Below are 121896 nucleotides of genomic sequence, written 5' to 3'. Positions count from 1 at the left end.
TCATATTTAGTCTTTAATCCACTTCCACGTGGATTTACCTCTGTATGTTTTTCACCGTATAGTGAATATTTTCTACTCAACAATCCATGTTTTCTTCATTGACCTCGATGCCATCTGAATCTTATCCTAAATAATAATACAAATCTGTCTCTAATTTCTCTATTTTGTTTCAATGACCTATTTGGCTGTTCTTTTCAAAAACACTATTTTTATTACTAATGCTTTGACAATGTCTTTATATCTAGGGCTACTCCCCTTCTTTATTACTCCTGTACAAGTTTAGCTTAGATATTCATGGGCTTTTATTCTTATTTATACATATTAGAATAGGCTTATTACTAAGTTCTTCGGAAAATTATTTGTAATTTGCATTGGGATTACATTGAATATGTGAATTAATTAGAATAGACTCTTCATATATTAAGATCTTCCACCCAAGGGTATGGAATGTGTTTCCATTTAAATTAAATCACTCTATGTTCTTGATTAGACTTTTAATTTTTTTCCAAAGACTGTTCTATACTTACACTAACTCATGTAATAGTCAAAACGACCCTATAATCTTTTATTATGATTATTTTCCAAATGAGGAAACTGAGCCCAGAGAAATAAGTAATTGCCCAAGAACTCATAGCAAGTAAGTAGCAGAGTCTACATTCAACGACTTTATAGTCTATACTCTTAACCACTGTACTATCTCTCAATTTACAGGTAGTTACTTTAGTTTGGCTGCTACTGTGAATGGTATCTTCTTTGTATTATTATTTATTTATTATCTGGTGTTTTATTTTTATCATATTTTCTAATTTGTTGCTGCACATGTAGAGAAATGTAGTTGGTTTTTAAAAATTTGAACCTGAGTGTAGTTAACATATCGTGTTATATTTGTTTCAGGGGTACAATACAGTGATTCAACAATTCCATACATCATCCAGTGCTCTTTTGTTTTTTATTTTAATTCCAGAAATGTAGTTGATTTTTTAAAGTTTATATTTGCATCCAGTGAAGTTGCTGTATGTACGGTATATGGTATATGGTATTTTGAAATATCGACTGTCAATAATGACAATTTTGTCTTTTCCTTTCCAATTTTTAAGTCCCTCATTTCCTTTTCTTGCCTTATAGCATTGGCCAAGACTTCCAGTAAGTGGTAAACTTCCTATAGTAATGATCATGGGCAAAGAATGTCTCTTTAAAAAAGCAATGTTATAGATTGTCTCTCAAAAAGAAAACCCAGAAAAAGGTTTTAATTTTATCTTGGCTATAGTATATGCAGCACATCATAGAACTGTTTCACAAAAGTATAGGTTAGAAATTGTGTCTGGTGGTCAAGAATCTGTCCTAAACAGACAGGCCCTGTGCGTATCTGTGCCACAGAAATTACTCTTCCACAGGAGACAGCCCTTCCAGGGGACACATAGCTCAGTTGTAATAAACTTGACTTCATTCTGACTTCAAGCTCATTAAATTCCATCCTAAAGCCCTATAGCAGCAACACAGCTCTGCACCTGTCACTTGCTTCATATATTCTGCTAGATGGAATTGTTTTTGACAACACATTGGTCTCCATCCCCATGGGGGAATTCACAGACAGCAGCATTGGAAGGAGCCTTATGGATCAACTACTGTTCTCATTTTACACATATCTAAAAGTCCCTATAGTGCGTGCTTCATCACCCTTGAGCCGATGATCCACTTTTGGGGGACTGATGCTAACAACTGAGAGAGCTTGAATCAGACCAGGGGCTAACACAGCTTTCTCCTAATTGGCTTCATCACTCCATCTTCAGTAAAGGTTGTCAGATGTTCATGGCAGCATCTCAAGACTTACAGTGACCTCATCCATCCTGACTTCAATGGCACCCAGAGGAGAGAAAGAGAAAGCATCTACTCTTCCTTCTTGTATCCCCAAAGGCTCTTCCCTATTCTAGATTGGCGTATCTGCACAAGAGTGGGCACTGGTAGCTCTATTATGTAGCCTTGGGGCTTGAGTACAGTCAGACCCATCAGAGGCTCTGAGTAGGTAACCAAACACAACCACTCCCTTTTACACATACCCAGGGTGACTAACACTTGTGGCAGAAATGAGTGAACTGAAAAGCCCCACAGGAGCCTCAAAGCCAGTACATCCAAAATGGAACTTCTCACTGTCTCCTCCAGACTCACTGCCTTCTTACAGACCCCTGCCCAGGACCTCGAGCAACCTCCATTCCACCATCAGCAGCACCTTCCTGTCCAGCACACTTGAGGAGTTACCCAGCACCCTGAGAGCCTCTCCTGCCCACCCTCTCCTCCTCATTATGATTGAGGCCCCGGCCACACCCTCCCAGCTACTCCCTCTCTTCTACTCCTGACTCCTGGGACCCACCCTTCATACTACTGCTGAAGGGAATCTTCGCATCACGCCTATCTAACCATGTCTCCTGTGTACAACCTTTGAAGGACCCCCACCACCCTCTAAGGAGATGCTCCTTAGCATGGCATCTACTACCCTCATAGCACAGGCTCTTTGCCCTCTTCAACCTCACACCCTGAACAGCAGGATCCCCAGATCCCCGCCTCTGTATCCCCGCTGACTGTGCTTCTGATCCCTGTCCCCCCTACATAGAACCTGCGTTCCATTCCTCTGGGAACAGTCTAATGGCCCTCAGAACATGTTGGGGGCCCCTGCTCCTGGGAGCCTTTGCTGCCTCCTCACACCCCTTGTCCTGTTGAGCTGCCCTCTCTCTGGGCTTCTCCCAAGACCCTGCACATGCATCCCGCTGAACTGCAACGGCTCTTTCCTGGACACCGTCACAGACTGGATTCTCTATGGCAGTAGTTCTTACATAGCCAGTCTGGTTTCATCCCTTTCCATATTTAAGATAGTACCCATGGGGCGGCTGGGTGGCTCAGTCCCTAAGTGTCCGACTTCAGCTCAGCTCATGATCTCACAGTTCATGAATTCCAGCCCTGGTGAGGCTGTGTGCTGACAGCTCCCAGCCTGGAGCCTGAGTTGGATTCTGTATCTCCCTCTCTCTATGCCCCTCCCCCACGCACAATCTCTCTCTCTCTCTCTCTCTCTCCTCTCTCTCTCTCTCTGTCTCTCTCTCTCTCTCAAAAACAAATAAACATTTAAAAAATTGAGATCGTACCCATGAATAAAATACATTTTTATTTTATTCAGTCAGATTTAGCGTAGGACCTGTTCAGCACTGGGTGTCCCACGCCTAGCACAACGTCAGCCTGGCACACTGTGGACCACTTAAATGAATAAATGTTGAGTGGATGAATGATGAATGAATGATTTGCTCAAGCCCTCTCAGGACTAGGTGAGATGTTAGGGTCAGGGAACATCCTGGGTATAGGTGGAAAGTGAGTGGCACAACAGGCGCTCCGTCGGGAGGGGGCGCTGCAGGGTGGCAGGGTGAGCTGCAGGGTTGGGGGCGGGGGCGTCCGAGGCCAGCAAGGGGTCGGGCTTGCCCAGGGACCCTGCGCCAAGAGTCTGCATGCATTTCGCTTTCGCTTTGGGCCAGCCGGAGGCGGCGGGGCCGTCCCCTGAACGCCTGCGGCGGGGCACCCGTGGAGTTAATCCGAAAGCGCCGCAAACCCCGCGGGCCGAACTCCACGTGTCACCGAGAAGCTGATGTAGAGAGAGACAGAGAGAGAAAGCAAGCAAGAGACCAGAGTCCCGGGAAAGTCCTGCCGCGCCTCGGGGCAATTATAAAAATGTGATCCCCTGGGTCGGCCTCCCACCACCGCCCTCACCTGCTGCGTTCACCGTCCGGATCCAGCTCCAGCCCAGTGCGCGCCCAGTGCCCGCTCAGCATGTGCCCGCCGCGCGGTGAGTGACCAGCGGGACTGGGGGAGACTCGTCGCTGGGGTGGGGAGGGCGGCAGCCCGGGAAGACGAGGCAGAAATAGGGACCCGCTATGGGGAGACTGGCACGCAGTCAGCGGTCTCATGCAGAGATGAAGGAAAGCACGACTGCCTGCTTACCATGCACCAAATAGGATAGTGTCTCCTTATCTGCCCACTTCACAGATTTGAAACGGAGGCCACAGGTGCTACATTTCTCCCTCAGCGTCCCTCAGCTACCGTTAGAGGAGGGCCGATCCCAGCCAGCTTCAGAGTGAGGCTTTGTCACCTCCACTGTTTCCAAAACACTAGGCCAGGAGTCTGGGCCAATCACTTCACTGCCTGGACTCAGTTTCCCTGCTAGTGAAATAGAGCCTTTTTGTGTGTGTGAGCTGTGAATCCAACAGCCTTGTCTGAGCTCAACAGGGGGCCCTCACAGGGAATTGGCTTCAAGTCCAGAATAGGGCACTAGCTTCCAAGAACTTGATTCATCTCTCAGCTGTTAAAGGAAGATTGGAGATGGGGGAGGGAGGTTGATGCTGGTAAGGTGTGGATAGGTGGAGATGGCCAGAATGGATGGAAGGTAGAGGCAGGCCAAACCAAGCTGACCAGCTGAGCCTGCTCCTCGCTTGGTTTCCAGGCCTCCTAGCTGTAACCATCCTGGTCCTCCTAAACCACCTGGACCACCTCAGTTTGGCCAGAAACCTCCCCATAACCACACCAAGCCCAGGAATGTTCCAGTGCCTCAACCACTCCCAAAACCTGCTGAGAGCCATCAGCAACACGCTTCAGAAGGTGAGTTTTCCAGTGCTCTTGTGCCCACTTTGCAGCCTCTCTAGGGGCGGGGCTTCTCTGAACCCCGGGTCACCAGAAAGAACTGCAAAGAAATTGTGGACGTTACTCAGGAGCTGTCAAGAGGGGGAGAGGGAACTTTACGAAGGGCCCAACTATTAGCTAAAGAGTCTCAATGAAATTGTGTCTCCAGCGAAGGTGAGAGTGGTAATAAATTATAATGGCATTCATTTTGGCTATGTCTACACAGAGGAAAGTGGGTATTTACAGTGTTCCCTGTAGCCTGCCAACAGAGATGGAATTGTGTCAAGCCCACACTGTTTCTCTGACACACTTATCAATCCAGGAAACCATTATTAGGTGCAGCGTCTGTGCTCTAGGGCCTACAAAGATGAATTAGGCTTGCCCCTCACGCTGCTCGCCAGCTTCCAGTGTGGTGACCCAGTTTGTTGTCTGAGCAGCACATTATAGGGGGCCTGTGACAGAGCACGCCCAGCCTTCAATTTTCTGAGTTTTTATTTTAAACTTTTTAACGTTTGTTTATTCTTGAATAAGAGAGAGACAGAGTGTGAGCAGGGGAGGGGCAGAGAGCGAGGGAGACAGAGTCGGAAGCAGGCTCCAGGCTCCAAGCTGTCAGCACAGATCCCAGCATGGAGCTTGAACTCAGGAGTGGAGAGATCATGACCTGAGTGGAAGCCGGACACTTAACCGACTGAGCCACCCAGGTGTCCCCACCTTCATTTTCTAGGGAGAAACTTATCTAATATTAATTACAGCTTCATTCATTTTTTTGGGTTTCATATTTTAATGCAAAAAAAATTTTGGTTTCTGCTTAAAAGTGCTTCAATACCTATAGCTTTTGCTGGAACAACCCAAGACTGATGTTTTAAAAACTGTCCTTCTGCCTTCCTATTCTCTAGTAAATCTTCCCTGAATTTCTTGTTGTTTTATGAATATCTTAAAACAAGGTCAATGCCACAAGGCCTTAGAGAATTCTTTTCCTCTTCTAATCTTTCACAATGCGCTGCCAGTTGCTCCTCAGAGTTCAATCGATCTTAATTAAAAAGGGAACTCGGCAGTTGAAAACGGCAGGGAAATGTGCTTTAATTCCTGAAGAAAGGTTCACTGTGGATAAAATTTAGGAGCTGCAATTTCAGTAGATGCTTTGTGTGAAAAAGCTAACTCTTCTACTCCCCGGGACAGCACTCAAGGTCAAAGGATTGCAGAACTTAATTTGATATTTTTTAATATCACTCCTTCGTCCAATTTGCTAGAACACAGCAGCTGGCTACCGCAGAGAAAAGAGGTGGCGAGTGCATGCGATTCACAGCCCACAGATTTGTAGAGTTGTTCAGTAGCTTTTGTATTTGGTTTTGATTTGGAGCTTGATGCCATTGAAAAAGTGGACCTTCCATATAAGAATCCAAATTTCCGGCTTCTCTTGAAAAGCTCTGAAGAACTACAACAGAGGGCCTATATTTCCAAATCTAACTCTTTACCGCCTGCTCAGGAAGAGTGGCTGCCCATGTCAGTATGAACACCTCCAGGAAGAGTATATAGTTGCCTGTTGCTACTGTAACAGATCACCACAGGCTAAGTGATAACACAAATTAATAATCTTATGGCTCTGGAGTTCAGAGATGGGAAATGGGCTAAAATCCAAGTGTGTGCAGAGCTGTGTCCCTTTCTGGAGACTCTAGGAGAGAGTCCATTCCATTCTCTTGCCTTTTTCAGCTTCTAGAAGCAGCCCACATTCCTTGGTGTATGGCTCCCTTCCATCTTCAAAGCCAGTAATGGTCAATTAATTGAGTCGTCCTCATGTTCTATTACTCTGACGTTGACTCTCCCACTTCCTTCCATTTATAACAACCCAGCAATTATACTGGATTTGCCCAGATAATCTGAGATAACCTCCCAATTTAAGGTCAGCTGATTAGCAACCTTGATTTCATCACCAACCTTAATTCCCCTTGGCCGTGTAACATATTCTCTGGTTCCAGGGGTGGGGAAGTGGATGGTGGCCTGGGGTGGGGTGGGGGACGGGGCATTTTTTTGCCTATCACACACACAGATTTTATTACTTGTTTCCAAACACTTTCTGCATCTCAAGCCTTGAGGCTCCTGCTGTTCCCTCTGCCTGAAATTCTCTCTCAATTGCCTGTCAATCTTCTAATCCACTCAGTGCAGATGTCCCATCTCTGGCGAAGCCCTCATAATCCTTCTTGGCACTTCTCACCTGCTGACATGACTCCTAATCATTGGATGCTTTCCTGCCTCTGCAGCTGAACTTGGAGTCCTGAGGGGGCATAACATAACATAGGCCTGTTCTTTGTCATGTTTCTTAGTAAAGTGCCCCCTTACCCAAAGGGGATATGTTCCAAGACCCCCAGTGACCGTACTGAACCCTAATACTATGTTTTTTCCTATACACACATACCTATGATAAAGTGTGCCTAATTTGTAAATTAGGCACAGTAAGAGATTAGCAATGATAACTGATAATAAAATAGAACAATTACAACATATTATAATAAGTTGTGTCTAAGTGTCTTACTGTACTGTACTCACCCTTTTTACGATGAGGTGAGCTGAGAAAAGGCCTGTGCGATGAGATGAACTGAAGTGAATGGCAGGCACTGCGATACAGTGTTAGGCTACTGGTAACTTTCTGACTGTGTGTCGGAAGATCATCTTCTTCTGGACCACGGTTGCTGGCAGCCAGGTAACGGAAACAAGAAGCACAGCCACTGATAAGAGGGGGAACTACTTGCATACAATAGACTTGTTGAATGGAAAAATGATCTCAATCTTCAATCAAATTTACTGACTTCTTAGATAAGTTTCATAATTATATTCGACAGTGCTTTCCAACATGCTTGTAAGATGACATCTGTGTGTGTGTGTGTGTGTGTGTGTGTGTGTGTGTACCACAAATTAAATCTCCAGTTGTCTTTAGGGTTACATGTTTGTTATGTCCCTCAAGTTGTGACCTTACCAGTTCCGCCTTTACAAGTTATACTTGAAAAGGATATTCATGAAACACAGGTGCTTTGGCAAAAGGAAAAAAACTGTTTTCACAGAAGTAAGTGTCACAGTGGGGTATAGATGCTGCTTAGCACAGCCTGTTGAAATGATTTATAGTGTTTACATAATGGAAAAGCACATCATCCAGAGAAACATGTCCTAAGCAAAGGGAGAGGAGGGAGGGAGAGAATATGTAAATAACTGGCTGCCTTTTGTCGTCAGAAGATCCCAAATTTCCTGCAGGTCAAAGAGATGGATGTCAAGGGCATCCTTGCCTTGGGGCATTAGACTCCTAGGAAAGCAGGTGCCTTATTAATATTAGAAACTGGGTGACTCTTTTTTTTTTTTACAGGCCAGACAAACTCTAGAATTTTACTCCTGCACTTCTGAAGAGATGGATCATGAAGATATCACAAAAGATAAAACCAGCACGGTGGAGGCCTGCTTACCACTGGAATTAACCATGGTATTGATGATTTTCTTCTCAAAGCATGTAGTACAGTTAAGAGCTGTGCATCAGACCTCATCTTCTTCCCAAAAATGTGCATGTTTCTGGTCTCCATCATCATGAGACTTTAACAGGTCCCACTTCAGAAATTGGACTTGAAATATATATATATATATATATATATATATATAACAGATATGTTTTTTACAACGTGAGTATAATTAACACTATTGAACTGTACACTTAAGAATAGTTAAGGTGGTAAATTTTGTGTTATGTGGTTTTTACCACAATAAAAAAAAGATACATTTGAGAAGAAAAGTAAGGAAAATGTATATTAAGAATTAATATCTTTGACTTTTTTTCCTCTAGAATGAGAGTTGCCTGGCTTCCAGAGAGATCTCTCTGATAACTGTAAGTCAGAAAATCAAAGGTTTCAGCCCATATGATGAATTCATATCATTGATGTCTCGTTATCTTTTCTTCTAGAATGGGAGTTGCCTGGCCTCCAGAAAGACCTCTTTTATGACAGTAAGATACAAAACTCTTTCTTTCCTCAAATGCAACAGGGGTGGGAGGAGACATTTTTAGTCCATCTCAATGGTTCCTTCTCCATTTTGTCATATCACTTAGACCCTGTGCCTTAGCAGTATCTATGAGGACTTGAAGATCTATCAGATGGAGTTCAAGGCCATGAATGCAAAGCTTTTAATGGATCCTAAGAGGCAGATCTTTCTGGATCAAAACATGCTGACAGCTATTGATGAGCTGTTACAGGTAAGACCTTCATATTACCGGTAAGAGCACCTACTTCATGCAGAGACAGAGTGTCCCTATTGAAGTATAAAATGTCCCCTTCTTGGACTGGGAGAGGCCTGAAATCGCCCTTCCATACACCCTGCAGAGCCTCTTGACAAAGGGCAATGGTGAGCAGGTCACCATAAGAAAATCTAACTCCCACTTGTTGATCACATGGTATGTACCAGGCTCTCTGCAGATGTTTTCACATATTTTCTTATGTTTCCTCCCCAACAACCACATGGGGTATGTACAAAGGAGGAAACCAAAGTTTAGAGTTAGTCACTTGTTCAAGTGGCTTGTAAGTGGCAGAGCCAGGATTTAAATCCCCCACCAAAGGGATTCCACTACACTTATCTTCTCACTCTAAAGGCCCCTTGATGGGGGCACCTGGGTGGCTCAGTCAGTTGAGCATCTGACTTCAACTCAGGTCACGATCTCACGGTTCATGGGTTTGAGCCTTGTGTCGGGCTCTGTCCTGACAGCTCAGAGCCTGGAGCTGCTTCAGATTTTGCGTCTTCCACCCTCTCTGCCCCTGCCCTGCTCATGCTCTGTCTCTCCCTTTCTCAAAAAATAAATTAACATTAAAAATAATTTTTTAAGAGGCTCCACAATATGCATTGAGAGGCCAGCATGCATATCTGCTGTCAGATATATTGTCAGAGAAAACAACTGGGGCCCATTTTGAACTAAAATGTGCATTAAATAAAAGAATGACCTATCCCCTAACATCCACAATGTTACTCAGAGACAAGAACTTGCTTTGTAATTTTCTGAATCATCATAGCATGTGATGCTAATACAAAACATAGAAATAATTCACCTAAGCAAAAGCCGTGTGAATACCTTGGTGACCAGGGCATGGGATAAAAATAAGTATAATGTCAGAAATTATACTTATTGTATAATTTGTCTGAAAAAGAATTTATTCCCCTTTCTTTCCTTCTTTGTGCCAAATTACTGTTGGAAAGGCAGTGAACTTCATGCAAGCATCAAAGAATGTTACCATCTAGAGAGTTGTAGATGATATTTCATTTTCAGGTCCAGGAGTTTGGTGATTTGGGCACTGGAATCCATTCTCCCCAGAATCGGACAGCCATACCGAAACCATTCACCCACTCTGGGCTCAGTATTTTTCCTTGTAAAATGGGATGACATTACCCACCCTGCCTTTCTCTTGGGCTTTTTGCAGAGAATAAATGAAAGTATTGATCATTGCGCCAATATAAGATCTTGCATTGTATTAGCAAATTAATGGGCTTAAACTGAGAGATCCATCACCAAGTTTATTTACCTGTCACAAATGAGTGTCTGCAGCAAACAAGTCTGTTACTCATGGAGTTCCAATCAATAGCAATCCGTCACCTCTCTGTTCTAAAAAGGACTTAGCTTCTTAGTAGAACATATAAAAATTAATTAGATATTGCAGCAGATGTCATCTTAACAGAATTGTTCCCTTCTAAAATGCAACTCCCACTGATGATTTTCTAAATAGCTTTAAGGGTCTTTTCAGAGCTCACTGAAGATCCATGTGCTTGGGTAATGAGTATTTCTTCTCTCAGGTTCTGCCTGACCATCTGGCTGGGAGTAGATTTGGGTCGGGCTTAGGAGATGGAATGAGCGAGTGGGTTGCAGGCTCTGAGACACGTATTGGCTTCACCCATTTCTATGGATGAACGTTTTAATTTTGGAATACCAGATATGTCATCCTCAATATTTATTCCCCTAGGCCCTGAATGTCAACAGTGTGACTGTGCCACAAAATGCCTCCCTGGAAGAACCGGATTTTTACAAAACTAAAATCAAGCTCTGCATACTTCTTCATGCTTTCCGAATTCGTGCAGTGACCATCAATAGAATGATGAGCTATCTGAATTCTTCCTGAAAAGCTGAAGTCTCTCAAAACTTAAAGCCACTTATATAAAAATGTGAACCAAAAAAAAAATATATATATATTTCACAGGATGTGGGTTAAGAACCTACCAGGACCAGGTAGCCTTGACCTGGTCCTCCTGAAACGAGTACGATCATTCTCATGCTTGTTTACATTAGTTGTCACCCAGAATTTGAAAGATGTGACTGTTAGGTCCACATGATGCCTTTGACCAAGTATATTTCACATTTACTAGGGATAAGTTGTTTTTAAGTTTTCATGAGCAAATTGCTAAAGAGGGAAAATGTCCTCCCTTGAACATGTTTTTCTTTTCCCTTTAATAGAAGAGCAACAATTTATAAGCTATTTCTGTACCAAAGTGTTTGTAGACACAAACACTCAAGCATAATTTATTTTAAAATACTTATTTATATAATTTTGTGTTAATGAAAGCATGTGAACTAATTTATATTTATTTATGTTATATTTATTAAATTATTTATTATCCAGTGGATTTGAGAAATACCTTATATTCTAAAAATAAAATGATTGAATAAAGTAATTCTCATATTTTTCCAGCGTGTTGGAGTATTTTAATTAAGGGTTAAAATACACATTGTGGGAAAACTGAAAACTCCAATGAAATGTGAACAAAATTGCCTTGAAAAGAATGCCACAATATTCTTGCCCATATCCTAGTTTCTCTAATCTCTTATTTTATTTTTTTTCTAAGTTTATTAATTTATTTTGTGAGAGAGAGAGGGAGAGAGAATCCCAAGAAGGCTCTGCACTGACAGCAGGTCTCAATCCCAGGAACTGTGAGATCATGACCTGAGACAAAACCAAGAGTCAGACACTTAACTGACCGAGCCACCCTGGAGCCTCCCCTCACCCAATCTCTTATTTTAAAGGGAGACTCTTGGGCTGCTTGGGTGGCTTAGTCGGTTAAGCGTCCGACTTTCGCTTAGGTCATGATCTCGCGGTTCGTGGGTTCGAGCCCCGCGTCGGGCTCTGTGCTCACTGCCAGCTCAGAGCCTGGAGCCTGTTTCAGAGTCTGTTTCTCCCTCTCTCTCTGACCCTCCCCTGCTCACGCTGTCTCTCTCTCTCTCTCTCCTAGAAATAAATAAAAATATTTTAAAAAATTAAAATTTAAAAAATAAAGGGAGACTCTTAAGCCTCGATATGCTCTAATACTAAGACCATCAAATGAGTTCTGGTTTTTGAGAGTATATTTTGTTCAACATGTACATCTCAAAGTAAAATACATAAAAATATTTTTCCCTGTTAACCATAACATGCTGTGCATTAGACAAATACATAACAATATCCTCCAACTGTGAAAAACATCATTAAGAGTCCTTCTAGTTAAATTATTCTAATTTTTGTGACACTTTGGGCCCTCAGGGGAAGCTGTTTCTAAATTACAATGAGAAAAACTCTCCATTTGCTTTAAATTACATAGAACTTCTGCCTGAACCACAAGGATAATTGCCTCTCTTTGGCTTAAGAGATGTGCGCTTAATGACCCAAATATTAAATTCCATCTTTTTAGTTCTCTAAACCATGTGAATTTTAAAAGATTCACCTGGCAGAATACCATGTAATTTTAGCACTCTGATAATCATATTTCTCTTTAATATAATAAGACCATAGGAAAGGAACGGTTTGGTGAGCCCTGCCCCCTTCCTCATGTGACTCCTCCCCACCACATCCTAGCTGGTATGCCTGTGGACTAAGAGGGGATGTGTTTGGCCACCCCAGGTCCTCTGTGTGGCAAACTGATTCGTTTGTTCACATTCTCACCCCACTTGATACACAATTAACTAGAAATCATCAGAAACTAGATCCCAATACATAGCCTCTGTTCTTTAGGGATTCTTCCACAAACTTGAATGACCTACAAGGGATTCACAGATAGGAGTTTCTTGCCTTTAAGTGTTGGGTCTGGGGTTTCAGCAGCTTTGATTATGGGAAGAAGAGCTCGAGGGCTTGATGGGGCTGGAATATAGACTTGCTGCCGTCCCTTACTTGGAATGGCAACTTGTCTACTTTCTGGACAGTTGTCTGTGCCCAGAAATGAGACCCAAGCAGATCGTCCATCTATGGACAGGATTAGTGCAGAAGAAAACAGGTATTACTTTCATTCGTTTTTAAATTTTTATTTATTTTAGAGAGAGAGTGTGAATGGGGGAAAGCGGCAGAGAGAGAGGGAAAAAAGAGAAAAAATCTTAAGCCATCTCCACCCAGCATGGAGCCCAACTCAGGGCTTGATCCCATGACCCTGGGATCATGACCTGAGCTGAAATCAAAAGTTGGACACTCAACCGAGTCCTACTTGGGTTCTAGAAATTACCATGACATATGCTTCAAAAACATGACTGGCCCTCGGGGCACCTGGGAAGCTCAGTTGGTTAAGCGTCCAACTATAGCTCCAGTCATGATCTCACGTTTCATGAGTTCGACCCCCACGTTGGGCTCCGTGCTGACAGCTCAGAGCCCTGGGGCCTGCTTCGGACTCTCTGTCTCCCTCTCTCTGTTCCTCCCCCACCTGTACTCTTTCTCTCTCATAAATAAATAAGTAAACATTAAAAAACAAAACATGACTAGCCCAAAAAACCCCTTCATTACTAATTACATGGTTAGTTTCCCTCTTTTAAGTCTGGGCCTACAATTTACAAGTTGTATAACATGACCAAATTGTTTTGACCTCTCCTGTTTCCTCTTCTACGAAGTGAAGATGATGCTAGGACCCACCTCAGAGGATCAAAGTGAGAGTTACATGGAACAGCTCATGCAAAGCACTCCACCTGGCACATAATATATACACCATATGTGTGAGCCACTTTTGAAAATTATTAGTCTTTGGGCTTGGTGATGGGGCCCAATTGGTTAAACCCTCTTTTGCTACTGTTTTATCTGTGAAATTCAGAAAACAGTAGCCCCTATTGTAGTGCTGTTGTGAGGACTGCATGGCACAGGATAGTGCTGCGTCTAGTCACTGCTCACTGTCAATTTTTTCAAAGTGTTTAGGTTGTTGAAAGATTTCAGTGATGCCCTGTCCCTGCGCAGCAGGTCACAGGTACGGTCAGGTGTCTGGTGCAAGTCCCTGCCTTCACACCACAAAGGCTGGGGAGCAAAGTAACCCAGTAAGACTGAGGTTCCCCACCCAAAAATACTTTCCGGTCCTAGAGTCTGTAAGAGAGTCATTTGATTAACAAATTATTTTTAAAAGAAAATAAACGGTGAAAGTGTTTCTCACACCTGAGGGTGACTCAATCAGTGAATGAACACCACCAACAGCTGACAGCTGTCCCACTGAGGGCCCAGAGCTTTGAGATAAGGGAACAGTTCTGGGGAGCGGTCTGGCCAGACACCCAAGGAGGGGTACTGGACAACTCAAGAGATGCAAAAGCACCTTAGATACCCTAATGAGGAAGGAAAACAGAGGGACAGAAAGGGAAGGAAAAACTGCTTTGTCTGGGGCCCAGCACTGCAGAAATGGCGAGTCCTCTTGGCCGTATCACCCTGAACCGTTGAGGCGCTGTCTTTGTTGAAGACAACATACGGTTCTAGCTAGCATAATGTGCCTTCCTGGTTTAAGGCAAAATACAATATTACCACAGACTGAATGTGTCCCCTTAAAAATCCTATGTTGGAGGCCTGCTCCCCCAGGCAATGGTACTTAGAGATGAGGCATTAGGAGGTGAATTAGGTCATGAGCATGGAGCCCTGATTAGTGGGACTAGTGCCTTTGTAAGAAGAGACTGGGAGAGGGGTGCCTGGATGGTTCAGTCGGTTAAGCATCCGACTCTTGCTTTCGGCTGAGGTAATGGTCTCATGGTTTATGGGATCAAGCCTCACGTGAGGCTCTATGCTAACAGCAGGGAAACTTCCTTGGGATTCTCTCTCCCTGTCTCTGCCCCTTCCCCCCTTGCGTGTACATGTGCTCTCTCTCTCTAAATCAATCAATAAAAATTTTTTTTAATTAAAGGAAAAAAGAGACTGGGAGAGACCCTCTGACCCCCACATGAGGACACAGTGACAAGCGGCTGTGTACAAGCCAGGATGAGAGCCCTCACCAGAAACCAAATCTGCTAGCATTCTGATCTCAAACTTCCCAGCCTCTGGAACTGTGAGAAATGAATGTCTGTTGTTTAAGCCACTCAGTCTGTGGTATTTTGGTGTAACAGTCTGAGCTGACCAAGAAATCTATTTTAAATAAAGTCCAACCACGTTTTCAAAAATTGATTTATATCCGTTTTTTTTGGTTGAAATGTATTTGGTGAGAACAAGTCAAAAACTTTAGTTGTATTTATGTATCTTTCAATATGACATTAAAAATGTAAATGTGGAAAGGCATATGGTTAGTTCAGTCAGTAGAGCATGCAACTCTTGAACTCAGGGTCCTAAGTTCAAGCCCCATTTTGGGCGTTGAGCTTACTTAAATATATGAATGTGAATTAGAACATCAGTATAACGTCAGAGCCAATATATTTATGTAACCTTGTTTAGAAGCAATATTAACTTATGCTTACTGGGTGCTAACTAAATGCCAGGTATGTTTCTAAGTGTTTACCACAAAATGCATAAAATCCTCCCAATAATCCTAAAAGGAGCAACAATTATCTTCCCCCCAACCCTTTTTTTTTTTTAAGTTTATTTATTTTGAGAGAGAAAGTGCAAGCAAGGAAAGGGCAGAGAGAGAGAGAGGAAGAGAGAGAGAACGCCAAGCAGGCTTCACGTTGCCAGCACAGAGCCGGACTCAGGGCTCAAACTCACAAACCATGCAATCATGACCTGAGCCGAAGACAGACACTTAACTGACTGAGCCACCAGGGCACCCCTACTTTCTGCTTTTTATAGATGAAGAATCTAAGGTAAGAAACCATATAATCTTGCATGATGAGTAAGTGACAGGTGTTGTGATTTAACTCCAGGTGGCCTGGTTCCAGCCTGTGCAACCACTGCAGACTTCTGCCTTTGGTATTAAGGGCCCAGTGAGTCAAGGGACATCGTTGTCATAACCATACAAACATCGTCAGGGTTATTTATACATCTTCACTTCCCCTCACTATACCATGAGAACCTCAAGTATGGGAAATGTCATGTTACTCATGTCTATGTGTCCTCAGGCCCAGGCACTTAAAAGTGGTAGAAAGTGAGAGAATGGCCAATCTTCATGGGTTCCCATATGTTTCTCATTTCTTTTTCTAATCGAGGAATAAAGAGAAAATCTTCAGTCTTTAAAAATCATAGCATTCCCCAATTACCAAAAAAAAGGTTTTTTTAATTGTAAAATGCATATGCTTGCTTGGTTCAAAACACTTATACATGCTCACAATGGGGAAAAATCCAAAATTCATAAGCCTGTTGATTTATGTAATTCGCGTTATCTACGGTTTGGCATGATGTGGTCACTGCCATTAGAAGCCATACGCCAACACTTCACACTGGTGAACCAATGAGTGGTCTACTTGCCCTTGCACATGACTTCCACACAAACCACTCAATGGTAGTTTCAAGAGTCCCAGGCGATCATCTCATTGGCTGGTTCCCACACTGCCCCTGGCAGGAGAGGGCCACAGGTCCAGCCAGGCTCCTCAACACTCCCTCGAAAGCCCTTGGTAAACCCCTCCCAGAGAAGCTCCACTTCTGAATGCTTTAACACCCCTATAAGTGCACAGAGCACACCCTCTTCTAAAAATGAACGCAAGCTAGAGGTTCCAGTAAACAACAAGAATGGACGGCCACAGGATAAAGATGGCTGACTAACTCCAGGCTGTCTTGTCTAACCAGGAATCTACGTCATGACTGTAACAGACTGGATCTAAATCCTCCAGCAGGCTTCAGGGCAGAGCTGGAGGTCCCTAGGACCGGAGGGAAAACCTCAGAACTCCACGCTCAGAATTCAACCCCAGGGCCTCTGTGTTAGTATCAGCAGCTACAGACCCTCAGGATGTAGGCTGGAAAAGACACAATCCTGGCAGTAAATCCCTGGTCATGCAGTTGGGATCACACCCTCCAGCAAGTAGTGTGCAGCTTTACCCCAAGAAGGACTTCCAGTAACAGGCAACGGGCTAAAAAAACAACTGAAAACCACCATCCTCGTGAGAACACCTTACCAGCAAATACGATGGCCTCTTCAGAAAATGGAGTGAAAATGTGCTTCCACATGACAATGCAGGGGAGGAAAATTTTCCCCTAAAGCAATTCAATAACATTAAGAATGAGCCTCAGATGTGCAGGAAAACCCCTTTGGAGGGATACATAGGTGAGGAACTAACAAGAATCCACCTGGTTTTAAATAAAAACGTACCTTTCAATACACTCAGTCATTCCTGGAGTGAGGACAGTTAAGGGGACAAGGGGATGGGCAGGTTCTTTTGAATTTCTGCCAACTTCTGGGTGGAGCAGTTTGCCCCTCTTTACACTCAGCCCCCGTCCGTGATGTGGAGAGCTGGGCACAAAACCAACTAATGCCCCAAAGGCCAACATAACAGAAATCAAGAAATATGATGCTTTAAAAAATAATTGATAAGTAAATAATAATACAAAGAAGACATATTAGTGCTGTACAAATTCAGATTTATTTTTCTTCCTTTCATCCATAGTATGAAAAATTGTTAGGAAAGTGGCTTACATACAAAGCACCTCTGGAATTATGCGTTTCTTCAGAAAACAACTTATAAAAAATAATAGACATTTAAAAATTCAAGTCCTTTAAGTATTTTAGATTCCTGAATGTTAAAACTCCATGTGTTTCATAATATATAGTATAATTAAAAAAAAACTTATAAAGTGACACTGATTTGAATTCCACAGGATCCCTGACAATTAAAAATACCTTCTTCCCGATAAAGTGAATTTGTTCTTCACAGGCAAAACAATAAAGTGTATTTCTCTGATTAATTCATTGAGATTTAATTTATTCTCCACCTAATTCCTACAGAAGACCAATGGTAATTTATAGTTTCTTCAAATAAGTTAACAAAACATATCCAAAATGATAATCACCACATGCATGATTCTGAGAGAGTGACACTATCTATACACACCCAATTAACCATTTCACCAATTAACAAGAGCCAATGTGGCTCATTATCCCCTGCGTAAGTCCTCTTCAAGAAGACATTACATTTTTCCCTTGGTCCTGCTCTTTCTGAGTGTCATTTCTTCCCCCAGAAAGTAAACGATCCCAGGGTAAGAGTCAAGAAATGTAGTGCTTGGCCTTGTGATTTGGAAGGGTAATGAAATTTGCAAGGACTCTCTGGCCACCCATCCAGTTGAACTTCCCCGCTGGGATGGGCACCCCAACATGGGATGAGGACTGGATTACGTTCCTTTCTCACCGCTTGAGGACCAGGTCACAGGACTGGTTTAACGGTTTAACAGACCACTAGCCAGACAGGTTGGTAATGTGAGCTGTGGAAATCATCACACATAAAAAGATAGATTGTACCCAGGGGTGTGTGTGCCTGTCTGAGTGGGGGCTGAAAGAACAGGAAGGCATCTCTCTTCATTATTAACATCAGTATGAGAAAAGCTTAACTACATCGGTGCAAGTTTAAGCACACTACCACTTAATTGCTAAAAAGGTTTCAAATACTTGATATGAATTTCATAGTTCACAGACTCCAAAAGGAAAATTACCACATTTCTCACCTGACTGAGTCATTTTAAGCACCTCTGGAAGGACAGATGTTGGGTGCGGAAGCAGGGCAGGATGGTGTGAGGAGGAGGTGCAAAAAAAAATTTTTTTTTAAATCTAGATGTTATAGAGGCTTTTTTCTTACATTTTCCAAATATTTTACATTTTATCTACCCCTGAATAATGTGAGCTGCAGAAAGGCCCCCGGTGAAAGGAGCTGCCTCCACAGAGTGTGAAGTTCAAGGTCTTGTCAAGTCCATACCCAATTACCAGTTGAAGTTGGTCTTTGCAGATAAAAGTTCCTGAGGCTTCCTTTTCGGTTCATCTTCCAAACTTCACCTTTCCTGTAAGAAACCTAACAAAAGAGAATATAAACAAATTCAGGGATTCACTGTTAGGGGAATGCTTTTAGAGAAAATCACTTGTCCATTTTTTTTTTTTTTTGGATGTCAATCCTTTTTTTTTTTTTTTACAAATAGTTTATTGCACTTGTCCATTTTAAAAAGGAACTTCTCCAAGTGGCTGGGTTTTCCTGAGCTGAAGATAAGCCACTGTAATTTAAAGACTAATTACAAGATGCTAAAACATCCTGATAAAAATACAAAATTCCACCAGTTTCTGGCCATAAAAAGGCACAAAATAGTAGTAAATTTTGGGGGTTTTTTGCTTGTTTTTAACTCAGAAGAGTTTGTTTTCCTATTTAATGAGGGACTTAGACTAATAAGCTAGCTTTTATGATCTTTCTCAATGCTAAAAAAGAATCTCACAAACCCCTTTATGGTTCTAATGTATCAACAAGTCAAGCGTCTAGTGAGATCAGGAAAAGACACAAACAGAAAACAAAACCCATTATATAAAGAGTTCGTGAGAGACTTTTTTTCAAGGTTATTTTGATGGAAGAGGCTGTGATTATTTGGTTATCACAGCACAGAGGCCACTACTGCCAACAGGTAGAGTGTCTGTATGCAAATAAGCAGATTTCCACATGTGAGTCTCAGTAATTTACAAAATTTCAACATATCCAGGAATATGAATAAAGAATTTGGCACTAAAACTAGATATGCTATTTACTTGAGGCTTCTGCACCCAAAATCTACAGGGGAGATATGTCCACAGATCTCAAAGCATCCTGAGCGGTCAGGGTGATTGTACTTTTCATACAAACTTGTGGGGCATGTAAACACTTTTACATTCTTTTTGGAATAAAAAGTCCAACTAGAATTCCAGATCGAAACCTCTCTCAGAGGGGCGCCTGGGTGGCTTAGTCGGTTGAGCGTCTGACTTTCGCTTAGGTCATGATCTCGCGGTTCTGGGTTCGAGCCCCGCGTCGGGCTCTGTGCTGACTGCCAGCTCAGAGCCTGGAGCCTGTTTCAGTCTGTGACTCCCTCTCTCTCTGACCCTCCCCTGCTCACGCTGTCTCTCTCTCTCTCTCTCTCTCCTAGAAATAAATAAAACATTAAAAAAAAAAAAACAAAGAAAACCTCTCTCAGACTTAGGAGGCTTTTGAGAAATAACACTACATTTGTTAACTATGGTAGGAATATATAATAAAGTTTCGAACTGGTCTGACTGATGGGCTAGATCAAACCATACACACAAAAAGAAGTGCTTGAACACAAAGGAAGGAACATGCAGTTTTCTGGATTGAGACTAGAAACTTCAGCCTTCCTCAGGGCTCTGCTTTTGCCACTTGAGGCTCACAAGTGCCACCCAGTGGCCTCCCCCAGCACTGCTTCAATGCCACAAAGGCCCAGGAGGCTGAATGTCTCAAATACCATTATGACATTCTTAACTACCCCTTAGAGAGCCGTATTACCTGCCTGGAGCTTCGCACACATTATCTTTTTTCATTCTCACAATAAACTTAGGCCACAGGGGTTTTTGCATGCATTTGCCAGATCAGAACAGAGAAGCTTAGACTTGGGTTGAGAATTTGCTCAGTCACAAAGCCAGCCAGCACTTGAGCTGGGATCTGAACTGGTCCTCTGACCCCACACACAAATCATTCATCTTTACTTAGGTTAAGGCAGCCCACATGCTTACCCTACATTAACATAATTCTCTGAACCCAAGCTCACAAATAAGCAAGCAACACATTCTGTAATAGAAACTGACTCTTTGCAAAGACACAGCTTGATTCTAAGTAAATGACTAAGAGAATTTCTTGCTCACCTTTCAGCACATCTTGGACTTCAACTGAGATGCTTTTCAAGCAGTTGTATAAATTCTGGGCCGTGGCATTACTCTGCTCCTTTTCTTGCCACTTCTTCAGCACCCTAAAGTTATAGATCGTAACATCTTCTTTCTTCTCCTGGATATCTTCAATATCGCTCCTCTCCAACTCCAAGTTGGCAATGGCCATTTTCATCCCCTCCTTCCCCAGCTTCGCGGCAAGGATAATCAGCTGTGTGTCTGTCAGCAGGCTTCTGGTCTTAGCTCCATCTAAAAGCAGACAAGGAAGTCGGAAGTTGCTCTCAACACTTACATCATTTATAGCAATTTATAATGAAAATGTATTCTCCTTATATACAAAAAAAAAAAAACCCACCATACTTTATAACTTTAAAATATATTTAAGTGTCAAAAACTCCCTGCTTTCCAAACTATTATATGGACCGAAGGGAACGATCTCACATAATAACATTAAACCAGGGTACAATGTTCACAACGTTAATTCAGTAATTCAGGGAATAAGGCTGTTTTATAAACCAGCACAGACTGGGTTGGAATAAAAAACATCGGACACCAAGAATAATTTATATAACTCAAAATGAAAAGTATACAGTTTTGCCCTTGCCCAGCTCTCTTTATCTGAATGTTAGTGCCACATAGAGACGCTAGCTTAGTGGCCACTAAAGAACAGCAAAACATCTGAATTCCAGTTTCTATTATGCCATCTCCTGGCATTAAGGAAAAAGCACAATCCACAGAAAAGTCATGAGATGGTATTTGTAATGTCTGTTAATCTCTATGAAACAGCATCATAATCTTGGAGGGTTTGCCAATGTAAACCACTGGCCCCATGAAACAATATTAGCCCTATCACGAAGCTAGATTTGCTACCTTTATGTTTTTTAGTTGGTTGTGCAATAGTGTTACAAAGCTTACTAGAGCTTAGACTGCCTAGATTCCGTTAAGGATCATAAAGGAAAGAGCCTGAGTATCCATCAACTGATGAATCAGATCAAGAAGATGTGGTTTATCTATACAATGGAATACTACATTGAGAAACAATGAAATCTGGCCATGTGTAGCAACATGGATGGAACTTGAGGGTGTTATGCTGAGCAAAATAAGTCAGGCAGAGAAGGACAGATACCATATGTTTGCACACACGTATAGGAGGATTAGGAGGAACTTAATGGAGGACCATGGGGGAGAAGAAGGGGAAAAATAGTGGGGGAGAGGGAGGGAGGCAAACCATGAGAGACTCTTGAATGCCAAGAACAAACCAAGGGCTTATGTGGGTAGGGGTAAGGGGAAGGGGGTGATGGGCATGGAGAAGGGCACTTGTGGGGATGAGCACTGGGTGTTATATGGAAACCAACTTGACGATAAACTATTTAAAAAAATAAAGGCATTACAAATACTAGAGGCAAAATTAGAAGGGAGTGAAAGCAGAATACTTTCTGCCCCTTCTCCAGGTCCACAATACCTCTACAGCCAACAATCTACTAATATGAATCTAATCTCTGTGCTAACTCTTCCCAACTTCACAGATCCCTTCCAGACTGAAGAATGGGTCTAAACAATGGCCCGCGCCCTCTAGTGGTGTCTTGAGATGCAGTGCACGGATCCCAGCTCTCAACAGCGGCAGTGATGAAAGCTGCACAGGCAACCTATGAAGACTGCCAGGTGTCAGGACCATCATAAAACTTACTGTTTCCAATATCGAATCTAAATTCTAACAAGACCTCAAGGTGATTCTGTGAGGCCTGAATACTGACTGTATTTAAAAAGCATCACACTGATATACTGGGTCTAAAACTATCGGGACAGGGACTCAGTGTCTCAAAGACTGTTGTGAAAATACCTTAGCAAAAGTAAATCTTTATTCATTTTAGATACCACACTTTCAACTCCAAAAAGGTTGAAAATCCTTAATCTTTCTAGGTAGCATTTAAAATTTTATTCCTATTTCTAGCTGCTTGCTATTAGAGCTCGTTTTAAACAGCCAAAAGTAACTGCATATAACAAGAAAAACTTTTCCTATATATCAGTTTAATATAAAAGTGTCCCCGTTATAAGATGAATACAGTCTGAGGATCTAATGGACAGCATGGTGACTAGGGCTCATAACACTATGCTATATACTTAAAATTTGCTAAGAGAGTAGATCTTATGTGTATTGTCACCGCCAAAAAAAAAAAAGTGAGGTGATGGATGTGTTAATTCACTTTATTGGTAAATACTTTACAATGTATAAGTAGATCAAGTCATCACATTATACAGTTTACGTATACACAATTTTATCTGTCAATTAGATCTCAATAAAACTAGAAAACAATTATATTCCAATTTAGTTATATTTTAAATATAATTCTAGAGACTTATTTTGCTGTTTACTTAGCAAAAATAATAAACATTTCTGTAGTGATATACAGTAAAAGCATCCATATGTCATCCTCACAGTCTCCTGCTCTAGAAAGTAGAGAGTAACTTAACGTCACTTTATAGAGGGTTTATCTGCTTTCAGAGATTCATACCTTACAATAATAATAAAAGAAAACATATTCCGAAAAAATAGTTAATTTAGGGAGTTCTATGAGGCCCCTGAAGCCTTGAGACCTTGAGTCTCCTATAATTTGAGTCTGTTTTTAAACTTAGGTGTAAATTCTGGCTGGACTTGAATTTTGAGCTACAGACTCCACCTTCTGGTTCCTTGGAGTACTGTTGTTACACATTTTCAATATCTATTATATTTTCACAATGATCAAGCCTTGGTCTATGCCATTTATTTGGAAGAAATGGAGACTTGCCTCCAACAATTGAGCCAGAGGCTCTTTACCCCAAATGTAGCTGGTGACCATGACACTAATTAAGGCTCACACGGACATTCAAAATTTTATTCATTCAATCAACATTCATCATCTTCTACATAAAAGGCTCCATGTTCACTGATGCAGAAGATGTAAAGATGGACAGTTCATGGCCCCTACCCTTACAGACTGTAAGGGAGCTCTGCCTCATGCCGCTTTCTATTTAGACTGAGTGAGGCGGTGGGTGATGGATGTGTTAATTGACTTTATCGGTAAATATTTTACAATGTATAAGTAGATCAAGTCATCACATTATACAGTTTAAGTACACACAATTTTGTCAACTGTATCTCAATAAAACTAGAAAAAATTATATTCCAATTTAGTTATATTTTAAATATCAAATATGGGGACTCAAGCTGGAAACCGGGGGGGGCAGACCCAGGAGGACCCTGATCCTGGCCCAAGGAGGAGTTGGGTCACGGGGAGAAGGTATCTGGGAGGGCAGGCTCAACTAGGATGTGGCTTCAGAAGACTGGCCCAACAGCAGGGGGCTGGAGGAATAATAATGGGGGAAACCAGGGAAAATAATTTATAGCCCCTGATGACATTCTTACAAACCTGAAGTATCAACCTGCTTCATTCTTTTGTCATAGACTTCCTCATCAGATAAGCTGCTATTCATTTTTCGCCGCCTGTTACCTTTAAAAAAAAAAAATCAACAAATTGACTTTCCCATATATTATTTTCTACCCACCTTTAATCCGGATTTTTAAAAAATCATCATCCAGATATAAACAAATTGAAAATGAATTCAAAGTTTGTTCAGATGATTAAGAGAATTATAGAACGCTTAGCAGATCTTGTTTTTAAAAAATTTTATGGTTTATTTTCTGAGAGAAACAATGGAGGGGTGGGGCTGAGAGCGAAGGAGAGAAAGAGAGAATCCCAAGCAGCCTCCAAACCATCAGTGAAGAACCTGATGTGGGGCTCAAACCCATGAACCAAACCGTAAGACCATAACCAGAGCCAAGATTAAGAGTCAGACGCTTAACCGACTGAGCCACCCAGGCGCCCCAGCAGATCTTTAATGAAGCCACATTTGCAGAGCAAAATAAAACTTCTAGTAGGTAGAAGGAATAAACGAATAGATTAAATCTCGTTTAATGTCCAGTTAACTAGTACTTACCACTTGTGCTGCTTTTCGAAATGTTCTGATTCTGATCATGCTGAACCCAGTCACCTGTTAAAAGTATAATAAGCATCAACTGGAAGTAGTAAAAATTTGATTTAAGTCAATTTATGAAGGTATATGAAGCTCTAGTGGATTGGCAATCTCTTTGAAGTTCAAATATGCATTTGGGGTTTTAACTTGGTATGTAAGCCAACGCACATATTTTTGAGATAAATAACAAGTACTCTTTCCAACAGGTCCCACAGGGCAAATGTGTCCTAAACTCGAGTCATCCACACACAACTGTCCTGATTTCTGCCAAACCCATATGCCAGGTGAAATGTTACTTACTCAGTATTTCTTTACATCTCTAACTACTATACATAGACCACTGGTATCACTTGCGCTACGGAAAAGGAAGTCATAAAGATATTTTTTACTTTAATGTATTTATATATACTCCACTGAAAACAATCTCATATATTATCATTCTGCACTTTGGGAACACCGTAGTTGGGGAGTTCCTTTGGGACATATCATGGTGATTCTATGCCACCTTCCCAGTTTGAAATGCAATCCCTGCTCTTTGAGGAGTCTACGCCTCATGCAGGCCTTCTATGGGTCCCTTAAGTAAAGATGCCTTAATAGTGATGACCAATCTCAATTAACCATTAGTTTAGCCCTTCCTTCCCCCCAAAAACAGTGGAGACCAGAAACATCTTACAACAAGAGTATTTAAACAAATTTTAAGGTTTATTTATTTTTGAAAGAAAGAGAGAAAGAAAGAGAGAGCATGAGTAGGGGAGGGGCAGAGAGAGAGACACAGAATGTGTATGACAGCTCAGAGCCTGATGCAAGGCTTGAATCCGTGAACTGTGAGATCATGACCTGACCCAAAGTTAGATGTTCAACCAACTGAGCTACCCAGATGTCCCACAATGCAGAACACTATTAAATAGGTTTTTAAAAACCAAATCTGAGAGGTCTTATAAAGTAGTCTTTAAAACTACCAAGAGATCTATTCTTAGTCCAGAAAATACGGTATTCAGAGTGTTACGTGTTAAATACCTCTATTACAACAGCATTAGCAGTGACTAAAAAGTAGTATTTTTCAAGTTCATTTATCTGAACAAATAATGAATACGAAGGAAAACAACACAATCTCCCCTCCCACAGTCTCAACTAAGACTATTTACAGGTAAATAGTTTTAACTCAGATAAAAGGGCCTGTTTCAACTAGCTGGCTTAAGAGCATAATATTGAGGAGGGAGTTAAGATGGCAGAAAAGGAGGGGACCAGGATTGTCCTCACCCCTCCAACACAGCTGTATTGAGGACCCATCAGTTGGAACACCCAGGAAGTCAGTCTGCAGAGTGACAGACCTCAGCCATAGCAAATTCTTACTAATATGTCTCTGGAGGCAAGGGAAATAAAAGCAAAAATGAACTATTGGGGGGTGCCTGAGTAGCTCAGTCGGTTCAGTGTCTGACTCTTGGTTTCAGCTCATGTCATGATCTCACGGTTTTGTGAGTTCGAGCCCTACTTCAAGCTCTGCACTGGCAGCGTATAGCCTACTTGGGATTCTTTCTCTCCCTCTCTGCTCCTCCCCCACTCATGCTCTCTCTCTCTCAAAATAAATAAATAAACTTTTAAAAAAATGAACTATTGGAACCTCATCATATAAAAAGTTCTGCACAGCAAAGGAAACAATGAACAAAATTAGAAGACAACTGACAGAATGGGAGAAGATACTTGCAAATGACATATCAGATAAACAGTTATTATCCAAAATCTATAAAGAACTTACCAAACTCAACACCCAAAAAACAAATAATCCAGTGAATAAATGGGCAAAAGACATGAACAGACACGTTTCCAAAGAAGACATCCAGATGGCTAACAGACACATGAAAAAAATGCTCAACATCACTCATCATCAGGGAAATATAAATCAAACCACAATGAGATACTACCTCACACCTGTCAGAATGGCTAACATTAATAACTCAGGAAACAATAGATGTTAATGAGGACGCAAAGAAAGGGGAACCCTTTTGCACTGTTGCAGGGAATGTAAACTGGTGCGGCCACTCTGGAAAACAGTATGGAGGTTCCTCAAAAAATTAAAATTAGAGGGGCACCTAGGTGGCTCAGTTGGTTGAGTGTCCGACTTCAGCTCAGGTCATGATCTCACAGTTGGTGGGTTCGAACCCCACCTCGGACTTTGTGCTGACAGCTAGCTCAAAGCCTGGAGCCTGTTTCGGATTCCGTGTCTCCCTCTCTCTCTGACCCTCCCTTGCTCATGCTGTCTCTCTCTCAGAAATAAATAAAAAAACACTTAAAAATATTAAAATTAGAACCACCCTACAACCCAGCAATTGAACTACTAGGAATTTATTCAAAGGATACAAAAATGCTGATTTGAAGGGGGTACATGCATCCCAATATTTATAGCAGCACTATAATAATAGCCAAATTATGAAAGAACTCAAATGTCCATTAACTGATAAATTAAGTAAGAAGATGTGGTATGTGTACACACACACACACACACACTGGAATACTACTCGGCAATGAAAAAGAATGAAATCTTGCAACTTGCAACGACATGGATGGAAATAAAGGGTAGTATGCTAAGCAACATAAATCAGAGTAAGACAGATATCATATGATTTCACTCATGTATAATTTAAGAAACACAACAGATAAACAGAGGGGAAGGGAAGAAAAGTAAGATAAAAACAGAGAAGGAGGCAAACCATAAGAGACTCTTAAGTACAGAGAACAAACTGAGGGTTGTGGAGGGGGAGCGGGTGGGAGGATGGGTTAAATGAGTGACAGGCACTAAGGGGGCCACTTTTCAGGATGAGCACTGGATTCTACTCCTAAAGCTAAGACCACACTGTATAGTAACTAACTTGAATATAAACAAAAATGAAACAAACAAAAGAGTGTAATAATAAGAATAAGGATCAATCTACCAAAAAGATTCATGTTTAAATGAGGACTGTGAATTCCAAAAATGCTTAAATCAGGTTTCAGTTCTAGAGTATAAAACATTACAAGAAATACAGACTCTAACAGACAGAAATCTGTATTTTGGAAAGACATAAATATACGACCCACATACAGCACTCATTCTCTGTTGCCATTAGCATTTACCAAATTCATTTGTCTCCACATAACCCAGTAAATGCAAAAGAAACTAGCTAAAAATTGATTCAAATGTTGTTCAGATGATAAAGAGACTTATAGAATACTTAACAGATCCTCATAGTTAGTATATGTGTACAGCAAAATAAAAATTCTGGAGCATGAAATTAATAAGAGAGTGGGTTAAAACTCTAATGGCACTTACCAACTTGTGCTCCTTTTTTGAAATGACACTATATTACATATGACGCCAGGAAAGAGTTAAGGTATCATAATCCAAAATGCAAACGATGCAGAAATAATTTCTACTACAAACCTATGGCAGTGGCAGGCGGGACCTCAGTGCCATTTGCAGATGAGGATACAAGAGCCACAAGGGGTTTGGGAGACTTGCCCACACTCCCACATACAGCTGGTCATTCTAGGGCTGGGACTGGAACCCACAGCAGGACCTCACTCCCAACCCACTCTTCTGCCTCCCTCCTGGGTCCAAAATGCGCTCACTATACACATTTCTGCTGTTTTAATAACTCCCTTCAAACAGACTTGGAGTTCAAGCTCAGACCTGCCCGAGGAGGCGGCCAGGGGCAGCTACGGGGTATCCCCGAGTCTCCCCTCTCCCTTAGGCTGTCCGCCTCTTCACCTCCTGCGTGGGCAGGAGAGTATGTTGAAAAGGTAGTTGCCAGAGGACTTCCCAGCACCAAAACATAAGAGGGGAATGCCTCCCCACAGCACAGCTGTCATCACACAGAGCAGGAGCTACCGGCTGAAGATCAGATAGGCAGGGTGAGGCAAATGAGACAGGTCGTCAGCCAAAATGTCCATGTACATCCAGGTCACGAGAGAGACTGTCAGGATGCCCCTAATTCACATTAAAATATCTGAGACCCATGGGGCGTCTAGGTGGCTCAGTCAGTTAAGCATCTGACTCCAGCTCAGGTCATGATATTATGGTTCTTGAGTCCAAGCCCTGCTTTGGGCTCTAGGCTGACAGCTGAGAGCCTGGAGCCTTCTTCAGATTCTGTCTCTCTCACTCTCTGCCCCTCCTGCGCTCACGCTCTGTCTCTCTCCCGAAAATAAACATACATTTAAAATTTAAATATATATATACACATATATATACACACACATATATATACACAAATATATATATATATACACACACATACATATATATACACATATATATACCTGAGACCCAAACCTCAGAATGGTAAGAAGGGAAAAAAACAACGCTCTATTGGCAATGTCCACCCATAGCCTGAAGCTTCCACACACTCACTGAACTACCCACTGACCAAGGAGTCTGGACATTGGTGCCTGAGAATCAGAGCCTAGCTGGGGTTTTCGTGTCTCTGAATCAGATTTTTTAAATGCTATGGTAATGAAACAGACAATTACTCTATTTGTCTTCCCACCCCAACCAACCCACAAACCAGAGTTCATTCAAGACACAAAAACACTTACATTCTCTCAGCTTTGCTTTCCATACAATTTCCTCAGAATCCATTTCAACCAAAAGTAATTTAAACTCCACTGGTTGCTCCAAATACACTTCAATGTAACTTTTCAATTTTAAAAGTGAACCATCAACAAATTCGATTTCCTTTAAGGAAAAAAAAGGGGATTAAAAAAAAAATAAAAGTAGCATTCATTGACAATAAAAAATGTCAAATAAGGAATACTAGAAGGGTCAGTGCTGACCTGAATGTTCACTGAAATTCTGATGCTTGAAATGTTAGTCCTTAATCACAGGCCCTCTTATTCTCTTGCTTCTAGACTCTCATTACTCCAACCTGCTTTTCTACTTCATTGAGGCTGCTAGTACGTTGGCCCTATTTTTTTAAGGTGTAACTTTTCAGCCCCTTCTTGGTTTCAGTGTATCACGTTCCCAAACTAATCACCCTTTCTTAAGTACTTTTAAACATCTTCACTGTCTTTTGCTTTGATCATTTCACAGTCTGAAATTATTTAAAACATTTACAGAACTTCACTGAGTGTTTTAGCCACATTCCCTCACTGAACACCATCTTTCGCCCAACAAACCCTTTCATTGCTATTTTATGGATAAAGAATCTCAGAGAAGCAAATTTGCCCAAATTCACATCTAGGAAGTGGTAGAACTGAACTTGAATCCACACCTTCTGACTCTTCTTTTTTCTAAGTTTACCATTTTTTTAAGCTTATTTACTTATTTTGAGAGAGAGAGAGAGAGAGAGCAAGCATGAGTGGGGGAGGGGCAGAGAGGAAGAGAGAAAATTCCAAGCAGGTTCTGTGCCATCAGCACAGAGCCAGGTGCAAGGCTCAAACTCACGAACTTTGAGATCATAACCTGAGCCGGAATCCAAGAGTCAGATGCTTAACCAGCTGAGCCACCCAGGCACCCCACCTTCTGACTCCTCTTAACCACTACAGAGACTGTCTTCTGCCCTGGACCTCCTCTACTCCTCTGCAGACTGACTCACAAGACTGGACAGAGAAATCTACTCTAAAAAAAAAAAAAAAAAAAAAAAAAAATCACTGAAACATACTAGGTATTGCCTTTAAAAACCAAGGCTCTTAACCTGTCCCTCTCCCTTTCCATTACAAATCACTAGCATTATCCTCACAACCTTCAATAGGTCACCAAGGCCTACAAAGCCAATCTCTCTCTCTCTGTCTCCTATGGCCCCGCTTTTCCCAAAGCCCTCTGCATTCCTATTTCCTGGAACTATTCTGGTGCCCTGAGCCCAGCTGCATGTCCCCATCACCTCACTTAGGCACTTATGGTTTCCTCTTCCAAGAGGACTATCTCTCCTGGTGAATCTCTCTCCCTTCAGACCCGGAACAAATGTCACCACATGGGAACCCTTCCTGAAACCCACCACACCCATCTCTATGGTAATAACACATGACGTGTTAAAATTATTTCTTTACATGAACATAGTATGTCTCTTTCTATACTGGCATCTTTTGAAGGAAAAGGTCTTACTCGTTTCTTAACTCTTAGGTCTTATCCCAGACTGACTTTAAATGGGCAATTTTGATAAATGACAGTTAAACAAAGCATTAATGGTATAAAATCAGTAAGAATCCCTTAGATTTACAGAGTTTCACAAAACCATTACCTTTGTAAGATCCTTTGGACAATACCAGGAGACTACTCCCCATTGTACAGCCCAGAAATTTGGCTGAGCAAGAGCACACAATTGGTGACAGAATTAGACTACTGAAAGCCCTCCCACCATCATCTTGTGTAAACAAGAACTCTGGGGACCATCCCAGTCCTTTCCTAGCCAGACTTACCCATTCAATGTGTATTATTCCCTCTCCTGGTGGCTCTTAATCCTGGCAGCACATTATAGTCACCCTGGGAGCTTTAACAAGCCCGATGCTGAAGCCACTCCCAGACCAATTAAGTCAGTATCTCTGGAGATGGGACCTAGGCCACAGACTTTTTTTTAAAACTCGGCTGGGAATTCCATTTTGCATCAAAGGCCAAGAAACACACTGTTCTAAGCAAACCCTTCCGGTTTAATTCTACCTCCCACATAAGACTGCAGTTGGCTTCTGTGATCATCTTGAGGTAGCATCTTCCTGGGCTTGATCAGCTTGCAAGGGCTGAGAATCAACCTCTCAGATCTCGCTGGGAAGACTGTGGCATTAGGACCCAAGGGCAGACGGGGCTCAGGGCCAGGCTCTCCCGCCGGCCGCCGCCTGGCTGTGTCGGGTGGCTTGCTCACCCACTTTACACATTAGTTTCTTCAGCCACAAGGCTGAAAAAGGCTCAAAAAGCATCAGGTGGGAAGAGAGCCTTTGAAACTGGAAAGGAAGGTCATGGAAGGCTGTCTCATCAACCTGACCGCTTCTCCAGGGCCCTAGGCCCCTGATAATATAATAAAATAATGCAACATGGGCCACTGCGATCAGCTCTCTCTTGCTTCATATTTTAATGTAATGGAATCAAAATGTTTTCACCTTTTCATAAACGATAAAACAAACATAAAAAGGGATACAAAAAGAATGTCCACACAGATGTCTAGTTAGATAAGCTATGGCACACAATCAGAGCACATAATGAAAATAAGTTTTAAAAATAACTTAGTCATTTACAGGAAATCAAAATCACTTACAAATGTCATAGTTTGTACAGTGAATAGTTGAAAGCTAGTGACAGTTTGTTCTCATAACTATTTTCCAAATGCCTTCCAGTAAGAAAAGCCAATATCCTTGTTAGCAACTCTTTTCCATTAACCTTCAGTGCTCTGTGACTTAAAATCAAGCTTAAGGTTTTATTCCTTTGAAGCTAACATTGAAGAATTTAATTAAAAAAAAACTCAAGAAAATCTAAAACCTTTTTAAAGGGAAAGAGATAAGTCAATTTTTTTGTAATGGTGACAGATTAATTCTGAAATTCAACAGCATCTTTGGAATAAGCTACAAGTTTAGCAAAACAATTGCTCTCTTTTAAATAAAAAATGAGAACAAAATGCATTATTTTAAAACCTTCAGAATACGTATCTATGAAGTATATATACATCCTGCTGCTACTCCAAGTGGTTTTCAAAATATATATACCTCTGGGGTAATTTCAGCTTCTGGTTCGCTGATCAGTCTGTATTTCTTCCCATTCTGCAATAACTTCTGGCAAACAGGAGGCTTGTCAATTTTCATGAATTTCTTGGAGGAGTGCTTTACAGACTTGGAAATATCCTAAAGGTAGAAATGGGTTTTGGTTTGGAAATGCATCAGCAGCAACTGTAAGGACTCTCGGTGACCGAGCAGTACACGTACCACCCCACGTTACTTTCACTTCCCTGTACAACATGACAGCAAGGGAGAAACTTTCACGGGGCTCTGAAAAAAAAATGCCATAGAGGCGAATAAGGTGCCCTTGGTCTGCACTTCAGGCTTCTAGGCCCCCAAACATCTTTCTGCCAAGCACTACAGCCAAAAGCATCCACCCTGCATGGCACCTAAAATTTGCTTTTGAAGGATTTGAGAAAATTAAATTAGGGCCAACGTTATACACTCATATTGATTATATGCTGATGATGTGAACAGAGAGCAGCTACTTTACTGTATACAGTTCCACTTCACCTGGAGTTTGTTTCTATCCAACACTTTATATGTTCCCATCCTTATTTTCACAACTGTCCCAGAGGGGTCCCTGATTTTATATGTAGAGTTTGAATGCCCCAAAGAGGTTAACGGAAACTTTGGCCCAGGCTCACTTGTAAAGCAGCTGAGTAGCTGACTATGAAATTGAGGCTTCCTGAAGGCAAAGTTCAAGGAATTTTTCCTATGCAGGAAAAGAAACAACCCAGGAAGGTGTAAAAAACAAACATCAACAGGAAGCACATCCTGCCTTAACCATGCTCTACACCCTATCATTCTAGTGGTGTCTTCCTCTACTTTTCCTGATACAATCAGCCTCTCACCCCAGCTTCCCAGGAAGTACAGGTAATACCCTTTAATTTCTTGTATTTACTTTTCTAAAATATGAACTTCATTAAATAATAGCACTTTATTCCTGGGGAGCCTGGGTGCTTCAGTTGGTTAAAAGTCTGACTCTTTCAGCTCAGGTCATGATCTCATGGTTCATGAGTTCGAGTCCTGAAACACCACAGAGCCTCCTTAGGAGTCTCTCCTCTCTCTCTGCCCTCCCCTCCTCTCTTTCTCTCAAAAAAAAAAAATATAGTGCTCATTCCAAATCCATGGTAATTCTACTTTAGATGGGGTTATTTTTATACTATTTTGAAGACTTGCCTTCCAACTGAAAGTATTAACTTTGAAGACTAGCTTCCCAACTGAAAGTATTAACTTTAATGAGATTACAGGAAGCATATTTTACCTTAGGAAGAAACTAAAAACCTACTACTTAATAAAGTTTTTAAATTTTAATATATATTGCCAATTATCAATATAACTTATGTTTCCAAAGCTGTCAAAACACTACAACATAAAAACACTGGAAACAGGTAGTTTAATGTAGGGGGCCAAGGGCAGGCTACCCCAAGATGGACTACTTTGGCATGAAGACTATTTCGATTTAAAAAGCAATCAAGGGTGGGTAGGTGGGTGAAATAGGTGAAGGAGATTAAAGAGGACACTTAGCATGAAGAGTCCTGTGTAATGTATAGAACTGTGGAATCATCGTATTGTACACCTAAAACTAATATAATACTGTATATTAATTATACTTGAAATTTAAAAACAATTAATTTAAACAAAGTTTTGAAAAAGCAATCAAAGCCCAGCAGATTCAGGAAAAGCTCTTTTATCTCCCCTACAACTGCCTAGAAGAATGTGGATAGAGGACTTGCTCCAGGAAGAGAGGTATCCCCATAGAGAACTACATTATGTGACATGAACCAGGTATGGTGAGAGAGGAACCCCGCAAGGCCTGTTTCATCAAAGTCCTCTCTGTCCCATGGCTTCTGAGTGGTCCAGCAAGCACTTGTTTACCAAATATTTACAGTTTTTTTCATTTTCCTGCAAAATGTATTGCTTCCGCTTTAAGTCCCAGACCCCTGCCCCCTTCTCTTTAGATCAGAATGACATATATATAATTCATTTTGCCTGAGTGTCTTTGGAATTTCCAGGTCTGTGTGGATTCCCCATATGTACGAAATTAATTTAGATTTTCTCCTGTTAATCTGTCTCATGTCAACCTGATTCTTGAAGGGCAGCTCGAAGGATCCTGTAGGGCAGAGGAAATTCTTCCTCCTTGTCAATGTAAATTCTGTAACTCAAACTACAACTCATCAGTTTGGACGTTGTATCATAGATCTTATGTGTATTTTCTTAACTTCTGTCAAACTCTCATTTCAAATCTGAAAGGATAATTTTGAGTCATGGCTTTATGTCTCCTTTGTTTATTTCAGTTCTCCCTCCACCTCTAAATCACTACAATTGTACAAACAATGCTAAAGGTATAAAAGGAGATCCAGCTGCCGCTGTTACAACCATGTAAGCATTCAGAAAGTGGGCTAATCATCACAACCTGATTCCGTATTCTAGAAAACTGGTTCCATTATGAAGACCCAAACCCCCTGCCCTCGGGCCTTGCGGCCTTAACCACAGCAAGTGGTTCATGAATATCTGCTGCTGCAAAACCCAGAATGTTCAACCACAAGCCAATTTTTATCCAAAAATCTCCTCTGCCATGAGTTAACCTGGGAGGTGGGTCTTATGAGAGGCAAGGAGAAACTTCAAGTCACCCTACATTTGACCCAAAGGCCTCAAAACCCCCCGCAGTGTGTTCCACAGCAGGAGCTCCTCAAACCCTTACTGTGCACGCAAATCACCTGGATATCCTGCACAGTTCAGGCTCAGATTCTATAGGTCTGGGTGTGGTAGAGCTTTTGCATTTTAACAAGCTCCCAACTGATGGCAACACTCCTGGCCATCGGGCTCCCAGACCACGTTTTGCATAGCAAGGCTACAGAAAAGAAATGGCCTCAGCTGTACATCAGCCTACCCTCTCCAAAACCAGGCCTGCTTGTCTGGGCCATCCTTACCTCTGGAGCGCTATCTCCCCATCTGTTACCTTCTTGACACTATTTACACGTACAGACAACCACACCCCATGAACCTGAGGACTTGACACACACCTAGGCTCTGACCTTAATTATGCCAATTAGACCCATGGTGGGGGGGCACTTAAGTCAACAGAGACAAGACCCACATAAACATGGCATGATGTTTGAACACAGAGCATTCAACACTTATTATTCATTTTCATTAACTTTACCTTGATGAAGGACTCGTTATTGGTTGCTATGTATACTCGAAAAGACAAGGATGGATTATGGTCAACAGCTTTGTAGAGAATCACAGCCCCGTGGTGGTATACCGTTTCTTCACTTTGAATAACAGGTCCCACAGGAGAAAGAGAGCTCACGTGCCATTTGACATGGGTTGCAGAATGATCCACAGTGGATTCTAACGAGGCCCCAGAACTTTTGACGTGTAAGACTTTGAACGTCATATTGGCATCATGGTCTGTTAAAGCATGGAGGTAAGTTAGTGTTCCAGACAGTATATGGATTGCACACATACTCTCACATATGCGCACACTAATGAGACTTTTAGAAAATGAGTACTTACGACCCAAGCAGAGGGAATGTGGGAACTGAATGGAAGTAAGACAGTTTGGGTCACATTTAACATCAAACAAGGGTCCGCCAACAATCCAGGGCTTAACAACCAGGTCTGCGTATTTGCTCCAGGACAAAACACAATACTTGATATCAACTTTTCTGTTAACCTCAAATATCAGGCCAGTTTCTGTACACTGGTAAGTTCCCTCCGCATCCAACTTTAGTCTGCATTGGACAGATAAGAACATCTGTTTAGGCCTAACATTTGGTCAGCAAGGGACTTCTTAAAATTATTTAGGTTTTTAATTTCATTCAAAAACATTAACAAAATTCTACAGCATTTTGAAGAAGCATCACTATCAAAGAAAACAATCCAAGTAGTTACATAAAATGTGTGAAATGAGTGATGTCATTTTGTGTTTCCCTATTTGGGGTCATTTTTAAGTACAAGGTTTTATATTACTGATGATATTAAGTCTTCTGTATTCACAACTACTTACAAAAACTGTTCCCGGGAAAGGAGCCTGGGGGTCACTTGCTCATTGTGTTTCTGAAGAAAAAGTATATACACATATGCACATAACCAAGTAATATATAAATAAATGTTGTTTTCTTAAAGGAAACTAGAAATCATATTTTATAATTAAAAGATACTTACATTTTCAGCATTACAGTGTTCACAGTAAGGTTGGATTTTATTAAGTTCTAAATAATAGAGAAAAAGTTTTACTTATATGAATGTGATTGGCATTTTCCACTAAAATTTTATTTAAAAATTTTTTTTTTGAGAGAGAGCAAGAGAGAGACTGGGGGAGGGGGCAGAGGGCGAGAGAATCTTAAGCAGTCTCCACACTCAGTACAGAGCCCAACACAGGGCTTGATCCCACAACTCTAAGTTCATGACCAGAGCCGAAATCAAGAGTTGGATGCTCAACTAACTGAGCCACCCAGGTGCCCCTCAAAGAAAAAATTTTTAATAAATATATGTGATATGACCAGATCACAAAATTCAAAAGTACATGCCCCTCAGCAATAACAATATCTAAAAGAATATTCTGGAAAATGTAAGTTTATACCTGAATGTAAACGATCTTTGGGCACTTCTTTGTCCTCCCACTCTTGCGCTGTGAAGGAGATCATCACACATGTACTGACACAAGTCATCCACAGGTAAGTCATGCACTAAAGCACCCAGCTTCAGCTTCCCAACTTAACAGAATTTTAAGCACGTATTTAAACACTTCCATGTGTCAATCCAATGACCCATGACACATTATGTTTGTCAATCCCACTGCAGGTCTACGGTGTGAAATGAGCTTGAATATGACTCAAGTTTCAGTGCGCCCCATCTTGGTACATAAACCTTTACGTGATCTTCTTATGCGGCAGCGAAGGCTCTGTCCCCATCCTGCAAACCTGACCCACATGACCCCCTCTCACACAAGCAGGGGAGAGAAACAGAGGAAACTGGCGGGATAAGCGCACTGCCTGGTTCTTACCCTGAGCAGAAGCTTCCTCAGTGGGAGACTCTCCCAGCTCCCCATCTGTGGAGACAAGAGGAGCATAAGCAATCTCTTCATGGGTCATTCCTCACTAGGCCAGTGTCCCTACTGGAGAGCACAGCTCCACAGAAGCCTCCTTCAAGGCCCATGATAACTGCTTGGCTGGTGTCAGCCCTCGAGCTGTTAGAGATTAGCTTGGGAGAAAGGAATTAACATCCTATTTTAGGCATATTTAAACTGGAGCTATTGTAAGAGTCTCTGATTTAGCATGCAGCCTCCTTCCATATGGCTCAAGGCCCTATACGATCTGGCTCCCCATTACCTCATTTCCTGCCTGTCTGCCCACACCTACCGCCCTCCAGTCACCGCCTGCCATTTCTCCATCCCCAAAGCACACTCCTAACTCAGGACCTTTGCCCAGACTGTCTCCTCCTACAAATATTCATGCTGCTCTCCTCCCCTCACTTCCTTGTGGTCTCTGCTCAAACATCCCTGTATCTGAGAAGCTTCTCTCACACACACACACACACACACACACACACACACACACACACACACACGCACGCACGACCCTGCAACAGGGCCTGGCTGACTTACTCACTCTTCCCCCTTCAGTTTCCTTCAGGGCTTCTCACCAACCGGGTAAGCTGTACAGTTTAGTGTTTCCTGCTTCCTGTTTCTCTCCCTGCGAGAATGTGAGCTTCATGAGGACTGTATCTCTAGGGCCTGGTAAGTGCTCAGTGACTATTTTCTGAATGATTAGAATTCCATAATACAAAAATATATTAAGAAAGGGGAGAGAAAGAGAGAGAGAGAAAGAAAAGAGAGAGAGAGAAAGAAAGAAAAGAGAAAGAGAAAGAGAAAGAGAGAAAAGAAAAGAAAAGAAAAGAAAAGAAAAGAAAAGAAAAGAAAAGAAAAGAAAGAAAAGAAAAGAAGAAATAAATTACCATTCCCTAAGTCCTCAGGAAGTGTTAGACGACTTTATTAACTATTATTTTGCTATGGTGATAGGTGGGACTTATTTAAAAATTCAAGAATTCTAGACAACACTGTCACTTACATTTTAAAGGTCTGAACAACCTTTGGGAGGGTCACCCCATGGGTAAGGAACTCGACACATAATGCAAGGTCCTAACCATCACCAATGCCCAGTAGGTACAGATACCCCCCCAAGAACAGCACTCCAGCTAAGGCACACAAGCTGACTGATATCCTGGCCTTCTGGGGAGGTATCCAGGGACCAGGGTTGCAAGACAGAATCAGCTTTATTTTTTTCTTTCCTTTTTAAATTTTTTTTAATGTTTGTTTATTTTTAAGAGAGAGAGACAGAGCATGAGCAGAAGAGGGGCAGAAAGAGAGGGAGATGCAGATTCTGAAGCAGGCTCCAGGCTCTGAGCTGTCAGTACAGAGCCTGACACAGAGCTCCAACCCACGAGCCATGAGATCATGACCTGACCTGAAGTTGGATGCGCAACCGACTGAGCCACCCAGGCACCCCAAGAATCAGCTTTAAGAGACAGCATTAAGGGGCCCTTTGGTAGCTCATTCAGTTGAGCATTCAACTTCCGCTCAGGTCATGATCTCAAAGTTTGTGAGCTGAAGTCCCATTTAGGGCTTTGTGCTGACAGTGTGGAGCCTGCTTGGGATTCTCATTCTCCCTCTCTCTCTCTCTCTCTCTGTCCTTCCTGGTTCACATTCTTTCTCTCTTAAAAATAAATAAAAACATTTTTAAAAATTAAAAAGAAAACAGAATTAAGGTAAAGTGGCAAATTCAGAGTCCTGGACTCAGAATACTGCAGATCCGAAATACCCAAACCCTACACCACACAATCCTCCAATCATAATTTCTCAGCTACTGTCTGATGAAGGATCATAAAATGCTAAATTATTTATGGGCCGTATATTACATTGTATTTCATCCACACCCCATGTTTTTCTGCCTTGGGAGCAGAGAAAGGGAAAGGGATTCAAGAATCCTAACCAGCCCACAAACACAGAGTCTCTGATCAGGTCTTCCCAGCCAAAACACAGAAAAGTGATGCAATTCTCCCCAACTTATAAACCACAGCTTCCCTTCCATCCGCATGATGGGGGTGACCCCAGAATTCATGCCTGTGAGTAGAAAGCACATCCACTCAAGAAGAGGGTGAGTGACCAGCACTACCAGCTAGCCCCCAGGGCAGCAAACACTCCAAGGTAGCCTACCTGGGCTTTCCACCTGACTTGAGAATGGAGGTGAGTGGGAGGGCACCTCTCTGATCTCTCCCCTAACAGGAAGGATAAAAGACCTTTTAACAAAAAGAATCACTGTGAGTGAAGGCAGGACCCCTCACATGACCTGGGGCTCCCAGGACAAGCATCCTTAGCCAGCCCACAGAAGATGTGAGGGCACTTTTACTGCCAAAGAATACCAAGAAGTCTAATCCAGCCAAGGCCAAGGCTGGCCACTCTTGCCCCACACACTCCCTGCTGACCACAATGACCCCACCCTCCCATCCAATTTTGAGTCTATCTTGAGCCTCATTGACTCCAAACACCTTCCTCCTAGGTTGCCTTGCCCTGGTGAGGCCCTGGGCCAGGCCTAGCTTTTGGATCCTGAGCGTCCTGCCTCCAGAATCTGTCCCCTCAATCCCTTGATCCAGTTATTACCAGGGATAGTATCAGAAAACTGATCCCAATGCACAGCTCTCTAATTTCACTTCTACCTTAATCCATTCTATAGAGGCTAGACTTTTGACTATGTTTTGAAAGATGAAAACTGTCCATAATGTATAGAGAATTGAGGCACATGTTTTTTCTTTATAGGTATCAGAATATGACAACTCCGCAAGGGTGATAACACAGATTGTTACAGGTTCTTATCAACGCATAACACGATTGCAAGAAACTTAGAGTTACTATCACAGGTTTCCCACTGGGAAACTGCAGAGAGAATCAGATCCTATATGGGACTTCTCTACAAGTGAAGAGATTTCATTTATTTAATAGTATTACAAGGAGCCCTCTGACTGCCTTGCTACAGTGTTCATGGGCAGATCACAGTCTAAGAATTGGGAAAAAAAATCCTACAGTAAAATAAAATCACTTAAAATACAAGCTTAGTCACTCACAAAACTTTAGACCAAAACCGTATTTTATATTTAGAATCTCTGCCCTTAAAAGTGGTTTCATACTCAAGTTGTTCACAAGGAACTAGACTGGCATGCCAGGAGACTCTAAACCACAAATGGTACATTTGCAGCAGCAAATAGTTCACTCTGCCCTAATCTGCGAGCAGCGACCACCACAAGAGGAAGCCAGGCCCGCCTGCGGCCGCACTGCAGATTACAGGCGGTCTCTCAATCTTTCCTCCTTAGAGGAGCTAAGAGCAGAACTGCACATGTACAGTCTTGGCCTCCATGCAGATCAAGAACACATGCACGGACCGGTAGCTTAGAGAGCTCACATTTGCAAAACACATACAGAAATGTCCCAATGTTTACCTTAATTTTGCACATGAAAAGATAAAAGAACAAGCAGAGGGTAACAAAGGATCCTTCCCTGACTTCCTTTCAACAATAAAAAATAAAATTCAGAGGAAGGATATACTTACTTGTTTTTTCTGGTTCTGGTTCCTCATTATCTACAAAAAAAAAAAGAAAAAAAAAAAAGGCTCAATCAAATTCTCTTGACAACCAAGAGGAAACCGGGGCTAATGGGAGAATAGGTAAAATGTTTGCTTTTCGCCAATAGCAACCACTTCCTGTCTTTCTTCTTCAGCTCATCCTGTTCAGCCACTTCCCTTGCCAACTAAAAAGTATTCACCATGTAAGTATTTTTTCAGGACTTCATAAAACCATACTGGTAATGTGTTCTCACACCATATAAGGGATGTATGCATTCATTTAAAATAAAAATAAAGGTTCATATGTTTAAGTAGAATTCCATAATTTAAGAAAGACACATATGACTCACCAGATTCACTTTCAGAGCTGTCCTCAGAACTGCTGTCCTCAGAACTGCTGTTGTCTCCTGAATAGAGTCATATGCCGGGGGAGGTACAAAACATTTGTTCACACGGTGAACAAAAATAGGAACTATTTTTTTAATTATACATATTACTTTTTTTAATTTGAGAGAGAAAGAGAGAGAGAGAGAGAGAGAGAGAGAGAGAGTCTCAAGCAGGCTCCATGCTGAGCATGAAGCTTGATCCCACAACCGTTGGATCATGACCAGAGCTGAAATCAAGGGTTGTACACTCCTCTGATTGAGCTACCCAGGTGGCCTCTAATTATACATATTATAAAACAGATCCAAACTCAACTAATTTCTTCTTAATAAATTCTCACTAAGTCCTAAACTATGGTTCGTATAAAAGGGGGTTTATTTTCCTTTGGAAATGAATAAAATGCACTTTTAATTGTTTAAGTATGAGCTGAAATCATACTTTGCCTGCAGTAATCATTTCATTCGGTTGTCACTCAAGTCCTACCCAGCCTTGACTTGCCCTTACTGCTCCTGTCTTCCTCTTGCACTTGCACATCTGGACAGCTCACATGCACAAGTTCAATGACACAACAGTAAAGAATTCTGGAGAGTAAATGCCACTGACTGAAGCACAGGACAAACTCAGTCCATATTATTCAACTACTTCTGGAAAGAGTGGTTTCCAAGAATAGGGACCTTGGGTCCTTGGTCTCCTTCTACTTCCTTACCCCCAACTCAGTATCTCAGCCTTTTGCAATCAGGCTTCTGTTCCCACCACTAGTTAGGAATCCTCTCCCTGATGTCCCTAAAGGACCACGAACCCCCAGAAAATGACTCCCACAGGTAGACACCTACCACTCCTGCTGCATGATGCTCCCATGAAGTCTGTCCTGGTTCTCCAACCTCCCTGTGTGCCCTCCACCCACCCTGCAGCTCCTCTCTGCCACCCCCTGCAATTAACACCCCAGCCTCCACTCCCCATTCCCAGCCTCCTTTCCACTTTGAGAGCCCTCAGAGGGCATTGCACCCACTCCCCAATCGGATTCCAACCTCCACCTCCAGGGGCACCCTCACCTCTCCTGGCAGACCCCAGAAGCACGCCAGGCCCAATCTGCAGGCCAGGTCAGGCCCCCTGCCACTCCTCATTCTCTCCTCCTCCCAGGTTGCAGACACTGCCCTGCCCCCCATGCAGGCTCAGGATTCAGGGAGCACATACACAGAAAGCTATGAGCATCCCTCTCAAATCCTCCCTCCCTCCATCCAGAACAAAGGATTGGCAGCAGTTACGTGGAGGAAGGAAAAAATGGGAGAAAAATGATGAGAACAATGATGATAGCAGCTAAAAGCAGCTTTTTTTGAATGTTCCACGTGCCAGGCACTGTGTGTGTGTGTGTGTGTGTGTATATATATATATACATATATATATATATTCATTCACGTATTTACACGTATTTACTCATTTTGTGTATATATACTTTACATATACTTACATAAAATGCTTTACGTATATTTACACATTAAACATCACAACTGTCCAGTGATGTAAGCTGATGCAGTTAATTTACTTAAGCAAGACCACCACCCCCATGCCATCCTCCCCCTCCACCCCCCTCCACCGCCACCCCCCCCCCCACCGCCGCCACCCCTCCATGCCAGGAAGTCTGGAGCTAAGATTTCAACTCAGGCAGTCTGGCGGGAACCTTGTTGTCTCAACCATGTTGTTACACTTACAAACATGCTCATTATTACTTCAGCAGATCAACCTCCAAGAGCTGGTGACTGACTGGAGAGGGAGTAGGAGGCAGGTTCCTGCATGAGAGGATGCCTGAGCGGAGAGTGAGGTGCTGACTGTGTAGGAAGAGGGGCTAGGAAATCAAGTGATGGGACATGGCCTTGGCCCTCCAGGGCTGGAAGCACAGACAGTGGTTTTCAACCTTGGCTGTACCTTGGAACCACCTGGAGAGCTTTCCCAACACATCCAGGACTCAGGACTCAGGACTCAGACATTCCCTAGACGGTCTGATTCAGCTGGTCTGGGGTGGGGCTGAACAGTGGTATTGATCTTTAAAGTCCCCAGATGACTACAATGTGCAGCCAGGCTTGAGAACCACTGGGCTAGAATCAACCTATTTTAATCACCCCTCTGTTCCCCAAATCTGAATGCCAGGATGATTGCCAGTCCTTCTCCAAGCCTTTACAGATACTTCCCCACTGCCTGAAGTCTCTTTCCCAGGCCCCACCTCCAGAGTTCCCAGGGACCCATTAAGGCCCAGCCCCAAGTCACTTCTACTGAAAATCTCCCTCACCCCACCAAGTAGCCACGCCTCCTCTGTGATCTATTCTATCACATTTATCCGACTGGCAAACCGAGGTCTGGAGGTCCTCTGAGGTCCCTGGTGGATCACGGCTGTGTCTTATCACCTTGATTTGCCAGCACTCATCCCCACACAGATGCTCCATGAATGAATGCACACGTACCCAGCCTAAAAGTACCAAGCAGACCAAGACAAGCCTCGTAAGTCAATTCCCTTGCCTATTAAAACTGCCACCTACCAATATGGAGTGGTTTGTCCCCTTCTTCGCTTTCTTCTTTACCTCCGTGGGAGGAGGCCAGCTTGCAGGCCAACAGCCAGTGAATGCCTAAATGTAACAAAGCAGCTGCAGTCAATAAATAAAATAATCATTTTCCAAAACTGCAAATGTTTCATACAGTATAGAGTACGTTTTTTAATAACTCAACAATGACTTAGAGTACCATACCTTTCTCTTCTGAAGAGGTGTGGTGATGATCATCGCTAGAACAAGAAAAGAAAAAGACTTTTAAAAACAGATACTAGAGGTGCCTGGGTGGCTCAGCTGGTTAAGCATCCAACTCTTGATTTCGGCTCAGGTCATGATCTCATGGTTTGTGAGATCGAGCCCCGTGACAGGCTCTGTACTGAGCGTGGAGCTTGCTAGGGATTCTCTCTCCCTCTCTCCAGCCTCTCCCCTGTTCGTGCTCGTTCTCTCTCTCAAAATAAATGAATAAACTTAAAGGATACTAATTTTATACAAAATAATTATGAAAATCTTCAAAATGATCATTATACTTTGTTTCTCTAAAAGTGTTGCAAATGAAAGAACTCTCTCCCTCCCCAATAGATTTCCTGCCTCTCTCACTCTCCACCTATAGCCTGACTCCAAGCCAAACACTCAATGGAATTTATCAGGTGTGCACCTGATGGCCTTCTTGTCCCATCACATCCTGGGGAGCCACCACCGCACCTTCAACTATTGCCACATCCACGCCCAGCCATCTGGCCTTCCTCTGTCACGTCTCCAGGGACACAAACCTAACTCCCATCCTGCACTGGCCTCTAGAGCCTCCATTCAGTTCTGAGTCACCCTCCTACTTCCAGGTACTCCTGTTCTGCTTCTCTGGCCTCCTCCCTCAGATATAGCACTCTGAGGACTGAGGGTTCACGTAGCTCCGCTGTAACTAGAAGGTCTCTCCCCTGTCCTCACCACTGCTCAACTCTCTGTGCCCTGCGTGCGGCAGTCTCACAAGAGAACATGTGATCTCCACTCTCCTCCCCATTTTCTCCTGGACTCAAGACCACCAGTTGGCTGCTCTCCCACGTTACCAGTGACTCCTGCCCCGCACACCCAATGGGCCTCTTCAGTCCTGAGTGACCACTGTCTCATTAGACAAAGTAGGTGACAGGCTTCTCCATGGCTTCCACGTCCCTTCTTACCCGGTCTGCGGCCACTCCCCACCTCCTCTGTTGCAGTGACCTCTCCTCTCTGTGTGGTTCACCCCTGGCTCCATCTGCTCCAGCCTCCGGGGCATCAACGCAACCCGGAATCACATCTGTGCGCCCTCCTCTTCCCACTCCTCACACTGCCTCGGGGCTCACCTTCATGACAAGGTTTCAGATCCTAAATCTGCACCTCCTTCCCAGGCCTCAGAGTTCTAGATGCCGGGGATCTGGTGGTCCCTTCAGCATTTTAAGTACGGTTAGCACTTAACTAATCATCGCTTTCCCTCTTCCTGAAAACCTGCTCCTCCTGATGCCTTGACGGAGAATCCCACTACTGGGTCACCCGCCTGGAACGAGCTGGCACCAGCTCCTGCCCCCTTTTCCTTATCAAGCAGCCAGTCCATGTCCTCCTGAGCCTCCCCTCTCTACATCTCTCAAATCTGACCCCTCCTCAGCACATGCTGTCTCTATCTCAGTTCAAGTGTGTGCTTGTTCACTTGGGTACACTCGCTCTCTCTCTCTCTGTCTCCCGGTCTCTCTCTCATTGGCTCTCACCTGGTTAGCTGATTATAATTCCCTCATAATTATTATACATCAAGTGATGGGAGTCTTACTCTCTTGGCTCATCCTTCATGTGCCCATCAGTGTGGTCTAATCGTGTCTTTGTTTACACCCTTCTGTGCTTCTCACTGCTTTCTGGCTAAAACCTAAGTTCCTTAGCAGGGCGCACAAGGACCTCCACCCTGCTCCTGGTCTCCCACCCGAGGTGGTCCCCCAGAGGGAAAGATGTTCAGTGTCCTAGGCACACTCTAGCACACACACACCTCACTCTATCATCACCCTTCACACAGGATCACTGCCTCTGGCCTTCCAAGTCATGTGCCCCAACTCTGGGTGCTCCATGGACATGTGCTATGATCTTTCCCGCCCCCTGGAGTTGTGACTGCATGTAAATGACCACAGGATCACTGCCTCTGGCCTTCCAAGTCATGTACCCCAACTCTGGGTGCTCCATGGACATGTGCTATGATCTTTCCCGCCCCCTGGAGTTGTGAGTGCATGTAAATGACAGACCTGCCCTCCCCTTGATGCCAAAAGTACTACTCATCCTTTTAAGAACAGCACTTCTCAAAGTACGATCTGAGGAACATCAGAACTATGGGAGGTACCACCGAAAAACAGTTCTTCTGGGCCCACCGAATCAGAATCTTTGATGAATAAAAGACAGGAAGAAAACAATGATGCTAGTTGCACTTATAGTGTTTAAAACCTTTATTTTCTCACTTAATCACCCCAATAAGCCTATGAAGGCCATTTTACAAATGCAGAGAGTGAGGCTCAGACAGGTTACTTAACTTCCTCAGAGCCAAAGAGCCAACAGCTAGAAAAGCAGCACTTGACTCTAGGCCATTAGGCCTTCTAAGCCCATGTACTTGCCTGGTACCAGGCCTTCCGTCGCGGCCCACCACTCCACCCCCAAGCCTCAACCCTGATGGCAAACTGAGGACGAAGACAGCAAAAGCAGCAGCAGACCAACCACTTTCCCTTTGCTCCTCTTCACCCCCAAGTTCTTTGGGACCCCCAGATGTTGTAAACCTCCTTGACTCAAGATTTTACACTGGTAAACTTCTCCAAGTATTTGCTATTTCCCAAATTCCATGACTCTAGGAAATATACACACATTCTCATTTTCAGACTTAACTCCTCTCATTTTTTTAATCCTCAACTCCTGCTCAAAAGGTCGGGTGGTGGTGGCGAACCTGTAATTGGGAAATGCTTCAAGAAACTAAGAATGGCTAAAATATGGTTTTTAATGAGATGTGTAAAAGAACAAGCCAACCATTACATCTTTTTTCCCTCTAGACTCATGTCTCTTATAATGCAGTCGCTATGCTTTTTAATTTGAAACTTATGAGAACGTGGATTAAAAGTTAGCCATTCTTATTGCACAAAATATGCCTGGTTAAAACCCACTTCTGTGTCAACAAAACTGTATTTTCCTCTTAACTAGTGCTTTCATTTTCCCCTTTGTATAGCTGCTTATCTCTCTTTCCAGACATATATACATCTGCTTAGATATTAGAACTTTAGCTAAAACCCAGAAAGCCTCTGTATAAAACCCTTTATTTTCTCCTAAGTAGATGAGAGTTGAGTGGTGTCTGCGATGAGATTAGTGGCCAGAAACACCGGACACCAGGCAGCTAAGGGGGAAGGACTTAGACCCGAGGAGGAGGAACCTGCCCACGAGGCAGCCCACCTGCCCATTCCAGCCACGTGGAGGAGGCAGACCCCAGGGGACCCACAGGGCTCCTTGCCACTACAAGAATGCTAGGTCCCCACACTCTTCTGTGCCATGTGCACCACTCTAACGTAAAACCACAACAGCCATCGAGAGAGAGCGCCCATTCCAAATGTTCTCAGTGTAACTCAGGGACTGAAGATAAGTTGGAAAGGGGCACAGACATTTACTTACCACTTAAAACTCCTTAGATTTTGATCTGGACTCAGTCATTATTATTAGGCATAATTTCCTTCCAACACCAACATCAAATATAAATGCTGTCTCATACCTGTGAGCTTCCCAGGATTAGTACAGCCCCTTGCCCTTACGGGAAGGGGGAAACAAACAAAAACACCCTGCATCCTGGCACAGTAAAATCCCTGAGCTGCTATGGGACTGAAAGAACAGGCTTACAACCTCAAAGGGCTGATAGTCAATGAGGGCATTTATGGCATGTTTGTTGGAAAATGTGGACAATATTAAAATATGCGTGGGCACCTGCGTGGCTCAGTCAGTCAAGAGTTCAACTTTGGTTCGGGTCCTGTCTCACATTTCATAAGTTCAAGTTCAAGCCCCACATCGGGCTTGCTGCTATCAGCATAGAGCCCACTTCAGATCTTCTGTCTCCCTCACTCTCTGCCCCTCCCCCGCTTGTGCCCTCTCAAAAATAAATCTTTAAAAATAAAATAAAATAGTAAAATATGTGCAATATTGTTGGAATTAAGTTATAGCTTCTATGAAATGAAACCTGAGAGCTACACCCAATTCTCACATAGGTGCAGTACCTTAAAAGTTCCAAAGTGCTTTCAAACCCACCAGAAAGCACCAGCTCTTCACCCAACCCTGCCAGGAAGCAAGAAGCAGGGCCAGTACTGCCATCTCCACCTGCGGCTGAGGGCACTGCCGCTCAGAAGTGTTGAGTCACTTGGCCAAGCAGGCACCAGCTGGTGAAGAGTGAGGTGGGACCAGAATTCAAGAATCCCAACCTCTAAGGAAGCCCCTTCTCCCACCTCAGCACCTGGCTTGACTCTGTGCAGCCTGGACAGGTTGATATCAGGATCAGAATGATTTCACCCAAACCTGGCTCAAGAAGTAATAATTCTCCACTTAAACTTTTTTTTAACAATCCTTAAAATAAAAATAAAACTTTAATATGATAGTGGCTTATATTTATTAGATGTTTACTGTGTGCTGGAAATTCAGCCAAAGACTTGGCATGCGTCAATTAGAGCTCATTTAATCATTACAACAATCTTTTAAGTGCTGGACACTGGACTAGCATTATCCGCATTTCACAGTTGAGGAAATAACGCCCAAAGACCTTGGGTAACTTATCCAAGAATCCTGGTCCATCTGATTACAGACCCCAAGCTTTTATCAGTACATTTTTACAACCAAAAGCTAAAAATTCTGCCAAGCAGATGACAGAGCACCAATCTTTCTGCCTACTAAGGTTCCTACTGCCTGTGAAGGTAATTTTCAAATACAGGAACAGGGTTTTTTAGTATAATTAAATCCATACTAAGCCCCAAATCCTCCTCTAACTAACTTTTCACCAGAATGAAACCATCCAGTATCTTACTCCTGTTAGCCCCTATCAACCTTCTAGAAAACGGACCATAAAAAGCAAAGTAAAACCTGTAAGTAAATGGGTTAAGGAAAGTGGAAAAGAGTTTATGTTAGCTACAAACTAGAGTTAGTCATGAAGTAACTGTATTTCCCAGGGAATAACCCCAATGCAAGCAATGTTCTCTATAACACAGATCTCTTTTTCATCAACTCAAATTAACAAACACCTATTTACCATAACACAGGTGCTGTCCTAGGCAGGGGGGATATAAAAGTAACACAAGACACATGAACTTTGTCTCCATGGAGACATGTTTCTGATCTCTCAGATCAGAAACAAATACATATGTATATGCCAGAAGAGCAAAATAAAAACAAACATAAACTATAGGTTAGCCCAGAGCAGACTATGAGGAACCAGGAAGAAACGAGCTCTTATGCTAAGATCACAGGCATGTGACTAACAAAACAGCCAATTAAATCGTGATACTAAGGCCATCTTGCATTTTCAAAGGGTGCTGCCTCCCCACAAACAGAACCCTCTAGTTGTCAGGCTCAGAAAAAGTTGAAAATGAAAGGAACCTGCAAGATCTTCCAATCCAATGCATCATTTTTACAAGAGGAGATGGGAATCTGGGAGAGGGTAAGTGGATGAATAACCAAGATCACACAACAAGTTATAAGCAGAGACAATCTTCCAACTTGTCTCGAGTCTTCTGGTTTTCTCATCAATTCACTCATTCAGCTAACACATGTGGAGTATGTGCCAGATACGAGTGAACAAAGCAACAACACCCATCAGCCTGATGGGGAAGCCTGACCCCCTGCATCTGAGACAAGAAGCGCTTTGAAAGAATGACAGGACAGCTCCTCTAAGATGGAGGAATTGAGGAGGACTCCCTGGGGAAGTGACATGTCAGCTGAGCCACAAAGGACAAACAGAAATGGACAAGAGGGAAGAATTGGGAGTAATGGGGGCAGCTCCTGTCTGAGACAGGAAAGAGTTGATCAAGGTCCAGAACAGGGGGAGAGCAAGTATGGTCAGGGAGAGAGAAGCAGAAGATGAGGGAGGTCAGGGAGGTGGAGAATTCCTAACTCTGTAACCAAACTGATGGCAACCGCCAGGACACAAAGTGTAATTATTCAGTCTGCTGAGTAGTCTCTGCATTTCCACCTTGGGAAGATTTAAAACTTGAAAGCAGAGGAGGAAATCACTAGTGCAGGGTCCCCAAACCCGCCGTCCTCAGTGTCTCACATGGGGACTTGCCTAAATTTGTCAGGACTGACCCCCCTGACAATTTCCAGGTTCACACACTGCTTGTATTGAGCCCAGAAGCCTAACCATTTCTCTCAAGAAAACCTCAGTCCCCCAGGCCACAAGAACCAGCCCCCACCCAAGGCCTTATAGTACTAGATGACAAAAACCTCCCAGGGGGCTGCTTATCCTAAAAGCACACTCCAGGAAACCAGCCTTCATTCAGAACTGAGCTCTGGAAGCCAACGGTCCCCTCCAGACAAGCCTGGACAGAAAGACTTCCTCTGAGCCAAGCCCTCCAGGACCAGCCCTGGGGTAGATCAGAGACTCAACAAAGGGAAGGTGGGAAGAGGAGGGCAGGAGAGATGAGGGTACCCTGAGCCACCAGCTGTCCATCCCCTTGGGGATACTTCCCGAACCAAAGCGGTTTTCCATCATGACCTAGTCTCGTCTCTTTCTTCTTTCCCAAAGATCACCACTTCCAATCAGCTCACTCACGAAAGAAGCCATCCCACGGTTTTGTTTCTTCTCTGTTCAGGTCACCGAACGACAACACAGTCTTCTGTCCCTCCAAAGGTACTTAGCTGGCACAGATGAAAAATCCACAGGGCAGGCTCGCCCAGCTGGTTCCTTCACCTATCCCCATCCCTTTTTAGGTTACTCCAATAGGAAAAAATAATGGTGAAACTGGTAGGCCTTTGGGTAACAAAAGGCTAAAGGGTTCATTGCACATTTTTGTAGTAGGCAACAACTGGAAACTACCATGCTCATCCAGAGTAGAATGGACCAATAAACCGCGATATAATCGTCTAATGGAATCCTGAAAACAATGAAAAGGAACTACTTACACACACCAGTGTGGATCACTGTCATAAACGTGGTGTCGCACGAAATAAGCCAGGCATGAAGATTATATGCTGTATGATTCGATGTTTATAAAGTTGACAAACAAGCAAAATTAATCTCTTCCTCTGGGGAGGAGAAATCGGACTGTGAGGAACTGGAGTGTGAGAGGGGCTTCTGGGGTGCCATGTTTTAGTTCTTGACTTGGGTGGTGTTTACATAGATGCGTTTGCTTTGTGATGTGCTCTCAAGATGCTTGTGTTTTCTGTGTGATTGTGTACACAAACACACACAGGATTTTCACCATTTTGGGAAAGGAAAAATTTTTAGAACTTCAGCCTTACAGGCCACAGTTGTGAATGGAGAATGACCCTGGCTGCTGGGAGAGCAAGGTAAAGAGGCTAACTTTATCGGGGATATGGCCTAAAAGGCAACTGTGGGGTTGCAGGAATTGGGGAGAACAGTTTCGAGGTTTATTCCCTTCTTCCTTTTTGTAACTATCAGTGACAGCTTTGCACAATACTCCAAAGGGAAGTGGGACCAGGAGAGAAAAGGGCTGGAACCAAGCTAGAACATTTCTAACAGTGAGAAGACAGGAGAGAAGAGAAAGAAACCCTAAGTGCCCCTGGTGGACAAGAAGGAGAGCTTGCTTGAGCTGACGATGTATGCAGTAGGGGAATTCCCATGAGTCAGCCCTGGAGAGAAACCACTTCTCTGTTCCCCTCCCTGAGCCAACATCTGATATACACCTGGATTAATGGAGTTATTGCACTGCTCTGCCATAATTTATTTACAAGTCTGGGAACTGAAAAAACAAAAAGGGTGTGAGTTAGGGTGTGTGTGTAGCCAAGGATTCCACAACCCCAGCATCCGACACATGGTTTGGCATGTAATTTGCACTGATGAATAAATGAAAGAAGATGGTAGACATAGAGACTTTCTACTCCTCAGTAAAAATTCTAAAACAGCATACATTGCCAAAAATGTGAGAACGGAATCCTGTGTAGCTTCTAAAACACACAAGTAACAGAAGCCATCATCTGTAGGGTGCATTACAGTTTACAGAGAGAACTGCACCTCATCCTTTTCTGATGCAGAATTATACAGACTTTGTTGCCATACTAAAACATGACACATTAGCAACAATCTCCCTGAAGAGGCCAGAAAGATCAGAGATCGTGAACGAACAGGTTTTCATGGAAAGAGATGGGGAGGGTCCATATCTTACAGAAATGCCAGGAAGGGCTGGTATTTCTGGGTGGCCAGCAGAGAAGTTCAGTTAGCTGTTTGTGTAAATAACTGTGTTAATTTCACATACTATATTTCAATTCACTTCCTCTCTTTATTGTTTTTTTTGGGGGGGGGGGCGGGGACTTTACTTTTAGCCATAATTTAATTCAAAGTTCTCTTTAACAATCATTCCCAAGACTTGCTATTGGGTGAAACCCTCTAAAGAAGTGTTTTTGATGTTCAATGTGGATTCAGTCTGTGTCCCACTCTGGTTTTATTCATGAGTATAAAGTCAAGAAATCAAATAGTAAAACCTATCTACACACAGACTTTTCTAGGCTGCCTTCCTGATTGCAACAGTGTTTTAAAGAAAGGGCAATGGCAGAAAAACAAACCTCCCTCCTCACTATGAGAAACTGGGCCTAATGTTTAATGAGCCATGAAAAACTGAAGTCGTGGACACTTTAAACCTTGGCAGTCTCTCCTTGCTCTAGCTGTTCCTGCAGAAACTGTGTTTTACAGCAGTGACTGTCCTAAAAGAAAATTTTCTGCTGTCTGAATCTTTGCTAAGCGTTTCTGCACTGCTTGGGGTGACTTCCTGCACGCACTTAATTGCAATTGAGAGGATTACCTAAAGGATATATTTCACAAACCACCCATCACATGTCTTGCTGAAACGCTACATCCAATGCTAAAAGCCTCCTTTGGCAGATGACAGTAACTCTGGAGAACACGACCACAATACCGTTAGAGCGTCCCAAAACTACCTCTCAATATACATTCCCACGTAAAAAGCAGCTGCTTTTATATAGTAATGTTTTCTCTCTCTTTTTTTTAATGTTTTTACTTATTTCTGAGAGAGAGACACACAGCGGGAGCAGGGGAGGGTCAGAGAGAGAGGGAGACACAGAATCTGAAACAGGCTCCAGGCTCTGAGCTAGCGGTCAGCACAGAACCCGATGAGGGGCTCGAACCCACGAACCCTGAGATCATGACCCGAGTGGAAGTCGGAAGCTTAACCGACTGAGCCACCCAGGCGCCCCAAAAGCAGCTGCTTTTAAAGGTCTGTGGGACCCTGGTGACAGAGGCATTGGCTACCTTTACAATAATAGCAGAAATCCTTCACGCGTGTGTTGATTTGAGCCTTCTGTGCATGAGGCATTGTGTTAGTGCAGCACTGGGCATGAGAGGCTGCCTGCTGGGGGGTGGGGGGGGGGGGTTGGGCCTCCATACAAAGGCAAGGGGAGCATTAAGGGAACTAATCCTGCCCTCGATTCAAACCATTTGAAAGCTAGGGAGCCCAAGCGCCTACAGTGCTCGGCAAAACCCCGGGCACCCGCCTAGAGCGACCTCCCAAGTCCGCCTCCAGGTGCAGAGGGTGCAAGGGCTCCAGAGAGGAAGCCCTGGAGCTGGGGGCAGATGAGGACAGCAGAAACCCAACCGGGGGCGGAGAGTCAACCGCGGAGGCGGGAAGGGCGCGAGTCCACCCGCCTGGAGCAAGGGGGCGCTGCAGCGCCACCTGCCTTCCTCCGCACCCCGCATGCCTCCCGCAGCCGCCTCCTCCAGGAGGATGTGAATAAATCGGGCCCACCTGCCAACGCCGCAGCGCCGGGTAGCAGGAGCCGAGGGAGACGCGGCAGCAGGGAGCCGCCGCGCCGCCTGGAGGCCCCGCCTCCCGGCCTGGAGCGCGGGGCCTCGGGAGCTGCGCGCCGCCTCGCGCGCGGGCACCTGCGCGCGATCCCGGCGCCGCCTGCCCTACGCAGGTGCGCCGCACCCAGACCCCCGCCAGGGAGAGAGGGTCGGGGTAGAGCATGGGGGGCGCATTGGCTCCGCATGCTCTGCCCGCGCGAGGCAGGCGGCGCCAACGAAATGCGCGCTTTGTTTGTGTGGCCAGAGCGGGGGGGGGGGGTGAGGGGGGGGAAGGAAGGTGCCTGGACGCGAGCGGAACCCTCGCCTCCGCCCGCGCAAGGGCAAGAGCAGAGCCCCGGGAAGGGGTGGGGGTGCTCAAGAGGGCAAAGCCTCTGTTGCAACGCGTCGTTGTTGGGCCCAGCCGGCCCCCATCCCACTCTGCCCTTTCTCCTTCCGAATCCCCCGAACCCCGCAGATGCGCTTACCTGCTCTCCACGACCTCCACGCCGCGGCTCATCGTCGCTCTGCAGCTCGGAGGGGGCGCCACGCGCGCCCCTGGCTCCGCGCTCAGTGCCAGCCGGGGCGGCTGCAGGAGGGGCTCGCGTGCTGAGGGCTGCCCGGCACGCTCGGAGGCTGCCGACGCTGCGGGGGGAGGGAAGAGGGCGAGCGAGAGCCGCCGGGGGAGGGGACTGACTGGGAGGGGGTGGCGGGCGCGCCTCCGCAGCGGCAGCCGCAGGACGAGGCTGCCGGGGCTCCGGTAACGGAAACGCACGCTCGCCAGCGGCCCCGCGCGCGCACACCAGCGTGCACACTCGCACACGTGCGCATATTCTCCCAGCTTTTGCTGCTTGTTGGCGCCCGTACCCTGAGGGAACTCGGCTTGATGAGACTAAGTCGAGGCTTCTGTGAGGGAGGACAAGTACCATTCTTTCTGGAGGGGTCAGAGAGCTCATGGCACCATGATTAGGGTTAGCCACTCCTGTACCTGGGGATGTTCACTGAGGACCACGAGATACCCGCCCAAGTTGTTCCCAGATTTGCTTCTTAAGATGTATAACCTACCCCCCACCCCGAAATTCTAGGTCAAGTTTTGTATCTAAAATACAAGTACCTGGAGTGAGGTACCACAGGTTTCAACCGATTAAACAGCTGCATGATCCGCCCCCCCGGCCCCAAACCGTGAAAATGGATGGATTATATCAGTGGTTCCCAAACTTTACAATGCATTGTCACCAAAGTCACCAAGGGAGTTTTTTTAAAAATCGCTATGCCCCAAGTAGAATGCCGCACCAATTAATTCAATGAAGTGGGACCCAGGCACCAACAGTTAAAAGTTGCCACCTGATTGCAAAACTCAGGAAAGCGTGGGAACCACTGTTTAGACTGTTGGTGGCCCTCACCGCCCACTGTTCTTTTTCGTTCCATTTTTCAGCATGCTTGCTGGTCTGTCTTCCGAGAAGTGGTGGGTGTCACAGCCTCTAGCCCAAGTCTGGCTCAATGTAGTGCTCACTACATCGTTATCGCAGAAAGGAGGCAAAGGCAGAATCCAGGATCCGTCTTCTAATTTGCAGCCTTCTCTTTGCTGTTTCTGGAAGTCTCTACAGACTGAAATACCCCTGACCTCATGGAAATGGCCTCATGTAATGCTTAAAGCTGGGGGAAATGACTAATTGCAGAGTTTCAAGCTCATTGCTTGAAGAGACATCTGTCTTTTAGATTCCTCCAAAAGTCTCAGCCCCTCCACCTGCCTCACTGTGACTCAAAGGTCCTGTGCTGGCAGTGTGGGTGAGTACAATGAACGTCCTAGCCCTTACAGGTGGCGCACCCATGAATCCAACACCGTAGTGGATACTTCATATTCTAAGAAAGAATTGACTTGTCACTGCTACTGGGCCTTGGTGTTCTCTTTGTTGAACATAAACAATTTCAGAGAACATCAACATCACATAAGGCCTCTCTGTGACCATTATAGATCAAGAAAAGAACAAGAAAGACCACTATATAATCAGGTCTGAACACAGACAAAATGTGAACATTGTCCAAGCCACAAAATACCAAACATATAGTTATTCTGGCTAAAGAAAATGACTGCTGCTTCTTGGCCAGTCACAGTCTTAGCCTCACTCTAGTCTGCCCTCTCTATGGATAACATTTATGAAGATACACATTCATAGAACTACCTCTGCTTTCTTAAGTGTGCCCCCAAGTCAGTTAATAAAAGCCCAAATCCTCTAATAATATTTTCTAATACCCTCTCACTGAGACACCTCTAAGGTTTCCCATGGCATGCATTTCCCTCACTGCAATGAGTAATAAATCCAGCTTGTATAACTATAGGTGTATTCTAAGTGGTCTTTGGCAAAAGGGTGGTAAAATAAATCATCTTATTTAATCATCGCAATAACAGCACAAGGTAAATATTACACCCTCTTTACATATAAGCTAACTGGGGTTCTTATAAATCATATAAGTGGAACTAATACAGGGCTGCCAGCTGTTAGTGGAGAGCTGATTCATGTTCACATGGGCTTGTGGGAAGCCAAGCTAGTGTGTTGCTTACCTGCACAAACTTTGGCTTCCAGGTATGCCTGAGCTCTAACCCCAGCTCTGCCATCTTCTAGCTATGGGAATTTGAGCAAGTTATTTAATTTTTCTCAACCTCAGCTTCCTTGCCCCTCCCCCCCAAGAGAGGAGGGGATATCCAGGAACTGGTTTTTTATTGAGATATAATTGACATATAACATTGTATTGATTTCAGGTATACAACATAATGATTCAATATTTGTATATATTGTGAAATGGCCACCACGATAAGCCTAGTTAACATCCATCACCACACACATAGTTAGACATTTTTTTCTTGTGACAGACATTTTAAGATCTACTTTTAGCAATTTTCAAGCATATAATACATTATAATTAACTGTAAGAAATTGGTGTATTTTTTTTATAGGCTCCCCAGGTGGCCTAACGCAGCACCCTGTTGACCCTGGTTTGGGATCTCCTGGCCCTCTCTCTTTTTCCCTTCTTCCCATTCACTTCTCAACCAATTGTAACAACATTTTTGACCCACTCCCTACTCTTGCTAAGGTCACCGGTTACCTTGCAGCTGCTAGATCTGAAGTGCCCTTTTCCATATGCCATTGACTCACTTGACCATTTTCCCCTTCCTGAAATTCTCCTTCGTTGGTTTCCAGGAGGCCCACATGATATGATAAGCAACTAAGGCCCAGACAACTAAAACTCTTTTTTCTTTTTTTAACGTTCATTTATTTTTGAGAGACAGCAGGGGAAGTACAAAGAGAGATGGAGACAGGGAATCCAAAACAGACCCTGCACTGTCAGCTGAGAGCTGGATGTAGGGCTCTACCCCATGAACCATGAGATCATGACCTGAGTCAAAGTTGGACACTTAAACCAACTGAACCATCCAGGTGCCCACAGAACTGAAACTCTTGATCCAAGCCTGTAAGGCACTAGAGCCTGAAAACAACCATGTGAGTGAGCTTGGAAGTGAATCCTTCACCCCAGTTGAGTCTTTTCATGACTACTAAACCATTTCCAGATTCCTGACCCACACAAACTATAAAATAATAAGTGTTTGTTGTTTTAAGCTGATAAATGTTGAGGGAATTTATGCAACAATAACATATGCAAACAGGAAACCCTGTGGTTAATGCAGTGGAATCACATCATCTGCACTTCAACTTGAGTAAATTCAACCGTACTTGGTCTGCCAAAGAGGAACAGAGAACAATTCTGCCTGCTGTTCCAGTGAAATAAGACGTTGAGATGAAAGAGGGGAGTCTGGTTTCATCCCTAGGGATCTCTCACAGAGGAGAAAGTCTTTTTTTAATTATTATTATTATAATTTATTGTCAAATTGGCTAACATACAGTGTATACAGTGTGCTCTTGGTTTGGAGGGTAGATACATACAACACCCAATACTTATCCCAACAAGTGCCCTCCTCAATGCCCATTTTCCTCTCTCCCCCACTTTCCCTCCCCCCATCAACCGTCAGTTTGTTCTCTGTATTTAAGAGTCTCTTATGGTTTGCCTCCCTCTCTGTTTGAAACTATTTTTTCCCCTTCCCTTCCCCCCTGTTCTTCTGTTAAGTTTCTCAAGTTCCACATATGAGTGAAAACATATGATATCTGTCTTTCTCTGACTGACTAGAGAAAAAAAGTCTTGATGCTGGGTATGCTGTTCATATTTATAACTATCCATGTTTTGTACAAAGTGAGGAATACGAGGCTAATTCACTGACTTTGGTTCTATGTATAATGTAGTCAAAATGACCCCTGAAATCCCTTAACTTCAGAACCTGAGCCCAGGAGTCCCCCAAGCAAAGAATAGTACTGACCTGAGGCCAGTGCCAGGCCTGGGAGCTACCATGGCCCTCCTCTATTTGTACCTCCCACAGGAGGAGGAGTCAGTGAGGCCAAGGGATATGCCCTTCTGGAGACTGTTCCTCCCCCACCCCAACTTGTAGATCAAACTCAGAGGATGAGAGCCCTGAGTTCCCTGTCCAAATGGCCTTGAGCCACGTCTAGGCCCTGCATAGGCCTTTTCCCCAGATCCAACTTTCTATGGGTGGAACATACCACCAGAACACACACACCAGGACAAGGAGACACCAAAGACAGCTGCTTAAAGGGATATGGGTGGAGCTTGGGTGATTCACATGGGAGCTGAGTGGTCCACATGTGTGTACAAAGCCCCTCGGCATGAGGACAAAGCAAGCAGTGGAAAACGAAGAGGGTGGTCTAGGGGCCCTGAGCCAGCTCTCCTAATGCTGCCTCACACTGGTGTCAGACTCTGAGAAGGCCAACTTGACCTGACCTTCCATGTCATTTTACAGGAATATCTGTCAAGTCAGGAAGATGGAATATATTTCATTTAACAGTGTGCTAACTTGATTTACACCTTTTAAATATTTGGACATATTACATATTGACATTCATTTGTACTGTAGCCCTGAGTCCTGCAAATGATTAGGAAGCCCTGGCTAAGAACTAAATCGCCTGCATTTACTTCAATTTGCTCTAGTTTTGGTTTCTCTTTGCCTGAGGAAGTGAAGACCAAGGCATCATTTGAATGGGAGAGAACAGCAATGGGATGAAGTGATTACTTTTCTATCCCCTTTTATGTAAATATATTTGTTTATTCTTTTTCCCAACACAGGTGTGTCTTCTCTCTCTGAGGTCCAAATGGGGCTTGTTCTTGGGAACCCCTGTTATGAAAGCACGTGCTTGGATTTTTTTGTGTTTTATGGAGGTTGTTCAATCCTTTCCCCAAGTAAGTACTCAGCCCAGCTGGCAGTGTTCATTTCAGATAATTTTCCCCAAATCTTCATATATATTATAGAAAATATCATTTTTACATGTTTGTCTCAAAAACTGTGTGATATGTGCACTGTTTTTCTGTTTGTTTTGAGATATACTCTCCAGTATATATCAAAGGTCTTTTGTCTTAAGAACAAATTCTGTGACATATATTTAGCACTATTTGAATATAAAATTTTGTTTATCTCATTTGGATAATGAAGATACTATATGAAACTGGTATGTGAGTCACACAAGCTTTTAGATTAAACAGTAAGTTTATTTATCTTAATTTTTGGAAAATGGAGTGTTAGTGAAGAGAGATTTAAAGAGAGAGGATTTCCTGAAGACATCTAGGAGAATTCCTTAAATATTGTAATATCAGAGTGAGAATCACTTATTGAAGCTGTGAATAGGAGAAGACCAAGCAGGGGCACCTGGGTGGCTTAGTCGGTTAAGCGTCCGACTTTCGCTTGGGTCATGATCTCGCGGTTCGTGGGTTCGAGCCCCGCGTCGGGCTCTGTGCTGACTGCCAGCTCGGAGCCTGGAGCCTGTTTCAGAGTCTGTGTCTCCCTCTGTCTCTGACCCTCCCCTGCTCACACTGTCTCTCTTTCTCTCTCTCCTAGAAATAAATAAAAAACATTTTTAAAAAAAAAAAAAAAAAGGAGAAGACCAAGCATTTCCTGATGTAAATATGGCAAAGACTACTCAGTTTTCTCTCCATGTCTGGCTTCTCTGTGTCATAGACTCTTGTCTTCTATATCAGGCCTGGAAAAGCAGATGCAGCCAAGATATCAGCATGAAGAAGATCTTTGGCTGCTGACATTACCCAGTGGAAGTCTTCAGTTATGTATTCAGACAACTCTTGGTTTTCTTTCTGAAGGCCATTGATACATTCTCTTGTGTTCTGAGCTACCTTGGAACTCACAGTTTTGTTTTCTAGAATGTGGGCATCCAGTTTTTTTGCTGAAGGTGCCTCTTATGGCATCTTAGGGCTTGCTATGCATCTTTCTTCCACATGACAAAACATGCCGTCCTCTAGGTTCCACAGAGAAGACTGTTGCCCTCTGCTCTGCCATCAGTCCGAGCTCACCATGGTACATGTTTGTTCCAGTGAAACATACCACACTGACAACAGGGACCTTTGCCCAGAACTGACAGACTTCCAGCATTCAAGTTAAATCATTTACCTAGAAGAATCTTTATTTAGTTGTAATAGACTTCACATTTATATCCCCTGTCCACACACAAAATTCGTATGTAGAAATCCTAGCCCCTGAGGTGGTGATAATAAATGTAGGGTCTTTAGGAGGTAATTAGGTTTACATGAGGTCGTGATGGTAGGATCCCCAAAATGAGAGAAGTGTCCTCATAAGAAGAGGAAGGCACCAGGGGCATCTGGTGGCTCAGTTGGTTGAGCGTCCGACTTCCGCTCAGGTCATAATCTCACAGTCTGTGAGTTTAAGCTCCGTGTTGGGCTCTCTACTGATGGCGTGGAGCCTGGAGCCTGCTTCAGATTCTGTGTCTCCCCCCCCCCTTGCTCTTCCCCCTCTCACTCTGTCTCTGTGTCTGTCTCTCTCTAAAATGAGTAAAGATTTAAAAAAAAATTAAAAACAAATGAAGAAGAGGAACACACCTGAGCTTCCTTCACATTTTGTAAGGAAATAGCAAAAATGACTTTCTGCAAACCAGGAAGAGAGCTCTCACCCAAACCCGAATCTGCCAGCACCTTGGACTTTCCCAGCCTCCAGAACTGTGAGAAATAATGTCTGCTGTTTAAGCCACCAAGACTGTGGTATTTTATTATGGCGGCCCGAGCTGACTCAGACCCTAGTCTTTAGGCTTCTGTTGTCAATACATGTTATTATATTTGGGGGAGAACTATTCTGTTTCTGCCTTTATCCCTGTAGACTTTATCTCTTTGCTTCATTTACTTAGAGACAGAAAGTGTGTGAGAAGGGATTTAAGGAAAGTAACTTCAGCTAGAAAGTTACCATTCTTCCCTCCATTCTTCCCCTTACATCCCCATTCTAGTCATGCATCTGAAGATATAACTACTCAAACAGTGATTTCCAGATCTAGTTTTATGATAGGTACATCACTGTGCCGCCAATTAATTCTAGGGCTGTTACAGAACAATAAAACATTGCTCAACACTATTTTAACTCACCTTAATGTCTCTTTTTTTTTTTTTACACTTTCACAACTTTGTATTAGCTTCTCCCTCACTCAGCAATGATTTCCCTTTTAGAATAACCAGTTCAGATTTCAAAGTAAGGAAAATATGACTCTCTGATATGCCCAGGGAGATTGCACACTTGGTCCACTGTGTACTTGTGGATATCTTTTAAGAGGTACAGACAAGCTTTTGTCACTCTATCACTGACTTTGAGCTTCTTTTTTTTTTTTTTAATTTACATCCAAGTTAGGTAGCATATAGTAGAATAATGATTGCAGGAGTAGATTCCAGTGATTCATCCCCTACATATAACACCGAGTGGTCATCCCAAAAAGTGTCCTCCTTAATGCCCCTTGTCCATTTAGCCCTTGTCTACTCACAATCCCTCCAGCATCCCTCAGTTTGTTGTCTGCATTTAAGAGTCTCTTATGTTTTGTCCCCCTCCCTGTTTTTATATTATTTTTGCTTCCCTTTCCTTAGGTTCATCTGTTTTGTATCTTAAATTCCACATATGAGTGAAGTCATATGATATTTGTCTTTTTCTGATAGGATAATTTCACTTAGTATAATTTACTCTAGTTCCATCTACATTGTTGCAAATGGCAAGTTTTCATGGTTTTTTTTGATTGCCAAGTAATGCTCAGATACATATAGATAGATAGATAGATAGATAGATAGATGATAGATCGATAGATATACAGATAGATATACAGATAAGTATAGATACCACATCTTCTTTATCCATTCATCTGTCGATGGACATTTGGGCTCTTTCCATAATTTGGCTCTTATTGATAGCGCCACTATAAACATTGGGGTGCATGTGTCCCTTTGAAACAGCACACCTGTAACCTTTGGATAAATGCCTAATAGTGCAATTGCTGGGTCATAGGGTGGGTTCCATTTTTAATTTTTTGAGGAACTTCCATGCTGTTATCCAGGGTGGTTACATCAGTTTCCATTCCCACCAGCAGGGCAAAAGTGTTCTTCTTTATCTACATCCTCGCCAATATCTGTTGTTGCCTGAGTTGTTAATTTTAGCCATTCTGACTGGTATGAGGTGGTATCTCATTGCGGTTTTGATTTGTATTTCCTTGATGATGAGTGATGTTGAGGATTTTTTCATGTGTCTGTTAGTTATCTGGATATCTTCTTTGGAAAAGTATCTATTCATGTCTTCTGCCCATTTCTTCATTGGGTTATTTGTTTCTTGGGTGTTGAGTTTGATAAATTCTTTATAGATTTTAGATACTAAGCCTTTATCTGATATATCATTTGCGAATATCTTCTCACATTCCGTTGGTTGCCTTTTAGTTTTGTTGATTGTTTCCTTTGCTGTGCAGAAGCTTTTTATCTTGATGAGGTCCCAATAGTTCATTTTTGCTTTCATTTCCCTTGCCTCTAGAGATGTGCTGAGTAAGAAGTTGCTGTGGCTGAGGTCAAAGAGGTTCTAGCCTACTTTCTCCTCTAGGATTTTGATGACTTCCTGTCTTACATTTAGGTCTTTCATCCATTTTGAGTTTATAACTCACCTTAATTTCTAAAATTAAATATCACGTGGGGTTTTTTTGTAATTCCAGAAAAATTGGAAATTTTCCTTTTAATGTGTTTCAGTATCATTTTATGTATAAACTCTGCCTCTCCATTTTTGTTTTTTGACCTATACTGACAGATACAGAATCTGTCAGTATAGGTCAGGGTGTTAGTTTGAGCTGAAAACAAATTTAGCACAGCCTTGCCACAAAAGTGGGATCCACAGGCCAGCAGCAGCAGCAGCATCACCTGGAAACTTATTCGAAATGCAGAATCCCAGGCCCACCCAGACCTACTGAGTCCCCATCTACATTTTCACACAACCTCCTGGGATTTGTCAACACTGCACAGTTTTGAGAAGCACTGCTTTAAAGACTCTCCAGGAGGGCCAGATTGGGGGTATTGCTATCTGGAACAACACCCCCAAATCACTCCACAGAGGGGCCCAGTGAGGACCGCAGCCTGGACAGCTACCACTGGGCCTCAGGCTTCAGTCACCATTGGAGCCCATGTGGGCCCAGCCCCTTTCTCCCTGGCTTCCAAGCCCAGGCACGAGGCAGAGGCAGAAGGTTCCTAGGGCCCAGCTTAGGGGAGGCCAGGAAAGGGAGTGGCATTGTCAGTTTAAGTAATGACCTCAGAGGGATGGTGCCTCTGAAGGGGAGGGAGTCGTCAAAGCACAAGCCAGGAAGTTCAGTTGCCTGGTGGCCATAAAGAATGACAGATGGCCACTGCCTACGTTTTTCTTTGGAGAAATGGTGGAGCCCAGCTCTGCCATTACCTGCGCGGTCACTGTTAGCAAGTCCAGGAACATCTCACAGCCTCTGTTCCCTTCTCTTTTATATTATTTTAGTATGATGGTTTCTATTTACACAGAGCTTTACAGTTTACAAAGCATGTCTACACATATGTTTGCATTTGAGCCACAAAACAGCTCTGTTTACCGGGAAGGAAAATAGTATTATCTCCATTTAATAGCTTGGAAAAGAGAGACACAAAATGTAAGTGCTAAGACCACAAAGCAAAGACCTTCAAGCTTCGAGTACCGTAACCTGTAACCAGAGTCAAATGAATTCATGCATGTGAAAGTAGATTGAAAGTTCAATGTGTTATTCCAGTTAAACGTGTTCCTCTTCTCTCCAGTATCGCTCCACAAACATACTTCTAAGTGAATTGAATCACCCACCATGATTCTGCTGGTCCCAGAATCCCCCTTCTCACCCTGTAGTATGCTAAAACTATTACCAGGAATATTCATGAGCCATAAAAAATACCACAGGAGCCCAGATGGAAGAACAGACAAAGCTAAAATCGTTTCATTGTTTAGAGTCAGCTGCAGAAAAGTAACTGAGAAAAATATTAATGTTTCTTTTTCTTTTTTTTTTTTTTTTTAAATGTTTTATTTATTTCTAGGAGATAGAGAGAGAGACAGCATGAGCAGGGGAGGGTCAGAGAGAGAGGGAGTCACAGACCGAAACAGGCTCCAGGCTCTGAGCCGGCAGTCAGCACAGAGCCTGATGCGGGGCTAGAACCCACGAACCGCGAGATCACGACCCAAGCGAAAGTCGGACGCCCAACCGACTAAGCCACCCAGGCGCCCCAAAATATTAATGTTTCTTTTGAACTATTTTTGAAGAACTAACATGACTACCAATTCAATTATTTGTTCTTTGTCCTCATACTTTATAAATTCTTCTGCAAGAACCTGTGTCCAATTCTAGAAGGTACAGAGGCAGCTAGCTAAAGGACCAGGACAAAGATTAGACCACATTTTAAGTCTTCTGTTCGCCAAATCAATGTTAGTTTTGAGTTTCTCAAATAATGAGTCTTTTCTATTTTTTCTCTAGAAAGACACAATACTTTACTTTTATCTCTCTTAACAGTAGGTCATACCCTGTGTCTCCCTCATTGTCTGTTATGAATTCCACTAACTCCATTCTTTCTTTGTCATTGATGTTACACCAAGGGAAAGACGGTTTTCAACAGGGTTGTTAATCGGTGAGGCCTCAAGGTCAAAGATCTTTGACAAAGCCTGCCCAAGGAAGTAAGCTTTCACCTACAGCTGTGGAGAAAAGATTATTACACTTTTTTACTATTATAAAGTCCCTGCTGTGCAAATACATGATAATCAATACTATCACTATCCCAATCTAAACTGAAATAACTTTATTCATATTCATTTATTTGCCTTTTTTGGGAAGAGCAAGGTTCTTTGCTATTCTGAATATGTGTGTGTTGGTAATAATTGCCATTGTGATGTGCCTACTCTATGCAAAAGACTATGCTAAGCATTTTTCAGAATAATTTTTTTAAAACTTTTTAAATTTTTAAAAAGAATTTTTAATGTTTATTTTTGAGAGAAAGAGAAGAGCACAAGCGAGGGAGTGGCAGAGAGAGAAGGAGACACAGAATCTGAAGCAGACTCCAGATTCAGAGCTGTCAACACAACCCAACCCAACTTGGGGCTCAAACCCACAAACCGTGAGATCATGACCTGAGCCAAAGTCAGATGCTTAACCGAATGAGTCACCCATGTGACCCCAAAACTTTTATTTATTAAGTAATGTCTGCCCCCAATGTAGGGCTCAAACTCACAGCCCCAAGATCAAGAGTCACATGTTCTACCCACTAAGCCATCCAGGTGTCCCATGACTACACTAAACATTTTTAATATATTATCTCAAACCATCTTTGGTACTATCAACGATGTTATCAACATTATACAGTTGATTGTAGGGTTGGATAATAATAATAATAATCGCTAATTTTTACTGCCTTTTTATAGGCAATTGTGTGTGAGTTAGGCTCTTTCACATGTATTGTCTTGCTTAGACCTTGCATCTGCCCTGTGAGGTAGCTGCTGTCATCATTCCCATTTTACAGATAAGTAAGTATGGGAGTCTACATCCATCTCCATGTAGGTTCATTGCCAAAGCCTTTTTGCTTCCCAGGTGGCCTATGAGTTCTGCTAAATTCTCATAAACACAGTTGCCTTTGAAAGATGTTGGAAAGCCTAACTTAGTATAGGCTCTAGCATCAGACAGATTTGGCTTCAAATCCAGTGATTTAGATTGGCAGTAACCATCAAGATAGTTTTTCCCAGTTCTACCACCAAGTCTACTTTCCATCCAGTGGGGAAGGAAGAAAGAATGAAAGCATAGGCCCCTTCCTTTCATGAATGACTTCTGCCCCATGCCATTGGTCAGAACTTAGTCTTGTGTCTAGATCCAAGGGAACTAGAGAATTCGGGCTTTATACTGGGCAGCTCTGTGTTCTACTAAAATTTAGAGATTTTACTAGTAAAGAAAGAATGAATATTAGGATAACCAGTAGTCTTTTCCTCCTTGAGCTTAAGCATTCTGTGACCTTGGACAAGTTACTTATCCCCTCTGAGCCTCGGTTTTGTTCTTTGTAAAGTTAGGATAGTAGTATCATAAGCATATTGTTAGGATTTAGCTAGTGTATGTAAAGTAACTAGCTCAGGGCCTGGCACAAATTAAGTGCTCAATACATGTTAACTACTACTACTACTGAAAAAGATTGTATAATTGAAGTACTAGATTGGAGCTACAATGAAGAAAAGTGTATAATGGCTCTAAAACTTGAATTATAGTGTCCACTTACAACAAGGATTATTTTGCTAGGTTTTGTATTATTGTTGAGCTTTCTCCTACCCATATTTCAAGGAATTCTGAGAGCTATGTGGAATATTAAAATGATATAGTTTCAGATTCTTGGGCAACTGAGGTTTAATTTCCCCCAGTAGAAATGGTGATCACACTAGTGTTGCATGTGTGTTAACCTGCATTATCTAGATACATCTAGATACAGTATCTAGAGAGTAGCCTGGAGCAATGACACTCAGCCTCAGTTTTACAAACCTTGGGTTCATCTCCAATTATGTGTAAGGGTACAACAAATTCTTCAAAAGAAACTTAACTAAAATAAATATTATGCATGCAGTATACACAGTGTTATGACACTATTTTTATGAAACATTTATTGACTATGTGCCAAACACCCTGGCAGGTGCCGGAGATACAGTGACAAGTGGGCCCTGCCTTCCTGGAGTGGGCAATCACTTAGCGGAGATAGACTTTAATCACATAATTGCACAAACCAATGTTAAAATTGCAACTCCAGTATTATGAATAGGAGGTCCATGGTTCTCTGAAAATGCATAATAGGGAGAAAAGGAAACACAGAAAGGTGGGGAAGGTTTTCCTGAGGAAAGTCTTACTCTTTTTTTTTTTAATTTTTATTTATTTTTGAGAGAGAGACAGAGAGTGAGAAGAGCAGAGAGAGAGAGAGAGAGAGAGAGAGAGAGAGAATCCCTAGCAGGCTCCATACCATCAGCACGGAGCCCGATGTGGGGCTTGAATTCACAAACCACAAGATCATGACCTGAGCCGAAGTTGGACGCTTAACCGAGTGAGCTATCCAGGTGCCCCAAGTCATGCCCGTTGGCACTCTGAGTCATGAGGAATATAGTGGACCTGTTCTGGTGCAATCTGGAATCAATCTAGGTTTTGTGAGGGCTGAAGAGTATATAATTTGGGAAGCCCTCTCTCAGAAAAAAGAATACAAACATATCTTACTTCAGAAATTTTACAAAAACACATTGAGCATGCAAACACATGAAGGGCCCCATGTAAGTGAACGGCTCTAAGTCTCAAGCTTCATCAACTGTAGGTAACTCCCTCAGGATGAGAGACCAACTCAGTGCTGGCTTTGGAGTGAGCGAAGGAAGTTCCAGACCCTGCCAGGGGAGACAAGTACTCAGATTCTCTCTTAAGGCCCAGGACCAGTGAGAACTTTTAAAGCAGTCTCTATTGTAACCCCAATTTTTAATAAAAAGGCTCAAAAGGCTTTGCCAGGTTACTCCAGGACCTGGACTAGAGCTTTCAGATTTTCTGAAAGGAGTATTCACAGGCACAGAGATCCCCCATCCTCCATGTCCATAACGTGCAACCCAAGGCAAAACCAGACTAGACTGACCAACTATCTCAACTGGCGTGAAACTCTCTCTGTTTTAGCACTAAATGTGCCTCAACATGAGGAAACCCTGTAAGCAAAACAGGACAGATGGTCACCCTCATCCAGCAGATGGCAGCTTGTGAGTCCTCAACACTGTGATGCCTCTTCTGGTGAAAGTGGGTGTGACAAGCATTATTATTGACCACCTGCTTCCTGTTCCCTTCTATTTCCCAGCAGGAGGGAGGTTTACACTTCTCTGCTCTTTTGAAGTTAAGTGATGTCATGTGACTTTGGAAAAGACGCTTGTGACTCCTGGGTAGAAGCACTTAAGAACCAATATGTGTAATTCTCCATCTTTCCTTCCTCACTGGCAATGTCTTAGATGGTGGAAACTTTGTGAACCTGAGTCCCTAAGAATGACATGGAGCAAAGCCTCCCACCAACTCTCAAAGTCATGTACTGTGTGTGATAAACTATTGTTCTTGGGGTACTTGGGTGGCTCAGTCGGTTAAGCGCCTGACTTTGACTTAGGTAATGATCTCACGATTCATGGGTTCAAGCCCCACATCGGGCTCTGTGCTGACAGCTCAGAGCCTGGAGCCTGCTTCAGATTCTTTGTCTCCCTCTCTCTGCCCCTTCCCTACCTGTGCTCTGTCTCTCTAAAATACATAAACATAAAAAAATAATAATTTTAAAAAAACCATTGTTCTTGTAAGCCATTGTGATTTGGATGTCTTTTGTTACTGCAGCTTAGCCCACTTCATCCTGACTGATATGGGAAGTAAAACCAAGACCCTAATGGAATCTACAGTAGTAATATGACTTTAATGATTTGCTTGTGGATAACTATAATAAAACTGTTGTATATATCCTAGCATGGTGCTGAAAGGAGAGAAAACCAGGGCCACTTTTCCAAACTATCTGGCAGGACAAAGAACCTGGACTAACCTGAAGACCTAGTGAAAAAACCCCCCTGGGCCTGGGATTACTCTAGCAGGTTCTGTCCTCTTGACCTCACAGGATTAGGCAGATGCATGGTGCCCAATCCCTTCAGAGAAAATGAGGCCTTGCCATGAGCATGTTATACTAAAGATTACACAATTTAACATGCACTCGGATAGTAACAGGGTTAAATTAGATATATTATATGTATATGTATATGTGTATGTGTATGCATATGTTTATGTATTTAGAGAAGTTTAGGGAGCTATAATTTATATACTGTAACATAATTTTAAGTGTACAATTCCATGATCTTTAGTAAACTTACCAGGTTGTGCAAAATCATGTTTTCATCCATTAGAACATTGCCAACACCCCAAGAAGATTCCTCTTCTCCAACCACAGTTAGTACCCATTCTCACCTCCAACTCCAGGCAACCACCAGTCTATTTTCTATCTTTACAGGTTTGCCTTTTTTGGACATTATATATAAATAGAATCATCCATCATGTATTCTTTTGTGTCTGGCTTCTTTCAGTTTACATAATGTTTTTATTTTTTATTTATTTATTTATTTATTTTTTTATTTCTAGGAGAGAGAGACAGCGTGAGCAGGGGAGGGTCAGAGAGAGAGGGAGTCACAGACTGAACCAGGCTCCAGGCTCTGAGCTGGCAGTCAGCACAGAGCCCGACGCGGGGCTCGAACCCACGAACCGCGAGATCATGACCTAAGCGAAAGTCGGAGAGTCGGACGCTTAACCGACTAAGCCACCCAGGCGCCCCAGTTTACATAATGTTTTTAAGGGTCATCCACATTGTGGAATGTATTTATATACATATAAATACATATACATGCATGAGTACATATGTATAAATACGTCAGTATCAGTATATATATTTTTACACTTACATATATTTTTTTTTTAAGAGGCAGGGTATGGTGGAGAAATCATAGGCTTCTGAGACTATTAAACTTGTATTGAATCCCAACCCTCTGGAAGCTCTCAAACTGTCAGTTCAATTATTCACCACCCCCTTAAAAGAGTAACCACGTCTCTGTACTTGAATATAAGTACCCCTATCATTCCCCAACGTCTTCTTTCTCAAGATTTATATCAAAAGTTTTATATCAAAAGGTGAATGTATATCAGAAACAGTATTTCCCTGTCCAGCGATGTGGTGACAGGGCAAAACACCAGAAACCTCACAGTGGCCATTTCCTCCGGGCCCATACATTTCCTCAGCCCCGCAGAGAAGCTGCAGGTGTGCACCTGGCACTTGTCCTTTCTCCTTCCTCAGGCCAGAGGTGCTGAGGAGCCCTAGAATCAACTGCCCAGAGACAGGCAGCAGGCAGAGGTGAGGAAGGCAGGAGAGAAAAGGGGCAGGATAACTCCTAAACCCAACAAAGAAGTAACAAACACTGCAGATACGGCCCAAACAGCCCCAGAGGAAAACATTCTGGGCATAGGGGGGTACTGCAGATGCAAATACCAGGGGCACCTGGGTGGCTCAGTCAGTTAAGCATCCAACTCTTGATTTCATCTCAGGTCATGATCTCACAATTTGTGAGATGGAGCCCTGCGTGGGGCTCTGTGCTGACCCACTGAGCCTGCTTGGGACTCTTTCTTTCCCTCTCTCTCTCTGCCTCTCCCCCACTGTGCACACTTGCTCTCTCCATCAAAATAAATAAACTGTAAAAAAAAAAAAAAAAAAGAAGAAGAAGAAGAAGATACTGGGGCGCCTGGTGGCGTTCGAGCCACTAGCAGTGTGGAACTTGCTTGGGATTCTCTCTTTATGTGTTCATCCTGCTCCCTCTCTCTCTCTCTCCCTCAAAATAAATAAATAATTTTTTTAAAAAAGAGATACCAAAATATCTGTACGTAAAGCTTTTTATTTCCTTACTGTAAATCCCATATACCCTGGCTGCTCTCACAGTGCATCAAATATTTACTTTGCTAAAAGATAATAAAAAGGTAATTAAGAAGACATCCTAATATTGCCGAAAGCATTTGAGCCCCAAGCTGAAGAAAACTGCCAGGAGAGACGCTTGTGAAACACCCTATTCCCGTAGTTCGCAGCCCTGGCTGCCCGTCAGAATCACCGAGGGAACTCTTAAAAACACACAATGCCCAGGCCACACCTGCCTGTGTTAGTTTCCTGTGACTGACAAATTACCACAAGCAGGATGGCTGACACAACAGAATTTTATTCTCTCACATTTCTGGAGGCTAGAGGTTTGAAATGGAAGTATCAGCATGGCTGTGCTTCCTCTGAAGGCGCTAGAGGAGAATTCTTCCTGGTCCCTTCCCCCTTCTGGTGCCTCAAGGCGTTCCCCGGATTGTGGCGCAGGGGTGCGATCCCTACTCCACCCTCCCACAGCCTTCACCTCTTCTCCAGGTGTCTCTCCCCTGGTGGCTCTTGTAAGGGCACTTATCGTTGGTTTTAGGGACAACTGAGATAATCCAGGATGACCTCACCTCAATATCCTTAACTTAATTACATCTGCAAAGACCCTTTTCTAAATGAGGTTACATTCACAGTTTCTGGGAAGTAAGCGTACCTTTTTGGGAGCAATCATTCAACCCATAAAAAACTGCTAGAGAATGAATGCTTGCATGCCCCCCAAATTCCTATGCTGAAGCCTTGTCTCCAGTGTGATGGTATTTGGAAGTGGGCTCGTTGTGAGGTGATTAAGTCATAAGGTTGGAGCCCTCATAAATGGAATTAGTGGCCCTTAGTGAAAGAGGTCCCAGAGAGCTACTTTTCCCTTTCCACCATGTGAGGACACAGCAAAAACACAGCCTCTTTAAGTCAGGAAGCAGGCCCTCACCGCACACCAAATCTGCTGGTGTCTTGATCTTGGACTTCCCAGCCTCCAGAACAGTAAGAAATAAATTTCTGTTCTTTAGAAAAAACAGAAGATAGCCATCCAGGCTATGGCATTCTATTTAGCAGCCTGAATAAATGATGACAGAAATCACCCGATTAAATCAGACTGTTTAGGGTAGGACTGGGCATTAACATTTTTTAAAGTTCCGCAAATAATTCCAATCTGCAGCCAAGTTTAAAAATCACTGGTCTATTTGAACTGCCACTTCCTGCCCAGCAGAGGCCCTGGGGTGGAAACAGAAGGGGCCCAAAGATAGTTCAGAGGATGTTCCTGTTCCCCACACACCTCTGAAGCTGAGCAAGATGGAGGGGACAGCCCATTGCAAAAAGAGGAGAAGGGATTGGTTGGAAAGAGGGAGTTCCTAGGGAATAATGTAAGAAATGCCCAATGGAATACAATCTTCTAGCTTTTAAGGTTTAGAATTACTTCACAGGAGGGAGTTTTGCTAAAGGTTAAGGACAAGGCCTTGAAGTCAGATAAGCCTGGTTTCAAATACTGTTCCTCTTTTGCTGTGTGACCTTAGGCAAGTTACCTAAGCTCTCTGCCCTTTGTCTCATCTCTCAGAATGGAAATATAATAAGCAGCTACACTGTCATCAGTTAGTGGAGGTAAAAGTTACCAACGAAATTTGGAAATGACAGACCAAATTCCCAAAGAGCTGGCTCATCGGGTACAGAAAAAAAAAAAAAAAAGAAAGAAAAAGAAAGAAAAGTGACAAGAAAGAAGTTTAATATACTATCCCTTGCTATTTTTACTTGTAATGACTAAAGTGAAAGTAAAGGAGAGCATCGTGGTGAATCCTAGTGCTGGGCCATACTCAAATCAGACTAGTGCAGCCACTCTGGAAAACAGTATGGAGGTTCCTCAAAAAGTTAAAAATAGAACTACTCTATGACCTAGCAACTGCACTACTAGGTATTTATCCAAGGGATACAGGAGTGCTGTTTTGAAGGGGCACATATGCACCCCAATGTTTATAGCAGCACTGTCAACAAAAGTCAGAGTATGGAAAGAGCCCAAATGTCCACTGACAGATGAATGGATAAAGAAGATGTGGTCTATCTATCTATCTATCTACACACATACACACACACACACACACACACACACTGGAGTATTACTCAGCAATCAAAAGAATGAAGTCTTGCCATTTGCAACAATGTGGATGAAACTAGAGGGTATTATGCTGAGTGAATTAAGTCAGTCAGAGAAAGACAAATATATTACTTTACTTATAGGTGGAATTTAAGATACAAAGCAAATGAACATAAAGGAAAGGGAAGCAAAAATAACATAAAAACAGGGAGGGGGACAAAACATAAGAGACTCTTAAATACAGAGAACAAACTGAGGGTTGCTGGAGGGACTGGAAGATGGGCTAAATGGGTACAGGACATTAAGGAAGACTCTTGTTGGGATGAGCACTGGGTGTTATACACAGGGGATGAATCACTGGAATCCACTCCTAAAATCATTATTGCACTGTATGCTAACTAACTTGGAAGTAAATTAAAAAAAAAAAAAAAAAGTGAAGGGGTGCCTGGGTGGCTCAGTTGGTTGAGCGTCTGACTACAGCTCAGGTCATGATCTCACGGTTCGTGGGTTCGAGCCTCACGCCAGGCTCTGTGCTGACAGCCAACTCAGAGCCTGGAACCTGTTTCAGATTCTGTGTCTCCCTCTCTCTCTGACCCTTCTCTGCTCATGCTCTCTCTCTCTCAGAAATAAATAAGACATAAAAAAAATTTTTTTAAGTGAAAAAAATTTTTAAAAAAAGCTATGGTTGCTAGCCTATGGCCACTACCAAAGAGACAAGTCATGCTCAAACAACAGATTACGCCCCTACAACCTCTGGAAACCAAGAAAGCAGTCCAAATGGTGGAGGGAAAGGGATGTTCAGAGTGTGTAAAACCAAGAAACTACTAAACCAGAGGTCATAGTGTGAAGGAGTGGTCTCGCTTTGTAGATTGATATCATCACTTCTTGAAGAACTTTTACTGAAGTAGTTTGTAAGAGTGACTAACTGAGGAACAGTCTCTTGATTGTGGTTACAGCAGAGTACAAGAGCATGTTTGGTTGATGCAGGACCCACAGCTTACCATTGAATAATCAAACATGGCGGTATGCGATCCAAACACACAGCAGGTTGTTTCAGAAGAGACAGCCAGCCTGGTAGATGGGATAAAGGCCACTGTAAAGTTTGTTTACCCTGAGAAGGTAAGTTGGTGGTTCACACCTCTAAGTGTCAGATGGAACTGCCCAGATGAGGCAGTTCATAGGCTGCATATGCAATTCATGCTAAATTAGCTTTATGATGATCAGGATGTTCATCAACTTAATATGCCCTTTACCCAGGTGAGAGCAAATGCTGTGATTTAAGGGAGCCCCTTTTGCATAGACACCCCATATAAACATACTGTTGCAAAGTCAAGAAACAGTCTAATGAGCCATATCAGAATTGTTTTTTCAGCTTATCTGTAGTCTAAGAAAATTAGACCCATTCACAAAGGAATGGGGGAAAGGAAGGATAGTCAAGGGAGTAGTCCCAGCAGAGAAGAGTCTTTCAATAGTTATTAGCAAATGAAATGAACATGAAGGACACTGATGAGGTTGAAACACAGATCTTAATCCACCACTATGGGAGGTTGAGAGGATTGATTGCAACTCCCGCTATTCCCAACATTGAAGGGCTCTAAACAAATCTACTCCATCTACCCTAGTTTGGAAGAAATTTAAAAACTGGAAGGCAAAGATGACAATGAAAAACATGACATCATATCGCTGGTGGAAATGGTCAGTCAAATTAATCAGGATGAAGATCGATAAAAGCACCAGGGTGTCTTGGCCTGTTCCCTAGCTGAGAACCCAAGGCCATGTGCACATGTGTGGCTAAAATGACCAGGGGGTGAACAAAACTTTTTCTGGGACTCCATGATGCAGGATCCCAATGTATAATTTCAAAACCTACTGGGGAGGTCCTAAAGGGAGCCACAATCAGCTTGGGATCATATGGGGATGCAATGGTGATGGGATTAAGGTGAAAGTTTGGATGAAAATTAGGTTGTTTTAACAGATTTTATGTGAGATAGTGTGTCTTCTCTACCTGAATGTGTTATTGGGGTGGGTATTATGACTGACTGAGGAACACTTCCTTTATCTTGTATTGTAAAACTGAAGGCATGTCAGTGTACCCTTTAGCTATTATTAATTGGACATGCTAAATGAGAGCCTATAGATTTGCTGGTGCCCATAGAGATTGTTAATTCGACACAGTAGTGGTTACCTGGTGGACAGAGCAGATTTCCACTTTAATTAATGACATCTCTGTATGTTAGTACTGTGTGGCCCATGAGAAAGATATGCTCATAGAGACTAATTGTAGATTATCAAGGCTTGAATATAGTAACACCTATAGCATTGGCAGTATGGTTTCAACACTGCAAAAAATACAGACCAAAGATATTGGTACTCCTTGATTATTCTTGCAAATGCTTTTTTCTTGATCACAATCTCAGAAAAGAGCCAACCACAGTTTGCTTTCATATAAGAAGGATTCCATATGCATTGCCACAGGGTTATTTGAATTCACTAGCTTACTGCCATAATTTGGTTTGATAATACACGGCATTGATGATATCATGATAGTATTAGAAACTGAGGAACGAGCCCAGACCACTTAAATGCAGTGGTGACACACATAACTAACAGATGCTGGTTGACCAATCCAGCAATGATCCCAGAGCCCACCCAAAACCATGACATTGTTAGGAGTAACGTGGGAAGGAGCCACGTCTGACGTTCCACAGACAACTAAAAACCACCAGCTGTCACTGCCTACCCCTGGAACTAAGGGAGGGGCACAGTGCCTGTTGCAGTGCTTGGATTTGGAGGGCACAGATCCTACATTTGGGAACACTGCTTGCTCCTATCGTAAAACTACCTGAAAGAAGGCTATATTTGAACAGGACACTTAACGGTAGCGAAAAGTGATGGCCTGATCAATATGGGGCCCTTATGATTCACACTCAGATATGATTTTGGAAGTATCTGCAAACTCACACTTAACAGAGGCTAGAGCTTATGACAATAGCCCATAATTACTGCCCTGGGGTGACTGCTGGAATTTGAGGCCAGGAAACTTCCAGGTGCATCAGTACAGTACGTGCCATATGAAAGAGAATTACTGGCCTGTTATTAACGGGCATTAATTGAAACTGGCTCTGTGACTGAGGGACATAAAATAATCTTGAAACCTGAAACATACATAGTATGTTGGGTGATGTCAGAGAAACATCCCAATAAGGAAATCAGTACCAAGAAGAGCTCCACTATAAAATAGAAATGGCTTATGCAGGAACATGCTCCCAGGGGAGTGAAAGGAGGTTCTTGTGGTCCTCAGGGATGCATAGCCCCATTTCCAGAGGGCCAAATTTGGAACTGTCTGAAGAGCCGCCAGATCCTATTGACATATTGGTGATGTCATCCGAGCGGCTTTTGACTGACCTACAAAAAGCTGAGTGGTTCAAGGATGGCAGTTCTGAAGTACAAGCAACATCCTCTTTGGAAGGCTGTGCACCGTGACCAGCTGATGAAAAACTATAATTGAAGAAGGTGAGAACCAGTCTGTTCAGTGGGCTGGATTACATCTATTTTCCTTGCAGTGTTGGAGGAATTGAACAACAATGAGGACCCCGAAGTCAGAGTGTGTCTGGCTCGTGGGCAGTGGCCAGTGGCTTGGCCATATGGTCAGGCAGATGGAAAATGAAGGATAGGATTATTAAATGGATATCCATATGGGACACAGCCCCATGGGAATTTAAGTGGTGCGTTAAATAGGACATGCTGATGCCCATTAGAAGAATTTCTTTCTCAGTTTGGAAAGTGATTGGAATCAGCAATTGGTTATCTTGATGCATTTGCCTAAGGTGTTCAACTGGTTCCACAGTGGGAAACTACAGCAAAGCAGAGAGAGGCTGATCACCAGCAAATCCCTCTTGCACTCCCAGAGGTGCAAAATGCCAACCAGAACTCTCCTGTCTGCCAGGTAGGAAGACAGAAGCCACAGGTGGCTATGGGGTAGATTCCCAAGAGAAGCCTCCTGCGTACAGCTGGCCAGTAGACTATACTGGGTCACTGCCAGTAGTGCTGGGAGGCTATAAATTGGTCCTGATGGAAGAGACACTTAATTTGGACTGGGATTTGCATACCTATGGTAATGCAAATGCTTGAAATACCCTAAAAGGACCAGATCAGAAGATACTATGCCAGTTTGGACACCTGAGTTACATTTCTTTAGACCAAAGATGTCTTTTATAGCCCATAGTGTCTAAGAGTAGGCAAACTGATCTCACACAAATGGACATGTCATGTGCTTATCATCCTCAGAGTAGTGGTTTCATAGAGGGTTGGCTGGAGCAACTGAACATTTACTATCCACAATCGGGGAGATAAGGGCATGAAAGGCTGGTTCACACACTTTCAGAGTGTGTGTTCACACTCAATGTGGGGGGAGGGGACCAAGGAGGGGTCCCCACTCTTTAGATTCCTCTGATTCTCTGGAGAATTTGGGGGACAAGGGATGGGGAGGATGCTAGTATGACTATACAATTATCCCCACATCACCTCAACTTTCTTTTTTTCTAATTGATGGTGGTCGTTTGGGGACCAAGACCGCAACCGTGGGTACCAAAAGCAGGAGAAAGTAGCGATGATCCCCACCAAGAAACTCTAGCCGTGCCTTTAAATCTGTATGCCAGAATTCCTAAGGACCTGTGGGTTGAATCGTGCCTTCACTCTATCTGGCAAAATTCACACTGACCATGGAGGCAGCTGTGTTGCTCAATGCTCTACAAAGCCCACTAGTTCAGGACTGTGTAACCCCACTCTGTGGAACAGGAGTGGATTGAGGCAGAAGCCCTCTGGACCAGCACAGTAGTTGAACCTAACATCCCTTCAAATGGTGGAAAAGTTTGGGCAAAAAATCACTGACATATGGAGAGAAGGAGAAAGAGTAGCTAGGGGTAAAGGAATGAATAAATGTATTATGCCACAGGAAAAATCCAATATTACATTGACACCCTAGTGATACTCAGAACAACAGAAGGATATTGTCTTCTAGTACAGTTGTATCAGGAACCTGAAAGGGTAGAGCCATACATTTGCCAAAGACCATCCCTGCTTTTGAAATCTGATGAGGACAAGTGGGAATATACAGATCTGAGTGGCATTGCTCTGAGTGACATTTTGACTAAAATGTCAAAATATATAATATTTTGATATATATTGAACTGAACCAATTATTAAGAACCAGATAGGAGTCTAGTAATGTTCCCACACCTTCTGGCTCTTGTTTTTGAGGTTGCATCTACTACCAAAGAATATCATTAAGTTAGGAATTTCCAAGAAATACTTTCTACTGGGTCATCGAATTGTGTAGTGTACAGTGTCTGGCCAAGTGATTGTTGTGTAAACCTTGATGATCAAATGCTCCCAGTTATCAGGGTCAAAATACAGCAGCAGCATACCCAATATGCCACAGTGTTCTGTGCACACATACATATCATCCTTGTTTTTGTGGATGGCAAGGTATCAAACACAATAGGAAAAGACGGTGACTTTCTGGGGAATAAAGACGTGGGCATCACGTGCTACAGCTGAGCTGCCCTGGGAAACAGCGTCAGTGCAAGATGAAGAAGGCTATGGTAGGCCTGATGGCATACTCAGGCTAAACTACATCTAGGTGTGACAACCACACATCTCACTCCAGTATAGGGGACTCAGCATTCCTGAGTACAAAACACGTATCCTCACTGCACCCAGGCCATTAGTACACAATAACAGCATGCACGGTGGGTTCAACCACATTGACCCTCAGACAGAAAAGGGCCTTATGGGAGATAGGTACTAGTTTAGGCATCAGAGGACATGCTGAGGGGTGCCCGGGTGCTCAGTCAGTGGAGTGTCTGACTCTTGACCTCGGCTCAGGTCATGATCTTGTGGTTTGTGGGATCGGGCCCCACATCAGATTCTGTGCTGACAGCAAAAAGCCCACTTTGGTGTGTCTCTCTCCCTCTGTCTCTCTGCCCTTCCTCTGCTTGTGCATGCATGTGCACTCTCTCTCTCTCAAAATGAATAAATAAACTTAAAAAATAGTTTAAAATAAAAAAGGACAAGCTGAATTTTCTCTTAATGAGGAGCTGTATTCAGATGATGACAGTAGAGTTTTCTTATTACTAGCATAAAGGTAGCCCATCAAGGCCTACTGTGTAGCAACAAAAGCCATCCAAGTCAGTGGTAATTAAAAACATTTTTTGCTGGATGCCCAAGGCAATTTCAGAATAAAATCTCACTTTTTATTGGGCTGGTAGCCAAAGAAATGTACCCTATAAATGTATAAAACCAGTTTCCAATTAAACTCGCTTATTGTTTTGTGTCAAGAACATTCACATAAATTCTTAAACATACTTTCACGTAGTTTGATTTTCTAAGGGTCACAGTTTTATGTCAGAAACACTGAGGTTCCGGGATGCCTGGGTGGCTCAGTTGGGTGAGCGGCCGACTTTGGCTCAGGTCATGATCTCGTGGTTCGTGGGTTTGAGCCCTGCATTGGGCTCTGTGCTGACTGCTCAGAGCCCGGAGCCTGCTTCGGATACTGTGTCTCCTTCTCTCTCTAGCCCCCACCCCTCACGCCGTTCACACTCTGTCTCTCTCACTCTTAAAAACAAATAAATGTTAAAAAATTTTTTTTTAATTTAAAAAAAAAGAAAAGAAACACTGAGGTTCCAAGTGAATCGAGAGAAGAGTCTTTGCATAAAATGCATGGTTTCCTGTATTTCAACTCCAACTCCCCAAGCACTTTTTCATGGCCCACAGAGTCCCATAGATTCATTTTAAGCCTTTAGGTTCAGACTCCTGTGCCTGTGCCTGTGCCTGTTTCGAAGGCCCCAACCGACTTCCCCCGCCTCATTCCCCGAAGCTGCTGTGGGAACTACAGTTTTACTGAGTTGGGAGGAGGATAGGAAATGTGCCAAACCATGAAGCAAATGGTAAACAATGAAATATTGATGGCGCCAAAAAGAACCTGAGGGAATCAGAGGCTCACATTACTCAAAAGCCTTGTGGGTTTGATAAAGTTGCTTAGCCATATGTCTCAGGATAATAAAACACAAATACACTACATTAAGTCCAGTTATGAGGGAGAGTAAGGCTTTCAAACAATAAAGAAAAAAAATTAAATTCTGGATTTTAAGGTATTTATTGTCACTTTCATCGGTTAGGACCTATAGGCAGATCAATGGAAGAAATCATTTAGATTTAAAAATAAATGCCTAAAAAATCCAAACTCAGATCTGTACACTGTAAGACAAAGCCTCCGGTATGCTATCATTTTTTTTTTTAAAATACTCATCAGCTTCTAATAAAAGACAGAAAAAAGATAGATTTGAAACTTTTGGAAAACATATTTTGAAAGAACTTTAAAATAGATTTTGGGGGGATATTAAGTAGCTGGGTTGAGAATAAAACATTGTCACATTTAGCTTCTGGTAGAGAATGCAAAAAGCATTTTTATCTCCTCAGAAAGTTCAAAGCCAAATAGTTTGGGGTAATTGCCTGAGCATCTGGAAATAACAACTCTCATTACTTTGGTCTGACCTCAGAGAAATGCAAACATACATTGGAGAGCCCAGCAACATTTCCATTGTTTATGTGTCCATGCTTACACAGATAGAAAAAGTCATAAGCAAAAATGAAAGTAGTTGGATTTATTGTGATGGATGAGAGGTTTATGGGTCCTTTTTTCCTTTTCTTCTGATTTATGTTAATGTTGCTACTCTTACCATGATTTCACAATCACATTTTCACAAATGTTTTCCCTAGAGCCAAAAAGATCCAGTGTTATATACAAAAACTGTTATGGGGCATCTAGGTTCTTGCCTAGGTTTATGTGAATTCTCCCCAGAGACCAAGATGAGAACCCAAGATGAGGGATAGTTCTATATATGATTTAAGTAGAGTAAGGTAATGGGGAGCCTAGAATAAAAACAAATTAGAGGGGATCCTAGGTGGCTCAAGTTGGTTAAGCATCCGACTCTTCATCTCAGCTCAGATCTTGATCTCAGGGTCATGAGTTTGAGCCCTGAGTTGGGCTCTGTGCTAGGCATGAAGTCCACTTAAATAGATAGATAGATAGATGATGATAGATAGATAGATAGATAGATAGATAGATAGATAGATAGATAGATAGATAAAGGAGAAATCCAGGATAGGTTCGCAAAATCCCAGAGAACTTGTACAAATTGGACATGAAAGGTATTTAATTATTTAAAGAGCTAGTAAATCTACTCACAATGGTAATATATAAACATGTCACAAGGCAATATCAAAGCTTAGAAGAATATCTTTAAGCCAATATTTTAAAGGCATGTTTACTTATTTGGACATATTTACAACTGTACTGATGTAAATCTTCAAATAAGATCTATGAAAAAAATATATAAAGTAACACTTAAATGACATTTACCTTTGCTTTTGAAAGGAAGATCCCTCCCTCTTCTTTAAACTATTTGGTTCCCAGTAACATCTTTTCTTTCAAATTCACTCAGTTGGTTTAATTTTTCTAAGTGCCTTTCTCCACTAGCTTTCAAATAAATTATTTACCCCTCTGAAAATGTTTTAAACATCAACCCAGCCAAAGCTGATGTAAGTGAACCCAGAGGAATTGACAACACACAAAAAGGGTTTTTTTTCTTAAATGGGGCTGCAGAAAGACAAGGAAAAATTGATAGAAGAATAACCTTAAATCTCCATCTCCAAGGAGGAGAAATGAGTGCAAGACAAACTGGAGCATGACAACATTTTCCTAGATTTTTCCTTTTCTACCTGGAGCCAAAAGGTAGCATATTCGGTGCCCATGACAAATGGGCAAGTTCTGAACTTACAAAAGTTAATAGTTGTATAGAAGAGTGTAGGGGTACGTTGTTGAAAAAGGAAATATTGCAACAGTATACAGTAAATATTTAGTGTGATTGAGCCAGCATATAGGGGTTAATTAAAGAAACTTTGAAAAACAAAAGGCATACATTCCACAAGGTTTTATTTCGTGGCAAATGATCAAGGATACACACACACACACACACGCAAAATGCACTGTGATTTTTCTCTCAGGTTCACAAAGCAAGAATGAAATTTTTCAGACTTTGACTTTGACCCTAAAATAAAGTCAGAAATGGGGACAGCTTTGGGCAGAAAGGGACTTATGTATCAGGTGTATTTCCACCTCAATTTAGAAAAATGCTCCTGGAGGGTAAAGAGTAAACCGTTTGAGTCTCTCTCACCACAGCTGTATGCAAAGGAGCGAGAAAGATGTAGAAACACAGCAGAGGCTGAGAAGAAACGGGGCCAAGCTTCTTGTGGAAGCAAGTGTGGGCGAAGAACGAGCTGGGATCTGTTCCCACAAGAATGTTTGTATCTTCATTAAACCAGAGACTGCAGCCAAAGAAATACCTCCAGGGACTAGGAATCAGGATTCTTTTTAATGCTTTAGCTTGTAATGAATTATTAAAGAAATAAAGTTGACACAGGAAGAGAGAACCCACCTTATTTTCCTGCCCTCTGACCCCAGATCCCTGGTTTCAGAGTGAGAAGTGACCTTGGAATTCACAGAATCCATCTCCCCCACTTTATTTCATCATTGAGAAAATTGAGGCCCATGGGAAGTTTATTTTCTAAACTCATCTCCCCTTAAAGCCCCAGCATGGTCACTTGCTAAGTCCCCTCAGCTGGTTACTGCTCCAGCACTGGTCTGGAGCCCTCATAGAACTCATACATTCTGGTCAGCAGAGTCCTTGGATGAATTAACAAGCCACCAACAAGCTACCTACTCCCCTTTACACACACACACACACACACACAAACTTGCTCACAAAGGACAAAAGCAAGAACAAATCCCTCCCCTCAGTAACAGAATGACAAGCAGTTACTACATGGTACAGCCGGACACACAGTGGAGTTCTTATAAAAGCACAGGATTAGAGACTGCTGCTGTACGGAAACGTGAGAACGAAATGATTGATACCCAGGAGGAAAAGGCAGTTAAAAAATTCTCTTGAGTCGCAGTGGCGAAACCTGACATACATCAACAGTGATAAGTCATGTCGATAGTGCATACTCTTGATATGATGTGATGAAAATGACGCTTTCTCCGCGGCCTTTTCCCAAAACATGGAACCCCAGTCAAATCGCAAGGAAAATATCAGACAAATCCCAACTGAGGGACATTCTACAAAATACTTAACCAGTACTCTTCAAAACTGTCCGGGCCATCAAAAACAAGGGAAGTCTGAGAGACTGATACAGCCAAATGGAGTCTAAGGAGACATGATGACCAACTGCAATGTGGCATCCTGGATGGGATCATTGAACAGAAAAAAAGCCATTAGATAAAAACTAAGGAAATCTGGAAAGTATGGACTCTAGTTAATAATAGTAATGTATCTAGGGGCACTTGGGTGGCTCAGTCGGTTACGTGTCCAACTCTTGGTTTTCGCTCAGGTCATGGTCTCACAGTTTGTGAGTTCAAGCCCCACATCAGGTTCTGTGCTGGTGGCACAGAGCCTTCTTGGGATTCTCTCTCTCCTCTCTCTGCCCCTCCCTGAGCCAATCTCTCTCTCAAAATAAATAAATAAACTTTTTAAAAAACTTTAAAAAATAATAATAGTATATCAATATTGATTTGTCATTTGTAACAGATGTGCCACACTAATGTAAGACGTTCATAAGAGGGGAACCTAGGTTCAGGGTATATGAGAACTCTATACTATCTTTGCATTTTTTTTGTAAATCTAAAACTGTTCTGAAACAAAATGTTTATTTAAAAAATTCTATTTATATAGCATGTATACTGGTGCTTCACAGGTCAGAAAGATCAGCTTATAGTCTAGTTTCTGCTTATTAACTTTATAAGCCTGGACAACTCTTGCCTTCATTTTCCTTCCTTATCTCTAAAGATTGTAAGAACTGAAGGGGATCCAAATATTTCATCCCAAAGTATGCCGAACTTGGCATAAGGATTACTTTTATTATTTTAAGCTAAAGGCAATTGAGAAAGAGATATAGGAGGAGCTCTCTGCCCTCGCCCTTTCTGCCTAAAAGCAGGGCATAAATTCCCCTTCACAGAAGTGACATAAATTTCCATTTGTAAAGTTGTTCCTCTCTCCCATACCTGGAAGGGAACCAGTGTAATCATTGGAGAGGGCACCTGGAGTTGGAGTCAGCATAGCAAATCTTACTAAACAACCCTTATCTACCAACATTTCCTACTCAATTTCCCACATGTTACTGTCCTTTGGAACCTCAACACCATTTTCCTTTATCTAATTACTTCTCCACAATTTATCATTCTTTGTTAAAATAATATATATGCCTCCAAATCTAACCATTTCTTTGGGTTTTCACCTCTATCCTGTGAAGTCCCCACGCATATAAAAATATCAATAGGGGGCTCCTGGGTGGCTCAGTCGGCTGAAAATCCAACTCTTGATTTTGGCTCAGGTCATGATCTCATGGTTCGTGGGCTCAAGCCCCACAGCAGGCTTTGCACTAAACTTGGAGCCTGCTTGGGATTCTCTCTCTCTCTCTTTCTCTGCCCCTCCTCTGCTCAGTCTCTCTCTCAAAATAAATAAATAAACTCTAAAAATGTTTTCTCCTATTAATGTGTTTTTTGTCAGTTTAAATCACAGTCCCTAGTTACAGAACATAAGAGGATAGAGGAAGAGTTTTTGGTCCCCCTAAAATCAAGTGAGATCAAAAAACTATATGTGGGATTGTAGCTAAGAGCATTGGAAACTTCAAATTATTTTCTATTTGTATGACTAATAAGTATTTTCTTTAGAATTCAGTTTCTTTGTCTTTAATCTAGAGGTGATAATAGTACCTATATCTCAAAGAGATGTTGTAAACAATAGATAAGATGATGTTAATGTAAAATGCCCAACACAGTTCAGGACCTGTGAGCTGTTAGTATACATAGTCCCTGCTGCATAGTTGACCCTCAGTCAGAGATCATTCCTTTTTCTTGGCTCGTCTGCTAGAGGCACAGCAGGGGCAATATCTGGCCCCCAGCTCTGTTAGTTTAAAAAATACATTTTATCCATCCCGTTAGGTGTGATCAGGTTCAGGGAAACTGAATCATCTTGACTAAACTTTCAAGAGATTAGCTCACAAGCCAGCAGGCTAATGTAGTAAGTTTCTTGGGAAATACAATGGTCAAAAAGACAATATCTGTCTGTGAGGCTGGTTCCTCCCAATTGGAACATCCTCTGAGGCTCATCACAGGTCCAAAAGCCTACTCAAGAAGGACTGGGATGGGGTGTAAAGAATGCTATGGTCTCAATGGAATAGGTAGCCAGCTCTTGGTAATTTCTATTCCTAGTCTACTGGTATGAGCTGAACTATGTTCCTTCAAAATTCACATGTTGAAGTTCTAACCCTTAGTACCTCAGAATGTGACTATATTTGGAGGTGAGGCCTGTAAAGAGGTAAGTAAGGTAAAAGGAAGTGATTAGGGTGGGCTGTGTTCCAGTATGCCTGGTGCCCTTATAAAAGGAGCGGATTAGTACACAAACAAGCACAGAAGGAAGACAATGTGAGGACACAGAGAGAAGGAGGCCATCTGCAAGCCAAGGAAGAAGAAACCAACCCTACTCACACCTTGACTTCTAGCTTCTAGAACTAGGAAAAAATAAATTTCTGTTGTTTAAGCTGCCCAGTCTGTGGTACTTTGTTATGGCAGCCCTCATAAACTAGCACCCACCCATTTTAGAGAAACGACTAGATGGCCTGGCACAAATTATGCCTCTTATCCAAGTCTCTTTTTCTTTCTTTCTTTTTTTTTTTGTTTTTGTTTTTAATATTTTTTATTTATTTCTAGGAGAGATAGAGAGACAGCATGAGCAGGGGAGGGTCAGAGAGAGAGGGAGACACAGACTCTGAAATAGCGTCCAGGCTCTGAGCTGGCAGTCAGCACAGAGCCGGACACGGGGCTCGAACCCACGAACTGCGAGATCATGACCTAAGTGAAAGTCAGACGCTTAACCGACTAAGCCACCCAGGCGCCCCCTAATTCTCTTTTTCAACTCTCCTTCTCAAACTGAAAGTATAGCACACATTGAGACATGTTACAATTCATTTGTATAAATAACTTTTTGTATAGACTTACTTCTATAAATATTTATTTTATAAAGAAACTTATTTGTAGAAATATATACAAGCAGATAATCAGAATCCCTTGGTGAAAGTAAGAAAATACCCCAGTATGGAGTTTGCCCTAGTAGATTTGTCTACCAAAAAATGATTCCATAGTAAAACACTTTTGGAAAATACTATATACTATAGCTTCTCTTACAAGTTCACAATGTAAGGGCACCTGGACGGTTCAGTCAGTTAAGCGTCTAACTTTGGCTCAGGTCATGATCTTGCAGTCTGTGAGCTTGAGATCCGCATCTGGAGCCTGTTTCAGGTTCAGTGTCTCCCTCTCTCTCTGCCCCTCCCCTCCTTCCATTCTGTCTCTCTTTCTTTCTCTCTCAAAAATAAATAAACATTTAAAAAAAGTTTTAAGTTTACAATGTGTATCAATACATTAAAGGTTCTGAGAAACCCTACAACAATGAATGTGTTTCAACATTATTTAATCCAGTACTTGCAGAAATAATTCGGCCATGAAACTCTTTCTAGTAGGTTTCTATTTACAATTCACTTTGAGAAACGTTGCTCTGGTCAAATGCTTCTCACTTACCCGTCATCGCTTAAATGTGTTATTTCCTCAGGAGTCAGTTAATGTTATTATTTTTATTCCCACAGTTTTTGTTTTTCAGAGGGCGACATTTCTTGGCTATCTTCCCAGATTCTCAAAGTTAAAGTCTTTTGTTCACACAGTATGGAAAAATAAAATTCTCCTTGCAACGCAAGGTAAAGAGAAAACAAATCATATGAGCTCGTGTCACTATCTTGTCCCATCAGTTAACTCCTAAAAGTTCTGACAGGGACCGAGAAAATACAAGAAGCTCCCACTTGGGGCGCATAGCTGGCTTGAACAGTGTGACTCTTGATCTCAGAGTGGTAAATTCAAGCCCCACACTGGGAGTAGAGATTACCTAAAAGTAAAATCTTAAAAAGAAGAAGCAGCTCCCACTTGGTGAAATGTACTTTTTAAAAGGCCATCTTTTTTTTGAGGATCTCCAATTGCAGCTGATATTTTTAAGAGGCAGATAAATAAGATAATTAGCTGGGAAACTTACCTGTGTGATGGCTGAAGAAGACTTTCTGGAAATTAAAATGTATCCTATCTCTAGACATCTTCAATCTGAGTTTTATCTTGATCATAAAAGTTAACTCAATGAGTTACAAGCCATTGTTATTTATAACTGATTTTTGTCCTGCTGCTTGACCAATAAAATAATTATTCCTTTTCGGGTCTATTCTTCACCTTCACCTCTCTTAAGATACTGATTGTCATTTCAGATTCTGCACATGGGGAGACAGAAGCTTCTGAAAAAACAGATGACTAGCTTGAGAGTAAATAATCAAAACTTTATTTTCTAAAATAAGTGAGTAAGGATGTAACTTATTAAACCTGCTAAATTGTTCAGTGGAGCTGCACACAGAATGAGAGAAGGTGCCCAGAATTTTAGAATTGAAAGAGAAAATGATGGCTACCCCACATAACACCCATCCCTTCCTGTTCTTCTATTAATAGAGGAGGAGGGGACTTGGGACCTGACTACAAGGGACAGTGTGTGGTACACCCAAGAGGAAGCACAGTCATGGAGAGCTAGCTTCCAACTCAAGGAGGCTACTTGCCAGCTGGGTAACCCTAAGCCATCAGTCCACCCCTCTGCAGAGCCTGTGGTCATTGCAGCTGTGTCTTCCTGTGTGAGCGGTTACAAGGAGTAAAGTAAGACCAAGTGGGTTTGTAACTGGGTGACCTCCACATGGGAGGTTGCAAACAGATGGCCCATCATTTTCCTGATGTGTTTTCCTGACATTTACTACGCCTTCAACTCTTAAATTAGGAGATTTTATTTGAAAATCTTGCCATTTGTGACAACATGGATGGACCTAGAGGGTGTTGTACTAAGTGAAATAAATCAGACACAGAAAGACAAATACCATATGACTTCATTTATATGTGGAATCCAAAAAACCAAAACAAACAAAAGCAAGCAGAAACAGACTTGTAAAAAGAAAGAACAAACCGCTGGTTGCCAGAGGGGATTGAGGTGGGAAGATGGGTGAAAGGGGAAGGGGACTGAGGTACAAACTTGCAGTTAGAAAATCAGTAGGTCACAGGGATGAGAGGTAAGCACCGGGAATACAGTCAGTGATATTGTAATAACGTGTGACAGATGGGAATGGCACTTATGGTGAGCACTTCCTACTGTGTATAAATGTCAAATCACCATGTTGTACACCTAAAGCTAATATAATGTTGTATGTCAAATATACTTCCATTAAAATAATTGGTTAGCCATCAAATTTTTAGGTACTTTGTCTAAATAAGTGTCTTGATAGAAACATAAACAAGCAGATCCTCAGAATCCCTTGTTGAAATTAAGAAGGTCTTTCAACACTGGGCCCACATCCCCACACGTGGAGTTCAGAAGCATTTCCCCCTTTCTCGATGGGGCACAAGCAAGCCAGGTTACATCAGTGCTCACCCCCACCCACTTGTTAATGAGACTTGTGGTACTGAGAGGCTTTGATTTCTTACTCTCTGTCAAAAAGAGTCAGTTGCAATACCGGGAGTCAGGATATCAGCACTTCCAACTTCTTCTTGGACATAATGTGTCATTTCTTTACACTAAGGTTAGAGATTTGATTTATCTATAAATCTATAATCACTGACAACATTGAAATTTACCTGCTCCCTGTTCTTCTGGAAAAGAGGGCAGGTTAATCTTCCCAACCTTTTGTTTTCTGAAATCCTCCACCCTTTTGTGTTACTAGAAAGGGCTCCTGTAAAAACCTCCCCCTTCCCCTTTGGAAAGACTTGAAGAGACCCCCTTGTTTACCCATGAAAGGGCCAGGCACAGACCCTCCAAATTCCTATTCTGTGTCTTGTTAAAAGACAAAATTCAACGGAGTAAATTTGAAGATCTAATTGGCTTTATTCAATGATTCATGAATTGGGCAGCATCCCATCAAGCAAATAGAAAATGACTACGAGAAGTTGTACAAAACAGCAGATTTTATTGGCAGCAGGGTCAAGGATGTTACTGGTTAAAAATGAATTGTTTAGGCAAGGTCACCTTCCTTTGGGGAATGGCAGAGGTCTATCAGGTAGGTCTCCTCACTAGTGCTGTCCAGGAAATTCCAGACTGATTGGTTAAGATTATTTTCCTGGGAAAGGCAAAACTGCAGTTAGGTTAGGTATGAAGTCTTGGTTTGGTGATGTGGTCTTACACAAGTGACTTTATTTTGGGTTTGTTGTCTCTTTAAATCTAGTCTCAAAAATGACTGGATGAGGGGCGCCTGGGTGGCTTAGTCGGTTAAGCGTCCGACTTTCAAGCTTAGGTCACGATCTCGCGGTTCGTGGGTTCGAGCCCCGCGTCGGGCTCTGTGCTGACTGCCAGCTCAGAGCCTGGAGCCTGTTTCAGTCTGTGACTCCCTCTCTCTCTGACCCTCCCCTGCTCACGCTGTCTCTCTCTCTCTCTCTCTCTCTCCTAGAAATAAATAAAACATTAAAAAAAGTTAAAAAAAAATGACTGGATGAACTGACCCCTCCCCAATGGGGGAGGAAGAACTTCCCCTGCCCTTCAAGGTCCTTTACACTGGACTAGGAATCATATTGATGTGAGACAGATTAACAGGAGAAAATATAATTTAATTTTGTCTGTATAGGGAATCCACACAGACATGGAAATTCCAAACACACTCAGGCAAAATGAGGTATATATGTCATTCTGAGCTAAGGAAAAGGAGGGCAGGGGTCTGGGACTTCAAAGGGAAGGAATGCACTTTGCAGGAAAATGAAAAAGAATAAATATTTGGTAAACAAGTGCTTGCTGGGCCACTCAGAAGCCATGGGACAGAGAAACTTTGATGAAACAGGTCTTGCTGGGTTCCTCTCTCACCATACCTGGTCCATGTCACGTAATGTAGTTCTCTATGGGGATACCTCTCTTCCTGGAGCAAGTCCTCTATCCACATTCTTCTAGGCAGTTGTAGGGGAGCAAAAAGTTTCTTGCTGTGTCTTTTGGGTTTTGATTGTTTTCAGCTGAGTATAATCTGTATGCCAAAGTGGCCCGTCTTGAGACAGCCTGCCTTTGGCCGCTACACCACCACCCTTCCAAAACAAAAACAAAAACAAACACCAAAACAAAATGCAAATAACTAGAAACAGAAATAAATATTGTTTTGGATCAGCTGACTGACTGCGGCTTCCCCTGATGATAAAGGAAGCAACTCCAACTGTGAGATCACTCTATCTATAACTTGCCTGCTTCCCTACAAAAGCCTTAGGGGAAAGTGCTCTTCAGAGACACTCTGAACTTGACATCTAGAAGGCTCTTCCTATTACGAGTCTGAGTATAATCAATGTCCTTACCTTCCTTGTTCAGGGTTATTTGCCTTCGACACTCTGGTTCCTGAAAAGTGTATAGGATCTTTGCACAAAGCATGAATCCTGCTAAGCATTTCAGATATGACTGACTGAATCACAGTGTTGGACAGAGGTTGGTGGCTGAGTGTTCTCCTAGCTTAGGGGCTGTTGGAGAAAGGGAAGCCCCCAGAAGGCAGGAAAGGAGCGCAGGACAAATCTGGAGATAAAATGAAGAGAAGAGTGGGAGATGGTTCTTTGTGATGGGCAGAAAGTTCTCTAAAAGTCACTTTTGTTCACTCAAGACAATTCCATAAGCTAAGACTTACCACCTCCATTTCATCTCACCCCAGACCCCTGAAATAGCTTTGGTTTCCTCCCAATGGTGTGTCCTTCATGCCACCTCCAGTTATCTAATCAAAAGCCCTGATCATTACACTGATCTATTCAAAAGACTGTGGCTATTATCCACTGGCTTTGGGGTCAAGACCAAAACCTGTAGACAGATGATGCTTCACATCTTGGTCCTGACCTGTCTTTCCTGCAGCAATCCTCACACCACACCCTCCCTCAACAGAGCAATACAAACAAAGCTTCCCACTTCACAGCTAGCTTCCCAGAGAAGGCCTGATCTCTATACTGGTATTAGAACTCTGGCAGGCCTCCGGGAGCACTGTTTATATAAGGAACAAGGGGCCCTGAGAGAAACGGGGGAAAAAAACAATGTTGCAGCTCATGTTAATCCCAGGAACCCTGGCATTAAGGCTGTCCCTGTGTGAATGGTACATGGAATTTGCTGGCCATCAAGGGAGAGAGATGCTGTGAGGGCTGTAGAAAGCACATTCTGCTTCCTGGAAAACCAGGAACTGACCAGAGCATTGCCTCAGGTTATCTGATTCTAATCTCTTGATTGTCTTTGGGCTATTTTAGAACCTTTTTAGTTGTAAGTGGTTGATAGTAATGCAAAATAATTCTCATGAACATACAAATTTTGTCCTGACTGATAGAGGTCCAGTTGATTGCCCCAGCCCCATGGAAAAACCTGTGGAAAAACCAGTTGGCTTCCATTTACATATGAATTTCAATATTTCTGATCTATAAATACCTCTGTTCTTAGAGTTATAATGCCTGCCTGATTACTTCATTGGTTAATGAGTAAAATTAAATATTTAACATATATATGTATATAGATATGTAATATATATATAATTGTATATATATATAATTGTATATATATATAATTGTGTATATATATATATATACAATTGACCCTTGAACAACATGGGGGTTAGGGGCACTACTACAAAACTCCACTTGTAACTTTGACCCCTACCAAAACTTTACTGTTGACCAGAAGCCTTATGATAACAGTTGATTAACACATATTTTGTATGTTATGTGTATTATCTACATTATTCTAAAAATAAAGTAAGTTGAGAAAATAATGTTATTAAGAAAATCATAAGGGAGTGCCTGGGTGGCTCAGTCAGTTAAGTGCTGACTTCAGCTCAGGTTATGATCTCGCTGTCTGTGGGTTTGAACCCTGCATTGGGCTCTGTGCTGACAACCCAGAGCCTGGAGCCTGCATTGGGTTCTGTGTCTCCCTCTCTCTCTGCCCCTCCTCCGCTCATGCTGTCTGTTTGTCTGTCTGTCTCTCTCTCAAAAATAAAATATACACTTAAAAAGATTTTTTAAGGAAAAGATGAGACAATACAATTACATTTACAGTACTCTATTTATTGAAAAAAATCCATGTGATGAGGTTTTGGAATGGTGGGGGTGGGGGGTTTCTGGAGCCCACAGCAAGAAAGAATTCTTGAAGATGTCTTTGGTGCAAAAAAAGGGATTTTATTAAAGCATGGGGACAGGATCCAAGGGCAGAAGAGCTGCCCTGAGGTTGTGAAGAGTGGCTGATTATATACTATGGAGTTGGGGGAGGGGGGTTAAAGACAAAAGGGAGGACTCCAGAAGGACTTTCATATGCTAAAAAGGACTCACAAGGTGCCGCAGGCCTCCTACAGTCAAGCTAAGGTGGTCTTCTCTCTAGTAAGGTATTAACATTACAATAGCAGGGGTTCCTTGAGAAATGGTTTACTCTGGTTTTGCCTCAAGTATTTGTCAGTGGGCTGCAGGTTATTAGGAAGTTTACTTTTACCTGACATTTCCTTCTTGCCTTTGTTCCTCACATCACTAGGGAGGGGATGGTGATATTAGGGTCTCCAAGAAACTGAGTCTATAGGTTTCTGGAGGTTAGGCTATTGATAACATTGCCTTTTTGTTGTAATTTACTAAGATATTTGTAAACTGACGGAGACTTATGGCCTGCTTGACTATGATCTCTGTCAGTTAACCCTTTGTTTTCTTCCTCCCCTTTCCTTTGTTCTTGGGCAGCCAGGAGTGCCTGAGGAATATCACACATATCCCACCTGGGACAGGGGGGCTTGTGCTAGCTTGTGCTTGGCCCTCAACCTGCCTTATCCTCCCAAATCCCATGTATAAGTGGACCCACACATTCAAACCCATGTTGTTCAAGAAAGAACTATATGTGTGGGTTTGAGCCCCGCTCATACTCCAAGCTATGGCTCCCTGATATATATCTGAAAGAACTCTGTGTATATTTGCCATGATTTTAAATTTTTTTAAGTTTTTTTTTTAAATTTATTTCTAGGAGAGAGAGAGAGAGAGACAGCGTGAGCAGGGGAGGGTCAGAGAGAGAGGGAGATACAGACTCTGAAACAGGCTCCAGGCTCTGAGATGGCAGTCAGCACAGAGCCCAACTCGGGGCTCGAACCCACGAACCTCGAGATCATGACCTAAGCTTAAGTCGGACGCTTAACCGACTAAGCCACCCAGGCGCCCCAAATTTTTTAAAGTTTATTTATTTATTTTTGAAAGAGCGTACTCTCGAGTGGGAAAGGGGGACAGAGAGAGCGCAGAGACTGACGTGTGGCTTGATCTCACAAAGTGTGAGAGCATTACCGAAATTAAGAGTCAGACGCTTAACTGACTGATCCACCAAGGTGATGAGGGAGCATGGCACAAAGTACAGGTCAACAGCACCATCCCCCACACCCAAGTGGAATATATATGATATTCCTCAGACACTTCTGGCTACTCAAGAACAAAGGAAACAGGTTTAAGTTGCTTGCCATGGTGATGTGGGAAACTAAGGCAAATGAAAAACTAAATTCCCTTACTACATACAGCCTATTGACAAGTCCTTGAAACAGGCAGAGTGACCTCCATCTAGGACCTCAGCTACCTCCATGACACTTTGCTAAGGGCAAAAGGGAATCTTGGCTTAATATTATCCTGCCTCCCCCCCCCCCCCCCGGCCCCAAGGCTACTGTAAGCCTACTTTAACATATAAAAATTCCTTTGGAAGCTTACTTTATCTAAACTCCCCCAGGATAGATCCTGGCAATCATACTCCAAGCTTATGGCCCCCTGATGTATATCTGAAAGTGTCTCGTGACTGAGGTTTTACTAGACACTAATAAATGGCATTTTCTGAAAACAACTAGCCCCTCAAGGTCCTGGAACACTTGCTTCCAAAATACCTTAGAGACTTAGCCCTATCCCTAACCTCTTCCCAACGTGAAGATATATAATCAGTTACCCATCACAACCCCAGTACAGCTCTTTCTGCCCATAGGTCCTGTCCCTGTGCTTTCATAAAATCACCTTTTTGCACCAAAGATGTCTTCAAGAATTCTTTCTTGGATTGGCTCCAGACCATCCCACCATCACCCCAGAACTTCATCAAAGGCATCCCTGCCATGATTTTAATTTTAATTATCTTTTAATAGAGGATAAGATGTTGTCTGGTCCTACCCAAAGTTCTTTCAAAGCTGCCCAGAGACAAGTTGTCCCAGAATCTTCAGGTAGTCACAGGAGACTGAGGGAGTGACATTACTATTCCAGTATTTTAAAAAATGAGTTGTGAAACATCACATAAGGAGACCTTCTTCACCTCGAGAGAGAGCACTCCAGTGGCTCAGCAGACACCTGCATCGACAGGTAAGTCAGCAGTGGGGCTGCAACAGCAGTCAGGTTCTGTGCCGCAGCAGCAGAGGGTTAAGGAGAGCTGTACCTAAGGATGCTGATAGGCGGACAGAAGGGAAATCTGGAAGCCTGAGGAATGGATGGGCCTGGGAGCTCAGTGGGCCTCAAACCTATAGACTTTTCTTGCTATCATTGTTAATGTTCCCCACATTCTTTGAATGTCCATCCTCTTTAAGGCAGACATGGGACTGGTGAGGGAAGAAAAGTATTAAGTTACATCAGTGCTATATTCAATGAGTTCTTGTGATCCTAGTACTCATTGTTCAGGAACCTAGGTTACCAGGTTATGTAGGAAAGCAAATACCTTATGAAGTAGAAAATATGCTCTTGAGATGCCCATTTGCTGAGATCATCCCCTCCTCAAATATCCCTCCCCAAGCACTCTAGTATCCCTACCAGTTATCAATCTAAGACTGTGGTCAGCCTCTCGTCGGCTGTCAGAGACTATAAATGTATCTGCCATTTTCAGATGACATCTGCGACTATGAGGACAACAATGCAATCAATTTCAAAATGAAATTGCAAGTCTTGTAAAAGATGTGGGTGTGTGAAGCAATGAGTCTGACACTGGAGATGTTTTTGAATCATGTGCAAAATCATGACAGGCAGGAAGAAACAGTTAATAACAGAGAAAAAGAAAACTGACCAGATTTGGCAGATGTCAGTAGGTGACTCATTCAACATCTCCCACTCCCTTCTTTTCCTGCCTGTGTCTACTTTAGAGGCTGGAAAAGCTGAAATGCCTTTCTCCCAGCGTTTTCTGCAGCCAGCAAGAACTGGCTGCCAAGTTCAAATCTCTTCCTAACTATGTGATCCTGAGCAAGTCATTTATCTCTCTTTTCTTCAGTTTGTTCATCTGTAAAATTACTTGCCTCATGGAGTTGTTCTGAGGATTAAATGAATTACTATATGTGAAGTCCTAAGAATAGTTCCTGGTGAAAAAAACAAAAACAGTAACTCAGGGGCACCTGGCTGGCTCAGTCGGTGGAGCATATGACTCTTGATCTTGGGGTCATGTGTTCAAGCCCCATGTTGGGCATGAGCCTACTTAAAAAAAAAGAAAAAGAAGAAGCACTAACTCAAAAAGATATCTGCACCCCTATGTTCACTGCAGTATTATTTACAATAGCTAAGATATGGAAGCCACCTAAGTGTCTATTGATGGATGAATGGATAAAAAAGATGCAATAGATATACATGTGATACATACACAGAATGGAATACTACTCAGCCATAAAAAAAAAAGAATAAAATCTTGGCATTTTCAACAGGAAAGGATGGACCCTGAGGGCATTATGCTTAGTGAAATGAGTTAGAGAAAGACAAATACCACATGCTCTTACTTATATGTGGATTTTACAATAACAACAAAGAGACCAAGCTCATAGATACAGAGAACAGACTGATGGTTCCTAGAGGTAGGGGGTGGGCAAAATGGGTGAAAGGAGTCAAACATTACAAACTTCCAGTTATAAAATAAGTAAGTCATAGAGATGTAGTATACAATGTGGCGACTGTAGTAAATAATACTGTATTGTATACTTGAAAGTTGTTAGAGTAAATCTTAAAAATTCTCATTATAAGAAAAAAAATCTGTAACTGTGTGTGGTGATGGATATTAACTGGACTTATCGTGGTGATCAGTTTTCAATATATACAAATACTGAATCATTATGTTGTACACCTGAAACTAACATAATGTTATTTGTCAATTAGACCTTAATTAAAAACAAACAACAAAAAAGAATAGTTTCTGGTAACTAGCAAGTGCTCAGTAACTGTGACCAGGAGTCTAATTGATCTAGAAGTAGGGTCACATGCGCGTACACCTCTTGGTGTGGAGGTAGGGAGACAGGATTAACAATCCCACAGATGGCATATTTTGGAAGAGGCATGGTTTGCTGAAGGAAATTCTGGATGCCGGGCTAGCCAAAGGTTCACCAGCTCTGCTGAAACAGCAGGGACAGCCCAAGGCAATTGTCCTAAGTCACACACTCACCAGGGTCCAGGAGAAGATATCTAACCAAAAGTCCAGATTGAATTCTACAGTCTTCACCACTGTACCCTTGGAAGGCTAGTCCAGAACCAAACAACTCTGAAAAGTTCTTTTCTTCCTGTCCTGATATTCCTCCTACATTTTCCTATGCTTAATTTTCTCGTGCTTAATTTTCTCAGCCCTGTATCTATTCACACAAAAATTGTGATAAACACTCCTCTCCCATCTGTAATGTTAATCTGGAACTATTTGGAATGCATAATCCTGCCAACTCTTTGTTGGCTATACATCATCGTTAGCAGAACAATCCTGCCCCGCTTCAGCCACATTTGTCAAGTTCCTACTGTTTTCTTGGCTGGAACTTTTCTCCCTTAGTAATTCTTCTCGGTAAGTCTCTCAATTTCTCCCATCTTGCTGATTGTGTTTCTTTAATAGTCCCTCAGTTTTCCTTGCCCCTACCCCAGACTCTTCAGGGATTCAGACTGGCTGTTGCTCACAAAGGGCAGCCTGGCTAAATGCATGTGTCCTGTTTCTTGGCTATTCTCTATCCCTTGGCTGTTGAGTTTTCCCCTAGAGCATGGTGATGAGTAATTGCACCCAAATCTCTAGCATAGCAGTGCCAAGAACTAACAGGAGGCCCTCTGAGCATAAAATTACAATTTCAAACTGAGGAAATGTTTCTCTAATCATTTCCTGCCTTTCTCAATTCCTTCCATCCCATCTATAAGCATCCTCCATAAAGATAAAAATAAAATAAAATCTGGTTATAGAATTTCTGAACTTTAAACAGATTCACTGAAGCACAGGCTGTAAAGCTTCCATTTTGTACAAATGCTCAATTTGAAGAGAATAGATATGCAATCCATGAAATTAATAAAACAGAACATTATTCATTAATATGCAGGCTAATTCAATGTAGACATGAAAAAGACCATGAGGAGTAACCAGCGAAATATATGGAGCATGAAATAGTGAAGTAGTGTTAGCAGCACTCTAAAGTTGACTCTCTAGGGGCACCTGGGTGGCTCAGTCGGTTAAGCATCTGACTTTGGCTCAAGTCATGATCTCACCGTTCATGGGTTTGAGCCCCGTTTCAGGCTCTGTGCTGACAGCCAGCTCAGAGCCTGGAGGCTGCCTCTAATTCTGTGTCTCCCTCTCTCTCTGACCCTCCCCTGCTCACGCTGTCTCTCTCTCTCTCAGAAATAAATAAAACATTAAAAAATTAAAAAAAAATAAAGTAGACTCTCTAGAAGGATCATAAACAAGAAAGGCATGCTCGGGATTTTGAGAAGGGGTTTCTCAAACCTGTCATTTTGTGTGGTCACTGATACTTTGATATTACTGTTCAACACATAGTTTTTAACTCAAAATATTATGGACAAGCAAACATTTCACAAAAGAAGATCTACCAAAGGCTTAAGCACATGGAAAAACTATTCAACATCATTAGTCATTAGGGCAATGCAAATAAAATGAGGTATACTAGAATGGCTAAAAACAAGAAGACTGACACTCCAGAGCATTGACAAAAATGCAGAGCAACTGGAACTATAGTTTTCTCCTCTGCTGCAGATGAAAAATGGTGCAGCTATTTTGGAATACAATTTGGCAATTTCTTAAGAAACACACTCTTACCTTGTAACCCAGTCATTCAACTCTTAGGTGTTTATGAAGAGACATGAAATCAAATGTCCACACAAGGATTTATACACAAATGTTCTTAGCAGTTTTATTCATAATAGTCACTATTTGTAAAGAACCCAAATGTCCATCAGCAGGTATATGGATAAACAAAATAGGGTATATATCCATACAAGGGACCAGTAAAAAAGGGATGAACTACTGACATATGCAACAAGGATAAATCTCAAAATCATCATGTTGAACGAAGAAGCGAAACACAAAAGAGTTTATGGTGTATAATTACAAGTCTATAAAATTCTAAACAAAGCACACTAATCTACAGTGAAAGTGAACCAGTGGTTGCCTGGACACAGGGATAAAGAGAGGATAGATTGCAAAGAGACACATGGAAACCTCTGGAGGTGAGGAAATATTCTGTTATTTTAATTGTGGCGGTAGTCTCATGAGTGAGTCAAATCTGTCGAAATTCACTGGATTGTGCACTTCATTTGTTTATATTTTAGGTTTCTTAATGTTTGTTTATATGATAGAGAGAGAGAGACAGAGAAACAGAGCATGAACAGGGGAGGAGCAGAGACAGAGGGAGATACGGAATCCAAAGCAGTTTCCAAGCTCCGAACTGTCAGCACAGAGCCCAACGAGGGTTTAAACTCACGAACCCACAAGATCATGACCTGAGCCAAAGTCAGACACTTAACTGACTGAGCCACCCAGGCACCCCTATTTGTTTATTTTTTTAATTGAAGTATAATTTGACACCCACTGTCACCTTAGTTTCAAGTATACGACATAGCGACCCGACAGCTCTATACAACACTATTACAAACCACTGACTGTATCCCTATGCTGTACCTTCTACCCCATATTTGTTCTAGAACTGGAAGCTTGTTATCACTCCACCCCTTCACTATCTATCCCCTTTTCATCTATTCCCTTTCTCCCTCCCCTCTGGCAACCATCAGTTTGTTCTTTGTATTTATGGGCCATTTTCTGCTTTTTGTTTATTCATTTGTTTTGCATTAAAAAAATTTTTTTTAATGTTTTATTTATTTCTGAGAGAGAGAGACAGCGTGAGCAGGGGAGGGTCAGAGAGAGAGGGAGACACCGAATGTGAAACAGGCTCCAGGCTCTGAGCTGTCAGCACAGAGCCCGATGTGGGGCTCAAACCCACAAGCCTCGAGATCATGACCAGAGCAGAAGTCAGCCGCTTAACTGACTGAGCCACCCAGGTGCCCCCGTTTGTTTTGCTTTTTAGATTTCATACGCAAGTGAAATCTTATGGTATTTCTCTATCTGACTTACTGCACTTGGCAGATTTCCCTCTAGCTCCATTGAAGTGTGCATTTTGAATAGGTGCCGTTTATTGTATGTAAATTATACTTCAATAAAGTTGACTTTTAAAATATTATGGGCCAAGTGAAGAATAATTCAATTACTATTGTAGAAAAGCAGAAGACCTTTTTCTTCTTGGAAGATGTCTCCTAAGTAAGTCTTAAATTGTTTCAGCTTGTGCTACTGTAAATAGGAACAGATGAGGTGTGTTCAAACTGGGTTGGTTTACTTCCTGGAAGCCACCTGCAATTTAGCACTCCCAGACCAGGCTTCATTCATAAACAGAAGAGAGGATCCCTTTCAGATTTAAAATAGTTCTTCAACCTGAGTGCCTTATGCTTGACACTCTCTTGAATGGGTACACCTTTAAGATGTTCTGGAAAGGTCCTTCTCTCTCTGGGAACTGAGCTTCCAGATTCAGGAGTAATATCCAGGAAGCTGAGAAAGAGTGAAGATGCCCATCGCCCACATTCTCTAACCCTTTCCTCTCTCTGCCCTTTCCCCCAGACAGCCAACTAAACCCATATTTGTAACTGCCATTGGGCACATATTATAATCAAACACTTCACATGTGTTATTTCATTCCATTTACTATAACAACTACATAAGGCAGATACTGTTGGGACGCCTGTCATATAGATGAGAAAACTAGGGATCTGAGAATTTATGTAATGAACCCAAACTACATTGTTAGTAATTAGCAGGGCTGGGATTATAAACCAGACATTCTGACTCCAGGGCCATCTTTAACCACCCGATTCCCTAAAAAAAAATCCAGAGTTCACAATTGTTCAGTTAAAAGAAATCTTACCTTTGCTAACTATAATTAAGGCACCACCTATAAGCCCAAGCCTGGAGCTTTGGGCATCGCTGGTGCTTTGACCCCGTGGGGGGGGGGGGGGGGGGGGGGGGTGGCCAAAGGAAGGGCACATGCTTCCACAGAGGCTTTCCTGGCTGCCTGAGTCCCCACACAGGGGACAGCCCACAACTGCCTGAATAAAGCCAGAACTGAGAATGAACTGATTATCCCAGTGACACCTCAGGAAGCAAGCATTTCAGGTTTAATATCTTCTTCGGGAGCATGTCTCACTCTTTGTAAAAGCCATAGCCACTGTGCCATGAACATCTTTTTAAGAGACACTGTCTAGATACTCTTGGAGAGTCCAGTTCCAGGCCAAATTCTATGCGATTTTTCTAGCCCAACAGAGGCAGCTATAAAGGTTTTCCCTGCCAGACTACATGGGGGAAGCTGCCGTCCCTGGCCAGCCTTGCTCTTATGCACGTCTGCATTCTTAGCGCAGGCACTTCCATTTGAAAGTCTACTTATCAAAGAACCGATGAACTGTAAAGATACTTGTCCATTCTGGCTCAGTACTCAATGCTTTTCCACTCCTATCTCTTTCCTCCTTACAGGTTCCCCCCATTCTACCCTCAGGTCCACAAAACTGCCCAGACCTTTTGTCTGGGGCTCCTCAGCAGTGACATGACCCTTCCAATGCACCACATCAGCACTGATCCACCTGCCCCTCAACTGATGCATGTTCTGTGGAAAAAACGGATCATCAGGGAGTTGGTGCTTCCTATGGTTTATACTCTTGCTTCTCCTATTGCAGTGACAAAAGGCTTGACTGTTGCTTCCATTTTGCTTTAACGAGCTACTCAGACATCTAGCAGCTCAGCTCTCTCAAGCTCAGCCAAGCTGCTACAACTTTAGTCTCTAAAGAAACTGCCCCAAAGACATATTGGTTTGTGTCATGCTTTTCTTCTAAACATCTTCATACCCGCACCCAGTTCTTCTCTCCTTTTTAATAGAAGGCTTTGCATGCATCTTTCTTTTTAATTCCTGCCTCTCGAGGCAGTACATGTGGCTATCTCAATGTCCAGATTCTGTCACTGCTCAGCTTTCAGACCTGACATTTACATGAATAACTCTCCATGGGTGGTGACTAGGATCCCTCCACTTCACCTTGGATGACTCAGGTCAACAGTGACCTCCCATGAGGAGAGTGTAACACAGCAAGTAGGGAGGTCACCCACGATAAGTCACAGCATCAGGCGATGATGACTAGAGGTGTGTCCTGTAATGGCTCCTTCTTGAGCTAGGGTATACTGGAGAACTTTGGGGAGAGTGAGGCTCTGTGGGACTCCTTCTGATTTGGCATTATGTGAGACTGCTTAGTAGAGGTAGTTGTAAGTGACTCAAGACTCTAAATCTCACTGCAAAGACCATGTCCACTTAGTCTCTGACAAGACGAAGTTCCTCAGAGTCAGGGACACTGGTTATTTCACCTCTGCATCCCTGGTGCTAGGTGCAACTCAACAGATGTATATGGACTACATGAAAGAAGCCATAAACATATGTTACCACACACTGAAGAAATGGGACTTCTGGAATGTTGTCAGATAGCAATTTAATTTTGCTTATTTAGTGGCACTAGTTCTCCCCATGCCCTGGTATAAAAAGTCAGGCAGGTCCTATGACTCCTCTGTCCACTTCTCAAGTCACAAACCTCTGCGTGGATCTCTGGCATAGAACCTAAGAGAAACTTATGCTAGCTCTCCATTGTGTTATGACCTACATTTGTTGCACAGGATATATTTGCTCTTAGCCTCACAAAGTCTGCAAGTAACATCTGGTCCCAACATAACAGCCCTCGTTTGTCACCACCAGAACTGTTGGCCATCCCACTCCTCAACACGGAGGTTTACTTCCCAGGCCAGAATTGACTCCAGATCACTGTGACCCAACTGTGGAGACCCTCATCTGGCTCTCCTGGGGCCCCTTGCATTGGGTTTGAGAGGAGGGCATTTCTTGTCCATTGGCTATGATCAGACTCCCAATGAATTCTTAATATTTTTTGTGAAAATCCACTTCTCCATCTCTCTCTTGTCTCTACTGCCTTCAATCCTTTATATACCCTTGATGTGGGTGAAGAGTTCAAGGGTCTATAACACTTTTCTGCTAAATACTTTGGAAGCTTGCACTCTTTGCACTTTGGAATGCGCTATTATATCTTTGGTGCCTCAGCAGTTACACACACATCTAAAGGAACTGAAGCATAAATGCTATTAACCTTAACGTAAAACTAATTTGCCTGCTCAGTGAGGAGAAAAATGGTTGAAGAGCTGTCATGACTGAATGCCCCCAGATGATTCATATGTGTACCCTAACAGCTTCAGGGGTGCAGAAGGGGCCCCACAAATATGAGGTCAAGCTAAATGGAAAATCAGAAGAATTTCCTCCTAGGGGAGTCTCTAATGGCCATGGCCCAATGAGAACAGCTAGAATGAAACGATGAATCCCACCCTGCAGCCTGCCATGGCCATGGCCACAGAGAACTTGGAGTCTGCTGACAGTGTTTCCCGACAGGCCCTATGGGAATGGCGGTGATACCCATTTTGAATGGAAGTGAAAAGTCCAAAATAAACTCCCCTCAGGAGGTCAGGGGTTGAAGGAACCTGTAGGCAGCTGGGGCTGGCATTGAGATCGATGATTGATAACAGAAGTGATAATTCTGCAGACCATTAGGCAACAAGTCATTACTGCTGCTGGGATTCAGAACATGGTACCCCAAAATATAGCACCTTGGCATATTGAATAATTTAAGCTGAGGGAGTTTGAGGAAAATGGCAGAAGGAGGAAGGCCAATCTGATGGTACCTCCATGCCCCCTCCCACCTCACACCCCACCCCTCACCCTCCCAGCCACTCACCCCCCCCAACCCCACCCCTATTGTCTTTCTTCCTGAAACAGGTCCTTGAAACCCTCACCCAAGTGTTGTTTTCTCTACCCTAGGAGAAAAAGAGCATCATCATCTCCCAAGACAAAGGGACACTGAGAAGAATCCTGACAAACAGGATTTTTCCTGTTTTCGCTAAGCTTCCTCCAGTTCACTACAATTACCTCATACTCCTAGTCTATTATGTTTTTATGTGACTGTTTGCTTTTCATCCAATGTATCATAAAATACTCAAGACTAACTGTTTCTTTGGACCTTCATTTCCTTATGAAGTCTGCTGTGTCCCGTAAAACTCATATTAAATAAATATGCATGCTTTTCTCCTGTTAATCTGCCTTTGTCAGTTGAATTTTCAGACCTGGACAGGAACCCCAGGAGGGTCAGGGAATACTTTTCCTCCCTTACACTGCTTAGGATCTCTTTCTCTTTAGCACTACATGTAATGCAGAATCCTGAAAAATAAAACCTACAGAAAAATAAAACCCAGGGCCTGGTTTTTCCTAGGATCCTTCCCCCTCCTCTAGGCTTAGGAAGTGGGTGAGGCCATTAAGAAAGTAATGAGGAGGCTCTCTTTATTTCTGGGGTCCAGGACCTAAGGGGCCTGTTCTTGGCTTCTTCCTGTCTGAGCCATCAGTCAGAGACACCATCCCCAAACTGCCCATGCAATAACAATCTCCCATGATCTTTTTGCCAAGAAAATTCTAAATGGATCACCAAAAATGCTCCCCTAGCTTTCATAATAATTGCACTTTTCCAAAATTCCTACCCACCTACCAAACCCTCTTTTCCTCATTTTCTGGGGATGAGAAGGAAAGAAGGCTGCATCTGCCAGTAGCTCTGAGCCCAAAAGGGCTATTCTTTCTTCTCCACATCTTAACATATAGCAAGGTTCCCAAGATCTTATTTGTGATGGTTGAGATAAACTCAAGGGCAGCAAAGACTTCTGAGAGACAAAACTAAGAAGGCTAGGAACTGATGGAAGTGAAGGTTCAGGCTGGAAAAACTCTGAAGACCCAGAAGTTCAAGATATAGGTGTGGGCCATGGGCATAGGTGGTGTCAGGAGGTTGCAGAGAAGTACTTTGGATTTGGACCAGAAGTTGCCACTCAACCCTCAGGTTAAAAGGCCTGTCTTCCTCCACAGGTTGGAGCTGGGACAATGTGTCAAACATTTCACACTTGTGTCTTATACTGCCTACCTGAATTCTATGACCCTACTGAGTTGCTGCATATGACACCCAGAGATTTCACCCTGAGTACATGGATTTGGGTGACTCAGCCAGACACAAAGTATGTGAGACTGTGTGAGATCCCAGCAATCAATATAGAGTAAAAACTCTTTAATTTGTTTGGTCAAAGGGGATCCAGGAGGACTTGACATGGGAAGGAGACTTCAATAATTGTGTGTCTGACTCAGACCTTTTTGTGACAGATATTTAAAAAAAAAAAAAAAAGCCATATGGGGTGCCTGGGTGGCTTAGTTGGTTAAATATCCAACTCTTGATTTTGGCTCAGGTCATGATCCCAGGGTCATGGGATTGAACCCCACATCAGGCTCCTTGCTGAGCATGAGCCTGCTTGAATTTTTTCTCTTCCCCTCTTCCTCCCTAACTTGCACTCTCTCACTCTCTCTCTAAAAATTTGAAAAAAAAAAAAAAAAAAAGACATACATTTGGACTTCATGGAAGAATGGAGGAACTATATCAATTTTTCTCTTTTACTAAGATGTAAATATTATATAAAAATAGAAGATTAAATGACACAGAATGGCAAGTGATAGTGTAATTCATAAGGGTTTCATTTCAGATTAAAATTCAAGTTTACCAATGTTTATACTAGGATAATAAACTCCCAATGAAAATCTTTTTTTTTTTTTTTCACCAAAGAAGTATATTATTTATTTATTTATTTTTTTTTTTTTTACAAATAGTTTATTGTCAAATTAGTTTCTACATAACACTCAGTGCTCATCCCCAAAGTGCCCTCCTCCAACTCCCAATGAAAATCTTAACCTTTCAGCTTCTTTGTTACAATACACTTTTAATTTTCTTTTTTTACCAAAACCTCCAGATGTTTGGAATCCAACAATCATCCCTTAGATTCTTTATTTCCTTAACAGTTCTTCATAAACCTAAGCCACTGGCTAGGAGGGAAAAAGGAGGCTCTGATATTAGACTTTCGTGCTCAGAGGGCCTCCAATTCACAGTAAGATAAGTGCAAAGACCTAACAACTAATTAGTTTCATAATGTAAAGATTTTATTTATTTATTTAAAAAAATTTTTTTAATGTTTTATTTATTTATTTCTGAGAGAGAGAGAGCGTGAGCAGGGAAAGGTCAGAGAGAGAGGGAGATACAGAATCCAGAGCAGGCTCCAGGCTCTGAACTAGCCGCCAGCACAGAACCAGATGTGGGGCTCGAACCCACAAACCGTGAGATCATGACCTGAGCCGAAGTCTGACGCTTAACCGACTGAGCCACCCAGGCGCCCCATAATGTAAATATTTTAAAGTATAACTCATCATGTGTGTGTGCCCGGATCTGTCACATAAGACTTGGTGTCTCTTGGGGTTTCAATGGCAGATTTCGAGCACGTTGTGTGCTAGGTATTCTTAGCAGGCTAGCTCTGGTAGGAAATTGAGTTCCTTTCATTCAAATGAAAAATGAACCCAATGCCTTTTAATGGAATCTATATTCAATTAGTCAACAAATGGAAGGAAGAGTCTACCAGTGACCACATTCCAGACAACAGAATTAAGCCAATTTACTTCAACCTGATACTATTTTTTCCCTCCTAGAACACAGTATAAAGTATAGAAAATTCTCAAGTTTCCTTCAGTCTTCACAGTTCTTCCCAATTTTGTCTGTCCCTGGAAACATAGAAGTCCCTTGTACGATTGTATTACCAAATGTGATTCTTCTTTCTTAAATTAGAAGAGATTTTAATGTGAGTAACTCATTATTTAACATTAACCTCCAGCCACAACAGTAAACCTTTCTGCATCTGCACAGAGCTCTGTCATCAAAAGTTCAATTTATTATTCAAGGTGACCTATGACAGTCTCCATGGACTGAACTAGGTATTTCATCTTCTAATAACTGAGGTTTCACAGTTTAAATGAATGTGTACAAAATATACAAGGTCAAATAAGTGATAAAATTTGGCTAAAACACCACAAAGCCCCACATTTAAATAGTTTTTAATGTTTTAATTTATTTTTGAGAGAGAGTACGTGCATGCGCACAAGTGGAGCAGGGGCAGAGAGTGAGGGGGACAGAGGATCCAAAGAGGGCTGTGTGCTGACAGCTGAGAGCCCAACATGGGGCTCAAACTCACTAACTGTGAGATCATGATCATGACTTGAGCCAAAGTCAGACACCTAACTGAGCCACTCAGGCACCTCTAGAAACCCCCACTTAAGAATAAAACAACTTGGGTGCCTGTGTGGCTCAGTTGGTTAAGTGTCCAACTTTGACTCAGGTCATGATCTTCCCACATTGGGCTCTGTGCTGAGAGCTCAGAGCTTGGAGCCTGCTTTGAATTCCATGCCCCCTTCTCTCTCTCTGCCCCTCCCCTGCTCATACTCTGTCTCCCTCTCAAAAATAAACATTTAAAAATTTTTTAAATAAGTAAATAATCAAAACAAAACAACTTTATCCTACCCCTGCATAGGTGAGCCATAGGCCAGGAAACAGGGACTGCTGTGGTCATTCCATCTCTGCAGGTGGCCTCTTGTTGAAGTTGTAGAAGTTGGAGTTTTACAATGGACTCGGGGAGGTCAGCTTTTGACCAAATATGATTGTGACTAACTATATTTGAAAATGCAGGTTTGTTCAAATGGTTGGTTGCCTTCCCAAGTTACCTTGTCAAAGTGTCATAGCCTTGATCCTGTAGCTTTACTGAAACAATGGGAACATCAATAGCAACTAAAATCACAGAGGTGCTTAGGACTCTGGAGAGCAAGAGCAAAGTTTGATGTTTCTCTAGGTCTTCCTCCAAGGGGAATGCATCAACCAACCAGTGTTTGTTGTTAGATTCAGGGGTTTGACGAAAGTGTGTTTGTCACTCACTCTGACCCAGGTTGCCATTTTCCTTGGCAATTTATAGTGGTCCAAGGTCTTGGCCCAGGCTCTGGTGAGTGAGATACTTAGTCTTGGGAAGGTCCCAGATTTGCCTGAAGGCAGATTTATGGTCACAGGAGGCTGATGTACAAAGCTACCTGCTCACTGATTACTTTCCAGTGAGAAATAGAACCGTTAGGTGGGCCAGATGCATGTGCCATCTCAAGTAGGCCATTCTTCCCCACAAGACAGGAAAGCCAGGTTAGCTGGTGGTTATCTGGCAACATGACATCAGATCAAGGGCTGGAGGTACATGACTCAAGGGCTTGGTCACAGCAAATTTGGGTGGACCATTAGACCATTTCTACAATAGTTATTCCTGTGTCACACACTGGCTGGGCACTCCGTTCCCAGGATGGTGTTTGAATAGGCACCAATAACATTTGCTTCAGGGATTATTCTTTCTCTAATTTCCAAAGCCAACTAACCCCTTCTTAATGATGCTTTCTTGCTTTGGACAACTTAGTACATTGGATCAAGTTTTCAGCAGTTGGGCTACCTGGGAACCACTCTGTATCTTTAATGCAACTTTGGGCTCAGAGATAATTTATTTTCTTCTGTGTGAGGAGGGACACTCAGGTCATGATTGCCTTTCCTTTTTAAAAAAAAATTTTTTTTTAAATCTTTATTCATTTTTTGAGAGACAGAGTGTGAGCAGAGGAGGGGCAGAGAGAGAGGAAAATACAGAACCCAAAGCAGATTCCACGCTCTGAGCTGTCAGCACAGAGCCTAATGCAGGGCTTAAAGTCACAAACCATGAAAACATGACCTGATGTGTAGTCGGCCAGTTAACCAACTGAGCCACCCAGGTGCCCCCTGCTTCTACTTAAAAGCTACATGTAACACCAAAGGAAAGCTGAAAAAGCTCCCTAGAGGTTATGTATTATCAGGAAGTTGTGTTATCCTAGAGAGTAAGTCATCAAAGATTAGGTAGTCATTGACCTAGTGGAAAGGACAAAGAAGTCGTGCCAGATGGTCTGGGCAGTGGTAGGGGACAGTGGGCAGGAGCCTGGAGTGCAGTGCAGATACTCTTTGAGCAAAGATAAGAAGTAGGCAGGTCTACCTTGTCTGATAGTCTGTAGGGTGTGGCCTTACCGTTTTCCTCAAGTGTATCTTTAGTACTTAGCAGTATCTGACACATACTAATTGCTCAGTAAAGGCACACAGTGGAAGGGTAGAGACCAAAGAAATCAATTTATCTGCAGTAAAAGGATTCATCCTAAAGTGGGATTTCATGTTGAGGAGTCCCAAATCATAGGAAAGAATACTGGAGCTTGGGGTACCTGGGTGGCTTAGTCGGTTAATTGTCTGACTCTTGGTTTTGGCTCAGGTCAAAATCTGAGAGCCCTGTGTCAGGCTCTGCACTGACAATACAGAGCCTGCTTGATATTCTCTCTCTCTCCCTCTCTCTCTGCCCTCCCCTGCTCCTGCTCACCTCTCTAAATAAATAAATAAACTTAAAAAAAAAAAAAATAATAGTGGAGCTAGAATCAGAAGATCTGAGTTATATGATTCAATATGTGACTTAGAGCAAGGCAGTTAACCTTAATTTCCTCCTCTGTGAAACAAGGATGATAATACCCACTGTATCCACTTTACAGTATTGCTGTACAATAATGAGTATAATAGTGAGTGGGAGAGTACAATAGTGAGTGGGCACGTTACTTTGGAAAGCACAGTGCTCACAGAAGGTGGTGGCAGTGATGATAAATAACCTAGCTCCTTCGTGCAAAGAAAAGCCACTGATGAAGAGGGTTGAGAGTCCATCTCTGTTGAATTCCCCATCCACTATGCAAGATCACAGGCAGCCTGCTGATGAGGTTTCACAGGGCTGGAGAAGGAAGTGGGATTTCTCACCCAAGGCTGGCAGACTTGCCAAAATGAAGAGAACAAGCAGAGCTCCAGAGCCAAATGAAAGCTGGGCTCAATTTAAAAAAAAAAAAGGTGGGGGGGGATTCCAAATAAGACAACAACAGTGAAGCATCAAAGACAGAAGCATGAAGCCAGGAATCCAAGAGCCGCAGAGAGGAGACAAAAGCAGTGCCCTAAGTATAAGCACATGCCCAGAAAAGAGGGACTTGCCTGTGGTTGCCTTTCTTTTTTTTTAATGACTTTATTGAGATACAATTCATATACCACACAATTCAACCATTCAAAAGGTACAACGCAATGGCTTTTAATGTGTTTGCACGGTTAGGCTCCCATCGCCACAATCAATTTTGGAACCCTTCATTAGCCTAAGGAGATAACCCACAACCTTAGCCATAGATCCCCAATCTCCTCACCTGCCTTCATCCTTAGGCAGCCCGCCTTCTGTCTTTACACATTTGCCTATTCTGACATTTCATCTAAATTGTATCACACAATATGTGGTCCTTTGTTTGCTGATTTCTTTCACTTAGCATGTCTTCAAGGTCTCAAGCAATATTGTAGCATATAGAAGTACTTCATTTCTTTTGACTGCCAAATAATATTCCATTTTATGTATGTGGCACATTTTGAATTTCCAGTCATCAGTCAATGGACAGAATTTTATATCCAGACTAATTATCATTAAAGGTGAGGACACAGTCAAGACTCAGACTTTGCACCATGCCAGTATTTTCAACTCTGTTAGGATATGCCTAAGCTTATGTTGAAGAAAAAGACTGAAATGGTTACTGGTTGGATTCATATGTAAGTATGAAAAAAACAGTCCATGTTATTCATTTAAAAATATCACTGCCTCTGTGTCTTCTAAGGGCCAGCCTTCCATAGAGCAAATGCTCATTTGGGAAGTACAAAGGAGTACTTAAGTGTGTAATGCTGTTCTCACTGACAGCCATGAGCAAATTAAATGTCCCATTAAATCCACTTAAAAGAAAACTGTGAACTACTAGAAAGTCCTTGCAGTAAAGGATCCTTCCCTTCCCTCACAGGCCTGGCAGGGCAAGTGATTCAAGCTGTTTGCTCACTTGTGAGAGTTGCACTGAGCCCCAGTCTGTGGCCAGAATACCTGCTGACCAGTCACTGAAGCCAGGGCCTCCCGAGGACAGTAGGTCTGGACCTTTCATGGCAGAAGAGTCACAGACTCAATCTGGCATCATACCTCCAACCATCCCCTCATCAGCCACATGAGTTCATGGCCCAGACTCCTGGTGCTAGCTGCAGTCATGCTAGAAGATTCCAGAATTAAATACTACAAGGTTGGCTCCCCTCTTGCTGGGAACCGCCATCCATGAGGTGAGGGAGATCATACATGGACTGAGAGGTCACCTCCCCAGAGGTGACGAGAAGCTGGAAGCAAACAAGTACATGTATGATACTCTCCTTTGCTGCTGCTCACCTTTGGTTAAAAATGACAGTCATGCTTGCATGCTTGTTTGTTCCTGGCCTTTAGCCTGAGACACCTTCCAGCCCTAGAAGATTTTCTCCACTAAAAGATGGAGAAAAGAGGGTCACTAAACAGATTTTCTTGTCTGAATTGTCTGCTTGTTGTAGTTTATGGTTTTCTGAGTTTCTAAGTAGCACATTCCATGAGCATTTGAAGGAAATGAAAGCAAACCAAAAAGTATGAAGAAAAGAACAGTAACTTTCCACTCAGATTTAATCTCTGCATCTGCTGTGTTCTCATTGTGGAAGTCTCTGTATATTGGATTTACTGGATTTGTACCTCATGGTTTCTCTCTCCTCTGCATCACTTTTGTCTCTATTCAGCTGTGAGGAAAATGTCTCCAAGATCTTCGTGCCCTAATTTAGTACCAGCTGGGTCCTCCAGCATTGTCAGATGTGGCTATTCTGTCTTAAATGGTCTTTCTGCACCCATCACTCCCTTTTCCTGTCCACCTGCTCCTGTGGCTTTTGGTGCAGTGTGCCCTTAAACTCCCTGAGGACACAAATTAGAGATGGTTTAAGGTTTCCTACTGGGCTTGAAGTAATACTTTCAGAAGGGAACATTTTTGTTCTGATTTCTCATGTTAGACCTCTTGTCTTAAAAAAAAAATCATGTTTTAATTTAAAAAATTTTTTAATATTTATTTATTTTTGAGAGAGAGAGAGAGAGAGAAACGGAGTGTGAGCAGGGGAGGGGCAGAGAGAAAGGGAGACACAAAATCTGAAGCAGGCTTTGGGCTCCGAGCTGTCAGCACAGAGCCTGACCCGGGGGCTCGGACTCACCAACTGTGAGATCATGACCTGAGCCTAAGTCTGCTGTGGAACCGACTGAGCCATCCTGGTGATTTTTCTCCATATAGATGGGCTGTGCCTATGTGTCCAGTATAAGGACATGAGATGGATTCTAACAGCAACCGTGTGGGTCCCTGGTTAAAATCCCACAGGCCAAGTAAGGAAAACAATTTCAGATTTTCTGTAGTTCCGCTTTTTTCGGATTAGAGGTCTGGTTGCAAGAGGGAAGTAGGCGGGGCCTATCAGCGGCAGGCGGATTTGCAGCAGTGCCGCCCTGTGCAGAAGTTCCTTCTCTAGGTTTGCTGTTCAACCGGAGGTTCCCGGAGGTCATCTCCGGCCTCAGCCACCACCGCCCTCAGTCGGACGCGCTTCTTATTGATGCTGTCTGCTCCTGCGGGGAGCTAGATGTGATGGCCGCAGACGGCCTCTCACTGTGTGGGACTCAGCACTGATGGGGATGAGATTTCACGCTTCACCCAGGCTCGCCCGGCCCCACCCCTGTTAGACCTCTGACTCCCCCCCCCCCCCGCCCCAAACCTTCTCTACTTCCACGATAAGGGGTTTTATAGGGGACCCGCTCGGGCTCCCTTCCACTCCCCATGGCAGACAAGACCACTGTTTGCCTGCCCAGTGTCTGTCCCCCTTCCACTTTTCATACAGAGCCCTGATTTCGTGCAGCCCAAGGTGGCCCATGATTGATTCACCTAAGCCTGTGGTTCTCCAGGAAGCTGGCCACCACACCAGAGGGCACTTTGGAAATATGTGGGCGTCGGTGGGGAGTTGGATGGGATGTAAATGTCACAATGATTGAGGAGCACCAGACAAGGGGCCGAGGGGGCTGGAAGCCCTGCAACATGGGGCAGAGGTGTGTGGAACAAAGACCAGTCTTGCACATCCTTCTACTGCCCATTGGGATTTCGTGTAGATGAGAGAACTCATCTGCGCCTCATGATCTGACTCCATTTTACACGTAAACACAAGATACATGTTTCATCGCTTTAACAAGCACTGAAAATTCCCGGAAGTACAGCTATTGCATAAATTGAGGAAAGCTCAAGCTACACTTTGTTATGTTTGTGCCATGTTTTGAAATTTACCAGGAGCTGTTCACTATTACAGAAAATTACATCACTGCTGGGCGTCTCTCCCTGTGTCTGAGTTGACAGCACCACACCCCAACGTGGTAGCTATCACATGTAATTTTGTGACTGTGACCTAGTCTCTGTTAACACAATCAAATATTATTACATAAGGAAAGATGCATGAAACACAGAAATCTGAGTTAAATGTATTATTAAAAGTTTTCAAAATAATTTCAAGTTTCTCATCCCATATTACAAATTTTTTGTTTAGCAATGACAAGAAGTCTATGTTGTGAGAACAATGACGTTTATTCTTTTGGGGGTTACCTATTGTTTTTCAACTTTATTTTGTTCCTCTTGCAGAAGAGTACCAGACACCTTCTCTAGTGCCTCTTCTATTATGATTTTTTTTCCTAGAACGTTTTGTGTTTCATTGCTTATTAAAACACAAGTTCCCAAGGGGTTTGTTTTGTTTTGTTTTGTCTTATTTTGTCTTGTTTTGTTTTGTTTTTAGGTCCTCAAGGCTGAAGAGTTTGTCTTGACATTCATTAAGTCTTCAAAATAGGATATGGGTTTTCTGTGGTACTTCCCCACTTCCCTGTCCCACATCATAGCAATTATTTTTGACACTGCACTTAGCAATGGGGCTCAGCTCACTTGAGAGAATATCATTGTCTTCACTGTCTCCACTTCAACAGCCTGTAATTTGCCGGGACAATTAAGGGTTTTCTCCCTCTTTCTTTTATCCCAAGCAAACAAGTCTGGTTTGTTACCACTTACACTGGTTTTTATTCTAGTGCGCACTTAAACCTCTGTTCTTTCATCTTCCTGGACTTCTTGTATGGAATATCTTTTGATCTTTTTTTCTCTCTTCTTCTCAACTATCCCTTATAAATAGGCACAACATCCGACTATGGCATTATGTCTCCTAATGGAGTCCTACAGAGGCAATTATATATTGAAATGCATACACTTTATTATAAATTACTTTCCTCTTATTTTTTAGTTTTGTGTTACATTTAGGGCATTATTTTGACATTATGGATCTAGACTGGTTATATCATCTATTCATTGCTTCTCTGGATAAAGGAGTATTATAAAATATTTGTTTACTCAAAGGAAGGAGTAAAAGAGGAAATTTTTTTCTGGTAGGATTGAGTCTCGGGCAAATGCAAAAGTCCTGTTGCTCTCTGTCCCAGCCTCCCTTGAATCAGCGTGGGGGTGCATGTGACCCAGTTGCAGCCAATGAGACCCACGCAGATGTCTGCTGTGTAGAAGGGTTAGAAAAGCCTTGTGTTCTCTTGATAAAGGGGGCATAGTGACCTGCCTGCTTCCTCCTCCTTTTTGCTACCTGGACTGCTGATGCATTGCTGCGACTGCAGCTTATGAGCGCGAGATGACTAGTCCAAGAAGAAAGCCAACTTACTAAGGATAGCAGTCCGGAAAGAGAAAGGAGCTGAGTGCCCACATGACATCCTTTACCTACTGAACCAATACAAATCCTCTGCTGCTGGATATTTAGTTATATGGGTAAAACTTTTGTTTAAGCCACTGTAAATTTGGTTTTCTGTTATCTGCTTAACTAACAAGTAACTAACTGTTCCTTTGGCTACACTGAATCCTAAATTTGCTGGTCTCACTTGTAACTGCCACCCCAATGACTCTGCAGCATCCTAAATCAGTAGTAATTTGGAAATCACTATCTAGAAAGATCTGTGAATGACTGTTCCAGTAGGTACCACTATGCTTAGGGAAACTCCATATTCTCTCCAGAATGCTCCATTTTGAATGCTTATTCAATCTTTTGAACTAACCATAGGGGAAAACTTGATCCAGTGATTACTGCTCTCTGATGCCTTCTTAGGAAGGCAGCTGCGCAGTACTAGCATGGCCTGGAACCCTGGATTGCTGAACTGAAGGTTCTGTGGAACACAGCATGTTGCCAGAGTTCTGTTGTTGGCCAATTCCAGTAGCAAAGATGAAATAAAAGCAAATCTGTTAACTCTGCTACTGTAACCACTTCAAGCTAATTATTTAAGTGAAGTGGTTTTGCCTTCATATGGCACATTAGCCAGTTAAATTACATTCGACTACCCATAGCTTTTGTTCAAGGAGCACTTCATATACTGACACCTCTAATCAGAGCACAAAGTACTTAAATACTTAATCTGGTTACGTGGAAGTGAAAACCGTAATGTATGACATTCTCCCTACTAAGGGAAATCTTCAGCCATTGTGTCTGTGCAAGACAAGGCTTTAGAAACAATGAGAAACTACCAGAAGTAGTATAGGAAAGGCATCTAGACTGTATTTGTTCTCCAAAATCCCAAAAAAGTCTTTGAAATTATTCTTGTACCAAAATATAAAATGATGGGAACTATAGTACAATTGATTTACTCCCTCATCAACCAGCAGACAATACGACAGGGACTTTAAGAGATAATTTGTGATAGGATGTGAAAGTTATTTTGCCATAATTTTATGGAAAAGTTTTTTAACGGAGCTCATCAACTGCTCTTTTATTCAGCCTGGTTCACGCCAGGTCATGTGCTCGGCGTCGGCCAACATCAGCAGCAGGAGAGACATTGTCCCTGCTCCTCCTGAATTGGTGGTCCAGAGGCTGGGGGGAGTGATCAAAAAAGAAGTTGCAAAGGTTGACCAGGTCAAGACGAGCCTTGAGGACAGACATGTCAGAAGTTTGGACTTTATTCAAAAAGCACAGAGAAATCAGTGGAAGTTTTGCACAGCATTCTCTGCATCATTTTTTCACTATCAAACCATCTCTCTAGCTGCAGAGTAGGGACCAGATGGAGAACAAGCAAGACTAGAAGTCAGGAGTCCAGTTGACAGGTGAAGAGGTGGGGCAATGAGGAGGAAACAATGAGAAGGCTAGGAGAGATGTTTTGGAAGATGATTCAAAAGTACTTGGTGGGGGCGCCTGGGTGGCTTAGTCAGTTGAGCGTCCGACTTTCACTTAGGTCATGATCTCGTGGTTCGTGGGTTCGAGCCCCGTGTCGGGCTCTGTGCTGACTGCCAGCTCAGAGCCTAGAGCCTGTTTCAGTCTGTGACTCCCTCTCTCTCTGACCCTCCCCTGCTCACGCTGTCTCTCTCTCTCTCCTAGAAATAAATAAAAATATAAAACAAAACAAAACAAAAAAACCAAAAGTACTTGGTGAATTACTAGACACTGGGTTGGGGTGGTTATGAATGGGTGGGTCTGAGCTGGTGTCCAGAAAGCTAAGTATCTTTAAGAAACACCAGCCAAAAGTTTTAGAAAAACATAGCAGTTCCCTGAAGAACTGGAGACCTAAAACTGGTGAATGATGGTCCCTAGATCCCTTAGCCTGGCTTCTATCTTGGTTAGCTGGCACTCCATACTTATTTCTGTATGAGTGATCTGCCTTTCTTTCCCCTCCACAAACCTCTGGGCAGAGCAGAGGTGACAGATGTGTTGTATAGGGCACTAGATTGAGCAGTCTTTGAAGGAAGCTTTCCACTGCCTCTGTGCTAGTGGAAGGTCTGCCCTCATGTCTGACTCTGGATAGCTGTTCTATTTTATCTCATTTACTACAGTAGTATTATTATCCCCATTCTGGTGACAAAAAACTGAGATAGAGAGGAGTTAAGTGAGCTGTCCAAAGTCATGTGTTTAGATGTTTATGGGGTCTCAGTTCAGGTCTGTCTAGTTCCAAAGAATATGCATGGCTTCATGCCATTGCCTGGTGTTTCTGCTGAGCAAAAGCTATAGTGGAGTGTGAATAATGGGGCCACCATAGAACTATATAAAACTACAAGACGGCATGTGGCTGAGCCCAGTTCAACCAAAGTCCCATCTTAAGCCTGTGACTTGTGATTACTCCCTGTTGATTGGCCCATCGATTAACACATCTCCTGAAATTTAATACGTTAGTGAAACCTTGCCTAGCATTGTAGATCTGACCTTCCACCCACATAAAGAAAGTGTGGAAATTTTTTCTACTGTCAGATACAAATGAGATCCAGCTGCCTGTGACTTCAACCCTAGGCCACATGTTTTGAATGCTAAGTTTCCTGCCCAATGTATCTTTCCATTAACCAAAAAGTTTTTAACTGCAGGCTGCAACCCATTAGTGATCCTGAAATCAATTTAGTGGATCACAACAGCCTTTTAAAATTTTGGAACAGAATAGACAAGAACAGAACAGAAAATATCAGAACATAACCCACTGAGTAAAGGGTGTTATTCTGTGAAACTTACATGTCAGTTGCATTTGTATGTGATGATAAAAAGTGTATTTCTTAGTCTGAGTTGTGGTTTCAAAAAAAAAATGGAAAACTGCTGCTTTGGAGGGCTCTGTCATCCTTTTTTTATAGTTCCTGAAAGAGCAGCTCCCTCTGCCCATGGGCGAAAGTTAACTTACAAACAAAAAAATGGGAAGGAAAAGAAAAGTGGAAGACGGAATCTTATTGCAGGCAGGAAAATAACAGCAAACAATAAATGGAGATCCTCTTGTCAACAAGTCATCCAAGGCCAGTATCCTTAGAGAGACTCTATAGTAAATTATTTTGTTGTATCAACTTTACTGTTTTCCCACATCTCAGAATCCTCAAGATGGCTGTGGGTTACTGCCTTGTGTCTACTCAACAGTTTGGCTTTCTGGATACTGCAGCGTGAAACAAAGAAGTGTGTGTGTTTCTTTTTCTTTTTCTTTATTTCTTTCTTTTTTTTTTGTGACTTTCTTTAGTGGAAACATTTTACAAAATTACAAATTAGTCAGCGGGCGCCTGGGTGGCTCGGTCAGTTAGGTGTCTGGCTCCTGATTTCAGCTCAGGTCATGATCTCACGGTTCAAGGGATCAAGCCCCTCATGGGGCTCTGGGATGACAGTGCAGAGCCTACTTGGGATTCCTGCCCTCTCTCTCTCTGCCCTTCCCCTGCATTCTTTCTTTCTCAAAAAAAAAACAAAAACAAAAACAAACAAAAACAAAAATCAAAAACAAAAAAACAAAAAAAACCCCACAAAGGATAGTTTAATGAAACCCCACATGCCATCACCCAGTTTCAACGATGATCAGGTTCTGGCCAATCTGGTTTCATCTATAAGCTTACTCACTTTCCAAATGTCCTATCATTTCATCCATAAATATGTGAGTGTGTATTCAAAGAGGTGATTTTTGAACACTGATGTCTACTAGGGTCTTCACATGCTGCCCTTGAAGAGAACCACATTCCTTGAGACATGAGGCTTGGACCAAAACACAAGAATAGGGAGTCAGGTCCCATAAGAAACAGATCAGATGGCTTATGTTCCCTGCAACCGAAGACCCCAGAAAGGAAAACTGATCACATATCCCAAGACAACCTCCAAGAAAAAAAAGGGGGGGGGGGTTGGAGGAGAGAATGACTTTATGAAAAGCAAGACATAAATTAAGAGCTCATAGTCACCACAGCTGACTACCAGAGACTGTCTGGTCCCAAACTGTCATTTTGTAGATGAAGTAACTGAGGCCAGAGAAAGTGATCTAGAGCCAAGGACCAGAGGATAGCTCTTTTGATCTTTGGTCCACAGAATAGAAATAGTACATGAATATGATTCTTACTCAAAGTTAGAGATGGAAAGTTACTAAAGGATGGCCTGCTAGTCAGGATGAAGAACGAACTGCAACCATGGATGTCTTCTAGATTGACATTCTAGATCTTCACCTTTCCTGAGTCGAATCCCTGTGCCTTTAACTGCCTGAGACCAATTCCATCTTTAAAGAAAATTCAACATCCCAAAACCTTCCTCAGATTACCTGCTTCCTCAGACAACTAATTCCTTCCTTTTCCATGGCTCTGCCCTGCCTCAGAGTCAAGTCCAAACTCCTCAGTCAGACCTTTCATGGCCTCCTGTCCCAAGACCTCTACCCCACTCATCTCCACAGAGCAGATTGGTTTTCCCTGTGACCCCTGAATGCCCCAGGCTGGCTCCCTTTCCATGTCCTGCAAGTGTGTTCTGTCTCATGCAGAACTTTTCTTCCTCCTCTTGTTCCATAACTTATCCATCCTTCTTGGCCTCCTTCAACTCTCTAAGCTTTGGAAAGCCTGGTACTCCCTGACACTCATGCCTCTATCTCTCCCCTTGTCTGGAGGCTCGCAGTATTTCAAATCTGTTTCATTCACACTGGTGCTTTTTACTTTTGACTTTTAACTTTCTTACCTTGTTTCACCTAGGGATCTCATCTGGCCTCTAATCTCCTTGGGGTTAATCACTGAGTATTCTCCATTTGTGGACTATCTCCCATAGTTAATTAAATAGGGGCAACTTGTCAGTCAGGACAGCAGGGCACTATGGAATGGGTTTTGGAATCAGAATTCCCTGGGTTAGAACCCCAGCTCCACTGCTCAGTAACCATGTGACCATGGCCAAGTTCATTGACTGTCTAGAACCTCATTCTCTTCTTGTAACATTCTTCTCTTTGTAGCCTATACAAAAAAATATGAAATTAGCTATCTACTTACCCAGATGATATTTAAAGTTTCTACGTATATGTTACTAGAAGCTACTGAGTAGTTTGGTGCCACAACAGTGAGGGGGGACAGAAGCGCAGATTTAATTCTATCATTACTTTCTCACAAGCAACTCCGGGATAAAACTGTGCCTTAAGCCAAGCTCACAGAAGTTGAAGTCAAACACTGCTAATACTTTAAGGGTATGACAGATATGATTAGCAGTGATTATCCCAGATTCAGCAAGAAGTGCAGAGTGCATTAGGGAGACGTACCCGTACAGCAATTAACAGGGGGCTGCTGCAACAAACCAACCGGAAATCTCAGTGGTTCGACCTAATAAAAGCCCATTGCTGTTGCTGCTGCTGCTGCTGCTAGGTAAAGCTGGACACGAGTCAGGAGGCTGTCGTCTAGCTTGCAGCCGTGAACTTGAAAATGTGCCGCCCAGACCGCTGTTGCAGAAAAAAGGAGTGAAGATGGGAAGGGGTCCATTTCCTCCACTGTGAACAGCAAGGAAGGCTGCACCTGCACACTTGGTGTGCACTAACTACCCTTACACGTGGCACAAGCTCTGTAGTCAGTGAGCAGCTCGGGTCCCAGCCATCATGGGAGATGAAATTCCGATTTTGCTGTTGGGCTCGTGAAATCACCTCCAGGGAGAATTCTGCCTGCTGCCAGCACAGGTCAGCCACCCTCAAAGCAGACACCACTTAGAAGGGTGAGCGGGGAGGTGGCCATTTGGAACACAGCAGTTGTGCAAGGACCCAGGCCCTCTCTGCTTGTTCTCTGGGCTTCTGTAAACGTCCTCCATGCTGCTCGTTTGCCCAGCACTCCCTCGCCGTCTCTGCCCTTCTCCCTTTTTTGTTTGTTTGGACTTTGCCCGTTAGACCCAAAATGGCAGAGGGAGAGGAGGTGAGCTGGCTATGCCAGGGGCTATCTGGATTCAAAGTCCTCAGCCTTCCCATGAGATCTGTAATTCTTTTTTTCTTTTTCTTTTTTTTTAATGTTTATTTAGTTTTGAGAGAGAGAGAGAGAGACAGAGCATGAGCCAGGGAGGGGTAGAGAGAGGGAGACACAGAATCTGAAGCAGGCTCCAGGCTCTGAGCTGTCAGCACAGAGCCCAACTTGGGAGACATGGGGCTCGAATCCACAAACTGTGAGATCATGACTGGAGCCAAGGTCAGACGCTGAACCAACTGAGCCACCCAGGCGCCCTGAGACTTATAATTCTCTGATGGTGGAGATAGTTTTATTTTTTGTGCACACAGTAGGTGCCCTATACATATTTACAAGTAGGACAATAGGTACTCCTATAGTGGGATTAGGAGAATATGCACTGAGGTCAGTCACACACCTTTATTCATATTCTAACTCTGCCATTTTCTGGGTCTCAGACCTTTGCAACGTTATTTTATATGTCTGCGTTCTAGTTCATGGTACTTAGATAGGTCCATGTCTACAATACATGTTGTTAAATAATTTTACATTAAATATCACCCCTAGTTATCAAAGATAAAAATAACAGTATATATAAAGTACCAAGCACAGAATAAATCCTCCTCTAAAACTATTATAGTTATTAGTTTCCCAAGGGTAAAATTCATATCTGACTCATCTTTTATTCCTAGTATTGTCTAGCACACATTAGGGGCTTCATAAACCTTAACTGGTTGAATTCATTCTCTCGAATTGTATTTATTGGGTGCCTCCTCCATGTCAGGAGAACTGGGGATACAAAGTGACAGGCACAGTCCCTGGCCTTTGTGAAGTTACTATCTAATGGGGAGAGAATGATAGTATAAAAATGACCACATAACACTCCATGTAGAGGTATGTTGAAGAAAAATGCAGTGGATCAGAGCTAGAAGGGGAGCACTGTTTTAGACCGTGTGATCTGGGAGGGCCTCCCTGAGGAGGTAACAGAGAGCAGACACCAGGGAAGACAAAGCATGGGGAAACACTATGTCACTGACAAAAATGCTACAATCACATTCACTTCGAGATCAACACTGCGGTAGGGTACGATGCTTTGATTAGAGGGACAGTAACATTTCTAGTTTTTAAGCAGCCCTTAATTTGAAGCTTTCCATCCTTGTTCTTGTCTCATTTCCCCTCTTAGCTCTAAATACCGAACAAAGCCATCTCCCTTCTCCTGCTTCTTTTTTTCCAGGCACTTCATTCAAATTTTATAGCCCCTCCTTCCCTCTTCTGTTCCAAAACCACTTTGATCCTTTTGTCCCTTTCCTCCTTAAGTGTTCTGTGGCCCTTTTCTGCAGAAGATGCACATTTTCAGCAAAGCTCTCATCTCCATGCCCTTTGAGACTATCACAGAACAGCGAAAAGTGCTGAGCGCATTAGGGAGGCAAGAGCTGCAGACAGGGGGAAGGTCAGAGAGAGCTGAGCTGACAGAACTGCCCGGGCAGGAGTCCCGGGCAGCTGCAGTGGCTCATGGGCAGCTGTGGTGGCTCACGGGCCAGCATGGCTCTCAACACAGGGCTCCGAAACCAAGAGGCCTGCACTCCGGGAGCTGTGTGTTAGAGTGTTAACCATGAAGCTGGCATCCTCTGCTACTGTCCCAGGCTGACCCCTTGGGGTTTGGCGGGGCTATGGTGAGCATGGGCCTCAGGGGCCACAGGGGGACAAACCACGCAGTGGATTTGTCAGCTTTGCCTGACTGTGACGACCCAGAGCAGGGCCCGCTGGCAAAGTGGGGGGACATTCGCTGCCATGGTCTTGTGTCAGTTGCCTGTGTACCTTCATGCCACGTCTTGCACTACATTTGCTGTTTCTTATCTCACTTGCTTTAAACTGATTTACTTCTTTCCCTTTATCTCCAAGGAAATCTTTATGTCAAGGTTGCGGGGGGGAGCAGGGGGAAGGAAGCTAGTAATGGGCTGAGAACTAAGTACAATGAAAAATGAACAATGATATCACGCAATGTTAGTCTTAGATACGGCAGCCTGCCAGACACTCTACACATAAGGCTCTATGTTTCATGGTGGTCTCTCGGCTGAAATGAAAAAAAAA

At 42.8% G+C, this 121896-nt stretch overlaps 2 protein-coding genes and 1 non-coding gene across 3 annotated transcripts; 2 read left to right on the top strand and 1 right to left on the bottom strand.

The window, feature by feature from the left end:
* The first annotated feature begins 3770 nt into the window (after window positions 1-3770).
* IL12A (interleukin 12A) lies at window positions 3771-11170 on the top strand. Its single transcript, XM_039241982.1, has 7 exons — window positions 3771-3823; window positions 4478-4632; window positions 8006-8119; window positions 8474-8515; window positions 8591-8632; window positions 8735-8878; window positions 10629-11170. Exons 1-7 carry the CDS (start codon window positions 3808-3810, stop codon window positions 10782-10784), a joined length of 669 nt encoding a protein of 222 aa, XP_039097913.1. The 5' UTR covers window positions 3771-3807; the 3' UTR covers window positions 10785-11170.
* A 6166-nt stretch (window positions 11171-17336) lies between these two features.
* LOC120238292 lies at window positions 17337-73784 on the bottom strand. The gene is made up of 19 exons (XM_039241970.1): window positions 73767-73784; window positions 56386-56446; window positions 54311-54704; window positions 44039-44073; window positions 43832-43918; window positions 41267-41323; window positions 40905-40934; window positions 37310-37354; window positions 36887-36934; window positions 36469-36515; window positions 36311-36360; window positions 35818-36035; window positions 35462-35712; window positions 32284-32418; window positions 29194-29332; window positions 24589-24642; window positions 24021-24101; window positions 20593-20862; window positions 17337-18775 (listed from the first exon to the last, which is right to left on the bottom strand). Exons 1-19 carry the CDS (start codon window positions 73782-73784, stop codon window positions 18756-18758), a joined length of 2040 nt encoding a protein of 679 aa, XP_039097901.1. The 3' UTR covers window positions 17337-18755.
* TRNAC-ACA lies at window positions 73209-73293 on the top strand. Its single transcript has one exon. It is a non-coding gene; the product is annotated as a tRNA-Cys (tRNA).
* Window positions 73785-121896: the final 48112 nt, after the last annotated feature.

The sequence above is a fragment of the Hyaena hyaena genome, unplaced genomic scaffold, assembly GCF_003009895.1.
Source record: "Hyaena hyaena isolate Hyena2069 unplaced genomic scaffold, ASM300989v1 scaffold_203, whole genome shotgun sequence".
NCBI classification, from domain to species: Eukaryota; Metazoa; Chordata; class Mammalia; order Carnivora; family Hyaenidae; genus Hyaena; species Hyaena hyaena.
Note: the sequence above shows the minus strand (reverse complement) of the source record. Positions and strands in the feature narration are given on the sequence as shown.

Coding starts and splice junctions, on each gene's coding strand:
- LOC120238292 (XM_039241970.1), bottom strand. Junction 44,074..54,310: donor GTGGAGGTCGTGGAGAGCAG/GTAAGCGCATCT, acceptor TTCTTGTTCTAG/CGATGATCATCACCACACCT. Junction 37,355..40,904: donor ACCAGAACCAGAAAAAACAA/GTAAGTATATCC, acceptor TTGTCTCCACAG/ATGGGGAGCTGGGAGAGTCT.
- IL12A (XM_039241982.1), top strand. Junction 8,120..8,473: donor TACCACTGGAATTAACCATG/GTATTGATGATT, acceptor TTTTTCCTCTAG/AATGAGAGTTGCCTGGCTTC. Junction 8,879..10,628: donor CTATTGATGAGCTGTTACAG/GTAAGACCTTCA, acceptor TTATTCCCCTAG/GCCCTGAATGTCAACAGTGT.